We start from the raw sequence: 144,179 nt of genomic DNA, 5'->3' as shown, positions 1-144,179 counted from the left end.
CTTTGGCCACACACCCCTGGTGCATACTTTTCTTCAGGGGGTCCAATATTTGGTTCCTCCAGTGTGGACTCCGTTGCCGCCTTGGGAATCCTAATTTGGTGCTTTCAGCTCTACAGAAGCCTCCCTTTGAAAATATTCGGGAGATTCCCCTGCTTACGCTGTCCCAGAAGGTGGTCTTTTTAGTGGCTATCACTTCGGCGTTATTCTGTCGTTCACCTTACTTGGTTATTCGCAGGGATAAGGTGGTTCTTTGCCCCTGTCTGTTGTTCCTTCCAAAGGTTGTCTCTGATTTTCATTTGAATAGAGACATTGTGTTGCCTTCCCTGTGCCCCAGGCCTAAACATCCGAAGGAAATTGCCTTGCATGCCTTGGATGTGGCTTGGGCAATTAGGGTGTACCTGGCAGCTACGGAAACTTTCTGGAAGTTAGACTCTCTCTTTGTGAGGATTGTCTGCTTCCTCTGTGACCATTTCCAGATAGATCAGACAGACGGTGGTTCAGGCCTATTCCATCAGGGGTCAGGTTCCTCCTTTCCTTGTCAAGGCACACTCTACTAGGGTGCTTAGTGCCTTCCGGGCTTTCCGTCATCAGGCATATAGCAGTGGCTATAGCAGAGAGAGGGAGAATACCACCTGGGACTGCCCATTTGTGTAGCCAGAATTCTTTTCTGCATAGTGTCCTACTCCTCCAGGATGCAGTATAACCCAATGGTTATGAATACCATGAGTTTTGTTCGTCAATGAACATCAGAGAAATTGATTTTACGGTAAGTCAGAAATCCAATTTTTTTCTTGTAGGTCTGTTGGCAGTTTAAGTTTCTGTGCTGTTGCCCACTTCTCAGTTGAATTGCTAGGGGTATGTTTTAATGGTCCATGAATTCCAGTCCTGTGTCTTGTACTGTTCAAGTGAGATAATAGGAATTATGACTTAACTGTAAATTCCTTTTCTTGCAGGACACAGGTCCCTCCTCTCTGCCTTTTTTTATGTAATCTTTATTATTATGCAAAGACAGAATGTGAGGAGAAACAAAGAAGCTTGCATACAGTATCTCACAAAAGTGAGTACACCCCTCACATTTTTGTAAATATTTTATTATGTCTTTTCATGTGACAACACTGAAGAAATGACCCTTTGCTACAATGTAAAGTTGTGTGTACAACTTTAGCAGGTTAGACATTAATGGCTGTATCTTGAGTTATTTTGAGCGGACAGCACATTTACACTGTTATACAAGCTGTACACTCACTACTTTACATTGTAGCAAAGTGTCATTTGTTCAGTGTTGTCACATGCAAAGATATATTAAAATATTTACAAAAATCTGAGGAGTGTACTCATTTTTGTGAGATACCGTATATAGCCAGTGGTGCCCACACAGGGGCCCTGCACATACAAGCAAGTAGCTAAATGTTTGTATAGACTTGGAAAGGGTCCCTTGTGACAGTGCCATCATAGTAAGATGCTCCTTAAAGCAGAGATACACCCAAAGGGGAAAGGTCCGCCTGTTATTAGCACCCCCCCTCCACTCCCACATGTGGCACTTTTTTTTTGGGGGGGGGGGGGAGCGGGTACCTGGTTTTGACAGGTTCCTGCCTACACTGTTGGGTAAGATCGCCGCAGTGATTTCGGAATATGTCCTGCCCCTCCTCATTCCCCCACTGCCTTCTGGGAAACACACAGGTCCCAGAAGATGATTGGACCATTCAGAAAGCGCAGCATGACTCGCGCATGTGCATTTGGAAACTGGATGTAAAGGCTTCTCTGCCGGTTTCCCTTAGTGAAGATGCCTGCTCCTGCAACCAAAGCCAATTGAAGAATTGGCTTGGGTGCCAACATCACTGGATCCCTGGACAGGTAAGTGTCCTTAACCACTTAAGCCCCGGAGGATTTGGCTGCTAAAGGACCAGACCCCTTTTTTCAACTTGGCACTTCGTGACTTTAACTGATAATTGCTCGGTCATGCAATGCTGTACCTAAACGAAATTTACGTCCTTTTTTTCCCACAAACAGAGCTTTCTTTTGGTGGCATTTGATCACCTCTGCGCTTTTTATTTTTTGCGATATTAATAAAAAAAGAGCGAAAATTTTGCAAAAAAATGACATTTTCAACTTTGTCTTTTAAAAAATATCCAATATACTCAATTTATGTCATTTTTTTTGGCCAAAATATATTTAGCTACATGTCTTTGACAAAAAAAAAATCAATGAGCGTATTTTTATTGGTTTGCGCAAAAGTTATAGCGTCTACAAACTATGGTGTAAATACTGAAATTTACGAAGCTTTAATTTCTGACTGCCTATCTCATTTCATGAAGTGCTAAAATGGCGGGGCAGTACAAAACCCCCCCAAACTACCACTTTTTGGAAAGTAGACATCCTAAGGAATGTTCTGAGAGGCATGTTGAGCTCATTGAATATTTTATTTTTTTGTCACAGGTGTTTGAAAAATGACTAAAAAAATTTTTTTTTTTTTTTTTACACAAAGTTGTCATTGAAATGATATATTGCTCACACATGCCATGGGTATATGTGTAATTACACCCCAAAATATATTCTGCTGCTTCTCCTGAGTACAGGGATACCACATATGTGAGACTTTTTGGGAGCGTAGCTGTGTACGGGAGCCGGAAAACAAATCACCACCATCAGAATTTCAAAGGGCGTACATTTTTCATTGCATTTTCTCACTACCTATAACGGTTTAGGAGGCCCTGAAATGTCAAGATGCCACAAAACCCCCCCAAATGACCCCATTTTGGAAAGTAGACACCCCAAGCTGTTTGCTGAGAGGCATGGTGAGTCCATGGAATATTTTATATTTTGCCACAAGTTTCGGGAAAATTACAATTTTTTTTTTTAATTTTTTTTTTTTACACAACGTTGTCACTAAAAGATAAATTTCTCACACATGACATGGGTATATGTGGAATGACACCCCAAAATACATTCTGCCGCTTCTCCTGAGTATGGGGATGCCCCATGTGTGAGACTTTTTGGGAGCCTAGCTGTGTACAGGACCGCGAAAACCAATCAACACTCTCAGGTTTTCTAATGGCGTAAATTGTTCATGTCACCTCTGCACTACCTGTCGCAGTTTCGGAGGCCCTAAAATTCCAAGATAGCACAAAACCCCCCCAAATGACCCCATTTTGGAAAGTAGACACCCCAAGCTATTTGCTGAGAGGCATGGTGAGTCCATGGAATATTTTATATTTTGCCACAAGTTCCGGGAAATATATATATATATATATTTTTTTTTTTTTTTTACACAAAGCTGTCAGTAAATGATATATTGCTCACACATGCCATGGGTATATGTGAAATGACACCCCAAAATACATTCTGCTGCTTCTCCTGAGTACAGGGATACCCCATGTGTGAGACTTTTTTGCAGTCTAGCCGAGTACAGGACCCCGAAAACCAACCTCCACTTTCAGGCTTTCCAAAGGCGTAAATTGTTGATTTCACTCCTGACTACCTATCACAGTTTCGGAGGCCCTAAAATTCCAAGATAGCACAAAACCCCCCCAAATGACCCCATTTTGGAAAGTAGACACCCCAAGCTGTTTGCTGAGAGGCATGGTGAGTCCATGGAATATTTTATATTTTGCCACAAGTTCCGGGAAATATATATATATATATATTTTTTTTTTACACAAAGCTGTCAGTAAATGATATATTGCTCACACATGCCATGGGTATATGTGAAATGACACCCCAAAATACATTCTGCTGCTTCTCCTGAGTACAGGGATACCCCATGTGTGAGACTTTTTTGCAGTCTAGCCGAGTACAGGACCCCGAAAACCAACCTCCACTTTCAGGCTTTCCAAGGGCGTAAATTGTTGATTTCACTCCTGACTACCTATCACAGTTTCGGAGGCCCTAAAATTCCAAGATAGCACAAAACCCCCCCAAATGACCCCATTTTGGAAAGTAGACACCCTGAGCTATTTGCAGAGAGGCATGTTGAGTGTTTTGCAGATCTCACTTTTTGTCACAAAGTTTTGGAAATTGAAAAAAGAGGAAAAAAAATGCATTTTCCTGTTTTTTCTTCATTTTCCAAAAAAAATGAGAGCTGCAAAATACTCACCATGCCTCTCAGCAAATAGATTGGAGTGTCTACTTTGCAAAATTGGGTCATTTGGGGGGGTTTTGTGCTATCTTGGAATTTTAGGGCCTCCGAAACTGTGATAGGTAGTCAGGAGTGAAATCAACAATTTACGCCCTTGGAAAGCCTGAAAGTGGAGGTTGGTTTTCGGGGTCCTGTACTCGGCTAGACTGCAAAAAAGTCTCACACATGGGGTATCCCTGTACTCAGGAGAAGCAGCAGAATGTATTTTGGGGTGTCATTTCACATATACCCATGGCATGCGTGAGCATTATATCATTTACTGACAACTTTGTGTTAAAAAAAAAAAAAAAAATTATTTTCCCGAAACTTGTGGCAAAATATAAACTATTCCATGGACTCACCATGCTTCTCAGCCAATAGCTTGGAGTGTCTACTTTGCAAAATGGGGTCATTTGGGGGGGTTTTGTGCTATCTTGAAATTTCAGGGCCTCTGAAACTGTGACAGGTAGTCAGGGGTAAAATCAGCAATTTACGCCATTAGAAAACCTGAAGATGTGGATTGGTTTTCGGGGGCGCGTACACAGCTACGCTGCCAAAAAGTCTCACACATGGGGTATCCCTGTACTCAGGAGAAGCAGCAGAATGTATTTTGGGGTGTCATTTCACATATACACATGGCATGTGTGAGCAATATATCATTTAGTGACAACTTTCTGTAAAAAAACAACTAAAAAAAAAGAAATAATAATTTTCCCGACACTTGTAGCAAAATATAAAATATTCCATGGACTCACCATGCCTCTCAGCAAATAGCTTTGGGTGTCTACTTTTCAAAAAGGGGTCATTTGGGGGGTGTTTGAACTGTCCCGGCATTTTATGCTCAATCTTATCCACACATCACCCACTCTTCTAACCACTTGAAAACCAAGCCTTTTCTGTGCCTTTTTGTTTACATGAAAAAATATTTTTTTTTTACTAGAAAATTACTTTGAACCCCCAAACATTATATATTTCTTTAAAGCAGAGGCCCTATAGAATAAAATGGGGGATGTTGCAAATTTTTTTGTCACACGGTATTTGCGCACAGATTTTCCAAACGCAATTTTTGCGAAAAAAATACATTTTTTTTAATTTATTTCACAAATACACTATATAATTCCAATTTTTTTGGTAAAATTTAAAAGATGATCTTATGCCGAGTTCATAGACACCTGACATGACATGCTTTAAAAATTGCGCACGCCTGCGCAGCGGCAACAACGTACGTACATTTTTAAAAACTTTAAAAGTCTCTACAGGTTACCACTTTAGACTTACAGAGGAGGTCTACTGCAAAAATTACTGCACTCGATCTGGCGATCGCGGCGATACCTCACATGCATGCTGAAATTGCGGTTTACATATGACACTAGACCAACGCTTGCGTGTGCCATTGCGTGCAAGCACGGGGGGAAAGGGGGGGGGCTCAATTTTTTTTTTTTTTTTTTTTTTTTTTTTTTGCTTTTTTATGTTATTTTGACACCTTTCCTTTAATTTTTTTTTTTTTAAATCATTTTTATTGTTATCACAGTGAATTTAGATATCCCCTATGATAGCAATCGGTAGTGACAGGTACTCTTTTTTAAAAAAATTGGGGTCTTTTATACTCTAGATCTCTCCTCTGACCTTAATGTATCTGACCACGCCAAAATTGGTGTGATAAAATACTTTCCCAATTTCCCAATGGCCCTGTTTATTTCTGGCGAAAAAGAAGTCATGAAATGCTCGTAGCCTCCGGCATCTTAGGCCATAGAGATGATTGGAGCCATTCTAATCTTCAATTAGCTCTATGGTTAGATAACTGAACCACCGGCTGCACTCTCGGGTTAACCGGTGGGACAGGAGAGCCCGAGAAAAACCACGGAAGGCTTCGGAAGGCGGCGGTGGGGGGGGGGGAGACCCCTCCCACTGCATGTAAAAGCAGTCTAGCGGCCAATTACCTGCTAGGATTGCTTTTACATGTTAGCCGACCGCTGGCTGTAAAAAACGATACCAAGATGATGCCTAAATCTGCAGGCATCATCCTGGTACAACCACTCAAAGTCCAGCAACGTACCAGTACATTGCTGGTCCTTGTTTGGCATATAGGTTTTTTTTTTTTCATGCAGCCTGTGGGCTGAACGGAAAAAAAGAGAACCTATCAGAAATCAGCACAGGAATAATGCGTAGTATTACTCATCATTAACCGCCCAAACAACCACCCACTGAATTTAATGATGGGTATACACGACACTATCCACGTATACCAAAATAGGATTTTAACTGCAGTGCTGAAATCAGAAAATCACCACAGCTGCTATCAGCAAAGGTATCCATATATGCTGAGCGCAAACACTGTTTGTGTCAGAATATATAAAATCAATGCGTGGTAGCCGACGAGGGACCTGCAAGAGAAACAGGTCACAAAAGAATGAAAAAACAAACAAAGTACATTAAAAAAAGTACATTAGGAAGAGTAGGACATATAAAATGACTGACACAACAAAAGTTTTTGGATTCTCATCATTAACCGCCCAAACAACCACCCACTGAATTTAATGATGGGTATACACGGCGCTATCCACGTATACCAAAATAAGATTTTAACTGCAGTGCTGAAATCAGAAAATCACCACAGCTGCTATCAGCAAAGGTATCCATATATGCTGAGCGCAAACGCTGTTTGTGTCAGAATATATAAAATCAATGCGTGGTAGCCGACAATTACCTGCAAGAGAAACAGGTCACAAAAGAATGAAAAAACAAACAAAGTACATTAAAAAAAAGTACATTAGGAAGAGTAGGACATATAAAATGACTGACACAACAAAAGTTTTTGGATTCTCATCATTAACCGCCCAAACAACCACCCACTGAATTTAATGATGGGTATACACGGCGCTATCCACGTATACCAAAATAAGATTTTAACTGCAGTGCTGAAATCAGAAAATCACCACAGCTGCTATCAGCAAAGGTATCCATATATGCTGAGCGCAAACGCTGTTTGTGTCAGAATATATAAAATCAATGCGTGGTAGCCGACAATTACCTGCAAGAGAAACAGGTCACAAAAGAATGAAAAAACAAACAAAGGACATTGAAAAAAGTATAGTAGGAAGGAGTAGAAGGACATATAAAATTACTGACACCACAACAGTTTTTGGATCCTTTTATTTTACTTTCTAACTGTTCCTTTATTTCTTGATTTGGGAGGGAGTGCGATCTTCTGCGATCTTCTCTTCCAGCTTGGGTCTCTCAAAATGTCGATGGACATCCAACATCCTTCGAGACCCTGTGTTTATGTGCCCTACACTGTGTCGTGCTGTACCCTACACTAATACTCCACTAGTGTATGGTAGCGCTCAAAACATTCCCCGATGCAGAGACCAGGATGGTCAGGACATTTCGGACAATAATAACGGGTGTCACGCCTAAATCCGCGCCTGCTACAGACACGACATCGTCTTTGGGGTCGTATTTGGGTAGGGGTACTCGGGAGGGCATAAGGAAAATGCCTCTCATGCAGCCGGCTCACTGCATCTGGAAGGGGAAGTTGGGCAGGCATGCCTCCTGGGTACAGGTAGGCAAGGATGACCGCTTCCTGGAATTCCCGGAAGGGTCCAGTTCGTCCTGATGCCTTGTATAGGACAAAGGCGTTCAGCATAGCCAATTGGAAAAGGTAAACAGACACTTTTTTGTACCAGCGTCTGGCTTTACGGGCAACTAAATACGGCGCCAAAAGCTGGTCGTTAAGGTCCACCCCTCCCATGTTAAGGTTATATTCGTGGACACAGAGGGGTTTCTCCACAACGCCAGTTGCCGTAGGGATTTGGACTGTCGTGTCTGCGTGAAGGGAGGACAGAACATAAACATCCCGTGTATCCTTCCACTTCACCGCAAGTAATTTGTCCGTTTTCAAGCAGGCTCTCGCCCCCCGACTAAGACGGGAATTAACAAGCCGTTGGGGGAAGCCCCGGCGATTAGGTCGCACGGTGCCACATGCGCCAATTTGTAAATCAAGCAGGTGACTAAATAGTGGCACGCTTGTGTAAAAATTGTCCACGTACAAATGGTACCCCTTTCCGGATAAGGGTGACACCAAGTCCCAAACAATCTTACCGCTGCTCCCTATGTAGTCTGGGCAGTTCGGGGGCTCCACAGTGCTATCTTTTCCCTCATAGACACGGAAATTAACTGTATAGCCTGTGGCCCTGTCACAGAGCTTATACAACTTGACCCCGTATCTGGCACGCTTGCTGGGGAGGTACTGTTTGATAGCAAGACGGCCAGTAAATTTAATCAGGGACTCGTCAATGCAGACAACTTGTTCGGGGGTAAACAAGGCTGCAAACCGCTGATTGAAGTGGTCTATGAGGGGCCGAATTTTGTGGAGCCGATCGTATGCAGGGTCTCCCCGAGGACGACAGATTTCATTGTCGCTGAAATGCATAAATCGCAGAATTTGCTCGTATCTCCCCCTGGACATGGAGGCAGAGTACATGCGCATATGGTGAGCTGGGCTAGTGGACCAATATAGCCGCAATTCACTTTGTTTAGTTATGCCCATGTGGAGGGAAAGGCCCAGAAAGATCTTAAATTCGGAAACCGTTATAGGATTCCAGCCGAATCGTCTGGCAAGGTGCGAATTTGGGTTGGCGGCGATAAATTGTTGAGCATATAAATTTGATTGATCCACAATAGATCTGAAAAGATCTTCCGTGAAGAACAGCTCAAAAAAGTTCAGGGGCGTAAAACCAGCTGTCTCCACGTGGATTCCAGGTTGGGCGGTGAATGGGGGAAGTACTGGCGCTGTAGAATCAGTGGGTTGCCAATTGGGATATGCCAGCGCATCAGGGAGGGCACTATGGGCTCTACGGGCCTGTCTTCGAATACGCGGTGGCTGCGGGCCACTACTTGTGCTAGCCACCGCACCAGCTTCAACTGCACTTAGGGGACTCGCCACGTCACCAGGTCTTACTGCAGTGCTGGTTGTACTAGGTCCAGGTTGTACTAGGCCGCTGGCGCTTGCCAGGTCGCCAGAAGGATGAGCGGCACTAGTACCCACACTCTGCTCCATACGAGCACCCTGCGATTCCTGCATTTCAACAACACCAGAATGGGGTCGGGTACGCCTGGGTCTAACAGGGACCCATCTGTCGTCGGAGCTGTCTGTCAGGGAGCCGCTGCTGTCATCTGGTTCGTATAATGACCCTGATTCTGCCGGTGAGGCTTCCCCATCGCTCTCACCTGACATGGACATTATACTGTAAATAGCTTCATCACTGTACGAACGTTTAGACATTTTGGTAACTAAATTTACCCGTACAGTGATGCGACTCACAGGTAATAAAAGCACCTGGTTGTCGAAGACTATTTCAAGCGCTACCAAAAAAACTGCTAATGCTAGCAGGGATCAGGCCTGACTCTGCTAACACAGCGGTTTTGTGTCTTGTGTTTTTTGTAAGTGACAGTAATCTATTGATTACTACACTTACCTGGGTGAAAGGGTTAAACGCAGGTGCTGGCCGGAATCAGTGCTGATCGTGCAAACACCGCGTTTTGGGAACCCTAAACTATGGGGGCGCTAGTATAGCTCTGATCAGATCAGATATTGATCTGTTCAAACACTATACTAGAAATGGAAGTGTAGGTGCGTGCGTGCGTGTGTGGTGATCAAGGGGTTACTTCTAAACTATGCGCCGGGGATCTGGGGGGGGGTGGCGGGGACCCTAAACCTCCTTTGGGAAAGAAACTAGCTAGCTAGAGCAACCTCAAGTCACAATGACACCAATACAAAAATACAGTAAAAACAGTATATTATGTGTGTATTAGTGCTAATGTGACAGAGGGTGTAGGGGTTAACGGGATGTGATCAGGGGGGGATCAGGGGTTTAAATCTTTATTGGAAGGGACTGGCGGGTATCCTAAGGATAAAAGGAACGGTGGCAAGCGCTAAACCTGGTCACAAGTCACACTTATACGGGTATATAGAAAATGCTATATACTGTATACAGTGTGCGTTGTGGCAGGGGGTGTAGGGGTGATCAGGAGGGGATCAGGGGATTAAATCTTTATTGGGCGGGTGGGGGGGACCCTAAACCTGCTTGGGACACAAACTTAGTCGCCTGCGCTAATTCTGATCACAATGACACTAATACAAAAATACAAAAACACAGTATATTACGTTTGTATTAGTGCTGATGTGACAGAGGGTGTAGGGGTTAACTAGCGGTGATCAGGGGGGGATCAGGTGGGATCAGGGGCTTAAATCTTTATTAGGGGGGGGTGGCGGGTAATTCAAGTGGAAAAAGGGGGGTCGCAAGCGCTAGACCTGACCACAAATCACACTTATACGGGTATATAGCAAAATGCTATATACTGTATACGGTGTGTGTTATGGCAGGGGGTGTAGGGGTGATCAGGGGGGGGTCAGGGGCTTAAATCTTTATTGGGCGGGTGGCGGGGACCCTAAACCTTCTTGGGACAGAAACTTAGTCGCCTGCGCTAATTCTGATCACAATGACACTAATACAAAAATACAATAACACCGTATATTGCATTTGTATTAGTGCTGATGTGACAGAGGGTGTAGGGGTTAACGGCGGTGATCAGGGGGGGTTCAGGGGGGATCAGTGGGTTAAATCTTTATTAGGGGGGGGTGGGGGGTAATTTGAGTGGAAAAGGGGGGGTCGCAAGGGCTACACCTGTTCACAAATCACACTTATACAGGTATATAGGTATATGCTATATGCTGTATATAGTGTGTGTTGTGTCAGGTGCTGTAGGGGTTAATTGGGGGGGCGATCGGGGGTGAAATGTGCCTATCTAACTGTGTATGTACGTGCTTGGTGCTGTACTTACAATTAGATGTGCTCTCCTCTCACGCTGGATCCAAAAAGACCGTTGGGAGGGGAGGGCACATCTCCTCTAAGCCTGTGTTTACATTTCACAGGCTTAGAGGGAGATCTGATTGGGCAGGACCGATCAACAGGTCCAGACCAAAAATGATTGGCCTGGACCTGATGACTGATCGGTTCTGAACCCAATCGAGTCATCGGCGGGACCGCGGGTGCGCGCGCGCGCGCGCCAGAGCGGCGAAGGCTAGTGACGTACCGCTACGTCACTCTGCCTGGCCGGGGCTGACCGCCGCAGTATATAGTCGTGCGGCGGTCGGCAACCGGTTAAAGAAGAAGTAAAGACTTAGTTTTTACTTGTACCTACTGGTAAGCTTATAATAAGGCTTACCTGTAGGTACTGTGAATATCTCCTAAACTTTAGGAGATATTCAGAGTGCATGCAGCCGGTGACGTCATCGGTGCATGCGCTCTTAAGAACCAGCTTACCGTGCTGAAGCCTGTGAACCTGGAAGAAATACCAGGAAAGATGTGAGCTGCCTCAGCAGTGTGCGGACACCGCTGGAAGGCTTCGTGCCAAGGTGAATATTTCATAATAAGCTAGTATGTGATGAATACTATCTCATTATGCCTTTGTCTTTCAGTTTTTTTTTTTTTTTATTGGGGCTTACAACCTCTTTAAAAGTCAGCAGCTACAGTATTTGTAGCTGCTGACTTTTATTTTTATTTTTTGCCCAGACTGGAGCTTCTCTTTAAAGGAGTTGTAAAGTCAGATGGTTTTTTATCCTAATGCATTCTATGCATTAGGGGAAAAAAAAAAACAGTGTGTAGCAGCCCCCCCCCCTCCCCCAGCACCCCTAATACTTACCTGAGCCGCATCTGTATCCAGTGATGTCCACGAGTCCCTAGGTTGTCCGGGACTCTCCCTCTTGATTGGCTGAGACAGCCGCGGTGCAATTGGCTCCCACGGCTGTCAATCAAAGTCAGTTAGCCAATCAGGAGAGAGAGGGGAGGGGCCGAGCCGAACAGCAGCTCTGTGTCTGAATGGACACAGGGATCTGCAGCTCGGCTCGGGTGTCCCAAAGGCAAGCTGCTTGCTGTGGGGGGACTCAACAGGAAGGAGGGGCCAGGAGAGCCGAAGAGGGACCCAAGAAGAGGAGGAATCGAGGGTGGTCTGAGCAAAACCAACTGCACAGAGAAGGTAGGCATAAGATGTTTATTATTTAAAAAAAAAAAACATGACTTTACAGTCACTTTAAGGTTGTCCTTCTGTGTCTTAAAAAACAAAACACAGAGCGCTACGAAGACCTCCAGCATATGAAGGGTGGATGAACAGAACTAATAAGCAGCTGAATCCAGGGAGGGGAGGGAAGGGGAAAAAAAAAAAAAAACACAGGCAATAAAAAAGGTTGTAGCTGCAAATGGACATAGGCATAAAATGGTACCATACAATAGGGGACAATGGGATACCATAAATAGGTTGATGATCCTAAAAGGGATAAAGTCCGTGGGCACTGAGCTGCTCTTCCACAGATGAGGAGGAAGAATCTGTACAGACAAAAAGAAGAGGGGAGAAGCGCTCTAAGTGCAGACAATTTTTTGCAGATAACAAGGCAGGTGATATACACTCACTAGACATGAAGACTGAAAAGCTGTATGTGTCAAAGCAATCCTGCAGCCATCCTCTGGAGGGTGTCCTCTGGTCACAGGAAGCCGTATGCAGTACTGTCACTGGCGGTGGGAGGGAAGAAAGCCGGCTGTCTCCCACAACATCAGCGGTGAGCGGTCAAGCGGCTCGGATCTGCGGTTCCGTGTTGCGAGTGATGGATGGAGGCACTCTCACCCACAGGGATGGTGGGATCTGTCCGATGTGTTACGGCATGCACGACGCGTTTCTGAGCATGCGCGGGGTCCTCTGCACCCGGCGCGCTCTTTCATCAGGTGCTAGAGTGCCGTAGTCTCTGTGGGGCTTTATGTAGTGCTGAACAAGAGGATAATTAGGCACAGCTGAAGTAAGGGGATGGCAACCGCCCACAGCACTGAGCAATAACCTAACCAATCAAACATTTTTGTAGCAATGGGAGAGATTAAAAACAACTTAGAAGTGGAGTATGATCGGTCGGCTGCCCTTAAATACACATGTATGTGGGCTAGACAACCGCTTATCACAGTGATAGCAAACAATTAGGCAATACAAAACATATAATAAATGTAAAATAGGGGTAAGCCTGGGTTCATCAAGGCTTATGAAGAACATGTAAAAACGTTCCAGGTTTAAAACGATACAATTATAAAAATAAAAAAGTTAATAAAAAGCATCTTTAAAAGGTATATTTTAAGAGCTAATGCATAATACCTATACAGGCTGTGGTATGGAGAAACATATAAGCAAATGAAACAATAAAAGGAGGGAGGGGGAGGGGGGGGAGTAAAAAAGCCTTATATATTGGATAAGAAAATGGAGGATGGATATAACCCATATATAGGTGTACATATGTATATCCTAATAATTATATTTTCTGTATAAAGGATTTTTATATGGATTACCAACTACGGTACCACATGTATGATATATAGGGGAATAAGCCTTCTGATTGCTCAGTAGGTAAACCTTATAAAGTTTGTATAAAAGATTTATATACCAGAACCAGGGCCAAAGTGTATATATTAAAAAATCATCTGATATGATGTGATGAAAAAATAATAAATAAAGACCAACAGAAAACCCTGATAATAATTATAAGATAGTGTGCACGTCTAATTCTTCATTTAACCCTCGAGGAGCGAGAACATCTAACGTATAGATCCAGAAAGTCTCTCGCATACATAATTTGGAAAATCGTTCTCCCTCCGGCAAGTCTTTGGGAATCGATTCGATAACCCAAATTTTTAGTCCCTCGGTGGATTTTCCATGGACTTCTGAAAAATGTCGAGGGACACTATGAAGGTCACATCCACCTTCAATAAGACGGCGATGTTTGCCGAATCGTTGTCTGACTGGTCTGATGGTTCGACCTACATAGAGCAACTGGCAGGGACATATCAGACAATACACCACATAGTCTGTGGAACAGTTGAAAAAATTGTCCAAGACATAGATTTTGTCATTATGTGTAAAGTTCTTTTGGCCATGTTGCACAAAACTACACATTTTGCATAACTTTTTACGGCAGGCATACATGCCTTTCAGGGGGATCATCCATGACGGATGATTAGTGGCCTTGATGTTCTTTAATTTGCTGGGTGCTATTTTGTTTTTCAAGGTGGTAGCCCTCCTATAAGTCACTTTTGGCTTGTCCAAAATGACCGAGTTCAAGTGGGGGTCTTGTTTTAGGATATCCCAGTGTTTTGATAGAATTTTTTCCATTTTTCTATACTGACAATGGAACTTAGTGACAAAACGAACAGGATGGTATTCGCTCTTGGCCCTAGAACTAGGATGTTTCCCTGGAAGATAGGCCTCATAGGCTGAGTTTACCAAATCATCAGGGTAGCCCTTCTCTGAGAATTTTTTCTTTAAGTGTTTACTTTGAGTTAGATAATCTCCATCTCTGGTACAGTTCTGTCGAAGTCGACAGAACTGGCCTTTTGGTATATTTTTCGTCCATTGGGGGTGATGGCAACTCTTATAATGGAGATATGAATTACCTCCCGTGGGTTTGATATAATTTTTGGCATGTATCTGATGTAGCTCATGTCCCAATTCCAGATCTAAAAAAGGCATAGAATCTGGATGTGAGACTGACGTGAACGATAGACCCAAAGAGTTGTTATTGCAGTGGCTGACAAAACCGTCAATCTGGGATGCGGAACCATCCCAGATGACGATAATGTCGTCAATATACCGCCCAAAAAAAATGATGTGTTGAGCAAATGGATTATTCTGCCAAATGTATCTAAGTTCCCAATAGCCCATGGTCAGATTCGCATATGAAGGAGCAAAGTTAGCTCCCATGGCTGTGCCATTTATCTGCAGATAAAACGTGTCCTCAAACTGAAAATAGTTGTGGGTTAGGCAGAAATGTGTCGCCTCCAAAATAAAGGAAACTTGGTCATGATGTAGGGAAGAATCTAGTAGGAGAAAATGTTGTAATGCTTGTAAGCCTATACTATGGGGGATAGATGTATACAAGGAGCTAACATCTAAAGATAGCCACGAGTAACTATCTTCCCATCTATATGGCGTAATCTGCTCCAATAAGTGGCCCGAGTCTCGTATGTACGATTGCAGACTTTGGGCCAAGGGCTGTAAAAAGACATCAATAAACTGTGAGAGGCCACTAGTGACGCTATTCATTGCTGCAACGATAGGTCTCCCTGGGGGATGAAGGGGGTCTTTATGGACCTTTGGCAGGTGGTAGAAATATGGAGTATTATAATACTCCTTTTTCAAAAAGGCCGCCTCATCCTTATTAATCACTTTTTTGGATAGTGCAGAACCTACCAGTTGTTCGACCTCAATTTTATATATGGGCAATGGGTCTTTTGAGAGCCTCAAGTATGTTTTTTGGTCACTTAATAGTCGAAGGGCTTCGTTCACGTAATCAGTTTTATTCTGTAGGACAATGCCCCCACCTTTGTCTGCAGATTTAATAATAAGATCAGGGTTATCAGAGAATCTCTTAAGGGCCTGGGATTCGCCATGATGGAGATTAAGGTGGGAGTATTTGCTCTGTTTTGATGTATCTGAACACATGGCTTGCAGGTCAGCAAAGACTGTCCTATAATAAGTTTCTAGGTACGGGCCTTTTGAGCGTGTGGGGTAAAACACGGATTTAGGCCGTAAGTCCGTATGGGTATAGTGTGGCGACTCCGGGAGATGCTGAGTATATAACAGTATATCAGGGTCCAGATCGTCATCCTCACAGGGATCATAAGTGCTAAAGGGACTGCCAGGAAAAATCTCATCAGTTGGGGTAGGGGCATTGGTGTCTACATTGTCAGTGAGGGAGCTGGTATCAGCCTGTTTGGCCTTTATATTGAAATAACGCTTCAATGTAAGGTTGCGTATAAACTTATTTAAATCACGAAATAGTAAAAAGGAGTTAGGGAAGGAGGTAGGGGCAAAACTTAGGCCTTTATGTAATAAGGACATATCATCCTGATTTAACTGGACGGAGGAAAGATCAAAAATCTTTATAGTCTCCGTTGTTTGGAGTTTATTTTTGGTAATTCGTTTACCTCCTCTACATCCTCGTCTATAATTTTTCTTTTTTTCTTTCTGGTATTGGTCAGTGGGCCCTCCTCTAAAAAAGACACCGGAGGGGGGACCATTGTAGAGGGAACCGTGTCAAGTTCATTGATCATGACAGGAAAAGATATATTTTGGCTCAAGCCAAGTGACTTTGGTGTTACTGGTATCTGACTGGCTATAGGGGGACTAATGAACTCTTCCCGGTTGGCGGGTAAGTTTGGGAGGGTCTGAACCGACGTGGGGACAGATGACTTACCAGCGGTAACTCGGGCGTTGGTGGTACTGGAAAGTCTATTTTTAGTAATATTATTATAGGTGGCAGAAATGCTCTCAATCTTACTAACTTTACCTATATCTGTCTTGGTTTTGTTTTTATTTATATTTTTATTATTACACTTATTAGAATGGTTAGGTGGAATTCTGGTTGGACAACTAGAGGCAATATTACTCTTATTATGTTGGTCAAAGAGTCTATCTACCTTAGTGGTCTGATTCTTGGCTATGGGTATGAGTCTATGGTTGTACATGGGCCGTGTATCACTGCCACCACTATGTGGCGCGGTCCTAAGGGGTTGGACTGGGTGAATCTCCAGGGACATTAGTGGAGGTATGTGGTGATTTTGTTTCCACAGGAAAACCTTATCGTTGCTGTAATCATCTAGGTCTCTCCTAAATTTATCCAATTTAGTATGTATGAGTTGGTCCTCCTTTCTTTTTGTATTCCTTTTTAGAGTGTCAAACCACTCAAGAGGAATATGCGTATGAAAACTCTCAATGTCCTGAATCAATATTTGGATGTTGTGTACTAATGAATCGTATTTAATGTGTCGCTGAGTGGCGAGAAGCCCTAGCCACTTAGTGGTGCAGAACTCTGCAATACCACGCCACTCTTTCAGGTGGGCGGGATCTAAAAAGGAGCAGGTCTGCGTAATCCTAAGGCCCCTGGGGGAAATTTTGGCAGATAAATATTTATTGAGAAAAAATTCATCCCACCACTGAGTGTTGGCGGAGTGCATTAGTCTCTCTAGTTTTTTGAACATACCACATAAGACATGGCGGTCTGTACGTTTTCTGATAGGCTCATCAGAAAACAAATCATTAGAAAAAATGGAATATAAGGTATCTAAAATGTCATATTTGTGTAATTCCACATCACTGATTAGATCCATGATCACACAGGTCAGAGTGGAATGTACAAATATGCAGAAAATTGTATAAAATGTAAACAATTATTGTTATAAAATGGTGAATATCAGTGTATATGCGTATATATACACTCAACCAAGGACCAAATTCCAAGGTACACTGGCTGGTATACTGACAACTAGATGAGTGGTGTCAAGTAACCCAGGGGACAACTCCACATCTATAGTTAATAAGTACAAAACAATTATCAATAACTGGAACGGAAAAAAACAACTACCAATATGAGTGATGATACATATATCTGTGATGTGTATAAACCTTTGTAGGAGATAGGTGCATCTAAACCCATAGATATTAGGCTTGTATCAAAGACAGGGTCATCAAAAATAGAATCATCTACAATCATCTAGGCACACATGCTGGGTCAATCAAGCTGCTCTAGAGGAACCTCTCAAAAAGCACATAAAAAACAAAACACAGAGCGCTACGAAGACCTCCAGCATATGAAGGGTGAATGAACAGAACTAATAAGCAGCTGAATCCAGGGAGGGGAGGGAAGGGGAAAAAAAACAAAAACACAGGCAATAAAAAAGGTTGTAGCTGCAAATGGACATAGGCATAAAATGGTACCATACAATAGGGGACAATGGGATACCATAAATAGGTTGATGATCCTAAAAGGGATAAAGTCCGTGGGCACTGAGCTGCTCTTCCACAGATGAGGAGGAAGAATCTGTACAGACAAAAAGAAGAGGGGAGAAGCGCTCTAAGTGCAGACAATTTTTTGCAGATAACAAGGCAGGTGATATACACTCACTAGACATGAAGACTGAAAAGCTGTATGTGTCAAAGCAATCCTGCAGCCATCCTCTGGAGGGTGTCCTCTGGTCACAGGAAGCCGTATGCAGTACTGTCACTGGCGGTGGGAGGGAAGAAAGCCGGCTGTCTCCCACAACATCAGCGGTGAGCGGTCAAGCGGCTCGGATCTGCGGTTCCGTGTTGCGAGTGATGGATGGAGGCACTCTCACCCACAGGGATGGTGGGATCTGTCCGATGTGTTACGGCATGCACGACGCGTTTCTGAGCATGCGCGGGGTCCTCTGCACCCGGCGCGCTCTTTCATCAGGTGCTAGAGTGCCGTAGTCTCTGTGGGGCTTTATGTAGTGCTGAACAAGAGGATAATTAGGCACAGCTGAAGTAAGGGGATGGCAACCGCCCACAGCACTGAGCAATAACCTAACCAATCAAACATTTTTGTAGCAATGGGAGAGATTAAAAACAACTTAGAAGTGGAGTATGATCGGTCGGCTGCCCTTAAATACACATGTATGTGGGCTAGACAACCGCTTATCACAGTGATAGCAAACAATTAGGCAATACAAAACATATAATAAATGTAAAATAGGGGTAAGCCTGGGTTCATCAAGGCTTATGAAGAACATGTAAAAACGTTCCAGGTTTAAAACGATACAATTATAAAAATAAAAAAGTTAATAAAAAGCATCTTTAAAAGGTATATTTTAAGAGCTAATGCATAATACCTATACAGGCTGTGGTATGGAGAAACATATAAGCAAATGAAACAATAAAAGGAGGGAGGGGGAGGGGGGGGGAGTAAAAAAGCCTGTGTCTTGACCGCTCTTTTTTGCTTGCTAAAAAACTGGTGTCTCATGGAGTGGGCAGGGTTTTATGAGTAGCAAAGACAAGTTCCCCACTGAGTGGGACTATAGCGACCTACAGGTAGGAGTGAAAAAATTGATAGACTTCTGGCAAGGGGTTATTCCAAATCATGCCTTAGGAAAGCTTACAACAAGGCCAAGGTACCTTCTAGACATACCTTGCTCTATGGACAGAGGAAAACTTTGCATGACGACACGACTTGTTTTGTCACCCGATTTTGCAGCCAGCACTCACAGGTCAGGAGTATTATTGAAAAACCTCCTTACCATCGATCCCGCCATCAGCCCGTTTGTGCCTGAAAAACATTCAATTACTTATAGAAGTGCGAGATCAATTAGGGATCAATTGGTGCATAGCGAATATAGGGGCAACGCACCATGTGACCCTTGTAAATATCTCGGCACCTTTCGATGCGGAGGATGCAACTATTGCCAGTACATGTGTACTGACAAACAAATACACCTTCCCAATGGCACTGTGTTTAAACACACTGCAGGGGTTATCTATCTCCTGACCTGTGAGTGCGGCAGTTTTTATGTTGGCAAGACGAATCCAATCCATCGATTGTCAGCTACCACCCTACTGGGTATGAATGAAGCCACTAATTTTAGACCTTTTTTGGAGGACTTCACATCAGGAGGTTGGGATAAGTAATATATGAATAGTTCTGGCCTATGATTAATGCACTTTTCTCTCCACTGTGGGATACTCTTTGCAGGACACAGTTGTGTCAGTGGTGTGTGGCTACAGGCACGAACTATAAAGATTCCATCTTTTTACCTTTTGATAACATCTGAATCTCCGATTGCATAGAGGTAGTGTCTAGTGTGTCTATACTTTGGAGCCTTTAGAGGGTCCATATATTTGTATCTATTTTTCTAGGGCTATTACTTTATTTATTTTTTGACATGTGCAGCTCATACCTTTAATATATTGAATTGCTTTGATGGGCTTTAATTGCTTAGGAATACCCCTTTGTAAATGCATATACAGATGTATGTAGTATATCTTATTATGTTTTCATTAACCTTAGGGGCCCCAATTGTTTGTGGTTATATATATATATGTATATGTATATATATATATATATATATATATCTATGCAGCTTATTTTCACAATTGACCCAACTATATATGTTTTTTATAATTTTTATATTTTTTAATTTTTTCAATTTACTTAATTATTTCTTCACATTAGCCCTGCTTGGCCATGGCTATGTTTGTGCTATATATATATATATATATATATATATATATATATATATATACACACACACACACACACACACATATATATGAATGGTTGGGTGTTTATTTTTCCTCATCTTTTCACCTGTAGAACTTATAGACTACATCTATAGCTGGGGCTATTACACCCCCCTATTGCTTTGTTTTTTTTTTGCGACATGGCCTTAGAATTTTTTTCTGGGTTTTTAGTTGCACTGATTTTTGAGCTGCATTGATCCTTTCTATGACTCTCATTCAACAGATTTTCAAATTTAGTCTTGCCCATCTCCATATGCTGATCCTGCTTTGGGGGCCCAGGATCTTGTTGGAGAGACTGCTATTTGGGGGGAACCCTGGGACTATCTCTTCCTGTATGTTCATTTTTTTGCCGCTGCCAACTATCCGATCCTTGGTTTTAATATCTGATTGTTAAGTACATTTTCCATTGGCTTCCATTCTGTAAGTAAACAATTTGGCCTTCCACCGGATTCTGATTCGGTTATTATAAGTTTGACTATTTATTTTATCAAACTTCGATTTGCCTTCAACAACATATATTCATTATTTGTTTGAATTGCAAAATTCAGGTAACCACAAGACGTATGCTACCCCTGAAGAAGGAATATAATTGTTCCCGAAACACGTTGGGTTTGTTTTTCCTTGTATTGCATTTATCCATCTGTGAAGCCACTGTATTTTATACATGGGTTATGTATGTATTATGTATTATGACTTTGCCATGTCAACAACCAGACTGTTCTTTTTTGTGTTGTTTTGCTACTGTTTCAATATTTTGGACATTTTAAACAATCTATTTAATAAAAGTGTATTTTTTTTATTACCCCTATACAATAATTTTTGACTCCTACCTGTAGGTCGCTATAGTACCACTCAGTGGGGAACTTGTCTTTTTTGCTCTCGTATATTAGGGATGAGACCTACTTTATAATCCAAACCTTTATCCCCCTTTTTCTTCTTTTTGGGTTTTATGAGTACACCCTAGGAGGAACACTAGAAAAAGTGTTTGCCACTGCTCAATCACCTGAAAGGAGCAGCAGATAACCCATGGTCTTTAAATACCAATTTTGAATGTATAAGTAGGTCAAAATTCCTGCTTTCTGCCTAAACTACAAGATTCTGAGAGAGGATGTTTCAGGAGGCACAGTCAGTATAGGAATCACTGCTTAGGCAGCAATGTACCATTGGACATATAGTCCTTAGAAAACAAAAGTAAATCAAAGGAATGAGCAGAGGAGATGCCCTAAAGCATGCAGGGAATCCAGGAAGTTAATGAAAGAGATGACCAGCAGATAGTGGGCACTTGCAAAATGAAAGTAGATTTTTCAAATAAGCTTTTGTTGGATTGTCAAAATACAAATGTTATAAATTGATTGTGTATGCTGTGACTTTTGGTCATCTTTAATTAAATGTAACAGTGAACAGATTGCATCCTTGAAGATCAGTAAATTAGATTTACAAAAAGCCCTCAATGACCTCTTTATCCGTAGACACTGTAGTTCACAGAGTTCAAAGCAGAATCACTGAAGTTCAAGCTGGCTCTCTTAGTATCTTCGCTAACACTGCTCATGCTTGCTCTGTGTTCACACTCGAGCAGCCTTTTTCAAACTTTTCACCCCAGAGGAACCAATGAAGTAATTCAGATCTCAGGGAACCCCAGCTAAAACAAAATCATTGGGTCAATGGTTAGAATACCCCTGTTACAGTGGTGATCAGAGCATCCCGTTACAGACAGTTAAAAAGATCATTGGTGTAATGCTGCTGGCTCCACCAGGTGGCATTGGTCCCAAGGCATTAGAGGCACCATCAAAAGGGAGGTCAGTCAGCAACAGCTAAGGGAACCCCTAGCAAATTTTGGAGGAACCTTAGGGTTCCATGAAACCCTGGTTGATAATGGCTTCATTAGAGGTTTGAAAGCTAGAAGGTTGTCTAATTGCTGCCCCAGAAAAACAATTTGAAAAACTTTAGTGTTTCTGCTGTGAACATAAAGGATAGATTCCACAACAGTGGCTGCAGCTGCAGAGTTCAGAAGGGGCTTGTTTTAAAGGGCAGGTAAGAATATACAGTATATACTGTACATTCATAGCCTTGCCATAGGTTTACTTAAAGCAATCAAATTTAAGCAGGCATTTCTCTAGTCCAGATGAGACTGGGAACTAGCATTTGTTTTATGTTGGCAACAGCTCTAATGTATTTTCCTCCAGCTTCCATACTCAGTAACCCCCATATACTTGTGAGTAGTGTGGGGAAGGCATGAAATGGCAGGCCATACACGGTGCAAATTTCTTTTGTTGCAGGAAAGAAATTTCCTGATTCCCCCATCAACACAGACAGTGCTGACAAGGGAATCCCTCCTGCTGGGCCTTTGTATTCTCCCAGCTATAGCAGCCGCTAGCAATAATCGCAAGACAATTTCAGCAGAGGGGTTGTACCCAAGTTGATCGATTGATCGACTTAGTACATTCAGCCTGCCCATTAAGGGCTCGAACCTCGTCCGGTTCAGCAGTTCGAACCATACATGGCTGTCCTTAGATAAGAATTTTTCTCTTCTGAAAACTCAGGGCAAATTCCTTTTACTGGCATTGCAACATGCTGCTTTTTGGGAAAAGTTACTTTTAGTAGAAATTAGTTTTGCTAACTTCCCAGGCGATATAGCTTTTTTTAAGCAATTTGCACATTTGTAAGTCCACACCTGAAAAGTTTTTGTCTGGCTATGCCCAAAGACTCATTTATACTTTGCTTCGTAACAGCTATAGAATATATGCTCCAGAATTTAGTATTCAACCCCCCATATCATTTTTAGCACTTTCTTTATATTTTGGAAATGCCCTTACCTTAATGAGAAGCACCTAAAGACAGATTGGACCTGATTTAACGAAAGACTAGATATTCTTCACTTTCCAAAGTGAATGTTCACTAAGCTTATACATTACACATGTGTGAGATTGATTTTAATGAACCTATCCTGCTAGAAAAAAAAAATAACATTTTTTTTTTTTAATTTCCCTTTGCACATGATTGGGTATTCAAAGTGTGCACAGGTTTGCCTTATGTACTATCAGCCAGTTTACAAACATGGACGTTTCAAATTGAACATTTTCCTTTGCTAAGTGAACAGCCTCTGATGTGTCTTTCAAATGACAGATTTTTACATAGACCTGTGGTCTTTTAAATGTCAAACACAGAACGGAAACCTAATGCTTAGAAAAAATCTCTACCATTAGGAAACAAGATAAATGGATTTAGATCTAAAATAGGATGCATACAGTTACATCACAATTATCTGGGCTTTTTAAATCCAGTTAGTTAGTACATTTAATCTTCCTATCAAGGGGTGGAGCATACCAGTTTTAAGAAGCTTGTCTTTAATATAGGATGACCTACAAAGTCACAGAGCTTGCACTATGTTAAATCTACTCTGCAAAAAGTTGAATACAAAAGGAATATTGTAAGGTGGGATTGGGAAATCAGCTATTTTGTTCCTTAAGTTACCCCTAGTCCTGACATCCCACATACAAACTACAGTATATCAAATTACCCAAAATTTGGAAGTTATAATTCAGCACCAGGGATAGATATTCATAACACCCAAACTCACAAAATAACAATTTTTTTATTCTAAAAATTGAAAACACTATTAAAAGGTATAGTCTATAGTCCATTCCAATACCATTAAAGTACATTGCAATCATCATCTTGCATAACAACTACTGACTTATCCAAAACTTATTTTAAACCAAGTGTATACATTTACAAACTATGTTACTAGTGCTTTGACTTAATTGTTAGAAATTGCTTGAAATTAACGTGTTTCACGGGCAACATCTGCTTTCTCGGGATATAGGTATTTTTAAATAATTCTGTATATGTGTAATTGTGTATATGATGATCTCTGTCAATTAAAACATAAAAGTGAATGTCAAAATATTGTCCAGTATGAATAACGGCATATTCTCCAATTCATATCACATATATAGCAAAAAAATAAATATATGTTTTTTTATATATATATATATATATCTTTCTAGAAGTGAAAGTATGTGTGGCTAGTAGGCATCTAGCAACTGATTTTTGGCCACATTTCTATTTACTCCTTAGTACTGTTTACCTTCTATGGCAGGGTTTCTCAACCAGTGTTCCTCCAGAGGTTGCTAGGGGTTCCTTGCTCAATGAGTAATTTCTGTCTCCCTGATAATTCCCACTGACACCAATAACCTTTTTGACTATCTGTATGGGGGCAATTCATCCCAATGACCACACCTGTAAGGAGCATTCTTTCCACTGACCATCACACTAATGTATAATAATGAGTTGTATATTCAGTAGTTTTTAGCACGGGTTCCCTGAGAAGGAAACGTTATTTTAAGGGTTCCTCTTTGTTGAAATGGTTGAGAAAAGTTGTTCTATGGTATGAGCCCTATCTGTCAATACTACTTGTATTTCTTTGATTTCCCTCACTAAGGAACAACAATCTTTAGAGGACCAGATAGCCCCATGTTAAAGCACCCAGGGCTACCTAATTAGAAGAAAAGAACAGTAAAACAAAGATTTAAAATTTGCTAACAGGTGCTGCAAACATTTTAGGAAGCAAAATATGCCATATACCCAACTGAGGCTCCTTTCACACTTGTGTGACTTGTGATCTGACTTGTGAGACCCCAAGTTACAGGACATGTGAAATTCAATCTATTTCTATGAGTGCCATTCCTACTGGCACTACAGAAAAATCTCCCGCACTATTTTGGTCCGACTTTTGATGCGACTTTGGTCTAGAGCAGGGATTCCCACACTAGGGCCCTGCAGCTGTCGCAGAACTGCACATCCCATGAGGCATTGTAAAACTCTGACATTCTCATACATGACTAGGCATGATGGGAATTGTAGTTCCTGAACTGGAGGGCCGTACTTTGGGAATCCCTGGTCTAGAGAGTGTAAAGTCAGATCAAAGTCGTACCAAAAGTTGCATCAAAGTCACTTTCATACAATACATTACATTACATTGTACTCTGGGTACAAGAGGAGTTGCTGTTAAACTGGATGTTGTAAATAGCCATCTGTAAACACTCAAAAGGCTGCCATAGATGCCTAGAATGTTGTCCAGTTCCTGCTGAATTGCAATAACTTTGAGCTGTGGATGATCCTGGTGCTACCATCTGACTTAAAAAAAGAAGTACATTTTTTAATTGACTTTTGATAAGGAAGCCAGGTGAAAAATTATTATTATTATTATTATTTTTTGTGTGTGTGGGGGGCTAGATGTGCTTTAACACAAAACACTATTCTATGTTTAAAAAAATGTTTTTTAATGTCTTCAAGAAGTTATGTAATTGGGTGAATGCGGGCAGCTCCATGTGAGATGTCTTACAGTTGGCTTGCCAAGCTCATATCAAGCAGTGGCCTGAATTGGGAGGAATTAGTCTTCAAGTGGCCACATTTTACACTAACATTGTCCAATTTTTATGTCCATTTTTGCTTTTACATGTTTTGAAGTGCAAATCAATAAAACATACATGAGGAGAATATGTTTAGCTGAAACTTGCACAGATGAATGTAAATGGTAAAGGATTGGTCATGGCGGGGGTAAATCAGCACACATTTATTTTAGATTGGGAGAGATTAGGCAGCAGGACAGGATTATGGTGGGTGATGAGGTAAGAGGTTGTTAGCCTACGCAGGGGAGGGGGAGAGAGATGACGCATCAGGACCAGATGGTGCATGGGTGAAAAGTAGACACGGTAAGATGGGACTATCTTGGGGGAGGAAAGGAGGCAGCAGAACAAGAGGCAGTAAAGCCGGATATTGGAGGAGAGGAGGAGATGCAGTGTTGGAAATTTTGTGTGTGAATACGTGGAAGAGTTCTCCCCAATGTGAGCCACACTTAGTATGGTCCAATGTACCAGCCTTTCCTGACTGCTTGTCTTGCTATGCTAGAAGACCCTAGAAAGTGGAATAATGTCTCTACTCCTAGCTGCTGGTGGCTGGTTTAACAAATTGTAGGGGCAGAAGTCCACTCTGTCTCTACCCATACATATTGGATGTTTTGTTTATAAAGAGATGTGCATTTCTCTTTCCATGATTTGTTAGTAAATGGTATTGTAATATTATATTTTATAATGGTTTACACTTTACATATTTGCAGCAGGGCAATTATTATTTCAGTGAATTAACCATTTTATAATTTACCTTGCAAAGTCGTAAATGTGTGTCATGAGTCACTAAGGAAAATCATCATTGGTTGCCTAGTGAGAACTAGATCAGGTAGGGCTGTCCATTGCTCTGGGCAATTGCACATGGAGGCACGTGATAGGTCATATTATGTTAACCACTCACCTGTACAAGTGCATAGTATCAAATTGATACATATTTGGTAAAGTATACCCAAAGGTAAAACTTTGTTTTTCATTTTGGACAGAGTAGAGAGGGATTAGAACGTCTGTCAGTTTTTATTGCTGTCTGTGTCCCTGTCAAGGTGATTCACCCTCTCTATTTGTTCTGTTTACCATTATCATTAAAAGTGAAAGAAAATGGCAAATTTTAGGTTGTCTCCAGAAAAGTAATAGATGGGAAATATTCCAGTTGAGACACTGGTGACCTGGGGTTCCCCAAGGAACTCCCTTAATTTGCAGGGATTTCCTCTCAGTTCCTCACAGATGGCATCAAAAATCTGTCAGGGTTTATAACCCTCCTTTACTCTATCCAAAATGAAAAAATAGGTTTTGCCTAAAATTCTACTTTAAGTTTTTGTTTAGAAATACACCCTGCTGAAAATAGATTTCCTATCATTGGTTGACTTTATCAAAGCTTTACATCAATTTGGCTTTACTTTAAGAGTCTGGAATAACCGGTATCCTGAAAGCGCCACTTGGCGTATTTATTTATTCAAGCACTTTTGCTATGCTAAGTTTACTATCAATTAAGCATATCTGCTGGGCTAGTTATTCAGAAAAATGTGTCTTTTCTCCCTAAGGTTTGTATCCGCAAGCAAACACCCAGTCTTTTTGCTCTGTTTTATTCTCTTACGTGTATGCAATAAAGAATCTGTAGATCCTTCCATGATGAATTTAGCAGCTGATTATTCCATTAAAAATATATCAATTTTAGCTGGATTCATCTTGCCAAAGTTAAAGCAGAGCTCCAGTTCCCATAATCAAATTTTTAATAAACGCACCCCTGTGATTAATAGTTGTACATTGATATTTTGATACTGTCCTTACTCTGTCTTCATGCTTGTTACTTTTAAATTGGTAATATTGTACCTGATCTCGAAAGCAGGCAGAGGCCTTCAAGGATGTGGGCATCTGAAGCAAGTTGCTGTGTATTTCTGGGATTAGGGGCAGCTGGCTACCTAGCATGCACCACCCAATCTCCCGCCTGCGCAGTAATCTGGCGGTGTCCCGAACACAGCATCTGTACTTCCTCCCGGCAGATCCTCAAAATACCGCAGATTTCACTATTAGGTGTCCCAAGGACTCCTGGGATAGAAGATGCCTATATCCCGGGAGTCCTTGGGAATCATCTAATGATGAAATTGCCTAGGCGTTCAGGACAGGAAGTGCAGCCTGTATACAGGAATAAAAGGTATTTAGAAAAAATAAAGGATTGCCATTTATAACTGTACTGTACGGTGGGCTTTCTGATATAAGCAAAAATAAAAATTGGTGGAAATACACTTTAATATCCCTTTAAAAGAACCATAGTCTGGCTTCTAGCTAGCTTATGAGTTGTTGCCTCTAAATGTGCTCATGAATTTTGATGCTGCCTAACTTCCACCTAATTTTTTCCTATCTACTTGTGCTTTCAGAGTTGTAAAACAATAGAGGCATTGCCAGAAAACAATTTCTGTGCATTAATGCAGGCCTTTATATACAGTTTTTTGTACATAGATGGAGTGAAGTATGACTCACCAGCTGAATAGTGTTCATCCTTCATTTTCTAGTAGAGTTTTCTGTTACGGTGTCCTACAGTAATATCATGAACAATGATTGTTTCATGGAAGTGCAGGCTGTTGCTAGGCACCATGCTATAAAGGAAAATGCAAACAAGAATGTGCTTACTAGGGTCCACAATGGATGGTGATTAGGGCAAGCACTCGGATCAGCTCTGATAAATCCTTGCAAGCATTGAACACAGTATACCAGAAAATACTCAATATTGGTAGATTACAATAACTATAGAAGCAATTGCATCCATAGTTATTCTACTATTCTAAGTCTACCTACAAATGTTAAGATCTGCACAAGCCAGGGCACTTTTGTGATATGCCTTACTATGCTGTAAAATGCTCTCATATGCAGTGTTGTAATGGAATTGTAATCCCTCTTATTTGGGGAAAACAGAAGGTAAACATTTTTATATGATAGACTACAGTATATTAAACCGTGGTCAGAATTCCCATATCTCATATTTGTAATTAATAAACATGACCATCTGCCATGAACATGGAAGCCTTTACTTGGATCCAGTACAAAGGACATTGCTCCCTCCATGTACTTCAAAGTCAAATCTCAGTGGGGATGGTGGTAAATTGAGCTTTGGACTACACACTAAATATGTAAGGCACACAAGCTTAATATGTTCCCAGAATGGTATATTTTAATTGGTATCTAGCAATTAGGTCAGTATATTATATGCAATGTTTTACATACAATCATATCTAATGATAATTATAATAGGATTAAGGTATATCATACTGTAAATTATATACAGTACAAAGTAGTGCTGTGGCTATACTGAAACACAAAGTACATGCACACTATATTTATGCTGATCATGGAAATTACATATTCTGTTCCTTTTATTCTACAGTGAGATGTACATTAACCAGGGAGTGAATCAGGAGCTTTGTGGTGTCATTGGTTAGGAAGGAGTGTATTTTGGAGGTGTTGCAGGGGTTGAGGCGGCAAGATTTTAACAGTGATTGGATGTGGGGCCGAAAGGAGAGTTCAGAGTCCAAGACTACCCCTAGCACCCTAGCATGCAGGGATGAGTTGATGGTTGTGCCATTGATTTCTACGCTGATGTCACCCAAATCTATCTCTCTACCCCTCAGCTCACGTCTCCTCACGCATCACTAATTTACTGACCGACATATCAGTCTAGATGTAACACCACTTCCTCAAACTCAACCTGTCCAAAACCGAGCTCAAAATATTTCCTCTCTCAGGTGCCCCATTTCCCTGACTTCTCTGTCAAGATCAATGGCACAACCATTAACCCATTCCCACGTGCTAGGTTGCTAGGTGTAATCCTGGACTCAAAACTCTCCTTTCGACCCCACATCCAATCACTTTCCATAGTTTGCCACCTCAACCCCCACAACATCTCCAAGATATGCTTCTTCCAGATGCTAAATCTTGTTGTGAGCTGACAACAGACAGCTTTTTTTTTTGTAGAACCGCATGGTGTCAGCCCTACCCATTGTCCGACTCAACCTCTCCCAATGGCTCCTTAAGCCTAGTACACATGGGCCAAATGCCGGATGACGTTGTGCGGTTTTAATTGAACTGGCCAATGACGACCAGCATTTGGCCCATTCGTTTGGCTGGCTTCTGTTGGACGAGCATGCTGGAAAACCAGCAGCAGACCGGCTCCCGATCAGCGCTCTCAACCGTTGGCTGAGAGCACTGACCGGAGTGTTCTGGTGGGGGGGCGTCCCCTGGGGGGGCGTCCCCCTGTCAGAACACAACAGCTCAGCGGGGGAGATTGCTGAACTAACGTTGGATCATTAGTACAGTGGCTCCAACCGGAGCTGACAGTATTTTTCGTTCCAACTGCTGGGTTGAACGGGAAAAACTCATACTGTGTACCCGGCTTTATCCACAAGCACAAGAACTGGGAGGACCATATAGTCTTCTTGAGATAAGATAAAACAGGCACAGAATATCTCTGAATTTCTGACTAGATCAACTTTTTTTACCCTTATAAAACACATAGTATAACAAACACTTTCAATGGAATATTTTAGCAGACCTAAAATAAGCAAAAGAAAAGTTAGGGATTACATACACTTTAAGCAATACGATTTCCTGGTTCAACATTTCAGCTTCCTATATCACCTGGTGATCCAATGATCAGGGAGTTGACCCAGATGGCAGTAAACCAGGACGTAGCTGATGTGTGTGCGATCTGCCAAATGACAACTCCTTGGTTGAAGAAACAGAGAACGTACTGTATTTGTATTTCAACTGTATATGAAAATGTTTTCCTGAAGTTTAAATGTCAATGCTTGTCCATTTGCCTGCTTTTCAATTCAGAAAAATCCTCTGAATACAATAGTATTATCAATTTTTAATCAGTAATTATTAGAAAACGAAAAGAAAGAAACACTTTAGGAACAATTCAAATTTTTTTATTCCAAGTTCAGAAACAATTGCATTTTCCACTTCAAATAATAGTAGACATAGACACATTGTTGAATCTTTATTATTAATGCAATGCCACATGGAATTAAAGATGTGTACTAACACATTTCTCAAACTTGCTTGTGAACACGGTCTGGTAAAATGTAGACGTGTGAAAATTACCCAAAAGCAAAGCACAAAGAATCTTCATGGCTTTACAGTGTTTTAATGATAATTACCTGGACACACATGAGTTTTGATTAAACAATTTACCAACAGTGACTTTACTAAATCAAACCAGGGTAATGCCACATCTACAGTAAACAGGCTCTACTGTAAAAATCAAAATGTAACAGCTGATTCATTGACGGTTAGCACCTTCATTGTACAGTTGTTTTAACTCCTTACCAAGCGTATCTTAACCCCCAATATATATATAATATATTGCAGTTTGCCAGTTGTTAGATGTGGTGGCTGCATTAGTATTCTTTTTAAAGCTTTTTTCCTTTATTTTCATCCTGCTAATAAAACAATCCCTGGCCTAGGGTGACAGCTGTTACATACAGTGCTGTAACTATGGTAGATCAGCTTTATCATTTTAGGCTGCTCGTTCTTGATTTGGTTTACAGAATGGAATGCCCCACTTCTGGTCTCCATAACATAAGAGGGAGATGTTTGGTAGTCCACAGAGGAGAACTGAGCAGGGCTGATGTAAGTACTTAGGATTTAATTGCAGAAGGAGCAGAGTGCAAAGCAAATTACAATCTTCCAGTGGTATATTTAACAGACCACTGTAAGGTAAAAAATAAAAGAAATTGATTATTGTGGTTGGCATACATTTTAAGCCCATCCATTGAGATAATATGGTGTTCATAGAGCACAATATCTCATTGTACATTCCACGGCGATGCTGATGAAATCTGGAATTGTCTTGAAAAAGAAAAAAAATTTAAAATATAAATCTGCAACTGTATCTTGTGATTATGTATTGTGGAAAATGAATGGGGTACTCTGTGGATTTTACTACACAGAGAAGTCATAGCCATACCATAAATGGGGATTTTTACTGGAGAACCTCTTTAACTGCAGAATGCATTTTTATATATTCAACAATAAACATTTAACAGGTTTATAACTTACTAAGTGTTTCCAGTTATGGTAATATTATAAATAGGAAGTGGGTTATTTCTCACTATTTTCATATGTGGAACTACATAGATAGACATACAACAAAAATTCCATTGCTACTCTTGTTTAGTATGTGAACCCATTGCTGAAAATGGGCTTTAATCATGACCAATGTACTATAAGAAGAAAATAAATGTGCTCCAACATAACTGGTCTTTAGTAATTTAATGTATTGGACAACAGCCAAATACAGGACCAATAAGATCTTTTGCATGGCCATTACCAGCACCCTTTGGACTTTTAATGTCAATTTTAGGACCCCAAGATTGAAAGTGGTGTGAGAAGGCATTACTGGAATTATCAGTGCCTGGAGGGTAGTTATGAGCATCACGAGATTGCTGAGTTTTTTTTTTTTTGTATAATGACTGATCATGTACTCAAGAAACCGTATTTAATTAAATTGGTTGTGTGGGGGTATCCTTTGTTGGATGAATGAGTGGCATATTGGGGGAGATTTACTAAAACCTGAGTCCAGAGAGTCTGGTGCAGCTGTTAATGATAACCAATCAGCTTCTGTTCAATGAAGCTTTGACAATAGCACCTAGTGGCCGATTGGTTACTATGCACAGCGGCACCAGTTTCCCTGTGCTCCATTTTTAGTAAATCTCCCCCATTATGTAGCTCTAATCGAAATGGCAAAGTGCAGCACAACAAATGATACCAAAGTTACTGTAAAACAATAGAGGTCTTGAATTTAATACTCAGTTCTTGACTTGCACCCTGCCGTAGAACCAACGCATGATAAAAGCCTGAAAAGTTACGGAAACAATCTTCATAATGAATTACTAAAGTTTTCCCAATTGCAGAGAGAGATTGCCAAAATACTTTCTAGTTAAATTGAAAAACTGCATAACATGTCACTTACTACATCTGCAGAATGTGCTGAGTACACTGGTACTTTACTATACTTTGTTGTTACTCTAGAGCTGTATAAGGAAGCCTGTGTTAGAGGCCCAGTAACACAGCCATGCATTCCCATGTGCCCCTACACTAACCCGTGTAACATTTCAGATCACGTGACCCAGGGCAAGGGATTGGAAGGGCAGAGAAAACATCACTGCACTCCACATGGACTCTATATCACGCACTTATTTGCATAGCATGCTAGGTAATAGAGTATGTGACATATTATAGCAGTCTACCACAAACCGAAACCCAATTGCAGAAGTATTGTACTGCGACTGGACCATTAGCCCAGTTCATTTATTCCTAATGGCCCACACCTGCTCCATATGTTTGGTAATCCAACACTGCAATTTCCTTTTATAAGCTTGATTCTCCTGTTGTTTTATGACATTTTTCTGTAGGTCTAGGAAACATAGGAAACTTAACGTGTTTTCTAAGGTAGATTATTTTAATTAATAGCTTTTAGTCCAGATTGAAAGAAGGCATCTACAGAGTAACTCTAAATCCTTTTATTATAGACTGTAAACATCACCTGATATCTCACAAACACATACATACACCGAATTATATACACCACAGGCAAGCACGGTTGGCGTTCTTTTATGCCTTGCTGTTTTTCTTCAAGTCTTGTTAGCTACTTTAGGGTCATATTGGATAAGCCGCATTATTTCATCATTCATCATAACTCCTTGAATGAATTCCCCTTCAGCAATTTTATCTGGATGAAGAGAAATAAAAATATATGAAAAAAAAAACAATTTCTTGTGTAAAATGAATATACCTACATACACACTAATTATTGGCATCCTATGAAATTGCTCATTAGACTCGTTGCTAGGTTGAGAACTTGTTGGATCTATCATTGTGTCTCCAAACCGCATTCAGAAGACACTTGTGATGGTTTAGCTTGTTCAATCCAAAACAATGCACTGCCCAATTCCTTGGAAAACTAATTGTCATTCATTTTTTCCATATTACCCAATTTCTACAAAAGTGGAAATCCCCGTCACCTTCTCCATGGTGTTGGCTGGTGGATGTTTTTCAGACTTCAAAAAAGCAAGGCTGCTGGAACAGTTCACTTAAGAATGGAACAAAGCTGAACAGCTCATAGTGCTACTGTGGCCTTACTGCTTTTTAACCACTTCCCGTGGCTGTACTGCCTTTTCTACATCGGCAGTGTGGCTCTCCAAGGCAAAATCACATTAATTAACGTCATTTGCTTGGGAGGCCACTAGGGGGCGAGTGCGCGCTGCCGGAGGCGTGCTCCCGCCCCCCGATCGTCAGCAGGGAAGCCAGTGCGGGAGTCTGGCACCGGCGATCTCTCCCCGCTGACAGAGAAGGACAGACGGCTGCCATTCTCCCTGAAGTGATCACAGAGACCATGCGATCCTGCTATATAAGATCGCATGTCTCTATGATCATTTCAAAAGCCCAACCCCCCCACAGTTATAATCACTCCCCTAGGGTCAAATTTAACCCCTTGATCACCAATAGCATTAACCCCTTCCCCGCCAATGTCATTATTACAGTAACAGTGCATATTTTTAGCACTGATTACTGTAGTAGTGTCACTGGTACCCCCAAAAGTGTCAAAAATGTCAGTTAGGGGTCCGATCTGTCCGCTGCAATGTCGCAGTCCTGCAAAAAATTGCAGATCGCCGCCATTACTAGTAAAAAAAAAACAATAAAAAAGGCATAAATCTTTCCCTTAGTTAGTAAACGCAATAACTTTTGCGCAAACCAATCAAAATACACTTATTGTGATTTTTTATACCAAAAATATGTAGCGGAAAACAAATTGGCCTAAAATGTTAAAAAATTTAGATTTTTTAATTTTTTTTTAATGGGACTGTTATATAGCAGAAAGTGAAAAATATTGTTTTTTTTTTTTCAAAATTGTCGCCCTTTTTTTGTTTATGCGCAAAAAAAATAAAAATTGCACAGGTGATCAAATACCACCAAAAGAAAGCTCTATTTGTGGGGAAAAAAGGACGTCAATTTCGTTTGGGTACAGTGTCGCACGACCGCGCAATTGTCTGTTAAAGTAACGCAGTGCCGAATCGCAAAATAGGGCCTGGTCATTAAGCAGCAAAATCTGAGGATATCATTATTACAGGCCAGTAGGAGTATGTGTGGTAGGCCATAGTGGTAAGCTCTAACACTACTAGGAAGTGTGGGAGATTTGCCTGGCATCCAGCCATGACAGGAAGGGTTGAAAGTGCGCTGCAGTTATGTTACCTAGTTACCTAACAGTTATGTTATGAGGTGCATGCATTTCATATGTGCAAAAGCTTGGCCCCCTTTTTCAAACTGTTTTTTTACCACACACACGCTCACATAATCAATTATGTTTATAATTTTTTGGTGCATACTCCAAAGAATATTTAACCACTTGCCGACCGCCCCACACAGATTTACTGCGGCAGGGCGGCTCGGCTGCGCATAATCACATAGATCTACGATACCTTTTGCGCAAACCAATCAATATACACTTATTGGGATTTTTTTTAACCAGAAATATGTGGCAGAATACAAATTGGCCTAAAATGATGAAAAAATTAGATTTTTCATTTTTTTTTTATTGGGAATGTTATATAGCAGAAAGTAAACAATATTGTTTTTTTTTTTTTCAAAATTGTCGCTCTTTTTTTGTTTATAACGCAAAAAATAAAAATTGCAGAGAAGAAAGCTCTGTTGTCAAAAAACAACATCAATTTTATTTGGGTACAGCGTTGCATGACTGCGCAATTGTCAGTTAAAGTACCGCAGTGCCGAATCGCAAAAAATGGCCTCGTCATTAAGTGATTAAAAGAAAAAAAACAAAGCAAATACATTGCCAATCCTTTTCTAACCTCAGGGGGCCATTTCTGTTTGTACCCATTAAAATTATTTCATGATGATAAACGGAAAAGTGTGTTGAAATGTCGCCTGGCTTTGCTGGGTTGTGTAATATGATATAAAAATGTGTCTATTTTTCCTGTACATTAGCAGCCAGAGCCAGAAAGAGAATAATAAATAATGGGTTGCACGATCACATGTCCCCCAGTGTTTTTTGACTGTTTAGCTGGAATATGCTCAGTAGACTATGACTGTTCATTGTATGCATAGCAAGCATTTCAGTATTGGCAATGAATTGTTAATTAATTAAATAAATAAAAATACCATTATCTTTCTTTTTGAAATAAGCCCATAGCTTGTCTGCTCTCTTCTGTGGTGTATTTTCATCCTCTGGGAGGTTCTTCTGTTCTGATGGAGGTATCATCTTAAATATAGCCTAGAGAAAAACAAAAAATATATTACTGTTAATATACTTGTATAGTAATTTGGATACAGTTGTATGTAAATATGGCGGCAAAGTGTGTCATCTCATTCTTTTAAAAAAAATTCTCTTTATAAAATCCACTTGCGGGGGCGGGCAGGAGGAAGCCACCCCCACCAGGGGAAGACAGTGATTATTGCTAGTGGCTCTAGCAGCCGCTAGTGATAATCGCAACTGGTTGTACCTTAGTTGATCGACTGATCAACTTGGTACATTCAGCCTGCTCATTAAAGGTCCGAATCTCGGCGATTCTCCATCTCCATAATTCTATAGTAGTATACTGGGGTTATAGCTGCAGCTAGATGGCATAACCCTGGTATTAAATAAATAAATAAATAAATTAAATACATTTTCCTCAGCTGCTGCTTTTTCCGATAAATCACTTTTCACTGAATCACTTTTAGAAGCGGTTGGAAGATGGCCTCCTTCCCGCCATCTTCCCATGGTTCTCGAGCTTACCTGGTTCATCAGGAAGCCCTGGAACAGACCTGCGGTGGCTGGCTATAGAGATTAGCAGAGGCAAGATGGCCTCCGCTCATCTCAATGACCTAGGAGGCTGGGAGCGATGTTATGATGTAACTTCCTATTCACAAACTACATTTCTTTACAATAAAGATACAGTTAGGTTTTTATATTACCTGTAGTTTAGATTCAGTTTTAAGTAATCAATTGCTTTGAATTACAGTTATTGCAAGGAGCATCCCCTGGAAGAATGGGAAGCCTTATGTGTTTGTAACAGTATATCAGGGTTTACCACACTAGAAGGTCTCAAAATTTCCAGGAAAGAGATCTGCAATGGTGGGTTTCTCCTTTATCAATACAGACTGGGGAAATCTGATACTCAAGATCTCATGATTCAAAATCCAATATAGTCAAAGTGAATGATAACAATAATGTAATAGAGGGCCTATATACAAAAAAATGTAAAACTAGCATCAACATTTCCCTGTTTTTCTAGTTCTCCATTTTTTTTCAAGATCTACAAAGCCAAGAACAACAGTGTAAGAAATGTAAAAAAAAAGTGAATTAAAAAAAAAAAAAAAAAAACACCTAATGAAGATAGTTTAATTTCAACTTGAGAAAAGCAAACCAGTCAGAATTGGCTAAATAGATTTACACAAATCAGATCCAAAGGTAGCTCCGCCAGCAATGTTATGGTTTTATGTTTTTTTCTGTTTTAGGGAGGGAAGAATGGGGAGGGAAGAATGAGTGGGTACCAGATCCCCTGTATAGAAAACTGGGCCAGTTCAGTCTGTTTGACCATGCTCAGGCCGCAGACTTAGTTATACATGCAATCATTTGCATGACCACCCTGTCTACCTATTACTAAGTAAGGAATTACCCATCCAAAGAAGATAATATCAAAGGAGAATGGTAAGGTGTAGACTCCAGTTTACAAGCAAAGGCACTGAGATATTTCTAGAGCAGGGATTCCCAAACTATGGCCCTCCAGTTGTTCAGGAACTACAATTCCCATCATGCCTAGCCATGTATGTGAATGTCAGTTTTCCAATGCCTCATTGGATGTGTAGTTCTTCAACAGCTGCAGGGCCGTAGTTTGAGTATCCCTGTTCTAGAGGGTACTTTTTAACAGTGCAGCGCTAAAAAGCAACTATAATGTGAACATTTAGTGCCAACCACACATATAAATTGCAAAATATTGATAAAGTGCAATGTGCAAAATAATCAAAAAGTATAAATTGTAGTCCAATTCGTGTGATAAAAGTCCCAAATAAAAAAAGAGAAGAAATTGGAATCCCGATGCAATCACGGTGGTTATGAATGATGACAGTCACAATTCGTCTATCAATCGCCCCCTGTGTGAACATCCACCACCAAAAGAGATATTGCGCTTACCCTATCACAATTCTTGTAACCATAACCCCCTATGTGAACATCCACCACCAAAAGAGATATTGCGCTTACCCTATCACAGTTCGTGTATCAATCGCCCCCTGTGTGAACATCCACCACCAAAAGAGATATTGCGCTTACCTTATTGCGAGATTCACGCAAGAGACCCTCAGAATTGTTTCCCAATTACCATACTTCTGATCTTTACAAGCGTGATTGACTTTCAGCTCCATTCCCAGTAAACGACTCCTAAGTGGAAACGCGTCGGAGGGGGCTAGTTGCATCACCCTATGTCACGGACCGTTCTGCAGGCGGCCGTGCATGTTTTATTTTGAGCTTTTTTGTACTTGTATGGTTTTAATTGATGTAAGTAGCTGCCTTTTTTTTATTAAAAAGTATTGAGGGTAATGCACTATCAGTCCCCTTTTTTTCATTGGGTACCTTCTCTGTGGTAATTGCTCCTTCCAATATCGGAACCATATCATTGCAAAGTGGACCAGCTTTCAGGATTCTTCGCTGGATTTCCTGTTCTCTAGCAGTCCAAGCTCATGTCTCCCTGATTTCTGGTAAGAATGCACCTTATGAGTGTTATCACTTCATCACCTTATCACGTCCATCACTTGAATGCTAACTTAGAAGTCCTTTGCGGTAAGAGGCCACACTGGCAATAAGAATATCATTTCATGTGAAATACCATCATCTGCACACTGCGGCATGGCACTTTGGCACGGATTTATTTATCTGATTATTTGAGAGACTTGTGTTACTCTTATTTTTTAAGTTGACACTTTACCTATGCATGGACTTCTATAAAGAACTATTTATTGTTTGTAAACCATTCACAGTTTTGACACGTTCATATGAGAGAATTAATTTTATTTATTTATATATTTCTTTCATCATGCATTGATTTTTTCAATCAATATTGTTAGCGCACTATTTATTTGTCTATTCATTATTATTTCAACATGTCTAGTGCTGCTTTCCATTTTTTCAATTTGCGCACCTTTTCATTTTCACCGATATGTATTCGGTATATTTTTGGTAAAAAAAATCCCAATAGGTGTATTTTGATTGGTGTGCGCAAAAGTTATCGCGTCTACAAACTAGGGGAAAGATTTATGTCATGTTTATTTATTTTTTTACTAGTAATGGCGGCGATCGGCGATTTTTAGCGGGACTGCGACATTGTGGCAGACAGATTGGACCCCTAACTGACATTTTTGACACTTTTGGGGGGACCAGTGCCATTACTACAGTAATCAGTGCTAAAAATATGCGCTGTTACTGTAATAATGACACTGGCATTGAAGGGGGTTAACCCAGGGGTGATCAAAGGGTTAAATGTGAACCTAGGGTGTGTTTTCCAACTTTTAGGGGGGTTGGCTTATGGAATCAACACAGAGACCTGTGATCCTAAATAGGAGGAACACAGGAGCTCTGTGTTGATAGCAGAGATTTTTTTTTTGAGGGGGAGGGGTAGCATTTCATTTTTGGACCCAGGCAGCACAATATATTGGGCTAGCCCTGAGTGAACTTGTAGTGCACAGTGCATTTGCCTTTAGATAATCAACCCTACTGTCCTCTGCCGCATGTTGTGGCTCTATCCTCCCATCCCTATGTCACTGCTGAGTCTTGTAGGGACATGGGGACAGGTAGGAAACACAGAGTATAGCGGAGAACACAGACATGCAGCACTTTCAGAAGTTTTGAATGTCAAAATGAAATATGGAGTTTGCAAAACTGGAATAGAGAGGAGAAACTGGCCTACCTCTTCTATTGCAGGAAAGTTTTTTTTTCTGTTTAGAGCCTAGACAAGGTCACTGTAAAGTAATAAAAGACACTACTTTGCAGTGCTATGCTAACCAAGCATATTTTTCATTCCAAGTCCATTTACACCTCTTCATAAATGTTTAAAAAAATAAGGCGGAAAAATGCTGACAAATGGTGAACTAGAAAAGTAAGCTTTTTATGAAAAAAAAAACAAAACAAATACATTGAACATGCTTTTTATGCTTAGGGACATAGTAAAGAAAGAAAAAGTTATCCACAGCTTTAATAGCCTCTCTACCTAAAAACAGGCCTAGCAAATAGGCAGAATACAGTAAGTCAAGAACACACCAAATCTTCTTTTTATCTTACAGTGTGTACCGATAGGTGCAAATAGTGTATTTAATTTAGTTTTTCTTTTTTTTTTTTTTTTGCAGAAAAGTGTACTGCGCTGCAACTAGCATTGAAACAATCAAATCTGGACAATTTAAGCATAATATTTAAAAAAAACACACTGGCATGTAAAGGCCCAGTACTGCTTAGAAGGAGGACAGGAAGATATGTCGGTATGTATACAAGTATTATAAACCAAGGCGAATTTTTTTTTTTTCTTTTGGAGCATGTGTTTTATTTTTTCTGCACAGGAGCTTGGTGTTTTGAAGAAGGGGGCCGTATACATTCACAGTGTTAAATATATGGTGTACAATTTTTAAGCAATTGGGCAAACACACAGGCATTCTGCTCAGCAGTGTGCGCTTTTACTGCCAAGCATGCAATGCAGTCACAACCATCACTTCCTGTTTAATGCTCAAAGCAAGAAGGATGGAGGAATCTTCTCAATACAGAAGAAAAACTGATAGAAGTTTGAGCTCATCCATGCTTTGTTAAAAAAAAAAAAAAAAAAAAGATGCCTAAAAAATACTACAAATTGATTTTACTGTATTAAATTATATTGCAATGTGCAATTTTAAACCTGGTAAAGGCGTTCAAGATATATTTCTAATTTAATTCACAGCTGCTCTGATGTAGGGCGGCATGTTTATGAAGATCTAAAGAACTCGTATTTAGATTCAAATTTAAAACTGGGTGAGGGGTTCATAGGAGCAAGAGGGTTGCATGTGGCCCAAAAATTTGACATGCCTGCTGTAAGTGAATTGATTTATTTCTGTGGTTCGAAGTTCAGTTTGCCATGTGCTTACAAATTACATTAATGAGAAGATGGATTTTCCTCTGCTGCTTGCTAGGGGCTAGAGGAGGTGGGGGTTACTCTATGTTACTACATGGACAGCTCCTATTTAAATCAAGGATTTGAATTTTTCCTTCAAAACATTTATTTTATATATATATTTTTTTTTATTTTTTTTGCGCATAACAATCAAGTATAAGTGCATTGTAAACACTAGGCAACCAGTATATATGCAATATACACACAGGAAATATTCCTTTTTTTGGCACTTGAAGTTGAAGTTTTATACATACATGGTTTCAACCTTTAACACTAAAATTAGCTTAATTTAGTTACACAAAATAATTGGTTATTTGATACAAATATAATATTACATTTTGTTAAGCGCTGCGCAAAGTGTTGGCACTATATAAATCCTGTATAATAATAATACTGGGATTTAACATTGAACAATGTGTTTCCATTAGATTAGAAGAACTTATTTGGTTTATTCCATAAAAAGTATAGTCTTATTAAATTGCCTTAATACAGCTAAATATCAGGGTAATCGCGTTAGTTTCGTGGGTTTGGTGATTTGTCTTCTGTACATTTTGTTCTTGCTTGGATTATGTGACAGCTGTGAGTTGGTTTTAATGTCCTCAGTTTCCTTGTTAGTAAGACCCTGAGCATAATGTGCTGTATTTAGTACAAGCTCCTCCTGCTCATGAGGCTTTTCTTTAAGGGTTTCTGAAGTATCCTATATTGTACCCAGCGTAACCTTTTTCTATGTACAGTATCTCATAAAAGTGAGTACACCCCTCACATTTGTGTAAATATTTTATTATATCTTTTCATGTGGCAACACTGAAGAAATTACACTTTGCTACAATGTAAAGTAGTGAGTGTACAGCTTGTATAACAGTGTAAATTTGGTGTCCCCTCAAAATAACTCAACACACAGCCATTAATGGCTAAGCCGCTTGCAAAAAAAGTGAGTACACCCCTAAATTAAAATGTCCAAATTGGACCAAGTTAGCCATTTTCCCTCCCCGATGTCATGTGACTCGTTAGTGTTACAAGGTCTCAGGTGTAAATGGTGAGCAGGTGTGCTAAATTTGGTGTTATCGCTTTTACTCTCTAATAGTGATCACTGGAAGTTCAACATGGCACCTCATGGCAAAGAACTCTCTGAGGAAATGGAAAAAATAATTGTTGCTCTACATAAAGATGGCCTAGGCTATAAGAAGGTTGCTAAGACCCTGAAACTGAGCTGCAGCATGGTGGTCAAGACCATACAGAGGTTTAACAGGACAGGTTCCACTCAGAATAGGCCTCGCCATGGTCGACCAAAGAAGTTGAGTGCATGTGCTCAGCGTCATATCCAGAGATTGTCTTTGGAAAATAGACGTATGAGTGCTGCCAGCATTGCTGCAGAGGTTGAAGGGGTGGGGGGTCAGCCTGTCAGTGCTCAGACCATACGCCGCACACTGCATCAAATTAGTCTGCATGGCTGTCGTCCCAGAAGGAAGCCTCTTTTAAAGATGATGCACAAGAAAGCCCGCAAACAGTTTGCTGAAGAAAAGCAGACTAAGGACATGGACTACTGGAACCATGTCCTGTGGTCTGATGAGACCAAGATAAACTTATTTGGTTCAGATGGTGTCAAGCGTGTGGTGGCAACCAGGTGAGGAGTACAAAGACAAGTGTGCCCTGCCTACATTCAAGCAAGGTGGTGGGAGTGTCATATTCTGGGGCTGCATGAGTGCTGCTGGCACTGGGGAGCTACAGTTCATTGAGGGAACCATAAATGGCAACAATGTACTGTGACATACTGAAGCAGAGCATGATCCCCTCCTTTTGGAGACTGGGCCACAGGGCAGTATTCCAACAAGGTAACGGCCCCAAATATACCTCCAATATGGCCACTGCCTTGCTAAAGAAGCTGAGGGTAAAGGTGATGGACTGGCCAAGCATGTCTCCAGACCTAAACCCTATTGAGCATCTGTGGGGCATACTCAAAGGGAAGGCGGAGGAACGCAAGGTCTCTAACATCCACCAGCTCCGTGATTTTATCATGAAGGAGTGGAAGAGGACTCCAGTGGCAACCTGTGAAGCTCTGGTGAACACTTTGGGCCCAACTTGGATATTTTAACTTAGAGGTGTACTCACTTTTGTTGCCATCGGCTTAGACATTAATGGCTGTGCGTTGAGTTATTTTGAGGGGATAGCATATTTACACTGTTATACAAGCTGTACACTCACTACTTTACATTGTAGCAAAGTGTAATTTGTTCAGTGTTGTCTCATGAAAAGATATAATAAAATATTTACAAAAATGTGAGGGGTGTACTCACTTTTGTGGGATACTGTATATGTTGAGCTCTTCCTCAATAACTTCACAAGTGCAGCCATTTTAAACTAGCGTTGTGCACATTGTGTTGAATATTCAGACTACATACTAAGCACTTCTTCAAAATATTCTTCACCTACCTACAGAAATACTATGTTTACATCTAAGATGTCTCTGTAAACAGTTGCAAGCCAGTCCTTAACAGACATTAAACTGATGCATACCTTCTGTGTTCCATGTTTATTTTGTTGGCATTAGCCACCTACTAGTAAGAATATACAGCGGGGAAAATAATTATTTGATCCCCGGCATATTTTGTACATTTGCCCACTTACAAAGAAATGAAGGGTCTATAAATTTATCAAAAGTGTATTTTAAATGATAGAGACAGAATATCAACCAAAAATCCAGAAAAAAAACATAACACAAATGTTATAAATTGAGTTGCAGTTCAGTGAGTAAAATAAGTATTTGATCCCCAAGCAAAACATGACTTAGTACTTGGTGTAGAAACCTTTGTTGTCAAGCACAGAGTTGGTTACCAGGTTTGCACACATCTCAGGAGGGATTTTGGTCCACACTTGCTTTTTTGGCTATCACTTGGCAACTCACAGTTTCAGCTCCCTCCATAAAATTTCTATAGGATTAAGGCCTGGAGACTTACTAGGCCACGCAATGACCCTACTGTGCTTCTTCTTAAGCCACTCCTTTGTTGCCTTGGCAGTATGTTTTGGGTCATTGTCATGCTGGAAGACCCATCCACGACCCACCTTCAGTGTTCTGGCTGAGGGAAGAAGGTTCTCTTTCAATATTTTACAATACATGGCCCCTCAATGCAGCAAAGTCGCTCTGTATTTTTAGCAGAGTAGCAGCCCCAAAGCATGTTTCCACCTCTGTGCTTGACTGTAGGGGTGGTGTTCTTAGGGTCATAGTCAGCATTTTTCTTCCTCCAAACATGGTGAGTCGAGTTAATGCCAAAGAACTCAATTTTGGTCTCATCTGACCACAGCACTTTCTCTGAATCATTTAGATGTTCACTGGGAAACTTCAGACAGGCCTCTACATGTGCCTTCTTGAGGAGGGAGACCTTGTGGGTGCTGCAGGATATCAATCCATGATGGCATATTGTTTTACCAGTGATTTGTTTGGTGACTGTGGTCCCAACTGCCTTGAGATCATTCACCAGCTCCTCACGTGTATTTCTTGGCTGATCCCTCACTTTTCCTGATCATCCTTACCCCATGAGGCAAAATTTTGCATTGAGCTCCAGATCGAGAGCGATCAATGGTTATTTTGTATTTCTTCAATTTGCAAATAATCGCTCCAACAGTTGTCTTCTTCTCACCAAGCTTCTTGCTGATGGTCTTGTAGACCATTTCAGCCTTGTGCAGGTCTACAATCTTGTCCCTGATGTTGCTTACCAGCTCTTCGGTCTTGCCTATGATGGCAAGGTTTGAATGGAAGAAACAAATTCTGTGGATAGATTTTTCATATACACATAAAAAGTTGTCATTGGGAGCACTTATATTGACAAGTCTAATTTGTGTCCCACATGAGCACATACTGTAGCCAGTCTTTGGGAGTCAGAACTATTGTTGGTTGGTGTTCTTGAAATTCATGTACATTTGATGCATAAATAACTCAGTTGCGCTAATAAGTGCACATTTGGATATTAATATACGCCAAGCGCAATCAATCCCATTGTGCTAAAAAGCACAGTTCTCAGCTCTTTTGTATAAGGTAATTGAGCGCGCTCAGCAGTACCCAGTAATACAGACACAAAGGCTGCTATCACTTTGGATGCTCGATAGAATGTTCTGCTTAAAGCATTGAGCTCCATTTATTTATGGGACAACAAAGGGCAACAGCAGGAAGGGATGGCTATACAACACCAGCCAATCAGTTCCACATGTACAGTCACATGACAAAAGTTATTCAAATAGAATCAGCCAATGACACACTTTTATACATTCAAATATACAATACAAAGGGGAGTATATGATCATGAATGAGCAGAACAGTGTGCATGGCTTCCTGCCATTGGTGTGTGGAAATCCGCACACTGTAGTTAACAATGAAACCCACGTGTAGCGGAATTTGCGCCTAACACTACACAATGAAACCAGCGTGTAGAACTGTGAACGCTGCTCTGATCAAACCCATGCATGTATTCCCGCCACTACTACTGTCGTGAATCCCATTCAGCAAAGCTCAGAGAAAAATGCCTAATAGAATTATATTACTGTTCCCATAGACGTGAGGCTATCTGCAGGGAAAGAGCCATGCTGTTTCCACTATGGTGATTAGACACAGTAGAAAGACATGGGCATGTATCCCTTCATAAAGGCAGATAGATATCAAAACGATATTGACGGTTATGGGCACTAAGTAGTAACATAATAGATTGGAGGATTGCTCCCTCAATCTGAACATCACACCCTTCCTTCCAGCAGATATAATCTGGTCTATTGGTGTCATTAAATAGGGTTTCTTTGGTAAGATTGACTATTATACCTTTCTCACAAGCAGTAGATCCTACAAACCTAGCAATTGGTTCTGTTCGCCATCTTAGCTAGTCGGAGATCTTTGCGTAAATGAAGCCATCTCCATTTTTAGCTCTTTCAGTTGCTCCATAAACTGACACCTTTCTTGCTTTGGCTGACTACTCATTGAGGGAGAGAGACAGTGTGAGGAAATTAATTATTAGTAGAATCAATGTTTGTGCTGTTAGATGAAGAAGCTGGAGAAAGTGAGGTAGCGATAGTGGAACCATCGATAATAGGAGATTCAGGAGAGACAGTGGTAGTTACAGTATTAGCTGATCCGGATTGTCTCAGCAGAGTTAGCCCAGAGAGAGCTTCCTCCGCTTCCCTTACCGGATCCCCAGACTCGGCTATCCCCTCAGGCCAAGTATACATAATGCAGTTCTTCTGAAATTTAACTGCCATCTGTACACCTTGCCGATTTACCATTATAGACCTTTGAAGCCACAATTGCGCTATATCCAACGTCTTTGTTGCCTGGCGCCTGGTTCTAAACTCGGTGATAAGTTTCTCCCATCTCCAGGTATCAAAGGTACCTTCCAAGGGAATGCACCAAGCTGTTCCCTTGGACCATTTGTGCCACTCTTTAAGGGGTCTCATGGCCCAAACCCCAAACTCAGACCTCATGTGCTGCGAAGCTCTTTGGCAGGGGGGAGGCCTCTTTTTCCCTCCCTAACTTGGACGGCCCAATGCCCATGACGACTGGACTCTGCTTTTAATACAGTGGTCCTGCGTCCAGGCGCACCCTTGCACCAACGTTTTAGAAGCAGTACCGCCCGGTGACTATTCTCACGGTTCTGGCTTGCTTCTAGACCCTCATTATTTTACACTGTCATACGCCGGTCAGCTAGAAACTACAACCAGGTGATATGTTTAAATCTATACAGCACCTTAGTGCCCACACACCCCAACTCTGATTATTTTATACGGCCATACGTCGGTGGGTTTAGAATCTACTCCTTCACATTGTATGCTAAAACAAACGTGTCGCAATCTCCTGTTTCACTCAATCCGGCCCAAAGTACACATGTTCGTTTTAACCTAATCTGTGTTGCCAAACAACCCCCGAGAGTACCATGAAATCCTCCCCTATAGAAACCTTTGTGACTTCTATCTATTTCTAGATGTAACAACAACTATTGGGATGCCAGTTACCGTCCACTCACAGAATGTACAATGTCCCTACCCAAAATCCAAATTCCAGCACAGAAAGTACTATCTCCACAAAATAATTGCAAATCAGCACAAGGCTAAAATGATTCTTCCTGAAAAACTGAATCTGGTGCAAGAAACAGATTAGTTAAACTCAACACTGAATTCCACCTCCAAAAACAAATGAGTTATAAAAAACAAACAAAAAAAAAAAAAGAAAATGCTATACAAAAACAAAAATAACAACACCTGACAAACAAAAGTTGAACACAAAAACAGCTAGGTTTCACAAAATGCTGAAATTCAATTAAAAATGAATCAGTTCTACTGCCACGAACCAGTATTATTTTCACTAAATACCGGATGTAGCGGAACCGCAACTCACACTGTACTTGTCGTGAACATGGATATCAGATTTTCCCAGCCGCCCCCATACAAAGCTAGCCAACAACTTAGAGTACAAACTAAGTTCTTCTCCTTTATTGAACATTTTCACACTCAATTTATACACACATATGAGCACATCCCCCTTCTGATCAGATTACCACATACAGGTCAGGGGTTGCCTGATTACATTATCATATACAGATGAAATTGGATACAGAAATATAATTAACCTGAACTAATTATCTAGCCATCTGGACAGAACAATATGTGAGTTCATTAACATTTAACAATGGAACAGACAGGCTTAAAAGATTACACATCTCACCTCAATACACAAACAATAGGGAGAGCCTGTCTCTGACGTTGAAGTTCAATACACATTATCATAAGTAAACACAGAACCCATTTGAAACAATCAAAACCATTAAGTATCTGTCTTTCACTCCCAGTGATGGTCAGTACAGTCACATATCTTCTCCCCAAAGGTAGACTAACCAGGTACCAGACCTCCAATCGGTCTGTGCCTGAGTTAGTCGGGTAACAAGTCCCAAAGGGTTAATCCATCATGGCAACTTCCTTGACAAAGTTCCACATAGTTTGTAAGTTTGTCCCGGCAGGGCGCATGGAGCTCTCATAGCCGATCAGTTTGTGGGAAGTCTAGTTTGGGCAGGCCAGACTGGGCTTCTTGGTCACCCTGTGTCCCTAATAGACACAGGATGACTTACACATAAGAGGGGTCTAGGGGGCTGAGAGAGGTATTTCCCAACCTCTCTAAGGTAAGCTGTGTTCCATGGGCCCCCCAACCAAAGTGACTCCTGTCACACCGGATTTCAGTTAAAAATGAAATAACTACCAAAACTGAAAAAAACCCTGCAATAGTTGTACTAAAAGTTGCCTTTCAGTACATGAACACGAAAATAGTTATAATATAAATGTACTGCAAAAGCACAATGGTGGCAGAACAAAAACAAAATGGTGGCACAGCCATGTGGGTTTCAGTGAAAAAAAACAAAATGGTGGCATTGAAAACCAGCAAAAACAAACAATGATGGTCAGCCGGAATTGAAATTCAGTGTAGACAAGATTGTAACGGAACCGAACACCCTGATCGGGTATCTCCCTCAAGAAGCTACTTCCTAAGCTCTGGAACAAGAGATACGTGAATCTGGCTATAGTTATCCGAAGAACTAGGCAATACCAGTTTTGGAGCAAACCAGGATAAGAACTGTTTATTCAAACACAGGTACAAAGAGATATACACTGTGGGATAATCCCCCCTCCCCCTTAGCAGCTAATCCACATACACATATACATCCCATAATAGGTTGATCATAAGGCAGAAAGAAACAATAAAACAATGGGAATAAGGTACTTAAGAATAACAAACCCCCCCTCACTATCTAGCAAGGGTCTATGAGAGACTCCAACAATATTCAAGCAATCTGAAAAGTCAAATTGTTTATCTTTATATATTTCTTGAGGGATATTGTTCAGAAATGTTATTGTCCCAATTAAAAGAGGCCCTTCATTCTTTCAACACAAACCACACATATAGAACCCAGGAAAACCGGGGTAATGTGAAATGCGGTGTGGTTGTACAGCGAGTCTGATTAATGCAGACCTGACTGGGGTTCTTGGTCACCCTGTGCCCCTAATAGACACAGAGTGACTTACACATAGGAGGGGAAGCTGGACAAGAAGTTTCCCAACCTCTCTAAAGTAATCTGGGTTCCACGAGCCCCCCACCCACAAAGATATCTCCTCTGAATACTGAACTTCAGTGCTGAAGCGGAATAACGGCACTTAGAACTGAAATTCAGCAATAACCAGGATATCTATGCCAAAACTAAATTTCAGTGCAAAAAAAACAAAACCGGATCAATAATGCATTACACAACCCAAAAAGGGAACAATTTCCACTCATGGATGAATCTCAGTCTAACAATAATAATAACAATAACAATAATTTGGATATTAATATACGCCAAGCGCAATCAATCCCATTGTGCTAAAAAGCACAGTTCTCAGCTCTTTTGTATAAGGTTATTGAGTGCAATCAGCAGTACCCAGTAATACAGACACAAAGGCTGCTTATCACTTTGGATGCTCGATAGAATGTCCAACTTAAAGCATTGAGCTCCGTTTATTTATGGAACGACAAAGGGACAACAGCAGGAAGTGGTGGCTATACAACATCAGCCAATCAGTTCCAAATGTACAGTCACATGACACAAGTTACTCACATAGAATCAGCAAGGGAGAGTACACGATCGTGAATTAGCAGAACAGCATGCACAGCTTCCTGCTGTTGGAGTGTGGAAATCCACACATTGTAGTTAACAATAAAACCCACATGTAGCAGAATTCACGCCTAACACTACACAATGAAACCAGCGTGAACGCTGCTCTGATCAAACTCGTGCATGTATTCTCGCCATTACTACTGAATCTCATTCAGCAAAGCTCAAAGAACAATGCCTAATAGGATTATAGTACTGTTCCCATAGACGTGAGGCTATCTGCAGAGAAAGAGCCATGCTGTTTCCACTATGGTGATCAGGCACAGTAGAAAGACATGAGCATGTATCCCTTCATAAAGGCAGATAGATATCAAAACAAAATTGACTTCGCCCCGCAATACACATAGATCTCTACCAGCAAACAGACTAGAGCATTGAGTGTTCGCCGGCGGAGATGTCTATATAGAGCGAATGCGTCTACACAGCTAAGAGAAGGTTTTCACTGCCAGTAGTCTTTCCTCAATGTCGGTTCGCCCGTACACGCTCTAACGAGCGTATTGCAAGCAAACCGACAACAGGAGCCATAATGACAAGTTAAATAAAACACATCCTGAAAAATGCCCACACTAGTCCTAATAAAATTTCCACAACAGCTGGTAGGGAATCAAATGCTTTTTTTAAACACTGAACTGCAGTTCAGTTTATAACATTTGTATCGTGTTTTCTTTTCTGGATTTTTGGTTGATATTCTATCCTTTAAAATAAACCTATGATAACAATTATAGACTCTTCATTTCTTTGTAAGTGGGCAAACTTACAAAATCTGCAGGGGATCAAAACATTTTTTCCCCCACTATAAATAAAGGAGTTCTCATAAATTCACCAGGAATGTTGTCTAAGAAAATGTACATGAAAGCAAGAGAACCTCTCCACTCCAGCTGGGAAAGCATCAAATAATTTGAATACAGCCCCTGATTTTATTAATTTGTACATTGATAACTGCCAATCATAATGCCATTTGGAAACTGTAATTGTGTCTTTCAGCTACACTGGTTAATCTTTTAATTTCTTTGGTTTCAGTTTAGCTGTATGTCAAATCGTGTTTCATTTTTGAGTCTTTGACCTTTGCAATAGCACTTTTTAAATATATTAACTTTAAACTGTATTACATTGGTTTTACCCACATTTGCCTCATCATCAAGATTCAGATGTAAGGAATATTTTGGAACTCAGTTAAGTCATCCTTTTCTACCAAATATGACATACTAGGGTTAAAGGAAAATAGACTGTTCACTTTGCGTGGGAAGTTGCTCTTTGCTAGGGAATTTTTCCCCAGAGCTTAATGAAAAAGGGGGAAGCTTTGTTGACTTAAGTCTTGTACACACGCACAGATTGTTGGCCGACCGATCGGCCGTCTTTTGTCCAGTGTTGTTGTGTTGGCTGAAATGTGCTCTAGACTGCACACGAATTTTGTCGGCCAACAACAACCAACTGCAGAAGTGATGTCATGTGATGGTTAACTTTCCGTGTGTTTTTTTCTTCTCTGAGCATGCCCAGTCTTTCTCAACTGATTTTTGCCTGCCGAAATCTGTACTGACTGACGAACAATCGGCCGTTCTGTTGACGGCCAACAAAAATTAAATATTTTACAATATTGCATGTTTGCCAATATATAAAGGAAAGTAAAAAATTCTAACTATTTAGTACTGCAAATTACTGGAAAAAACAAAACAAAAAACAAATATGTCTTTTATCGCTTACCTTACTGCGTATTTCTATCATAGAACTGTTTTATACTATGATAAGTCATTCTGTTTGTTAACCAACCTATTAATGAAAACATCATGATAATTCATTATCATTATTATTGTCATTCTTTAACTATTGGCTCTCCAACCATAACTAAAGTTTTTCTGAGTAGTATGCAGTACATCTTTATGGGCTGCAGGTGCCACTGTTGCAATTTTCCATTCCACAGCAATTTTGGATTATGCTAGGATTAAAGACTCTGGGAACTTTGGTAACAATTGTGATTTAAAAAGTAAAAAAATAAATAAATAAGTGTTTTTACAGATTGGACCCAAGTTTCACAATGTGTTACTGTGCAGGAATTATTAAACTTGGAGGGTATAATGAAAATGAAGCCTGTAATTGTACTAAGGCAGTGATGGCGAACCTTGGCACCCCAGATGTTTTGGAACTACATTTCTCATGATGCTCAACTACACTGCCGAGTGCATGAGCATCATGGGAAATGTAGTTCCAAAAGATCTGGGGTGCCAAGATTTGCCATCACTGTACTAAGGCTACATTCACCCCAGCAATTTAGGCCGGTGAATTGTAACGTCAGGAATCAGAGACTCCTACGTCCCAACTGGCTAGATGTGGCTGCTAGCCCTGATCACCATAATGACAGGTTGCCTGCGGCTTCAGCTATTTGCTGCTGTCCACACAGCCAGCGATTACCTGCGGTGATCGCTGTTGGACACACAAAGTGCATCCAGCAGCGATCACCGCATGTAACCCCTGGCTGTGCAGAATAGCTGTAGCCTCCAACGACCCGTCATTGTAGTGAACAGAGCCACACCTAGCCGCTGAGTTACAATTTGCGCCGGCCTAAATAACTGGTGTGAATGTAGCCCAATAACACATATTTGTTACTTTTTTTTTGTTCAATGAGTATATTGGTTTTCAAAGTAGACATAGAAAATTATAAATCTGAATATCATATTTGTTCCTTTTTTATTTGTTCAGTTTTTGCATACATAAAAATAAGCAATTTGGTAAATGTTAACGTAACACTGTAAAAACATTGAATAAAACTTATATAAATCAACACAAATATGAAGAGTGTATTTAAAAGAAGATTGAAACTGATAGAAATAAATCAGAAAAAGAGACCGTAAGAGAAAAAAAAAAACATTTTACATAGTTACATAGTTGGCAAGGTTGAATTAAAGACATCAGTCCATCCAGTTCAACTTGTGTGTGTGTGTTCATATGGATAATCATTTCCCATATCCCTGTATATTGTGTTCGCTAACATGCACGTCCAAGAGACTTTTAAAACTATTAATACTTCCTGCTGACACCACCAATTGTGGAAGAGTGTTCCACATCCTCACCCCCCTGACAGTGAAAAACCCCTACACAGCTTTTGGGTAAACCGCTTCTCCTCCAGTCTCATTGTGTGGCCCTGTGTCATCCTACACTCCCTGAGACTGAATTCCTACCTACACTAGGATCACCATTGAGATATTTGTATATTTCTATCATTTCTCCTCTCAAGTTTTTCTTCTCCAGGGAGAATACATTTAGCGCTTGTAGTCGTTCCTCATAATTAAGGTCCTCGAGCCCCCATATTATTTTGTTGCCCTTCTCTGAACTCTCTCCAGTTCCAGCACATCCCTCCTGAGGACTGGTGACCAGAACTGGATGGAATACTCCACATGTGGTCGAACCAGAGTTTTATAAAGTGGCAGAACATTTGTTTGGGGTTACCCTCTTTTTAGTTGTCCCACTGCCCAATTTTCAGTCTTTACATTTACATCCATAATTTAAAGCATACCTATGGGCCTAGCATCCCCTCCCACTCTGTGCCCCTCATGCCCCCTGAAGCATCCTTGGCACTCAATGAAACAATGTACTTATTTTTTCCCAAGTGTCACTGGTCTGGTCTGATGATGTCACAGGTCCACTTTAGCCTGTTCTTCAGCTGCTGGTGGGTGAATTGCAAATGCTACAGAGAGCAGTACCATGTCTTTACATGGAGCTGCTCTCTAATGCATTCTTCTGTGAGTCAGGGTCAGTGGGGTGGAGCAATGACACCCTGGGCTCACAGGAAGTGGATTTCTTGGCGCTGAGTATCAATCAACCTGGAAGTGGAGTGTAGCTGGATAGGTGACAGGTGAGTCTGCAGGGGGATAGGAGACAAAGTGAGTATAGCAGCTGGAGGATCCCCTTATATGCCTATGCTGGAATTGGGCTTTAAATTATAACCTCAGTGATTTTGATTTTTGTAGAAAAAGCCTTGGTACATAAAGAAACGTGCACTGGAGACTTTAGCTGCTGACTTCTGAAAATATCAGCTTCTGTTCTTATTCTATTCTACTTGTTTTATTACTTTTTGAGTGACTGATCTGGAACAAATAACCCGATCAGTTCTGACATTGCTCTGTCTTTTAAATCAATCAAGTGTTAATGGGCTCTGAAGAAGAAAAAAAAAAAAACAAAGCAATAATTTTCATTTTTCCATATACTGATATTTTTCATAATTTGGAGAAAATCTTTTAGAGTGTTACTAAACCCAGGAGCCTGCATTCACTTTATCTGTTCTCCCACAGTACACAGAACATGGAAATTCAATTACTTTAGTAACTATAAACCTCTAAATGCCTTTTCCCATCAGCAGTATATAGCAGTTTTGTAACTTCTATCAGTGTCTGGCCGAGCACTGGTTAAAGCTTGTAGGAGGAGTTTTCATTCTCCTCTGACTGTCCTATGAGGCTGCATGACTTCTGACCCCCTGTCTGGACAATGTTTATTGGTCCTATGCTGGTCACATGCACCCCCCCCCCCCCAAAAGAAAAAAAAAAAAAACTTCTCTAGCAATACACACCAAACTGAGCATGTGCAGGGTGCCTCCAATGCTCTGTTCTATCAGGAGTTGGATTGGGGACTGTGGAAAAAGAGGGGAGGATCACAGAAGACAGGTTTAAACAGCCCCATTACCAAATGGGTGTGATTAACCCCTTAGGTTTCACAGTGAGTATAACAAGCATGCTTTTCTGCATATACAGACTGATTTTACTGTTGTGTGTTTAGAAACATTTTAAGGATTCTGGCAAACGTGGGACCATTTATTAAATGGTTAAATTAGGCTGAATTCTTTTGTGCCCCTGAGTCATCCATAACAATTTGATATACATTACTGGCCTAATAGACAATATTTTTTTCTGAACCTTTTTTGTGAATAAGCATGTTAAAAATGGTAAAAAAACTGAATGTGAAGCAAAGATGGAGCTGATCATAAAGCCTGTTTCAAACTGTCTTCAGCTTGTATAAGAGCAGTGTGTACAGTAAGCTTTGACAAAGCATTTGCAGAACATTCAGCAAGCTTTGTTGAAGCTTTTAAAGTGCCATTTAGGTCCAGTTTGCAAATGCTAAACACATATCCTACTGGGAGTGCTGATTGCCACTTTAAGCACGCTCCTAGCAGACTTTTAAGAAGTGCTGAAGCCTGCTAGCATCTTGTTTAAAGTGGAAATCAACACTCTCAGTAGGATCTGTGTCCAACATTTACAAACTGGACCCAAATGGTACTTTAAAAGCTTCAACAAAGCTTGCTGAAAGCTCTGCAAATGCATCACCAAGGCATTGCTGTTCACACTGTGCTTATACACGCTAAAGCCCCTGTGAAACAAGTCTTACTCACTGAGAGAAAAGGCAGAGCAGGACCATGGACCGAGAGAGAAGAAAGACATACAGGAGGTGGCATGGGAACTGGTTTTGGGAACAGGAAGACAGCAAGGAAGCCGATTATGGAACAATGGAAAAGGGAAAGTCAAAGTATTAACTAAGAAAAAAGAGAAGAGGCACAGCGTGAGCTGATCAGGTATCAGGGAGAGTGGACGCAGGCAGAAAGTAGTGTGAGGGATTAGCTCGGTGGCGGGTGTGGATGACCCCTTGGGGGGTGCGTTTTCCCAGAGAGGTAGCCGACAAGTGCTTGCAAACAAACAGTGTGGTTTATTAAATGGTGTTTTCTTCACCAGGCTGTATGCAGCAAAACATCCAAAATAAAATAAAACAGAAAATAAATCCTTGCCTCTGTGGGCGGCTACCTTCTCACAACTGGAACCTGCCTAAGTGTCTGTCTCCAACCTACCGTCGGGCAGACTTCCTTGTCCTACAGCGGACACTCAATAGTCCTTTTATAATAGCTTCACAGGGCAACACAGTCCTTTGTTTCTTTCACATCAACAGTTCGTCTTCTCACCTTTGAGACGATTTCACCCTTGGTTACCGTCCCGGGCACACATCACTCCGGGGGGTCTTCTCCCAGGCCCACACATCCTGTCGGGAGGCACACGCTGACTGTCCTCCTGCTCCCAGCCCACATGGCTTCAGGATGCAGCTTCTGGAGGCAGCAAACAATAGGAATTTCTCTGAACAAATTATAGAGCCTTAACTCCCTCATTCTGAACAGGTGAAGGCCTTTCAACTTCCTGCTGGCTAGCTCTGTAGCCAACACCCTAAATTAATTAATGGACTTTCTAAATCAGGTGGAAATGTATCTCCTTCCTGTGACTACATTCCCAGATTTAGCTGACTTCCTGTTACATACCCCCCCCTCTTGTTTCAACCCTAGGGTTGGGACACAGATTTCCAGGCACGCATGTGTCAAGCACTGCTGACTCACTGATAAGCCTCCTATTATCCTCAAGCTTCCGGATGAAACTGTTTTGTCATCTTCATTGACGGATTTCTCATAAATGCCACACAGTTTGTCTCTCATCTCATATACACATTCTTCAACTGCATTTTTGGCATCATTTCGCTCCTTCTCGTTTCTGTCATCTTCATTGACAGCTTTCTCATAAATGTCAGACAGCTTGTCCCTCATAACCGTCTGTCCAATCCACCACGGAGGACCGTGATCCATAGGCAACTCAATTGGGCTAGTCTTAATGTCTTCAACATTCTTAAGACGCCTCTCTCTGCAATCCATAAATGTTTTCCACACAACTTTGAGAACCTTTGCTTCACTAAGCTTTGTTCCAAGTAGGGACTCTTGACATCCCTCTGTGACTTGAGTTGCCTCTCCATACAGCTGTACACAATCATTGACTTTTTGTTGTAAAAGGGAATGATCTTCCTTCTTGAGCTTTGCTTGCTCTAAGATGCTGTGCAGAGGATTTTCCAATTGAGACAACAGGCTGTCACACATTTCTTCAAAGTGACCCCTGTTCCTTTTCCCAGAGATATCAATATCATTCAAACATTTCATATTCATAGGCAGATCTGAAGCATTTGCACTCATCAACTTCTTAAACTTTTCGCCCTCCTGAGCGAGTCGCAGTAAAGGCCTACTATTTGATTTGATATTCAGTTTATATTTCTTGCCAAACTCTTCACAGAAGAAGCCAACCAGAACATCATCAACTTTCCTTCCACCAACATAGGGGTCAAAGGCAACAACACAGTTGAACCCAGCGATCTGGGTGGTATCCATTATAGACCTCCTCTCTGCATCAGTGAAGAAGCATGGAAATGCAACACATTCTTTTACAGGTTTCTTCAATGCACGTTCTGCTGAACTATTTGACCGCTCAAGGTCACCTAGTTCTTTTTCTCTATCTGAATTCCACATGGAATGCATCTCAAGATCACGATCAAACTTCTGCCACCCGTCTTTCACCAGTTCCATTTTGGAAACACTCCCTGAAAGGCACTTATTCATTTGCTTCACGTTTTCACCAACAGCCTTAGTTTTCTCCACTAGGTTTTCAGCCTGAACTGAGAAATCACCACATTTCTTACTCAGCTCCTTTGTTTGCTGAAGCTCTAATGATACATTTTCCAATGCTTGAAGTTTTTGAAGGAACGGTTTATTCCAAAGGGGTGATTCAAGCCACATGTCGTCACATTTCTGAGGCTCACTCAGGACAGACCCCAAAACACTGATCCTTTTAAAAACTGCATCAGGCACACTATCCCCTCTTTGGGACAGATCCTCTGTTGCCTGGAATTCCTCTTCCAGTTCCTGCAACGGAATCTTCATCTCTTCTAGTTGCTGTTCTAAGGCTCGCTTAGACTTTTCTAGCTCCTGAACGCTTTTCACAACATCATCCTTGGAGCTGACCAAATCTTCCATTTCTGTACACAGCTGTTGGTTAACTCTTTCTAGTTCAACCTTACACTCTAGAGCTTCCTCCAAAGAGCGAGCCAAGAACAGGGCTTTGCTCTCGTTATCACGCACCTCCGTTTCTGCACGGGCGCGTTCTTCTGCATATTTTGCAGACACAGTCTTCTCTTCACCAAGCATCTGATCAAACTTCTTTTTCACCTCTTCAACACACTGTAATGAACCAACGCTTTCTTCCATGCGTTTTTTCATATCCGCTATCTGAGCTTGCAATGTTGCGACTTGCTCTGATAGGTTTTTTTTTGCTTCCGCCTCCTCTTTTAATTGTTCCAGGAAGCCATTTTTCTCATCTTCCATTTGTTTGAGCTTTGTGCTAAAACTCAGCCTTTGACACCTCTCTTCCTGTAAGAGTTCCTGCGTGTCTTGCAGCTGCGATTCCAAGATAGAAAAATCTTCCGCAATTTCTCTAGATTTGCTGTCTGCTTGAGAAAGCTGATTTGTAACATTGTCCAACTCAACCTGCAGTCGGTTTGCCTTCTCTGACAGCTTAGCACACAATCGGTCACCTTCTGACACCTTGACTTGCGATTCCAGAAGCTGTGCCTCTACTTTTTCCCCTCTTATGTTCACAATCTTCTTTTCCCTGCATAAGAGCCTTCACCTCATTGGCTAGCATCTGGGAATAAGAATGTAATTCTGCCACACAGGCTTCTTTCTCCTTTAACTGCTGCTGGACACGTTGGGCTTCCCCTTTCCAACTTTCACAGTCCGCACGCCATTCATCTACCACATTGCTTAAAGTAGTGAGCTCATACACAGTACTCAGTAATTTAGCCTCTCTTTCACTTTTCTCTTTGTCGCTGAGAGACAATGTCGCTTCCAGAGCAACATTCTGTTCCTGCGACTCCTGCAGGTCTATTTTTGTAGCTCCCAAAGACTGAAGACTTTTTTCCAGCTGATTACGCAACTCCAACATATCAGCCATACTTTGCTTCTGCAAAGTCTGAATTTCACTTTCCTTTTCCATGAGGATGGTATCTTTCTCCATTATAGTCTCTCTGCGTTTTTGCAACTCGACCAAAAGAAGAGCAGTGGATTCTTCCCACTGTAACACATGAGACTTGAGTAGTTCATTCATTTCCTGCAAGTTTCTATGCTCCATTTTAAGCAATTCCAAGGCTTGTTCCTTTTCTTCCATTTTCCGTTGCAAGGCATCCAACTCAGCCCTGCACACATACTCGGTTTCCTCCAAACCGATGGCCTCCATTGGCTGCTGGCGTCTCTGTTTCCAGCCTGCCATGCTCTCTTGATGAGCCTTTTGTTGAGCTGCAAAGCTCTGCTGAAAATCCGCATTTGCCTGCTGTTGAGCTGCATTTGCCTGCTGTTGAGCTGTATTTGATATAATCAGTTGTTTCAACATCTCCTCCATTTTGAGTTTACTTTTCATCTGAGCACACTGCGTCTCCATAGCAGTTTCATCAGTGTTGCTAGGGACAACAACCTTCCTCTTTAGTAGACTCTCTTTAGGCATGGATGGGGCTGGTTCAGACGGCAACATCCCCTCCATCCATAGAATCCGGTCTCTCATTTCATCTATCTTTGCATTCTTCAGGCGTTTTGAACGCCCCATCTTCAATAACTCCACAAACAAATTTTTCACAGTCCAGCAAAAATTTTTCAGACCACTGTCTCTTTAACACATGTAGTTTTTCTCTCTCTCTTGCAAGATCTCTTTTCCTGCACACACAGTTTGTGCAGTCACTTGCACCAGACACAACAAAGTTCATCAAATAATTTTGAGACCGCTGTCTCTTTAAAACACTTTTTTTTTTCTGTCAGGATCTTCTCTCCTGCACACATAGATTGTGCAATCTCATGCACCAGATAAAGTTCATCAAACATTTGCACTTCCTTGCAGGGATCTCTGCTTATGCCCACTGCATACCTCCACCATATGTGAGGGATTAGCTCGGTGGCGGGTGTGGATGACCCCTTGGGGGGTGCGTTTTCCCAGAGAGGTAGCCGACAAGTGCTTGCAAACAAACAGTGTGGTTTATTAAATGGTGTTTTCTTCACCAGGCTGTATGCAGCAAAACATCCAAAATAAAATAAAACAGAAAATAAATCCTTGCCTCTGTGGGCGGCTACCTTCTCACAACTGGAACCTGCCTAAGTGTCTGTCTCCAACCTACCGTCGGGCAGACTTCCTTGTCCTACAGCGGACACTCAATAGTCCTTTTATAATAGCTTCACAGGGCAACACAGTCCTTTGTTTCTTTCACATCAACAGTTCGTCTTCTCACCTTTGAGACGATTTCACCCTTGGTTACCGTCCCGGGCACACATCACTCCGGGGGGTCTTCTCCCAGGCCCACACATCCTGTCGGGAGGCACACGCTGACTGTCCTCCTGCTCCCAGCCCACATGGCTTCAGGATGCAGCTTCTGGAGGCAGCAAACAATAGGAATTTCTCTGAACAAATTATAGAGCCTTAACTCCCTCATTCTGAACAGGTGAAGGCCTTTCAACTTCCTGCTGGCTAGCTCTGTAGCCAACACCCTAAATTAATTAATGGACTTTCTAAATCAGGTGGAAATGTATCTCCTTCCTGTGACTACATTCCCAGATTTAGCTGACTTCCTGTTACAGTAGATGATCATAAACACTAGAAAGAGAGAGGAGGTGAACTGTTAGCTGATCAACGACAGGGGATAGTTAGAGAGAGCAATAGGGTACAACCTTGGACCTTGGGTATAGAGGAGGCTGGGTGTGCTCCCATAATGGAACACTGGGGGATTAAATAATGTGGGGCTGTGCATGGTAAGGGCATATGGGGTAAAAGAAGCAGAACAGAAGGTGATCAAGGACAGGGTAAAGAGGAATAACTGATTGTTGCTGATGGGTGGAGGGTCAAGACGAGTAGATGATCATGTTCCTCTGAGATGGTGTAGAGGGAGACAAGGCAGGTAATAAGGAAAGAGGCAGAGAAGAAGCTGAACATTGACTTAATAATGGATAATTCTAACAATGCACCCCCTTGTGTGTCTAATCATATTTCAAGCACTTCTAGCAAAAATCTATGTTAACACCTAATTTTAAAATGGCTCTAAAGCAGGGGTCTCCAAACTTTTTTCACAAGGCCAGTTTATTGTTCTTCAGACTTTAGGAGGACCAGACTGTGGTCAGCGGCAGTGGAAATGTTCCTGGTATCCTGGCATAAACATTTGGTATTAGGGGGAAGAATAGTGCCTCATTGTTGGTATTATTGGGCAAAATAGTGCCCCATCATTTGGTATCATTGAGCAGAATAGTGCCCCCCATCGTTGGTGTCAGTAGGAGAAATTGTTGATGTCAGCAGATTCGTGTCTTGTATCAGTGGGAGGAATTGTGCCTTCCACAATGGATAGCCGCTGAACTGTCCCGGGTCGCACTTACCTGCAAGAAGAAATACTTACCTTAAAAATGTATTGTCCAGCGCTGCAATCTCAGGTATGGGCAGCTTGAAGCCAGCGCGATCCTCTTCTGCGTCCTCTTCCATCCTCTTCGGTCCCACAATGCACTGCACCGGCCCCGTCGTCACTTCCGGGGCTGCAGCGTCATCCTTGCACAGCTTCTGGTCATGCCCAGAAGCTGTTTAGCAAGGTATGACGCGCCTGCACCGGAACTGACGTCGGGGCGCATTGATTCCTGGGAGCGATGACGTTCAGCTCCCAGGAATTATTGCAAGCCAGGAAGTGACGATGGGCCGTGGCCGCAGAGGGAGGAAGAGGAAGTAAGGTGAGTATATGTTCTTCTAAAACAAGGTAAGTGAAAAAAAAAAAATTGCAAGTATCCATTTGTTTTACAGGTGACCCGGGGCAAGAAGATGGACCAAAGTAAACTTTTAGGGTGGAACTCCACTTTAAGGGCCAGATAAAGGCAAGAAAAGGCCATTTGGAGACCACTGCTCTAAAGAATTACATTTTTTTTTTTTAACCCTAATGCATTCGATGCATTACGGTAAAACACCTTCTGTGCCAGACGATTCCCCAGCCCCCCTTATGTTTACCTGAGTCCGATCTTAATCCAGCTCTGTGCACAAGACAGTGACTCCCTCTACTCTCTCCCTCCTCACTGGGCAAATTGATTACAGTGTTAGCCATTGGTTCCCGTTGCTCTCAATCAAATTCAGTGACAAGGGAGGGAGTAGGGGGCGGGGCCATGCCACAGACAGGGTGGTTTTAAATCACCCCCACAGGAGTGCCCCCATAAAAAGTGACTTCCTATGGGGGCATGTGCTGAACAGGAGGAGCAAGGACTGCTGGTGGGGGACCCAAGAAGAAGAGGATCAAGGCTGCTCTGTGCAGAACCATTGCACAGAGCAGGTAAGAACCATTGCACAGAGCAGGTAAGAACCATTGCACAGAGCAGGTAAGTGTTATTTTATTTAAAAAAATCTGAAGCTTTACAGTCACTTTAAATTAGCATTTTCAACTAATCCTTTCTGCCAATATATATCCAAAAATATTAATTCTGGTTTCTTGTGTACTCAGTTTATACTTTGCTAAAATTAAAGCTATTTTTTTTTCTGTGTATCTAAACCCAAAAACAAAAATGTTATACATTGCAGCTTACCAACCATTAAATGTGGTGGCTGCATTCGTTTTTTCATATTTCTTTCTTTATTTTCAACTGTTGATCCAGCCAGTAAGTCTGGTATTTTTCAAATACTTTTAACAGACCAAGCCACGCAGCAAAGGTGGGGGTTACAGGGTTGAGACAAACTATTTACCACTGACAGGGGTGCTTACAATAGTCAACTTTTATTTATTTATGTAAAATCTTTATCCCAAAAGGAAAAAGAAATGTTGCAGTAACTGCTCAAACATTTTGGTTGGGTTGCAGCTTTAATATGGCCATCTAAATTTGCTAGTGGATCTTACACTATCCTCTGCACAGATTGACAATGCTGCTGTCAAAAGGGTGGCTCCATTTTTCCATAGAATGGAGCCAATTCAAGGCGGGAAGTGTGTTACTGGGTGGATCACCAGATGAAAAAATGCAAAAAAGGCTAAAAAAGAGAACAAATGCAGCCACCACCCTGTTCGTTGCCATCTGCAGGGAAATATGTATGCTCTCCATAGTGAGTCTGTGTCTGGCCAGCGCTGATTGGTGCTGTGATGGTCACATGACTAAAAAGAACAGTTTCAAAAAAGCTATTTAAATGAAATTATAAATATCAAAAAAACTTTTTTTTTAGCTCCCAAAATTTTTTTATTTAATATCAAATGTATATTTTTTGTGTTTAATATGGTGTAGGCAGTGTCAGAGATGATTGACACAAGCTTTCATTATGTTGCATCTAAGACGTGTTTTTTACTTTACAGGTTGTTGGTAATTCAATTGATATATTTAATAATGATTTAAATTAAAACTAAGCTTTTTTTTTGTATACGTTTCTTAGTGAATTTAATCAATTAGCATACTATATCCCGCCCCCATAGTGTTTAGTAATAGGAGGATATGGAGGAAGAGGGAGGGGAGTATCATTTACCACTGTGTATATACCCATAAGTGTGACTCTATAGTCACATGTGCTACACAGATAAGAAAAAGGAAGGGATGAAGAGCATAGAACGGAACTGAAATTGGAGCATGCTCAGTAGAAGACACCCGCTGGTCTACACAATCTCAGCCTGCAATGGGGGTTCAAAAAAGATGGGAGGGACAGCTGAAGGCAGGATCAACCAGATATATTCCATTCTACATAAATGCTTTAGTGGCTTTGTGAGTACTGTATGCACACATATACCATGTAATGAGAGTTTTTCATAGTCTGAGTTTAATGACATTTAAGCAATACATGCTTGGTATGGCCATTAGTTATTATCTGAGTCTATAGGACATACAGTATCTATTTAGCAGGTAATTACATGCAGGTGCAGATGTATCTTCCTGGTGTATGAATTTTAAATTACTCCACTGGTGTGGAAAGAAAATGCTCAATTCCCTCATCAATACAGTCAGCGTTGAAGGGGGAATCCCTCTCATAGCATTATTGTGTTCTGCCAGTGGGGAGCCTTCCCTTCTTGCAGAACACAATGATCACCTTGTGATCCTGCCAGTCCCCTTCACCCTGTTTCTCACCACTCTGGGCACAGGAGCAGATCCATCTATCGTGGCCTTGAAAGCCTGTACTCCCCCTGCTCAGCTCTCCAGTTGGGTGACAGCAGCTGGCTCATGTGACGTTGGCAGGAATCTCCTCCTGTACCCATTGGAGCCTAGGATGCAGAGCCTGCATAGCAGTCATGTGACTGCTTGCAAAGTTATTAAATAAGTCATTTAAATTTTTTTTGCCTGAAAATGTTTGCCTTAAATTCATATTGTACATGATTCAAACGTTTTAGGATAGACATGGTTAACATTCACTTTAAGATAATATACAGTACTGTGCAAAAGTTTTAGGCAAAAAAAAAAAAAAATGCTGTAAATTAAGAGCGCTTTCAGAAATAGAAGTTCTATTAGTTTATTTTTATCAATTAATAAAATAGAATGTAAATGAACAGAACAGAAATGCAAATCAATATTTGGTGTGACCACCCTTTGCCTTCAAAACAGCATCAATTCTTCAAGGTACACTTGCACAATATACTTACTATATTGTCAAAAGTATTGGGACGCCTGCCTTTACACGCACATGAACTTTAACCCAAACAAAATTTTTATCATTTTTTTTCCCAACAAATAGAGCTTTCGTTTGGTGGTATTTGATCACCACTGGGTTTTTTATTTGATAAAATTAAAAAAAGACAGACAATGTTAAAAAAACAAAAAAAAGTTTTTTCTTTGTTTCTGTTATAACATTTTGTAAATAAGTAAGTTTTCTCCTTCACTGACAAGCACTGATGAGGCTGCACTGAAAGGCACTGATGAGGCTGCACTGACAGGCACTGATGAGGCGGCACTAATGATGAGGCACTAATATGCAGCACCGATGGGCACTGATAGGCAGCACTGATGGGCACTCATAGGGGGCACTGATGGGCCTTGAGGCACTAATATGCAGCACCGATGGGCACTGATAGGCAGCACTGATGGGCACTCATAGGGGGCACTGATGGGCCTTAATAGATGGCACTGATAGCCAGCACTGACGAGGAGCCATTGACAGGCATTACTGATTGGCATCTTTAAAGGGGACTAATTGGCATCCCTGGTGAGCACAGGTTGGCATCCCTAGTGGGCACGGGTTGGCATGCCTGGTGGGCTCTAGTGGACATTCTTGATGGGTCTGCACTGATAATTAATGCGCTGATTATCAGCTCAGACCCCTCCTGTCAGGAAAGTAGTTGATCTGCTCTCCTCCACTCATGCCTTGTCAGCATGAATAGAGGAAAAGCTGATAAATGCCACTTCCTGGTTATGATGTGACCAGCTGTGATTGGACACAGTTGATCACATTGTAAAGAGCCTACGTCATAGGCTCTTTACCAAGATTGGAGATGCAGTGTGTCAGAGTGACACATTGCACCACCGATCTCCGCTCTGCATGCCTGTGTGACTTATCCTGCTGGACGTCATATGAGGCTCAGTCAGGATAACACAACCACCCTGCGGTCGTCATTTTGCATACGGCGGGCAGGTATGGTTAATGGCATCCCAGTCTTAGTCTGCAGGGATAAATATTGAGTTGGCCCACCCTGTGCAGCTATAACAGCTTCAACTCTTCTGGGAAGGCTGTCCACAAGGTTTAGGAGTGTGTCTATGGGAATGTTTGATTATTCTTCCAGAAGCACATTTGTGAGGTCAGGCACTGATGTTGGAGAGAAGGCCTGGCTCGCAGTCTCCGCTCTAAATCATCCCAAAGGTGTTCTATCAGGTTGAGGTCAGGACTCTGTGCAGGCCAGTCAAGTTCCTTTACCCCAAACTCAGTCATCCATGTCTTTATGGACCTTGCTTTGTGCACTGATGTGCAGTCATATTGGAACAGGAAGGGGAAATCCCCAAACTGTTCCCACAATGTTGGGAGCATGAAATTGTCCAAAATGTCTTGGTATGCTGACACCTTCCCTGGAGTTTGCTTTACTGGAACTAAGGGGCCAAGCCCAACCTCTGAAAAAAAAAAAACTCACACCAAAATCCTCCAGCTTTGGACCAGTGCACAAAGCAAGGTCCATAAAGACATGGATGAGCGAGGTTGGGGTGAAGGAATTTGACTGGCCTGAACAGAGTCCTGACCTCAACCCGATAGAACACCTTTGGGATGAATTGGAGTGGAGACTGCGAGCCAGGCCTTCTTGTCCACATCAGAAATGTGCTTCTGGAAGAATGGTCAAACATTCCCATAGACACACTCCTAAACCTTGTGGACAGCCTTCCCAGAAGAGTTGAAGCTGTTATAGCTGCAAAGGGTGAGCCAACTCAATATAGAACCCTACGGGCTACGACTGGGATGCCATTAAAGTTCATGTGCGTGTAAAGGCAGGCGTCCCAAAACATTTGACTATATATATATATATATATATATATATATATATATGTGTTAGGCCGCAGGCCTTTATTTGTGGGAGGAGCTAGCGTGCCTTTAAGACGCTGCTCCTCCCCTCCCCGCCTGCCGCGTCACTCGCTGTCACCGGACAGCCGAACTTCCGGTCCTCCAGGCCCGCAGGATGTGTAGCAGGCCCGCTGACACCGCCGACCCGGCTGACACCGCCGACCTGGCTGTCACCACCGACCCGGCCGACACCGCCGACTCTGCTGGCTCCGCTGACTCCACGGACACCCCGCCACTGCCGCCGCCGGTTCCCGCCGGCCTGCCTCCTGCTTGCCTCCAGCCTCCTGCACCATCATCCTCCGCTCGGGCGGCCCGTCCATTCATCCGGCCGCCGGGCGGCAGGTACCGCTTGGGGGGGGGGGAGGGGGGGGTTCCTGGGTTTCCTGCGGGGGCTTGATTTCTGCCTTGCCTGCACCAGGCCACGGCTACCACATACGTGGGTCTCCGGGGGGGGTCTTGTTCTGCCTTGCCTGCACCAGGCCACGGCCCTGCTTCTTACTACTTCTGTCTTTATCTCTGTTACTAGCTGTGTATTTCCATGCTGTTTTACTATTGCCACTATGTGTACTGGCCCTGCCTATGGACGCTGCTTGTTACTATGGGTACTACTCTAATACTATTTTGACCAGGAGTACTGCACTGCTAATACCTTTTGCTATGGGTTGTTACCCCTATACTATTGTTACATGGGCTCTGCTACCTAATACTGTTGTTATTAGGGGTACTGCTACTCCGCAATACTACTTTGCTATGAGTATTGCTACTTTAAAAAAAAAAAAAAAAAAAAAAACTATTGTTACTATAGGCATTGCTACCCTGAATTCTATTGTTACTATGCGTACTACCCTGGAAACATTATTTTGCTATGGGTACTGCCGCAATGTACTGTTACGCTACTGTTACTGCTGTTACCTCTTGGACCATTGATATACATGCCGCTACACGACCATACTGTCATTACCACAACTAACTGTGTTCCGATTCACTGCATGCCGTTACTGTGTGCACCTCGGCGGACATTTACTGCTACATTTTTTCATTCACGACCGCACGCGCCACTGCCTTGCACCTACGGATGCTCTGCATACCTTTACCTTACGTGCACTATTGCCATACATGCCGTCGCGCATGTCACTACGGTGGGCGCTACCACACGGCCACGCTACATCATTGTTGTTACTATTCCCACCATATTACTGCATACACTAATTTCATCTCTACCTACGCTGTTACTACCGCGGTGCTACGGTTACACTGCTACACTACATGACTACCAATTACGCATATATTGCCGCTGTTCACACTACTACACTACTTAGGCTACCACCGTATATACTACTACTACTTCCTCGTTGGTATGTTGCACTACCCCTTCATCAAGCCTCTGCATAGGGTTAGAGAACTGGCTATTTAGGGCTAGGCGCTGGCCTTAGTCTCCCTGGTAGCTGGTCCCGCGAGGCCAACTCCCCAATCTCAACACGGAGATTTTCGCCCTCGGGCCAAATCATAGTTAGTGCCTCGCATCCACCCATCTCTTGGGGTTATAGTTAGGGCCTCACCTGTCACGGCCACACGTTTTTAAATCTTTTACCGTCACCGAGAGGCCAACCCCCCGCCACCACGCTAGTGGCTCGTGCCCCACGCCCAAATCATAGATAGAGCCTCTCACCTGCCGCTTGGCAACTAGCAGGGCCTCACCTGTCACGGGGTAGTCAGCTTTCGCCTCGGCACTAGTTAGCCAGCCAGTTCTGTTTTTAGCTCAACGGTGTTTGCTTAACCAATTTTCCTTTGTGTGTTGTTTTCTCTTTCAGCATGTCTCAAGCAGTCATCGTAGGTGAAGGGTCATCTCTCCCAGGCACACCCGCTAGGCCTACCACCCCTGTGAGAACTGGTGCCCTCGGGGAATTTCCGAGAACCTTCCACGCCGGGCCCCCCTTTTAAAGACCCTGGACCATCCCCAGGTTTTCGTCTGTTGGGCGCCTCAGGGGCACCCCCCTTTTTTCAGCTACGGCTAGTAGGCTGAATTCCGCGAACGGTTCTCAGCACATCCCGGGGATCCCGGACTGGGTTCCAGCTCTCGGGGGGGGGGGGGGGGGGCTAGGACGGTCTTTTTAAGGGACGCTAGACACCATCTCATGATCACTACAATCAACAGTGTCAGTCTGTCCAAACTGGAAGCGCTGTCCATCCCACATGGTCCCACTTCCCTCCAAGCCACTACAGGCACTCGCTCCAACAGCTGACAGAGTAGGCCCCCAGCCTCGCCTTTTTTCCTCCCCTTCTGCTTCCCCAGTCCTTACCCCGGCACACATGGTCCCCCCCAGCCCTCCGCAAGGACATCTTAGAGGGGTAGGACATGTTTCTGGTTTCCTTACTGTCTGCCTCCCCAGACGGTGTAGGAAACCGGGTGTACAATTACGGTGATTTGGCCATAATGATGAAGGCCAGAGACCCAAGATTCAACAAGCTTCCATTCCAGGTTTTATCCTAGCCTCCGGCATCTTCAGCGTTGCGTGCTCCGTGCGTCTGCAATGCCGATAGGTATTAGGTTTCACCTTCTCGTAAGTGGTTGTCTTAGGCCGCAAGTACGGGGGTTTTCTTGTTCTTCGACTTCCACAAGTCTGTATCAGCAAGCTGTGGCAGCTTGGCCCAGGTTAACGTCCGTTCTCACTGGAGCCTCTTGGGCTCGGTACTATTTTTCAGGTATTTCCACAGGCTTAGTGCCCCCGTTGGGCAGTCTGCTCTTCCACCTCTAGGGAACCTGATCGACGTAGCCTAAGGGACAGGCTTGGTCGTCCCGTCATTTATCTGGCTCAATTATGCGGTAACAATAACCTTATGGAGGTGCCTGTTGTTTTAGCGCCTGCAGACTACTGCACGTCTGTTCCATATGCTTTGGGCAGCGCGCGTTCCAATAAACATCTTGTCATTAATCTGTCTGCTCTTCGTTTGTCCACTACCCGAGCCTGAATTACGCTCATTCTATCTACCAATTCTCTCTTTACTATCGCCCTGATTGATGCCATCCAAGCAACTTGAAGGCAGGTAGGGCCGCATGGCTCAGTTAGTCTTTACTCCATGCCTTTGAATTGTTACCCATTCGTCCCTCCTTGTTCATGGTGTCAAGGGCAGAAGAATGTTCCTTGCTGTTAGTCTCACGTTCGGGGCCTTGAGTAGCCCGTGAAGTTTCAACACTTGCTGAGACTCCCTGCTGGTTCCTCCTCCTTTTCTCTAGATGCCCCACGGTGTTACATCACGTGGATGTTTTCCTGTTGGTCGTACTTAGCGTCTGCTACCCTGTCAGTCTCTAGGCACTGTTGCACTGTCACTACCTTAAGGCGTCCCCCTGTCGCTTGTCAGGACCACTGTACCCACCTCTAGTCTAGTCCTTTTAGGCGTCACACTCGTGCCACACCACGCAGTCTAAGTCTCCCTGTGGTCAAGCTCGGGCGTTCGCAAGGAGGTTAGTCAAGTTCCACAAGTTGGTATCTTACTCGTAAGGATCTACAGTCTGGTTGGTTCTTTGAACTCCGCAATCTGCATTATTCCCCTTGGTAGTTCATTCATTTCCAGGCTGTTGGGCTTATCATGGACCCTCCAGATGAACTTGGTCGTTCAGACTCCCCGGCTAGGGTAGACCTGACCATGTGTTTGGTTTTCCTGGTACACTAGTATGGGGTCTTCTTGTTCATTCCACCGTGATCCGCCCAATCCTCAGTTTTCTGGACAGACGCAGCCGCCATTTCCGGGTTGCAGCACATTAACACTTCGTTAGGTGTTGATGGCCGGTAGAGTCTCTTGGCTTTCTGCCTCCCGTGAGACTTCGGCCTTATTAGGTTTTCACCTGATAGTGACGGCGGTTTGCATGGGGCATTCCTGGCCAGGAATGGCTGCGAAGTTAGTGTCAACTTGGCGGCCGACATTTGAATCTAGTAGGGCTGTTCATCTTCTTGATCTTTATGAGGCTGGTTCGCTGGCTGACCTGGTTGACGGCCACCGGTCAGTTCTTCCTCTTCTGCGAACATATCACAAGTCCCTCAAGTTCGTCAAGTTGATCCCGGGCTAGCCCGGTTTGGCTCAGTGTCAATTTTCTCGGGTACCGTATCTACGAACACCAGGAGGACTCACGACAGAGCATGACCATCTTCCAAGGTCCTCAGTTGAATTCGTCTTACACGGTCGTTCAGTCAACCATGGTCGCTTCGCTGTTTTTGCCACCTTTCAGCTCAGACTATCATATAACTCGGACAAACTTTACTTTGTCTGGCGTGCGAGCCACACTTTGACGTCTGCTCCAAGCCTTTCTCCTACCCTCAGGGCTTGCCCGGTGAGGAAGGTATTGGGTTGGTAGGTAGATCATTACGTGTCAACAACGTTTGCCATTGATGGGAATTCCGGACCTTCTGGCGCACTGGACTTGACACCATTCGTACCTCATACAAACCTAGTCTTCAACCTCCATTTATTTAGTCTCCATGGGTTCCTTCCCGGGTATTCACCTTTGCAACCCAGTCGGATAGGCTATCGTGCCTCCTCAAGAGGTTAGGTAGTTAGAGGACTACTGTCCTTTCACTCCGATGTTCAAAGGCCGGGCAGATATACCATCCGTTGGCATCCCCGTCTACCCGACTGAGGGTAACTGGTGCCGAATTGGAATCCTGATCATCTACCAGCAGGACACTCCCAGCCGCTCTCCGTTTTTCCCCCTGTCAGGTAGCCCCCTACCACTACTTAATTCATATTTCACATTCGCTCGTTGGGCTTTGTATTACGCTGGGTCCCCTCATCGCATTCCGGTCATTCTTTCAGAACAGGGGCGGTTCAGCTGCTTCTAGAACCAGGGCGCTGGGAATCAGCTATTTTCCACGCATACACCCCACACCCGGGGAAAGAGGTAAGGTTAGCCTTCAAGAATCTTGTATCTTAAGCTGTGTCATGAATAAGTGCGTTTACTGCTTACTTTTTGCCCTCTTTTATTTACAGGCCTACCCCCTACGTCGGTTCCGGCACACCACACCGACTTATCCATACTTGCAGTTCTGATCACCATTAATTAACCGACCACAAGTGTTAGGCCGCAGGCCTTTATTTGTGGGAGGAGCTAGCGTGCCTTTAAGACGCTGCTCCTCCCCTCCCCGCCTGCCGCGTCACTCGCTGTCACCCCACCCACCTTCACCCTTTTTTATTGATACTCCTTCCCTCGGGTGGGCCCTCTTTTATTTACAGGCCTACCCCCTACGTCGGTTCCGGCACACCACACCGACTTATCCATACTTGCAGTTCTGATCACCATTAATTAACCGACCACAAATATATATATCTTATACAGTGGACCTGCACATAACAAGGCAAAGTAAAAACAGAATCATTTAAAATATATCTGTAGCCAAAAATGTATTGTTTTTATTCGTCTTTTTTAGTTTGTTTTTGGGGGTGGCGTGGTGATGGGGGAATAGACAAATGGAGGGTTAAACCGACTATGATAATTTTACTCTTGCTTAAAGCGTTTGTTACCCCAACACTTCACATTCCTGATATGTGTCTGCTGTACCATGTAGATGTATGAGAAAGTATCCTGTTCTCTTTGTATTGCTTCCTTTATGTGAAATCCCTGCTGTTCCTGCCTGTCCCCTTGCTTTCCTATTAAAAACTGACCACATTAAGCAGGAGAGCAGATCACAGTCAGTTTTCTAGCTATGCTGGGAACTCAGTGTACTCTCTTCCAATGATCAGACTTGACCTCACACGCAAACCCCCTGCATAGCCATTCACTGGGAAGCTCAGTATGCTGTTGCTTCTCCTCCCCCCAAGCTCTTATGCAGCTGAGAACAGAAGGAATGTGATCACTTATAAAAATGGGAAAATGGTATTTATAATGTTTTTTTTTTTAAATCTATACAGAAATGTTTTGCCTTTCGTTTCTATTTTAAACTGAATGGCTTGTTTTACAGGGTGATCGTTTACAATCACTATAATCTAAACTTTACAAGAAAATAATGCAGTACAAGTACTACTATTGCTAAAATAGTCATTAAAAATCATTTCCTCATGTGAGTGCAGGTAATGCAATGTTATGGACTGGGCGTCAGTGAGATCACTCCTATTGTTTTATAGTCAGAAGTGAAACTGGAGCACCATATGGGGAGGGATATGAGTCATGAAATGGACTAGGGTTCTATTCTTTCTTTCATATTAAAGATTTTTTTTAAACTTTTGTTGCCACTACTCTTTTCATGCTTTTCCAGTTTGTCATCCATTCAGTCGAGTTGCCAGATATTCATGAGCACCGACTGCACTGTACATCACCATGCCTATAATAAAAATGTAACTTCCAGTGTCATTGAGCCTTGTTATCATTGTTGTGGGACATAGATTTATTCGTACAGATTGGTAGCTGAGAAAATTCTACTGAGAGATAGATTGGCAGACTAAAATAGAATGCTGCAGAAATAAAACAGAAAAAAAATCTTAACTCTCTGAACAAATTTAAACCTGTATGCCTTAAAGAGAATGTATAGTGTTTCCATATATATATATATATATATATATATATATATATTATATTATGAATCATATATATTATATTATATTATATATATTCTGAATATTTTTTATTCACTTTGAAATGTTCATTTACATTCCCAAGTTTTTTTCTTTTTTTTTTTTTTTTTACTTTTTTACATTTGTTTTACTCAGGTAACTATAAAATATTGCATTTAAATATTTTAAGTGGTCTTTCATACAGCAGGAGGTGTGTGAACATTCAGCATTTCAGATATCTGATTTACTACTCTGCTAAACTTTTGGATAGGATGTGGAAAGGTTAGTACCTCTGTCAGGTTTTATTGCTGCCCCCATCCCTGCAGGGTAGATTAACCTACACCATTGGTTCTTTTTAGTTGTCAGTGAAACGAAGGATGACAGGAAATCTTTAAATGGGGAAACCTGCTCTAGTGACAACTATCTAAAGCTGGCCATACATTATACAAATTTTCTCATTCAATTTCCTTTAGATTTACCTTCAACTACTGTATGTAGTGCAAGGGCCTGCCTGATTGCATACAAATTGAAATTGTTTAGGTTTGACCTCATATTATATAGTTTTGGTCAATTGAAAGGAAAATTGTGCAAGAAATATGTATAATGCATGACCAAATACCAAACCAAAAAGGTTGCACTAAATAACGTGACAAAAATAGATAAAGTAAATCATCGCTAGTGAATGAACATCTACAGTATATGTGATAGATATAAAGAGGAAAGTCCATATTAATATGCATAAAGGTAGTGACAACGTTCAATTGTGAATAAGCCGCTATGTAATCATGCGATTCATCATTGAAAGGAGGGCCAACACCACCAACCGTGAATCCTTCACCAAAAAACAGATGGCTCCTTACCAAAAAGACATGACCATAAAAGTCATCAGCGCTTATGACCCGAACAGGGCCTTTGGATTGGGAAGTAAACTGTATGGTTCCAGCCGGTATGCAAACCCCACGTCCAACTCCACTAGCTACAGTTGATGTTGCTCGCCAAGAAAGAGACAACAATCCTCCATAGTGTAAAATTGTAACTCACTTTATTGTTAATAAATTATGTATTGCCAGCCTTAGGCTTGGTTCACACTGCCAGGCCCTGAAAGTCGAGCGACTTACAGTGTGATTTTGCGCGGTGACTTCCTGGCGATTTGCTGGGGACTTGAGTACTACTTGATGTAAACAGTAACTCGCCTAGCTCCACCGCACTGTGGGAAGATAAAGAGCTAAGTGTCGGTGCTCAGGCTGAACGTCCAAACCAAATGTTATATGAATAAAGCCGGCAAACGAAAAGTCTTCTTCCAAGTAAAATACTTTATTCCAACATGGATGGCGGGGACAACATGACAAATGCTGACGCGTTTCGGCTTTACGCCTTCCTCATAGTCACTACTTGATGTGACTTTGAAGCAACTTTCAGGGAATGCCTGGGTAATCTTCCTGTAATGTCAAATCCAAATCACATCAATATAAATGAGGATCCACCTTGAAGGCAACTTCCATTAAAGGCTATGGGCACAATTTGGACAGAAATCTCATTAAAGCAGGACAGGAAACTTTTCTAAAGTCAGAGCGACTTCAGTAGTGCTAATTAAAACAACTCTCATTGACTAACATGGGATTTCACATGTCACACGACTTTGGGTCTCACAAGTCGGATCCCAAGTCGTGGCAGTGTGAACCGAGCCTTAGAGGGAATTCCCCTGTAACTTTGGAGAGATCTCCCTGGGTGACACAGGGAAGAAACAGATGACGATCTTAATCATTCTCTACATTATTCATTTAATTACAAAAGATATTTCAGAACTACGGTAATCTAGAAAAATGACCAAAGAAAGCTGTATTTTGTTGGGAGCATTTTTTTTTTTTTTTTTAAACAGTAGCATCCGTATCTCCAGAATCTTACTATTGGCAGATGGTATTTAATTCACAGAAAAAAGTTTAATTACATTTTTTTTCTACTAGATGTGGCAGGAACAGAAAAGTATTGTGACCTTTCTAAGTGTAAAGAACTACCACCTAAGACTAGACAGAGACACTGGCAAGGCAAAGGCTAACAAGATATTTTCCTTTATCACAGTGCTTAAACCATCAACCACAAATTATACCAAATAATACTAAATTATAAAATGACGATGTCCCATATAATGCATAATCCATACAGTTTAGTTTTAAAGAAGAGAAAGTTCATTAAAAAATAACACCCTTCAAGTGCTGCTTGCAGCTATCATTTATCTTATGCAATATTGTCCAAAAAAGGGCTCCATGCAAATTGAGCAAACCAAATTCTATTGATCATAAAATGCTCTTCAAAAAGCGCTCTCAGTGTTCAGCAATAAGCCACCACCACATTCGAGAACTCACCAGACAGGATTGGCCCCCTGCTAGAGTAGGTCAATCAGCGCTTTCCCCCAAAGGGATAATCATCCAAGGTAACACTTGGGGGAGGACTAGACCAGGGGGCAGGGGAACAATTGCCCCTGAGCTGCACTGATGCCCTGTAGACCAGGGGACAGGGGAGCAATTGCCCCTGGGCCGCACTGATGCCCTGTAGACCAGGGGACAGGGGAGCAATTGCCCCTGGGCCGCACTGATGCCCTGTAGACCAGGGGACAGGGGAGCAATTGCCCCTGGGCCACACTGATGCCCTGTAAAAAGGCTGCACTGCTTCTGCCACAGACCTGCCTAAATGATTCCTGATGAAGAGAAGTAAAAAGTCCACGCTGCTGACCTACTGAGTCCAGGATGAAGACCAGGACAGAGCGTAGGCCCCCCCAGCATGGATGGCGTAAACTGTGTCTGAGCAAACTACCTGGAGCGGAGCTTCAGCCTGTAATGGGGGTCAGGAGGCTGGGAAGAGGGAGAGTGGGAGGGGGAGCCGAGTCGCTGCACCATGTGCCTCTGGATTGTACTTGCCCCCTGGGCCCAGTCAGCCCCTGGTAACAATGCTCCTTCCTCTCACCACGGTCAGGGATTTCATAAAATCAGAGAAGATTAAGGTCTTCAATAGTTAAAAAAAAAACTATTTTTTTTTTTAAAACTTTTTTATTTAGGCGACTGACATATAAAACTCACATTTAAGGGTGCATTCTGCCCTGCGCCCGGGTTATGTAGCGTTATCAGACAACACTGGCTTCACTATAACAAGTGCAAGCCCTATTTGTAGCTCCGATCACTTGGGCCTCTCACCACATCCAGGTGTCTTCAGCAGACCAGCTTTCCTTCTTGTAACCTCCCAAGGCCTAAGGGACCTCTAAGGTCCCTAATGCACAATCATACAAACACATCCCAGTCTTTGTCCGTAGGGTTCAATATTGAGTTGACCCACCCTTTGCAGCTATAACATCTTCAACTCTTCTGGGAAGGCTGTCCACAAGGTTTAGGAGTGTGTCTATGAGTATGTTTGACCATTCTTCTAGAAGTGTATTTTCGAGGTTAAGTACTAATGTTGGATGAGAAGGCCTGGCTCGCAGTCTCCACTCTAATTCATCCCAAAAGTGTTCTACCGGGTTGAGGTCAGGACTCTGTGCAGGCCAGTCAAGTTCCTCTGCCCCAAACTCGCTCATCCATGTCTTTATGGACCTTGCTTTGTGCACTGGTGTGCAATCCTGTTGGAACAGGAAGGGGCCATCCCCAAACTGTTTGCACAAAGTTGGAAGCATGAAATGGTCCAAAATGTCTTGGTATGCTGACGTCTTAAGAGTTATCTTCACTGGAACTAAGAGGCCAAGCCCAACCCCTGAAAGACAACCCCACACCATAATCTCCCCTCCACCAAATGATTTTGTACCAGCGTACAAAGCAAGGTCCATAAAGATGAGCGGGTTTCGGGTGGAGGAACTTGACTGGCCTACACAGAGTCCGGGCCTCAACCCGATAGAACACCTTTGGGATGAATTAGAGCAGGGGCTGTGAGCCAGGCCTTCTTGTCCAACATCAGTGCCTGACCTCACAAATGCGCTTCCGGAAGAATGGTCAAACACTCCCATAGACACACTTCTAAAACTTTTGGACAGCCTTCCCAGAAGAGTTGAAGCTGTTATAGCTGCAAAGGGTGGGCCAACTCAATATTGAGCCCTACAGACTAAGACTCCATTAAAGTTTATGTGCGTGTAAAGGCAGGTGTCCCAAAACTTTTGACAATATAGTGTATTAGGGCCAATTTACCTACCAGCATGTCTTTGGAGTGTGGGAGGAAACTGGAATACCCAGAGAAAACCGATACAGGCTCAGGGAGAACATACAAACTCCATGCAGGTAGTGCTGTGTTTGGGATTCAAACCACCAACCCTAGTGCTGCTAGTAGGGAGTGCTAACCACTGTGCTAGAAATCTATTCAGGAAAAATGTATTTTGAAATTGTATATCAATACTCCATGAACGCATCAACATTTTTAAAGAAGAACTAAACTCTTTCAATCAACATTAACTATTTTAAACCCTTATGCTGCCAGCATTACTACATAGAGCGGTTTCTGCCCTAGGCCAAAATGAGCTCATACATCCTATAAGTTTTCACTGGCATTTTTTATTTAATCTTAAGGAGGAGGGGCTCTCCCAGCTAAGCACACCCTCCTGCCTGCATGCCTGAACTAAGAGCAGATTAGTCCAGGAAGAGTCCAGGAAGTAAGTGCTACTTGAATCATTTGACCTTTTTCAAGATGGTCGCAGGTAGAAATGCTAGAGTTTTTTTTTTTTTTTTTAAAGCAATTTCTCAAGAAAATAAAGCATGGAGACATGGGTGGGTGGATGGGCTGTGAATATTAAAGATTAACTAACCACCTCAGCCCCAGAAGGTTTTACCCTTTCATTGACAGTGTATAGTATTATCACAGATCACTGTATTAGTGTCACTGGTGATGTCAGTGGCAGTTAGTCAGTTCCCCCCAGCGTCAGTTAGTGCCAGATTGCCCGTCACACAGTCCACACAATTAGCATGTATGGGGATGTTTTCCCCATAATTTAAGTGGCTATATCCTCCTAAAATCAGAAAGCTTTGACTTCTGTGGGAGAGAGCAAGAAGGTTAGGCGGCCATCACCATCCAGCGCCAAGCCAAGCGTCTCAAAAACCCTTTACAGATAAGGTTCTCCCTCCCTACACAAGGGCAGTTAAGGGAGTACCCCAGCAATCTACTTCGAAGATCCCACTCTTTTGTTGCTACCTTACAATACTCCTTATCAAACCTCTCCTTGAATCCCCTCCCCCTCTCCTCCTCCCTTCCCCCCCCCCCACATTGCATTTTCCCCCCGTATTATCACCCCGCACCGCCCAATCGATACTTCATTTGAGTTTATTCCACTGATACCTCACCTATTCTAGGACCGGACTCCATTCCAATTACCAGTTAATTTTATTCAGGTATAAGACTACTGTTTTACCTCAATTATATTATTGTTGCTACCCGTTGACAATTGTTACTTCATGTTTGTTTGATGTACTGCACTACTCCCATGCGTTATGACGCATATCTTGTTCAATGTCACTATTTAAAGTTTCTATGTCTGCCTATCTTTTTTTTCAATAAAATCTTTATGGAAAAAAAAAAAATAATAATGTTCAAGTCTCTACTAGTACAAGTATAATGGGGGTTGATTTACTACAGGCAAATGGACTGTTCACTTTGCAAAGGAAGTTGCACTTTGCAAGGCAATGTTCCCCAGAGCTTAGTGATCAGGTGAATCTCTGCAGATGTCCATCGTCCAATCACGTGCAGATAAAAATGCTGTTTTTTTCCCCCTTGCATACTATTGGGTATTCTTTGAAAAGTGAAATTTCACCACATTCACTAAGCTCTGGGGGAATTCCCATACAAAGTGAAACTTCTCTTGCAAATTGGACAGCATAGTAAATCAATCCTAAGGAATTGACATCCGGATGGGTGTACTTTAAAATCATTGGAAGGTAGTGGAACCTAAGCTGTATCTGTGCCCACCCATATTGCTGACAACTGGGACTTGCGGAGGAGCAATGGCCACACACAGCACCTAACTTTTGGGATTCCTCCATGTGTGTGGTGAGTCGTAGAAACCCTATAACTAGGACAGTAATCTTATATTTATTTTATTATGACATTACACAAAGGTTATGTTGGCAGATTAGATCTAGAGTTTTGCTTAACATTTTTTTTTTTTTCATTATGGTCATAGATTTAAAAAATGGATGAATCATAAATTCAAGAGGCAATTCATAGCTGCCAGGACCTGCAGTCAGTTGTATGTGTCCCGATCTGGTCATATAGAGGAAGATTTACAATTAAGAATTGAACCTATTGGCTTAAATCAATGGTCTCCAAACTGCGGCCCGGGGCTAGATGCTTTGCTTGCCTTTATCTGGCCCTTGGAGCAATATATCTCCCACTGACACCAACAATGGGGCCATAATTCTTCCCACTGACACCAATGATGGGGCACTTTTCTGCTTACTGACACTAACAATGGGGCACTATTCCACCCACTGACACCAATGATGGGGCACTATTCCTTACACTGATAAAAATGATGGGGCACTATTCCACCCACTTATACCAAGGATGGGGCACTATTTCTCCCACTAACACCAGCAATGGGGTACTATTCCGCCCACTGATACCAACAATGGGGCACTATTCCGCCCACTGACACCAACGATGGGACAATATTTATCCTACTGATACCAATGATAGGGCACTATTCTGCCCACTGACACCAACAATGGGACACTATTCCGCCCACTGACACCAATGATGGGACACTATTTATCCTAATGATACCAATGATAGGGCACTATTCTGCCCACTGACACCAACAATGGGGCACTATTCCACCCACTGGCACCAACAATGGGGCCCTATTACGCTCTATGACACCAACGATGGGGCTCTATTCCTCCCACTGACACCAACGATGGGACACTATTTATCCTAATGATACCAATGATAGGGCACTATTCTGCCCACTGACACCAACAATGGGGCACTATTCCGCCCACTGACACATACGATGGGACACTATTTATCCTAATGATACCAATGATAGGGCACTATTCTGCCCACTCACACCAACAATAGGGCACTATTCCACCCACTGGCACCAACAATGGGGCCCTATTACGCCCACTGACACCAACGATGGGGCACTATTCCCCCTCACTGACACCACCAACAGAGGCATAATTCCTCCTACTGACAAATATGAAGAGGTATTATTCCTCCCCTCAAGATGTGGTATTGTTTACTCCCACTGGTCAAAGTCTGGCCCCCTAAAGTCTGAAGGATGGTAAACTGGCCCCTTGCTTAGGTTTGGAGACCCCTGGTTTAAATGTTTCAAGGTAATTAACATAAGGTTTAGGAGATTAATTTTCTTCTAATTTTGAATATTATACAAGCGTTATCTCTACCTACAGAAATAAAGTGGATAATTAACTGTTACGCTTCATGCACACAGGACATTTTCTTCTCTCCTCTAAACACCAGAACTGTGCTTAAAGTCGCGTATTGCACATGCATTTAGGCGTGTTTAGGCGTGTCAAAAGTTTGAGCATTACTGGATTCCATTTACCAAAATATTCATTTATTCTGGCCATTGAAATGCGATAACCCTCAAATGCACCTAAACGTGTCTAGCGTGACATGCGTTTAGGTGCAATCAGCAATCAATTTTTCTGTTCTTCAGCTCCTCTCCTCTAAAATGTGTGCATAAACACCTAGCCTAAAACATATAGGCGCTTTTTTTTTAGGTTAAAAAAAAAAATTCCAAACGCCCATAAAAGCATTTTTTTTAAAGCTCAGTGCGCAAGAGGTCTTAAAGCGTAACCACTTTTGTTGAGAAAAAAAAATTTCCCTCTGGGTGATCTCTGTACATTACAGGGATTTTAACAAACTTTGTTGCAGATTCCTAACTTTTGTTATTCTGAAGAAATCACTGTTTAGTCCTCTGTGCCTCTGTGCTGAGTGGGTCAAATGGGAGTGGTTTCATGATTATCTATTAGCTGTGGCAGTTGCAGGGCTCTAATGAGGAAAGCTGCTGGGCCTGCATCCCTTTAGACGTGTTCCTATTGGGAGTATCTCAACAAAAATTACATTTTTGTTGCAGGGGATGCCAGAAATCTGATTTGTATCTTAGTGCAGACTTCTGGGAAAATTGGTGAGCCAATCACACAAGCAGGAAATGATGTTTCTGGGGTGTGGTCAGTACACATTCTGGTCATTTTTAATAACATTCAATCACAATATGATTTGTGTCACAATTGTATACGCTATATTGTTCTTTCTTTCTTTCTTTGCTGATTTTTTTCCCCACGAAAGTGGAGTTACCCTTTAACCGCTTACTACCCGCCCGCCGTCAAATGACGGCGGAGCGGTGTACCTATTATCCTGGGGCGCCGTCATAGGACGGCGCACCAGAACAGCCTCTCTCGCGCGCTCCCAGGGGGGCGCGGAGCGGCGATCGTGACCGCGCCGTGTTGCTAGGACACGGCGCGATCCCGATCTCGGTAAAGAGTCAATGACATGACTCTTTACCTATGTGATCGGCTGTGTCCAATCACAGCCGGTCACATGTAAATGAGGAAGTGCCGTTATTCGGCTCTCCTCGGCTCACACTGTCAGTGTGTGAGGCGAGGGGAGCCGATCAGCGGCTCCTCCTCATAGGGGACACAGATAAATGTAATCAGGGCACTGATCACCAGTGCCCTGATTACACAAGAGGGAAATAAACTGCTATAACTGCCCACCATCAGTGCCCACAGTGCCCGCCATCAGTGCCCCCCATCAGTGCCCACAATCAGTGCCCATAGTGCTGCCAGTCAGTGCCCATCAGTGCCTGCTCATCTAGGCACTGATGAGCATGGCAGCACTATGGGCACTGAGTGTGGGCACTAATGGTGCTGCTCATCAGTGCCGCCCATCAGTGCTCATCAGTGCCACCCGTCAGTGTCCATCAGTGCCACCCATCAGTGTCCATCAGTGCCACCTCTCAGTGCCCATCAGTGCCGCCGTCAGTGCCACCTCTCAGTGCCCATCAGTGCCACCTCTCAGTGCCCACCAGTGCCACCTCTCAGTGCCCAGTAGTGCCACCTATCAGTGCTCATCAGTGCCGCCTATCAGTGCTCATCAGTGCCGCCTATCAGTGCCACCTATCAGTGCTCATCAGTGCGGCATATTAGTACCTCCTCATCAGTGCCACCTCCTCAGTGCCCATAAGTGCCACCTCATCAGTGCCCATCAGTGCAGCCTATCAGTGCCCATCAGTGCCGCCTCATCAGCGCACATCAGTGAAGGAGAGAATTGTATTTATTTTAAATAAAATTTTATTTTTTACTCACAGAAAATAAGAAAAAATTCAAAATTTCGGACTTTTTTCATTTTTTTTGTAAGAAATAAAAAACCCAGAGGTGATTAAATACCACCAAAAGAAAGCTCTATTTGTGTGTATTTCTGTAGGCAAGTGGTTAAAGAAGTAATGTTTCTGCAGTCCAGCAAACCTTCGTATTTTTGAAATGCTCAATAAACTTGAGGGAGACAAATGACAAACAAAAACAAAATGAGAAGGTTCCCTAAACTTTACTGGATATTTATCATGAACATGGGTTCATTGCAGTGGCGGCTGGTGCTCAAAATTTTTGGGGGGGCGCAAAAAGAAAAATGTAATAGGTATTGCTTCGCGTCAAAAAACGCAGTAAAAAATTGCGTGACTTTGAAGTCATGGTATAGGCATGGCACAGGTGATGGTATAGGCATGGCATAGGTGATGGTACAGGCATGGCACAAGTGATGGTACAGGAGATGGTATAGGCATGGCACAGATATGGTATAGGCATGTCACGGGTCATGGTACAGGAGATGGTATATGCCCCCTTTCAATGCAGTGACCAGCGTACATGCCCCCTTTCAATGCAGAGACCAGTGTACATGCCCCCTTCAATGCAGAGTTCAGCGTGCGTGCCCCCTTCAATGCAATGAACATTGTGCTGTGCCCCCTTCAATGCAATGAACATTGTGCTGTGCCCCCTTCAATGCAATGAACACTGTGCTATGCCCCCTTCAATGCAATAAACACTGTGCTGTGCCCCCCCAATGCAGAGTTCAGCGTGCATGCCCCCTTCAATACAACTGTGCTGTGCCCCCTTCAATGCAATGAACAATGTGCTGTGCCCCCTTCAATGTAATGAACAATGTGCTGTGCCCCCTTCAATGCAATAAACACTGTGCTGTGCCCCCCTCAGTGCAATAAACACTGTGCTGTGCCCCCTTCAGTGCAATAAACACTGTGCTATGCCCCCTTCAATGCAATAAACACTGTGCTGTGCCCCCCCAATGCAGAGTTCAGCGTGCATGCCCCCTTCAATACAACTGTGCTGTGCCCCCTTCAATGCAATGAACAATGTGCTGTGCCCCCTTCAATGTAATGAACAATGTGCTGTGCCCCCTTCAATGCAATAAACACTGTGCTGTGCCCCCCTCAGTGCAATAAACACTGTGCTGTGCCCCCTTCAGTGCAATAAACACTGTGCTGTGCCCCCTTCAATGCAATAAACACTGTGCTGTGCCCCCCCAATGCAGAGTTCAGCGTGCATGCCCCCTTCAATACAACTGTGCTGTGCCCCCTTCAATGCAATGAACAATGTGCTGTGCCCCCTTCAATGTAATGAACAATGTGCTGTGCCCCCTTCAATGCAATAAACACTGTGCTGTGCCCCCTTCAGTGCAATAAACACTGTGCTGTGCCCCCTTCAATGCAATAAACACTGTGCTGTGCCCCCTTCAATGCAATGAACACTGTGCTGTGCCCCCACAATGCAGAGTTAGCGTGCATGCCCCCTTCAATGCAACTGTGCTGTGCCCCCTTCAATGCAATGAACAATGTGCTGTGCCCCCTTCAATGCAACACTGTGCTGTGCCCCCTTCAATGCAATAAACACTGTGCTGTGCCCCCCTTCAATGCAATAAACACTGTTCTGTGCCCCCTTCAATGCAATAAACACTGTGCTGTGCCCCCTTCAATGCAATAAACACTGTGCTGTGCCCCCTTCAATGCAATGAACACTGTGCTGTGCCCCCACAATGCAATAAACACTGTGCTATGCCCCCTTCAATGCAATAAACACTGTGCTGTGCCCCCTTCAATGCAATAAACACTGTTCTGTGCCCCCTTCAATGCAATAAACACTGTTCTGTGCCCCCTTCAATGCAATGAACACTGTGCTGTGCCCCCCTTCAATGCAATGAACACTGTGCTGTGCCCCAACAATGCAGAGTTCAGCGTGCATGCCCCCTTCAATGCAATAAACACTGTGCTGTGCCCCCTTCAATGCAATAAACACTGTTCTGTGCCCCCTTCAATGCAATTAACACTGTGATATGCCCCCTTCAATGCAATTAACACTGTGCTGTGCCCCCTTCAATGCAATAAACACTGTGCTGTGCCCCCTTCAATGCAATAAACACTGTGCTGTGCCCCCTTCAATGCAATAAACACTGTGCTGTGCCCCCTTCAATGCAATGAACACTGTGCTGTGCCCCCACAATGCAATAAACACTGTGCTATGCCCCCTTCAATGCAATAAACACTGTGCTGTGCCCCCTTCAATGCAATAAACACTGTGCTGTGCCCCCACAATGCAGAGTTCAGCGTGCATGCCCACTTCAATGCAACTGTGCTGTGCCCCCTTCAATGCAATGAACAATGTGCTGTGCCCCCTTCAATGCAATAAACACTGTGCTGTGCCCCCTTCAATGCAATAAACACTGTGCTGTGCCCCCTTCAATGCAATGAACACTGTGCTGTGCCCCCACAATGCAGAGTTAGCGTGCATGCCCCCTTCAATGCAACTGTGCTGTGCCCCCTTCAATGCAATGAACAATGTGCTGTGCCCCCTTCAATGCAACTGTGCTGTGCCCCCTTCAATGCAATGAACAATGTGCTGTGCCCCCTTCAATGCAATAAACACTGTGCTGTGCCCCCACAATGCAGAGTTCAGCGTGTGTGCCCCCTTCAATGCAACTGTGCTGTGCCCCCTTCAATGCAATAAACACTGTGCTGTGCCCCCTTCAATGCAATAAACACTGTTCTGTGCCCCCTTCAATGCAATGAACACTGTGCTGTGCCCCAACAATGCAGAGTTCAGCGTGCATGCCCCCTTCAATGCAACTGTGCTGTGCCCCCTTCAATGCAATGAACACTGTGCTGTGCCCCCTTCAATGCAACTGTGCTGTGCCCCCTTCAATGCAATGAACACTGTGCTGTGCCCCCTTCAATGCAATAAACACTGTTCTGTGCCCCCTTCAATGCAATGAACACTGTGCTGTGCCCCAACAATGCAGAGTTCAGCGTGCATGCCCCCTTCAATGCAATAAACACTGTGCTGTGCCCCCTTCAATGCAATAAACACTGTGCTGTGCCCCCTTCAATGCAATAAACACTGTGCTGTGCCCCCTTCAATGCAATAAACACTGTGCTGTGCCCCCTTCAATGCAATAAACACTGTGCTGTGCCCCCACAATGCAATAAACACTGTGCTATGCCCCCTTCAATGCAATAAACACTGTGCTGTGCCCCCCTTCAATGCAATAAACACTGTGCTGTGCCCCCACAATGCAGAGTTCAGCGTGCATGCCCCCTTCAATGCAACTGTGCTGTGCCCCCTTCAATGCAATAAACACTGTGCTGTGCCCCCTTCAATGCAATAAACACTGTGCTGTGCCCCCTTCAATGCAATGAACACTGTGCTGTGCCCCCACAATGCAGAATTCAGCGTGCATGCCCCCTTCAATGCAACTGTGCTGTGCCCCCTTCAATGCAACTGTGCTGTGCCCCCTTCAATGCAATGAACAATGTGCTGTGCCCCCTTCAATGCAATAAACACTGTGCTGTGCCCCCTTCAATGCAATAAACACTGTTCTGTGCCCCCACAATGCAGAGTTCAGCGTGCGTGCCCCCTTCAATGCAACTGTTCCGTGCCCCCATCAATGCAGAGTTAAGCGTGCGAGCCCCTTTCAATGCAGAGCGCCACAGCATTGTTCCCAATCACTGCAGAGCGCCACAGCATTGTCCCCAATCACTGCAGAGCGCCACAGTATTGTACCCCAATCACTGCAGAGTGCCACAGCATTGTCCCCCAATGATTGCAGAGCGCCACAGCATTGTCCCCCAATGGTTGCAGAGCGCCACAGCATTGTCCCCCAATGATTGCAGAGTGCCACAGCATTGTCCCCCAATGATTGCAGAGTGCCACAGCATTGTCCCCCAATGATTGCAGAGCGCCACAGCATTGTCCCCCAATGATTGCAGAGCGCCACAGCATTGTCCCCCAATGATTGCAGAGCGCCACAGCATTGTCCCCCAATGATTGCAGAGCGCCACAGCATTGTACCCCAATGATTGCAGAGCGCCACAGCATTGTCCCCCATTTATTGCAGAGTGCCACAGCATTGTCCCCCAATTATTGCAGAGCGCCACAGCATTGTCCCCCAATTATTGCAGAGCGCCACAGCATTGTACCCCAATGATTGCAGAGCGCCACAGCATTGTCCCCCAATGATTGCAGAGTGCCACAGCATTGTCCCCCAATGATTGCAGAGTGCCACAGCATTGTCCCCCAATGATTGCAGAGCGCCACAGCATTGTCCCCCAATGATTGCAGAGCGCCACAGCATTGTCCCCCAATGATTGCAGAGCGCCACAGCATTGTCCCCCAATGATTGCAGAGCGCCACAACATTGTCCCCCAATTATTGCAGAGCGCCCACAGCATTGTCCCCCAATGATTGCAAAGTGCCCACAGCATTGTCCCCCAGTTATTGCAAAGCGCCACAGCATTGTCCCCCAATGATTGCAGAGCGCCACAGCATTGTACCCCAATGATTGCAGAGCGCCACAGCTTTGTCCCCCAATGATTGCAGAGTGCCAGCATTGTCCCCCAATGATTGCAGAGCGCCACAGCATTGTCCCCCAATGATTGCAGAGCGCCACAGCATTGTCCCCCAATGATTGCAGAGCGCCACAACATTGTCCCCCAATGATTGCAGAGTGCCAGCATTGTCCCCCAATTATTGCAGAGCGCCACAGCATTGTACCCCAATGATTGCAGAGTGCCACAGCATTGTCCCCCAATGATTGCAGAGTGCCAGCATTGTCCCCCAATGATTGCAGAGTGCCACAGCATTGTCCCCCAATTATTGCAGAGTGCCACAGCATTGTCCCCCAATTATTGCAGAGTGCCACAGCATTGTACCCCAATGATTGCAGAGCGCCACAGCATTGTCCCCCAATGATTGCAGAGTGCCACAGCATTGTCCCCCAATGATTGCAGAGTGCCACAGCATTGTCCCCCAATTATTGCAGAGTGCCACAGCATTGTACCCCAATGATTGCAGAGCGCCACAGCATTGTCCCCCAATGATTGCAGAGTGCCACAGCATTGTCCCCCAATGATTGCAGAGTGCCAGCATTGTCCCCCAATGATTGCAGAGTGCCACAGCATTGTCCCCCAATGATTGCAGAGTGCCACAGCATTGTACCCCAATGATTGCAGAGCGCCACAGCATTGTCCCCCAATGATTGCAGAGTGCCACAGCATTGTACCCCAATGATTGCAGAGTGCCACAGCTTTGTCCCCCAATGATTGCAGAGTGCCACAGCTTTGTCCCCCAATGATTGCAGAGTGCCACAGCATTGTCCCCCAATGATTGCAGAGTGCCACAGCATTGTCCCCCAATGATTGCAGAGTGCCAGCATTGTCCCCCAATGATTGCAGAGTGCCAGCATTGTACCCCAATGATTGCAGAGCGCCACAGCATTGTCCCCCAATGATTGCAGAGTGCCACAGCATTGTCCCCCAATGATTGCAGAGTGCCACAGCATTGTACCCCAATGATTGCAGAGCGCCACAGCATTGTCCCCCAATGATTGCAGAGTGCCAGCATTGTACCCCAATGATTGCAGAGCGCCACAGCTTTGTCCCCCAATGATTGCAGAGTGCCAGCATTGTCCCCCAATGATTGCAGAGTGCCACAGCATTGTCCCCCAATGATTGCAGAGCGCCACAGCTCACTTACCGGTGGTGATCGAGTCTTCTCTTCCAGTCCAGATGACCTGCACTCCTCTGGAGACGCTGCGCGGCTGCGGCCTGGTGAGGTGACTGCCTGGTCGGGTCGTCCGTCTCTCTGAAGCCGATTCCGGTGTCCGGTCTGCTCTCCGAGTCTCCGCTGACTCTGAGTCCGCTCCGCTCTGCTGTGCCCATCCGTCCACCGCACTGACTCGTGACTGACGTACGCGACGTCAGCGGGGTCACGGGTCAGCATCGGATGTCCTGGATGATGATTGGTCCAGGCTGGAGACTGGACCAATCACAGCCAGGACATTCCGAAAGTGGGGGTTTCCTAGCGCTGTACCCTGCGCCCAGGTTACGCCCCAGAAGGCAGCCAATCGGCGCCTCTTCTGGGTCGTAAACCCCACCCCCCCACAGCCTCCACATAGGCCGGCGAACACAATTTTTTTTTTTTTGAAAACTTTATAGATTTTTTGTAATTTTTTTTTTTTTTAATTTTTTTTTTCTTTTCTTTTTTTAGGGGGGGGGCGGCGCCCTGGCGCCCCCTATGCACAGGCCGCCACTGGTTCATTGGATGAGCCGAATATATACTCCTCCAAAAAATGAATCACTTTCTAGCTTAAAACCTAAATGATATCTGTTTTAATAATCTAAACTTTGTCTCTTTCCCTTCCCCCTCCCCTCCCCTCACCCCCCCCCACATTCCCCCCCCCCCCCCTGCACCTCCTGATACTCAATATTGGGTTCCCAGTAATTACTCCCACTCCCAGTTTGATGGTGTTTATCATACAGAATATCTAGTGTTTGTGTTTGGAACCCTGTTGATGCTTCCTTATGGAAAATGTTTGTAACATCTGTATTATCTCTTTATTGTTTAAAAAATGTAAATAAAGATTTAAAAAAAAAAAAAAAAAAAAAAACCTAGGCTTCGACTCTGCAGTCACACAAAAATACATTAACTTTTCCTTGTTAAAGCAAATTCTGTATATAAAAGAGCTCAGTGGTAGTTTCAGTTACAATATTATAGCCACATTATAATCAGCAGGGATCTGGATTATGTGAATTATTATTATTATTATTATTATTATTATTTTTGAAAAGCCACATTATAATCAGCAGGGATCTGGATTATGTGAATTATTATTATTATTATTATTATTATTATTTTTGAAAAGCCACATTATAATCAGCAGGGATCTGGATTGTGTGAATTATTTTTGTTTGTATTTTTTTTTTTTTTTTTTGGAAAAGCCACATTATAATCAGCAGGGATCTGGATTATGTGAATTATTATTTATTTATTTATTTTTATGAAAACTTTACAGTTAAATACACGTTTTTTAAATTCTTGAAAGCTGAGTACTGTTATTTGTCCTTTTTTTTCCAACTTTGTGCAATCAGATTACGATGCATATCATTGTAAACACATGCTTATGTTTTAGGAAATAGACCGCTGGATTTCAAATGATTGTACTTGCACAGGAAAAGGCCTACACCCCATCTACAATTGCCTATTCATATCCATATAATCTCAGCCAGCCTGGGACTTGACGTTAACTCCTTAGAAAGCAGGCAAGAAGACAGATCTGAATAGCTTGGTCTGTAAAGAATTATTACATATTAAGTTATATGAATAATTATCACTTATTAGTTTTCATACTGTATGTCAGTGTCATTGGGTACTTATATTATTAATCAGAAGATATTCATTACCTTTATAGTAATTTACCAATGTGTAAACTATTTATAGTGGTTCTAAAGTCTGAAGGTTTTTTACCTTAATGCATTCTATGCATGAAAGTAAAAAGCCTTCAGTGTGAAGCCCCCCCTAAACTCACCGATCCAGCGATGTGCGCGAGAGCAGAACCTCTCCTGGGTCTCTGCCTCCTCTTGGCCATTGGCTCCCGCTGCTGTTAATCACAGCCAGTGAGGAAGAAGCAGAGGGTGGGGCTGAGCCGCGCTTTGTGTGTCTAATAAACACACAGAGGTGGCTCAGGAGTGAGCACCAATGAGTGCCTCCAGAGCAAGTAGCTTGCTTTGGGGGCACTCAGCAGGGGGAGAGGCTAGGGACCCCAGCAGGGGACCCAAGAAGAGGAGGATCGAAGCTGCTCTGTGCAAAACCGCTGCACAGAGGAGGTAAGTATAACATGTTTGTTATTTTAAAAAAAAAAAAGCTGAACCTTTAGAAACCCCTTAAAGCTAATTAGTGAATTTAAACCAATTTCAGTTTTAAATCCTGTAGTCTATTTATTAAGCCTGTGCATTAGCCTGAAACAATCCAAAAGACAACTTTTCATTGATATACAGCACAACAACATAAAGTAATAATTTATTGTCATCAGGCATTACACATTATTGCTTACAAAGATATACACTATATTGTCAAAAGTATCGGGATGCCTGCCTTTACACGCACATCCCAACCTCAGCACTACCTGCATGGAGTTTGCATGTTCTCCCTGTGCCTGTGTGGATTTTCTCTGGGTATTCCAGTTTCCTCCCACACTCCAAAGACATGCTGGTAGGTAAATCGGCTCTTATACACTATATTTTCAAAAGTATTGGGACACCTGCCTTTACGTGCACATGAACTTTAATGGCATCCCAGTCTAGTCTGTAGGGTTCAAGATTGAGTTGGCCCACCCTCTGCATCTATAGCAGCTTCAACTCTCCAGGGAATGCTGTCCATAAGATTTAGGAGTGTGTCTAATGTTTGACCATTCTTCCAGAAGTGCATTTGTGAGGTCAGGCACTGATGTTGGACAAGAAGGACTGGTTCACAGTCTCCACTCTAATTCACCCCAAAAGTGTTTTATTGGGTTGAGATCAGGACTCTGATGCAGACCAGTCAAGTTCCTCGACCCCAAACTCTCCCATCCATGTCTTTATGGAGCTTGCTTTGTACACTGTTGCTCAGTCATGTTAAAACAGAAAGGGGCCATCCCCAAACTGTTCCCACAAAGTTGGGAGCATGAAATTGTCCAAAATGCTGATGCCTTAAGGTTATGCTAAAGCCTTAGGAGTTCCCTTAACTGGAACTAAGGGACCAAGCCCAACCCCTGAAAAACAACAACAAAACACAAATCCCTCCACCAAATTATATGGACAAGTGCACAATGCAAGGTCCTTAAAGACATGGATGAGGGAGTTTGGGGTGGAGGAACTTGACTGGCCTGCAGAGTCATGACCTCAACCAGATAGAACACCTTTGGGAGGAATTAGAGCAGAGAATGTGAGCCAGGCCTTCTCGTCCAACATCAGTGCCTGACTTCACAAATGCTCTTCTGGAAGAATGATCAATCATTCCCATAGACACACTCCTAAACCTTGTGAACAGCATCCCCAGAAGAGTTGAAGCTGTTATAGCTGCAATGGGTGGGCCAACTCAATATTGAACCCTATGGACTAAGACTGGGATGCCATTCAAGCTCATGTGCGTGTAAAGACAGGTGTCCCAATACTTTTGACAATATAGTATATAAGGGCCCCAGTTTTCATGCTGATTTAGTATCAAACAGGTGATGCCACAGGTGATGGATATTTACACTTTTTGTGTAACTAAATCTGCAATAAATCTGATCTTGTTGGCCTAGCATGGCTAATTCTATCTGAATTCTTTACCTTGTTTTGATCACAGACCTTAAGGCCCTATCACAGGGGTGCACTTTTGCCGCACTTAAAACGCACCTTTTAAGCGCAACAAAACCACGCAAAAATTTTCCCCATTTAAACCCTCTGTAATTATTTAAATCAACCAGTACAGGTTGAACTGGATGAACTGGTGTCTTTATTAAACCTTACCAACTATGTAACTAAAATGTATACTGCAAAATGCAAAACGCATACCACATTTTTCAGCGCACCAGTGTGAACGGGCTGTAATTAATCGCCCAGTATTTTCCAATATTATTTTTGCCACACGTGATTATTAACAATATGACATAAATATAATATGACATAAATATATGAATAGCTAAGAACAGAACAAAGAAAGTCATAAAGATTTTATTATTTTTATTTATATAAAAAAAAAATAATCACACTTACGAAGCTAGCTCTAACTAGTAAAATTGTTGCTGTTTTTGTACAATCAACACATGGAATAGAGAGGTACAGACAATGACAATGTTACTTGCAAGTCATTGGACATTTCATGTCGGTTTCTCCACTTTGATGCCTTCATGCAGAGAATTCTGTTTCAAATATTTTAACTAATCAGAGATTAAGGGCTATAGATAAAACCAATTAGGAACCCCTGTTCTAGTCCTTGGTCTGTAGTACCTGATAAAGAAATATTGTAATTTGTAACCACTTGCAGTCTATGAGCTTTGTATTCTTTTTTTTCCTGGTCCCCAGCTTCCATAAAAAAGTGGTTTGGGTGGCTGTAAATTTGCCTGGTCACTTTTACAGTTCTGTGCGCAACAGTGCAGTTCTCCGATCTGTTCTGCGATGAGTGAACATGGAAGTGCTGAGCTCTGAGCCTTTCTGGGTTCACAGCTTTCGAAATCCCTGCCGAAATGCCGGGTGTACAGCCCAAACAAGCACAGTCCTGTGTTTGATCAGCTGCAGTGGCAGTGGGGGAGATATTAGGGGTGTAATAGAACCCGGATGTCTACATAAAAAGAGCCTGTCACTTGCAAATGCTATTACATAGGGGGATTGTTAGCCCCCTTGGAATAGCAATAAAGTTATATGTAAAATAAAAAAGTGTAAAAAAATGTAAATTATATATAAAAAAATGTAAATAAAAAAAAAAAAAATTAAACCACAACCCCATCACCCTGCACACACATACAAATGCAAATTGGTATTGCTGCTAATGTTGGAGTGACAGCAATTATTCTAAGGTCATCATTCACTTTTAACTCTAAATTGATGACTTTTAAAAAGCCTTTTGAAACGTTGCCTATGGACAATTTGGGGTGCTCTAGTTTTTTTGCCATTTTAAGGGTGTGTATAATTTTAAGACTTGAAATGTTTTAGTATCTACTTACTCAGTGTAACCCCATCTTTCATATTTTATCAAAATTGGGAATTATACAGTGTTTGTGTGCATTAAAATGATATTAGGGTATTTTTTTTACTGAAAATAGGCGATTGATAAACAGCTGCACAAATATGAAGTAACATAAAATTGCAACAACTACCATTCTATGCTATAGATTATATTATTATAATTGTTTGGGGATTTGAAGCCATTTTCTGTCAAAAAATACAGATTTCAACATGTGTGTGAAAAAAAATCACAAAATTGCCCCTAACGTGAAGTTGTTAAACATCAGCTAATTTTACACAGTGGATTCTTTAGTAAAATGCTAAACACAAAACTCTGTTAAACATCAGTTCATTTTACACAGTGGATTCTTTAGTAAAATGCTAAACACAAAACTCTACTTACTGAGATGATCTCAAGTACTTCAACTTTGCTGACTTCACCGTTCCTATCCACGTCAAACAAAGAAAATGCCCATTCTAACTTAAGGCTGGTTTTCCCTGAAGAGGTTAGATGAAGTGCAATGATGTACTCTCGGAAGTCAAGGGTGCCATCATCATTTGTGTCGAAGCTACGGAAAACATGCCTTGCGTATGTCTTCGGGTCCGAATTGGGGAAGAAATTGGCGTAGATCTTCTCAAAGTCTGGGCGTGTTATTTTGCCATCTGGACATTGTTTCTTAAAACTTTCATACCAGTTGAAAAGCTCGTCCTCTGAATACTTTGTGTTCAATTTCAGGTCTTCAAGGATTTCTTTTGAAAGGGCTCCACTTTTTGTGTTCCCCATGGTCGTTGTGATACCTTACACTATGTTAACCAGTGGCTGCAGTAAGAAAATAAATATCTTCAAACTTCTGCTACTTCTGCTGGGCTTAACTGAAGTAGATATGTCAAGAATGCCTAATTCTCCTTTTATAGATTCTTAAGTGACTTATTACATCAGAGATTGAAAATCCAGCCCCTTCTTCTACACCTTTTAGAAGTGCCTTGGTAAAGGGCTTAGTGATACCTATATCTTTTTAATGAAGGGAGATTTCAGCCCTGAGCAGATTTAGTCATGTCTTTAATTTCCGCCATATGCTCTCTGTCTATATCCTTTCCTCCTCTCCGTAGCTACACTAAATTGTAGGCCACAACAAATCACCAGATTTTTTTCAGTATCGGTATATCTGGAACTTTTCTTTATCTTGCTTTGTATCTGTATTCATTAACCTAAATATATGCATAGTAAAGCACGTAGATGTTTGTATGTACCAGCATAATTGAACAGGACTGTAGCTGGAAAATCCTGTGAGCCTATTAGTCTATAAGTATTTACCAGTACTGTCTTTACACTGACCAGAAAGTTCAACTTCAACTTAAAGGGTGTATCTTCTCAGAACTGAAATAAATGTTGGGAGGTTTAATTATTTAACAGGTTCTAACATATTTCTGTGACTCCTGTGGAAAGTCTTTGCACCTGGACCCTTGTCTTTACCCACATTCTGGTGGCATCAAAGATGGGTCTGACTCTCAAGGCTGGTTATGTGCAAAAGGAGGAGGGAGACTTCCTTACCTGTCTTTTTCATGACTGGAGAGAGGAGAAGGCAGAGCTTTTAACGTCTGTGAAAGGAGCATTCTGTTTGTAAATCAAAAGCCAACATTTTTGGATAGAAAAAGGAATGTTTATTAGGCCCGGAGCCTGAAACAGCACTTTAATCTTTTAGCCTGTTACAGTGGAAGCGGTAATAGTGGCTACATTTAGGCCACATGCACACGAGAATTTTTATTTTTTTTTTACAGTAAAAGTCTGCAGAATATACAGTTCGGTATAAAAGTACAAAAGCAAAGGAAAAAGGATTTACGTACAAGGAATAAGCTACCCTGTAACAACAGTATCTCATATTCACAAAGAAAGGTAAGGCCAGTAAGCCCAATGTATAGTGCAATATCATAACGTAATAATATTACAGACAATATTAACACAAACTGAAGGTAAATGGGAATGTACAACCAGCAGCAAGAAGGGGGGGAAGAAAGGGAAGGGCAAGGTCATAGGCAGCATAAAATCCTACAGTACAAGTAAAAAAAATAGAAACACAGCAGGGAATGTAGCACACGGTGTCACCCTGTGCATCAACCCAACAGTTCCAAATTTTATCAGATTTATGTGGGCAGTTCCTACTAGCATATGCCAGTTTACACAGGGGGAGAGTATCATTAATAGCTGTTTTCCATCTGCTCACAGTGGGGGGGGGGGGGGGGGGGTTGAGGGAGACTTCCAACGGAGAAGAATCTCACTACCTGTGTAATATGCCATGTAGAAAACAAAAAGTCGTGTGTACCTGTCAGGCAGCACCTCTTTCACCAGACCCAACAACCAAATGATTGGATCCAAAAGAAGGTGAAAGATCACCTACATTGTTAACATTGTTAACTACATTGTTAACACTCATAGTTACATAGTTACATAGTTACATAGTTAGTGAGGCTGAAAAAAGACACAAGTCCATCCAGTTCAACCTATGATGTGTGTGTGTGTTTGCTTTTAACCGTACATTGTATACCCCTGTATGTTGTGGTCTTTAAGGTGTCCATCCAATAGTTTTTTGAAACTATCAAGGCTCCCCGCTGATACGACTGCTTGCGAAAGAGAATTCCACATCCTTACCGCTCTTACAGTGAAGAACCCCTTACGCACTTTAAGGTTAAACCGCCTTTCCTCAAGTTTTAGTGAGTGGCCACGTGTCTTATTGTATTCCCTTACTCTGAATAGTTTGTTCCTTATGCTAGGGTCGCCAGTACAGTATTTGTACATTGATATCATATCCCCCCTCAATCGTCTCTTCTCCAGAGAGAATAAGTTCAGTGCTTGTAGTCTTTCCTCATAGCTGATGTCCTCCATTCCCCTAATTATTTTTGTTGCCCTTCTCTGGACTTTCTCCAGTTCCAGCACATCCTTCCTGAGGACCGGTGCCCAGAACTGGACAGCATACTCCAGATGTGGCCGGACCAGAGTTTTGTAGAGTGGAAGAATAATCTCTTTATTTCTGGAGTGAATCCCCTTTTTTATACAACCCAGTATTCTGTTGGCTTTGCTTGCAGCGGCTTGGCATTGCATGCCACTTCCAAGCCTGTTGTCTACCAGTACCCCCAGGTCCCTTTCCATCCTAGACTCACCCAGAGGTTCCCCCCCTAGTGAGTAGCTTGCTTTCTGGTTACTGGCCCCCAAGTGCATTACTTTACATTTTTCTACATTAAATCTCATCTGCCATGTAGTTGCCCACCCCATTATTTTGTTCAGGTCTGCTTGCAAGATTTCCACATCCTGCATAGAAGATATTGGCATGCCTAATTTAGTATCATCTGCAAATACTGAGATTGTACTAGATATCCCCTCCTCTAGATCATTTATGAATAAATTAAACAGGATTGGTCCCAGGACAGAACCCTGGGGGACCCCACTTTCCACACCCGCCCAATCAGAGTACTCCCCATTAATCACCACCCTCTGGACTCTCCCCTGGAGCCAGTTCTCTATCCAGGTACTCACCTTATGATCCATACCTACCTTCCTTAGTTTGTACAGTAAGCGTTTGTGGGGAACGGTGTCAAAGGCCTTTGCAAAGTCCAGATACACCACATCCACAGGCTTACCTTTATCTAAGTGGCAGCTCACTTCATCGTAGAAGGTTAATAGATTGGTTTGGCATGAACGATTTTTCATGAATCCATGCTGATTACTACTTATAATACCGTTTTCATTACTAAGGTCTTGTATGTGGTCCCTTATCATCCCCTCCAAAATTTTGCAGACTACTGATGTTAGGCTGACCGGCCTATAGTTACCCGGGATATATCTCGGCCCCTTTTTAAATATTGGTACCACGTTGGCTTCCATTCCAATAATGTTGTATAATAGGGCATGACCAAAAAAACATGAAAATAAGTACCCATTTCCACGCCACAATGAGAGCAAATATCTAAGGACTCAGGATACATAAGGGAAAGTCACTGGGGTATATAATAAACATGATAGAGGAATTTCAGCTGAAGAAACCGATCTCTAGAGGAAATCATAGTTTTTAGAAATCAAAGCACGCAATCTTTATAGTCATCATCCATCAGGGAGTTAATATCAGCTCGCCATTTGTTATAAAGATCAGTCATTTGGGTAGGGTTAAGGGAATCAATTGAGAATAAAGTGCCGTTAGCGGTTTAGAGAGGTCTTCCGAAGACAACAGCTGTTCTAAGGGGTCAAGAGGTCAGTATGAGGGACTTGTGCAGTATGTCGCAATTGGAGAAATCAGAAAAACACATGATTGGGCAATTGATAACAGTCTCGCATCGTATTAAACGACAGAAGGAAACCCTGTGGCATAATATGCTTGAGTAGTGTAATTTCGTGTCTGGCCCATAGGGAAGGATCTGCGTTTGTGTGGAAATGTGAAAGACTGGGATTGCCCCACAGGGGAGTAAACACTGGAATTTTTACAGCTGCTTCTAGGGGCACCTGGTGTTTTGTTTTTTACATGCCCGAAAATATCGGACGATATCGGCCGATACCGATATCCGATGACCAAAATATCGGTATCGGCATTAAAAAACATTATATCAGTCTATCACTAATTGCCATGGAACCTCTTCTGGTGGAGAGATAAAGTAGTCGACAAATTGGCCATGTATGGCTATGTAAGATCTCCTTGCTCGCACTCTGCTGTACTGGACAGAGGGCAGGTGGAACTCTTCCTCTTCATCAAGGTTAATGCCCTCCTTATCTCAGACAATATTATGCAGAATGCATCAGGCCTGAATTACTAACTCAGCTTTGTCAAGGCTTAGTTGCAAGGGTGTTTGGAAAACACGCCATTTACTGGACAATGTGCAAGGCACCTCAGTTGGTAGTTAAAGATACTCTTCTTATCATCCAGATTACTTCTAACATAAGGCCTAAGCAGATATTGAGAAAGTGCGAAGGCCTCATCTGCAACAAGCACGGAAGGTAGGTCTGGTCCTTCTGTTCCAGGCAGAGGCTGATCAGACGTTATGTTGAATTATCCTTCTTGCAGTCTTTCACCCATTACAGACTCTCTCTGGAATCAAAACTGCTGCCATATGCCCCAATGTCCACAGCTATAAAGTTATAATTGCTATCACAGATAGCCATAAGGACAAATGAGATAAGGACAAATGAGAAATATTTTTTGTAATTATGAAATCTTGACCCCGGACCTGGAGGCTTTTGGATACGGATATGCATTCGAATTGGAAGGTTTACCTATATATATATATAGATATATATATATACACACACACATATATATTTTAATGGTCTCATGGCGGACAATTTTCTATATTTATATAGTAGACCATAACAAAAAAAAAATAAAAATTAATAATTGAATGACTTCTTACCTCAACGTTCATCTGCAGGTACACACCTTCTCATGGTAAAATGTCTTTGCTGCAGCCATGGGTGCAGCTTGTCTAGTAAGTAGTCAAATGTGGCTATGGTCATCCTGGTGAAGTTGAAAAACATTGTAGGATACTGTTGGAGATAACCATAGTGCACAGCCACAAAACCTTTAGAAGGCCGCTTTAGTAGTATGGGATGGGTCCAAAATCTACAACATCTCCTAGCCACAATCTTCTTTTTCTTGCTCTCCTTTCCCCACACATAGCCAAATATGACAAATAATGTCACGCTGTCCCAAATATTGTCTGAAGTTAGCACACACAAGGACACAGCAAGCACAAGTCACTGATAACTACAATGCAACGTAGGAGGAGCAATGCTTTCTGAGTAATAAAAGCCTGAAAAACTGATGTAAAGGGATAGATACGGATATGAATGGATGTAAATGGGTTAATCCATGGATGTTAACGGATGTTAATGGAACAGGAGACGGATGTAAATGAAGATTAACAGAACTGCAACGGATGATAGTTGATACTTTTTAACGTGGCTAAACTGACGATGCCCCTGTGAAAGAGGTCTTACTATTAATTAACTGCAGCAAAGAAAAATCACACCTTCTTCCCTGCCAGACACATCTGTGCTGAGTAGCAGACCTGTCTAAATCTCAAGACTGGATGGGCAGAAATAAAAATCCTTCAGTAGCTGAAACAGCTATGTATATTATCTGTGTGTTTAGTTGTTTGCCTAGAGTTTGGCTTTAAAGCAGGCCCAAGCTCAAATGTTAAAGTGATTGCAAAGCTTTAACTTTTTTTAATAATAAAATAACAAACATGTTTTATTTACCTGTCTGTTCAATGCTTTTGCACAGAGCAGCCCGATCCTCCTCTCGGCCCCGCCCCCACTTCTTTGTCACAGGATTTGATTGACAACAGAAGGAGTCAATGGCTTCCACTGCTATCAATTTGCCCAGTGAGGAGGGAGAGAGCGGAGAGAGACGTTGCTCTCATTCACAACGCCAGATCAAGATCAGTGTAAGGGGGGGGGGGGGGGGGGTGAGAGGTCCTGCAGCACAGAAGGTTTTTTTTTTTACCTTAACCACTTAAGGTCCGGAAGGTTTTACTCCCTTAATGACCAGGCCATCTTTTGCTACACAGACCTGCGTTACTTTAACTGACAATTGCGATGCTGTCCCCAAATACAATTGATGTTCTTTTTTCTCACAAATAGAGCTTTTTTTTGGTGGTATTTGATCACCTCTGCAATTTTTATTTTTTGCGCTATAAACAAAAAAAGGGCGACAGTTCTGAAAAAAAAAACAATATTTTTTTACTTTCTGCTATATAACATTCCCAATACAAAAAAAAATAAAAAGTCTAATTTTTTTCCTCACTGTAGGCCAATATGTATTCTGCTACATATTTTTGGTAAAAAAAAAAAAAATCCCAATAAGTGTAAATTGATCGGTTTGCGCAAAGGGTATCGCGTCTACAAACTAGGGGAAAGATTTACGTCATTTTTATTTATTTATTTTTTTAATAGTAATGGCGGTGATCAGTGATTTTTAGCGGGACTGCGACATTGAGTCGGACAGATCGGACACCTAACTGACACTTTTGAGGGGACCAGTCACATTACTACAGTAATCAGTGCTAAAAATATGCACTTTTACTGTACTAATGAGACAGGAAGAGGGGTTACCACCAGGGGCAATCATTTAAAGGGGATGCTTTCCAACTGTGTGGGTGATTTACTTACTGGATGAACACAGAGACCTGTGTTCCTAAATGGGAGTAACACAGGATCCCTGTGTTCATCACTGACAGAACAGCTGTCTGCTGTGTTTACTTCGGCAGACCACCATTCTATATCCATTGGAAGCAATCGGGGGTGCCCGGTGGACATCACGCCCGCTGGACCCGCTGGTGAGCTCCCCCTCTAGCCTTTTGGCACATGCGCGCGTCCCTGGCAGCGCCCGCGCGGGCCCCCACTAACTGCTGCACGAAACAATGTACATGTTCTGTTCTCACTACACGTATGCCCCAGGTGTGTGCAGCTCAACATACAGCTAAACCTTTAATCCTGCAATAACCAGTCCTTTTGTAACTTAAGGCTTTATTCCAGAGATAGAATAGTGGTCACATGAACAGGTTACAAGTCAGAATGGATATGCGAATAGGATTGTGAATAGAGGTGAAACTGTAAATAAACATATAAAGGCATATAATCAGTATACAAACATAAACAATATATACATTTAGTATATAACTGACAGTTCATAGGCATACCAGCGATGCTTCAAAGGGGGGTTCAGGAATCTTCCCACAGCAACTTCAGATGCTGTCTGCTTCTTCCTGAGGTAAATCTAAATGGAGATTCTCTCAGAGAGGGGTGGAACTAATCCAGCAATAGAGAACAGGAAGTACCATAAAGTACTGTACAACAGTCTATGTCACAGTGGCATCTTGTGGACCATATTGGTATTACAAGTTCCAATAGAATTAATTATTTCCTTATGCTGGAGGCATGACACTCCCCGCCTGGTATCATCAGATACCACTATTTATTCCTCAGATGATAACAGCAAGATCGGTTCAGAAACTGGTCTGAGGAACAACTTTGTCTCCTTGATTCTCTGGATCTTGACTTCCACTTTACATGGGAGTGATGGTGTGATACAATCAAGTGAGCGATGTGGTGGTGACCAGGAACTGTTAGAGGGATTCTCTCTTCTGACTCTAGGTTGGCTTGCTTTAGACGACCACCTACCCTAAGTAGTCCATTTTGATCAAGGAACGGGTCAAGTTTTCTCAGGGCACTGTCTCTAGGGATAGGTTTTCCGTTCAAGATACAGTCAATCTCCTTAGCATAGGCTTCATGCTTTACAGTGCGGATGATAAGATCCTGAGACTGCTGTAGTTCTAATACTGAACTGATCTTTTGACAATGGTGCCATCCCTTGCGGTCGCAGCTGTTTGAGTCACCTTTAAAGGAGCGAGCTATATGGATAAGACAAGAAATAGCTCGAACAAGTGTCTTCCATTTTGAGAATCTGGTAAATCTGTCAGATTTAAGCTGACAACCTGAAGTTGCAGTATGAAATGTTGAGATCTCAGGACGGATGTCAGTATCTGAGTCTGGATCTACTAGTTCAATCGTGTCACTTTTAGGAAAGGTTTGTTCTGCATCGTACAAGAATGCAGGTCCAGTAAACCATGTTGTGTCTTTCAGGTTACATGCAGCAACAGCTCTTGTAGCATGGTCTGCAGGGTTGTAGTCAGTAGGTACATAGTGCCATTGTGTTGGACTAGTGGATCTCCTAATCCTCAACACTCTGTTGTTGACATAAACATAAAAACGTCTGGTTTCATTGTAGATGTAGCCTAGAACTACCTTGCTGTCTGTGTAGAGTTGAACATCCTTGAGGTCAATGTCCATCTCTGAGGCTATTAACTCTGCTAGTTCAACAGCTAGTACTGCAGCACAAAGTTCTAGCCTAGGTATAGTGTGCTCAGGGTGTGGAGCAAGCTTTGCTTTGCCCATGATGAATCCTACGTGGCATCGTGCTGTAGTGTCAACAGTCCTTAGGTAGGCCACAGCAGCTATTGCCTTGACAGAAGCATCACAGAATATGCAAAGGTTTTGACTCTGTATCTCTGTAGAAGGTACAGGAGCATATGGGTGTGAAACATGGAGATCAGATAAGACTGATAGAGAGTCCCTCCACTCTACCCAAGAGTTCCTCTTATCAAGGGGTAGTGGGGCATCCCAAACGGATGTTTCACGAATCAAGTCTCTAAGTAAGTCTTTGCCTTGAATTGTAACCGGTGCCGCAAATCCTAATGGATCGTACAGGCTATTGATTGTAGACAAGACACCTCTGCGAGTGAAGGGTCTTTCTTCTCCATTTACTTGGAAGGTAAAGGAATTGGATTTCAAGTCCCAAAGTAGACCTAGACTTCATAGTACAGGTAAAGAGTCTGTACCCAGATCTAAGTCCTTTAGATCACTGGAATGGTCTTGGGCGGGGAAAGCTTCCATTATGTCTTTGCTGTTAGAAGCAATCTTGTGAAGCCTGAGATTGGAACAAGCAAGCATTTCCTGTGCTCTTTTAAGAAGACAGATTGCAGACTCACTGGACAGTAAGGATTTTAAACAGTCATCCACATAAAAGTCTTTCTCTACGAATTGTCTTGCATCTGAGCCAAACTCAAGTTCACCTTCTTGGGCGGAATGTCTGAGTCCGTAGATAGCGACTGCAGGTGAAGAGCTATTGCCAAAGATGTGTACCCTCATGCGATACTCTGAGATATCTTTTGAAGGATCATTGTCTTGGAACCAAAGGAACCTTAGGAAGTTCCTGTCTTCCTCTCTGACCAAGAAACAATGGAACATCTGCTGGATGTCAGCTATGAAGGCAATAGAATCTTTGCGGAAGCGTAAGAGCACTCCCAGGAGTTTGTTGTTAAGGTCTGGGCCTGTCAAGAGGACATCGTTTAAGGAGATACCCTTGTATTTGGCACTAGAGTCAAACACTACTCTAATTTGACCTGGCTTTTTAGGATGGTACACTCCGAATATAGGGAGATACCAACACTCTTCAGAGTGTTTAGGGGTGGGAGCCACCTCGGCATGACCGTTCTCAAAGATCTTCCCCATGAAAGAAAAGAAATGTTCCTTCATCTCTGGCTTTCTTTGTAAATTACGTTTAAGGGAAGCAAAACGTTGTAACGCTTGTTCTTTGTTATTGGGTAAGTGTTGTCTCTGTGGTCTGAAGGGAAGAGGTGCGACCCAGCTGTTTGTGCTGTCTTTGACTAGACCTTGCTCCATTAATTCTAAGAAGAGTTTGTCTTCAATAGACATTGCCACACGATTGTCATCTTTAGTTCTCGGAAAGACTGTGCACCCTAAATGGTCTTGGTCACTGTCACAGGCGAAGTTGTCACTAGTGAGGCTTGTGAAGGGACAAGATGAGTGGGTGGCGTAGGCTGATTCCTTAACAAGGAAATGGTTATGGCATGGCTGGAAAAGAGAGGGACGTCCATTCTCTAGGGTATTTGTGAGCAGGCTGCTAACGGAGTTAGGTTTGTGCACGCTTCCTAGACAGACATCTCCTATGATGACCCATCCGAGGTCTAACTTCTGAGCATAAGGAGCGTTATTGGGACCATTAATCTGAGCTCTTGATTTGTGGGCTTGTAAGATATCTCTCCCGAGGAGTAGGATAATCTGAGCCTGAGGATCAAGTTCTAGTATCAGATGTGCTATGCGTTTCAAGTGTGGATGATGAGCAGCTACATCTGGTGTAGGAATTTCAGATCTGTGATCAAGGATCTGATTGCATTCGATAAGAGCTGGCAAAGACAAGCGTGATCGCCCATCGATGGACTCGATTTGGTAGCCGGATGCTCTCCTACCGGCCATCTCCACTATTCCTGCACAAGTTTTTAAGGAGTAGGGAATGCTGGGGCCTTTAATGCCGAACATGTCAAAGAAGGTTGAGCTGGCTAATGACTTGTTACTTTGTTCATCCAGGATTCCGTAAAGCTTAATAGCTTTGTCTTTTTGGCCTGCTGGGTAGACTCTGACTAGGCAGATTTTGGAGCAGGACCTACCACCTATGGCTCCTTTGCAGATATCTGTACATTGTGAAGTGACCTCTGGTGTAGTTGTGGTGGTGTGCTCCTCCTCCCCGCCGTGCTCACTAGTGCTGAGGGTGTGTTGTAAAGTCCATGGAGCTGGCCCAGGATGTAACCCTGTGTTGTGATCTGAGCTGTCACATTCTGTGCATTTCAAACTGACCTTACAGTCCTTGGCGAGATGGGATGTTGAAGAGCAGCACCTGTAGCAGATGTGGTTCTCCTTGAGGAAGGCTTTGCGGTCCTGCAGGGTTTTCTCTCTGAAGGCTCTGCATTTTAGGAGAGTATGTGGCTTCCGATGCAAGGGACACTGCTTACCAGGATCGTTGACCTTTGCCTCTGAGTTAGAGAAGTTGACAGACCTGTGAAAGGAACCTGGAGGAGACACGTTAGTTTTGTGTACTGCTACTGGAGGTTTGCGAGGGTTAAGTCCCACAGGAGCAGCACACAACAGCGTAAAATCAAAACTTGGATCATTTCTTGTTTTGGCTTGCTGGCACACAAAGTCCACAAAAACAGAAAAAGGAGGGAATGGAACATCATGCTGTCTTTTATATCGTGATCCGTGTGTAATCCACTGCTCTTGCAAGTTATAGGGTAACTTTTGCACAATGGGGTTGACACCTCAGGCTGTGTCAAGGAATGCAAGTCCTTGTAAGTCTCCCTCGGATTTAGCTACTTGAAGTTCCATTAGCAAGTCACTTAACTCTCTAAGTTTATGGTAGGCTTTGCTAGGTATTCTGGGAAAGTTATCAAGTCTTTTGAATAATGCATTTTCTACTACTTCTGCTGAACCATAACACTCATCAAGTCTATCCCAAATTGTTCTAAGACCAGTGTCTGGGTAGTTTATATTTATTGTCCTGATTCGCCTGGCATGCTCGGCAGACTCATTTCCAAGCCATTTGATCAGGAGATCTATCTCTTCGCTGCAAGATAGGCCTAAGTCTCTGATAGTGTTTTGAAAGGATGACCGCCAGGCTCTTTAGTTTTCAGGGCGGTCATTAAACTTTTCAAGTCATTTGGTGACTAACTCGCGTCGGGCAAAGAACCTTGCAAAGTCTATGGTGGCTTGGTTAGCCTGTTGTGTGTTGTCATGGTAAGATGGCTGTGTAGTCATACCTTTTGCTGGCACCAAGCTGTCCTCTTATGTACCGTTCTGGCTTGGGCGTTGGTTCTGGAGGGCGATTAGAAGGTGATTCTATTATCGCACTTATGGGGAGTCTGTCGTAGGAGACGTCACTTTGTACGGATTTCTCCCGTTTGCAGGCTTGGGGCTTGTCACTGACTTGCGGCAGTACCGTGGAGTGTCTTTGGCTTGTCTCTTTGACATCATCTTTGACACTGCTTGTTTTAAAGTGTTGATTGATGTAATCTGAAGTTTGTTGTAGAGAATTTGAAGTTTCAGCTGCTGGATCGAGAATATTGCTGCGTCTGCTGCATTCACTTCTTGGGTATACAGCTAATTCTAAGGCCTCTGCTTCAGCTATGGCTGCTGCTACTTCCTTCTCTACAGTCAGTTTCTCTAGGGCTACTTCTAGGACGGCCTCCTCTGCCTCTTTTTTTATCCTCACTTTCTCCTGTTTAAAGGCTGCTCGGGCCTTGGCGGCTTCAGCTTTCGCACGTGCTATGGCGAGTGCACTGCTTGAGGAGGAAGATCTAGAGGAGCCGGAAACTCGGGACCTTGTCTTGAGTGAGGATGACTGGCTATGTGACATGTCGCTTGCAGGAATGCTTGACTGTGTAGAGACTGCTGTATTGCATATGCAGATGACTGCGCTGGCAGAGTAGCAGGCCTCTGTATAGTCTCTGTCCTAAATCCCACTTGCTGGATAGCCGCTGTTTCACTGTTCTGTTCTCACTACACGTATGCCCCAGGCGTGTGCAGCTCAACATACAGCTAAACCTTTAATCATGCAATAACTTTTGTAACTTAAGGCTTTATTCCAGAGATAGAATAGTGGTCACATGAACAGGTTACAAGTCAGAATGGATATGCGAATAGGATTGTGAATAGAGGTGAAACTGTAAATAAACATATAAAGGCATATAATCAGTATACAAACATAAACAATATATACATTGAGTATATAACTGACAGTTCATAGGCATACCAGCGATGCTTCAAAGGGGGGTTCAGGAATCTTCCCACAGCAACCTCAGATGCTGTCTGCTCCTTCCTGAGGTAAATCTAAATGGAGATTCTCTCAGAGAGGGGTGGAACTAATCCAGCAATAGAGAACAGGAAGTACCATAAAGTACTGTACAACAGTCTATGTCACAGTGGCATCTTGTGGACCATATTGGTATTACAAGTTCCAATAGAATTAATTATTTCCTTATGCTGGAGGCATGACAGTACAGGTACGTTGTTTCACGTAACAGAGCCGACCTGGGTACAGCGGCTGGTCGGTAAGTGGTTAATGCAAAGAATGATGAAAAGTTTAGGATTTAGAACCCCTTGCTTGGATGAATAAATAAAATAGCAGATCTGAAATACTTATCTTTTCTGGTATTATTTTTTTACATTGCAGCCTGTAAAGCATTGTGCCTGCAATCAGCAGATAGGCAGACAGTTACTGAACTGCAGGAAGAATCAATGAACTACAAGAGCGCCTACCAACACCCTAGCAGTTAATTGAGAACTGCAAGCCTTCTGCAACGGTGGTCAGCGGTGGTACTCGAAGTTCATTCACTTACATCACTCTGTGAATGAATGCCGCGGCCTTGTAGGCAGAGTCCTGCACAGCCATGAAGTTTTTAAATTTTGACAGTAGATGTGGGGAGAAGGTCCCCCGCTTGCTGTCACGGGGGGGGGGGGGAGGGAAGGGTAGTGTGGGTAGGTGCTGTACTGTAACATGTTGCACCCTAAACATGGGTGTAACGTGTAACATGTAACATGTTATAAAGGTAAACTTGTCCTTTAAACCATGGGTGGTCCTGCAAGCACTGACTGAGCCAGGTTGAAAATGATCATGTGAGCTGAAAAAAATATCTACGGGAATATAGGAAACAAAATGAGGACTACCTCATTAACAAAAAAGAAGTTTAAGATATAAGAGATTGAGAACAAGTAAGGAATTTAATTGAAAAAAAAAAAAACACCCGCGTCTTCTGATAATTAGACTGGTTTTGATGATCAGATTTACAGCAGTAAAGTTAATAAAGACAGAAATGAAAATTAAAAAAACATTCATAAATATATGAAACTAAACATAGGGAATAGTGTGGACCATAATGTAAGAGATAAATAAACAGATTCATCTAATAAAGGTAAAAGTTCTCATCTAAAAGTTCTAAAAATGAATACAATTAATACTGATGAAAATTTTCTTAGGTGGACCTAGAGATGTAAAATTTCTGAAAATTTTGAAGCCATGGGGAAAAAATAGTTTTTTTTCCTGTTTTCTTTTCTGGAAAAAAATGGAAATTGTGGAAAAATTTAAAAAAAAAAAACAGTGTGGAGTAGTTTTATAAATTGAAAGTCCCTGTGTTACACTGGGAAGGTGAAATGCAGTATATATATAGAAAAGTATTATGCTTGAAATAAAAGTACAGCTTGTTCAGTAAATAAACTAAACTTGCTTTTAAAAATGTTCTATTTTTATTTTCTATTTTTTATTACAAATTGACTAACAAGTATATGTTAAGAACATTTTAACTATACATGAGAACAGGTGCCCATCCTGCTTTCCCTTATATTAACCACTTGCCGACCGCCCCACGCAGATTCACTGCGGCAGGGTGGCTCGGTTGAGCATAATCACGTAGATCTACGTGATTATGTGCCGCGCTCCCACTGTGATTAGACGTAGCAGAAGGCAGACCGCGGGAGGAGCGGGCTCGATCGCCGCCCGCTACCCGCCTCCCGCGATCTTCGGCTAGACTGACAGGAGAGCCGCCTGAAATGTAAACAATGCAAGACGGCTCTCCTGTCAGAGAGGCAGGGAACGATTGTGTAATTCAGCTTAGCTGAATCACAGATTTCCCTCTGCCTTTGTTCAATCTATCCCCCTACAGTTAGAAAGCACATATAGGGAACACATTTAACCCCTTGATCACCCCTAGTGTTAACCCCTTCCCTGCCAGTGTCATTTATAAAGGAACAGTGAATATAATTTAGCACTGATCACTGTATTAATGTCACTGGTCTCCAAAATGTGTCATTTATTGTCAGATTTATCTGCCGCAATGCCGCAGTCCCGATAAAAATCCTTGATCGCCGCCATTACTAATAAAAAAAAATAATAAAAAGTCCAAAAATCTATCCCATAGTTTGTAAACACTATAACTTTTGCACAAACCAATTATTATGCGCTTTTTTGGGAAACTCTTTTTTTTTTACCAGGATGTAGCAGAATAAAAATTGGCCTAAACTGATTAAAAAAAATGTGATTTTTAAAATTTTTGTATTGGGAATATTTTTTTTTTTTTCAAAATTGACACTCTTTTTTTTTGTTTATAGCGCAAAAATGAAAAACTGCAGAGTTGATCAAATACCACCAAAAGAAAGCTCTATTTGTAGGAAAAAAAGGACATCAATTTTATTTGGGTACAGAGTCAATTGTCAGTTAAAGCAACGCAGTGCCGAATCCCAAAAAATGGCCTGGTCATTAAGGGGGTAAAACCTTCCAGAACTGAAGTGATTAATTTAAAAGCTTTCTGCCAATATGCATTTTCAGTTATTGACTTGCTAATCCAGAAGCATATATTGTATGGTTAATCAATGTTCTCCTGATTTCAGGAGTAATTTTATCTATAAATTAATGGATTGTGTATTTTTGTGAGGCCGTGGTTTGCAGCACTTCCTTATTTGAAGATGCTGCTGGGTGAAGAACCACTTTGTGATGATCCAGAAGCAGCAGAAAGAGTGTTTCCAGAATGAGAACTCGGGAGGGAAAAAGCTACTTGCACTTACATTATGGTCCTTAGGCCTTTAGGGCACCTCTGGCATGCATGGATATGTTTTTTCGTCTTTGTAGCATTTGGAAAAGCAGCTTTGCTCTCAACAGAAACTGTAATGTGGAAATGTTTCCAAATTCTAGATGTTGATCTCACAATTTTACTGAGAGGAATAAAACTTTTTACTGATCAGCCTATAGGTAAACATCCTGCTGTGATAGTGAAGAGAAGAACATTAATATGAATCATTTAACGGTTAAAAAAGATAAATGGATTTGCAAGACAAATTTAAAACCTCTTACCTGTCAATTAAGACCTGACAGGTCAGAAACTATCATCTACTCTATCCCGACAATCACCCAAAATCTACTCTATCCCGACAATCACCCAACTGTAGGAGGTATAAGATGGAACCCACAAGCAAACTAAACTGGAGCCTTTGCTCTGCAGTACCCCCTAGTGGGGGATTCTATAATCAGAAGGACTGCCAGGGTTGCCTGCCAGGTGCCAGGGTCTGACATGTGGTGGACCAGGTTGGTAAATTACTGGGAGGGACTGGGCATGATGCAGTTGTCTTGGTCCATGTTGGGACCAATGACAAACTACATAGAAGGTAAAAAGTATCAAAAATGTATTTATACAAAGTTTAAAATCATTAAGACATTTAATAAGGACATGACATAACACATAATTCCATGTACAAGGTTACATTTATACTCCACAATGTGAAATTGGATCATTAACCCTTATAGGATCAGGTGATGAATAGCTTACTGTGACTTCTGATGCAGAATATCCAAGGTGATATTCTCTGGAATATTGCCTGTGCCATGCAAAGTGGCCAAGGCAGGGGGAGATTAGAAAACTGAACGTATATGTCTAAAGACATTGTGTAAGGGTGATTCAAAGGGGTACAACCTATATGCTAAACAGGGTTTGCACCTAAATGGAAGGGGGTCTGCTGTGCTGGGAAAGAGGTTTATGGGAAGGCTGAAGGAGTATTTAAACTAGGATTTAGGGGGGGGGGGGTGTGTTAGTTAGAATATAATGGGGCAGACAGGTCAGACAGGGGTCAGACCCTAATGGTGATTGGAATGGGGGAAGATGGGGAGAGGGCTATAGCAAGTGATAAGATGGTTTCCATGTAACAAACCGCCATTGGAAACTATACTACTTTTTAAACTACAAAAAAAAAAGCAAAACACAAGTGGAAAATGCAAAAATGAATTGAAGTGTTTGTTCACCAATGCCAGAAGTCTGCCAAGCAAAATAGGTGAGGTGGTGAGAACTATGATTTAATTGGTAATATTGATTCTTGACTTCATTCTTTACACAATTGGGCTATTAATATTCCTGGCTATGCCCCCTTTTGGAGAGACAGGGAAAATGGGTAGTGATGTCTGTCTATATGTGAAAAGTGATCTCAAAGCACATGTAAAAAAAAAAAAGACCATGTTGATGGGCGTAATGGTGCTGGACAGTGTTGGGGTAGTTACTCAAAAAATGTAACTAGTTACTAGTTACTTCTGTAAATTGTAATGAGATTACTTTACTAGTTACTGCATTTGAAAAGTAACTTCACTACTTATTACTTTACTCTCCTCTTTCTTAATTGACCGTGTAGAAGAAGATACATGACACTCTTTCTGCATAGAGTTTATTGTATAAACACAGGTTTTGGGAAACATGAGAACAAAACCTGAAAAAACAGAATAAAACATAAAGTGCAACAAAAAGTCATAAACTTCATCCCTCTCTATTCTTCGAAATAACGATTGTATCACACGGCTTGGGTAACGCAGGAAAGCGCATTCCTATAGGCCTAGTAAAGTAGTGTAGTTACTTCCTATAGCCTTGTAAAGTAGTGTAGTTACCAATATTAGTATTGTAACTAGTTACTTTACTTAGTTACCAAAAAAAGTAATGTAGTTACTGTAATTAGTTACTTTGTAACTAGTTACCCCCAACACTGGTGCTGGAGCATTATAGATGGAGATGCAAATGGGTGTGTGTACTTCAAAGTTAATTATTGGAGTGTGTTATAGACCACCAAGTGTTAATGAAGAGGCAGAGAATCAGCTCCTTGCACAGATAGAAAGGGCTGCAAAGGCCTGGGACAGTGATGATAATGGGGCATTTTAACTACCCTGATATTGACTGGAGTAATGGCAATGTTGGAACGGTGAAAGGGCGGAATTTATGAACTTATTCCATGACAATTTTATGGTACAGTTCATAGAGGCCCCGACTAGGAATGATGTTCTCCTGGACCTGTTAATCTCAAACAATGTTTAGATTATTACTAAGGTTCAAATAAAGGAACATCTGGGTAGCAGAGACCATATCATGACTTCATTAAGGCTGCATTCACACTTGAGTGTAAGGTGTTTTCACCGCGATTTTTACCGTGATTTTACTGCGCTTTTCAGGCATTTTTTTCAGGCTTTTTTGGAGGCAGCCATTGAAATCGAACAAAAACGCTGGTAATCAGCCCAAAAAGAAGCTCCTGTACTTTTTTCAGCTACAGGCATTTTACTTGTTGGGCATTTTGGAACGTTTTTTTTTAGCGTTTTTGGAGCTGAAAAACGCTCAAAAACGCCCAGGTGTGAATGGAGCCTTAATGTTAGCTGTAAACAACAAACATATAGTGTAAAGATGAAAACCTCTAACTTTAGGAGAGCAAATTTTCCATGGCTAAAGGCTCCTCTCCAAGACTTAAACTGGAAGGGAATGTTGTCATAAAAGAACACAGAACAGAAATTGGAATGCTTCAATTGATTATATTCAAACACACTGCAAAATATTTTCCCATAGGCAGTAAGTTTAAAAGGCTAAAAATAAAACCTATGTGGCCTATGTCTAAATTAATAGCTATAAATAATACGAAAAGAGCTTTTAAAAAAATATAAAAATGAAGGAACACTATCATTATTTAAAAGTTTCAAAGAATATAATAGAAAATATATAGAAGAAGAAGAAAATAATAAAAAGGAAATCGAGGCTGCAAAAAATATAAACGAATGACCGATTGCAAAAGAGAGTAGGACAAACCCCTATAAATTCTTTAAATTTATTAACACTTTAAAAGGTCAAGTTTTACCATGTAGGCCCCTTTACTAGATAATTTTGAGCTGGTTACAGAGGACATAGAGAAGGCTAGTTTATTAAATAGCTTCTTCAAATCAGTGTACACAAAGGAAAATGGCGTCGCTCAAGACCTTAATGGGGATAATATTAACATAACACTGAATGATCCAAAAAGGGTTCAAAACTGACAGGGTTTAGAAACATTTAGGCAAAATAAAGGTGAATAAAGCACCTGGACCAGATGGCTTACATGCAGAGGTCCTCAAGGAGGTGAGCTCTATTATTTCTAAGCCATTGTTTCTAATTTGTCTATATTAAAAGGTCTTTACTAAGTAACTACAAGCACGGCTAGTTTAACTTCTATAGTCGGGAAGCTACTAAAGAATTTATTAAAAGAACACAATAAGGAGATTTTGCTAAAAAATTAAATTTTAAGCAATAGCCAGCATGAATTCATGAAAGACCGAAGTTTTCAAACAAAAATTATTTTTTTTTATAAGGAATTAAGCAAACAATTAGACAGTGGCTTTGGACATAGTATACTTGGATTTTGCCAAAGCGTTTGACACATGCGGCTAATGTGTAAATTACAGTCTACGGGCTTAGAAAATTCAGTTTGTAAATGAATAGAAAACTGGCTAAAAGACTGCATTCAGAGTAGTGGTTAATGGTTCAGCCTGTGAATGGTCTAAGGCTATTAGTGGTGTACCCCAAGGTTCAGTGTTGGGACCCTTGTTTTTTTGTTATGTAATCTTTATTTATAAATTCATTTTTCATATAGTTTGCATAAGAAGAAAAAACAACATATACGAGGAAAATGCAGCGAGGGTAATATACAGCTGAAAATAATCAAAAGAGTACAGTGTTATAGCAACCAAAGACATTAGTATAAGACCCCAGAAGGCCCCCTTTTCTAACCAATAAGGCAACTACAGGAGAAGGAAGAGATTGGGGTGTTCGGGTGAGCAAATGTAAACACCAAAGCTAAGGTCAGCCAGCCGAGAAATGGCCCTTGGCTCTCCAGGTCGGCGGTATCCAGGGCTGAATTGTGAAGTACCCCCACAAGTCAGACCATGGATTGCATGAACCAGAGGCCTCCCAGGCTCCCAATGTGGTATGTCATAATTATAAGGGATCCAAGAGAAACATACCATATGGTATGGGCTCTGTGACCCTTACCTTTTAACATTTATAAAAGATATAGGGTCTGTAATAAAAAGTTAAATTTCAGTGTTTGCAGATGACATCTAATTATACAGTTAAATGTTGTCCTTACAGGATGTCTCCAACTTACTAGCCAACCTCAATGCACTATTTAATTGGGCAACTAATTGGCAAATGAGGTTTAATGTTGATAAATGTAAAGTTGTGCACTTTGGGGCTAAAAACATGCATGCATTATACATTCTTTGAGGAGAACAGCTGAGGGAGGCAGTGGTGGAAAAGGATCTGGGTGTTCTGGTAGATCACAGATTAAATAATAGCAGTTTCTAAACCTAGCAAATTATTTGTAAGATCTCATCTAGAATAATAAGTTCATTTTATATGCAGGATGTTGGCATACAGGAGAAAGTGCAGAGAAGGGCAACCAAACTGATAAGGGGCATGGAGGAGCTATGAGGCAAAATTAGCTGAACTGAATGTATTCTCTTTTGAGAAGAGGAGTTTAAGGGGGATATGATTAACATACTGTATATCAATATATAAGTGGTCCATATAGTGAACTTGGTGTACAGTTACTCACTTCCAGGTCATTACAGAGGACAAGGAGACACTCTTTACACGGAGAGAAAACAAGGTTTAACCTTCACATATGGAAAGGCTTCTTCACAATAAGAGGTGTGAAAATGTGAACTAGACTCCCTCAAGAACTAGTTCTGGCCAGCTCAGTAAATTATTTAAAAAAAGAGCTGGATGCACAAAATATATCTATTTACTAATTTTTAGAGGTAATTATGACAGGGGCAGTTGATTCAGTAAAAATCGAATTGCCTCCTGGGGAATCAGGAAGGATTTTTTTTCTCTACTGGAATGAATGGATCATGCTTTATTGGGGTGATAATACGTGATCCAGCACTTCCAGGTAGGGGTTGCGCCAGCGGTGCTTTGATTAGTCACAGCAGAAGCCTATCAGCGGATCCCAGCCAATGATTGACCACTGGCACTCACTGATCAGCGAAGAGGATGACAGGACAGAGCTTTGTCTTGTTAGTGGGGATATGCACGTTTTTGTTTCCCTGTAAAAACTGGCACATCCCTTAGTAAAAACAGCACACAGTGAATGCACCAAGCACTGTTAGGCAAACATTTAACCCCTTGATTACCCTAGATGTTAACTCCTTCCCAGCCAGTGTCATTAGTACAGTGACAGTATACATTTTTAGCAGTGATCACTGTATTAGTGTCATTGGTTCCCGCAAAGTGTCAAAAGTGTCAGTTGGTGTCAGATTGTCCTCCATGCTATCATAGTCCCACTATAAGTCGCTGATCACCACCATAACTAGTATAAAATCAAATTAAAAATCCACTATATATACCATAATTTGTAGACGCTAAAACATTCGCGCAAAGTAATCCATATACGCCTATTGGGATTTTTTTTTAACAAAAAAATATGTAGCACAATACAATTGCCCTAAATTTATGAAGAAATTTATTCTTAATATGTTTCATTGGATATGTTTTACAGCAAGTAAAATTTTTTCAAAATGTTGTCTTTTTTCATGTATAGCTCAAAAAATAAAAAAACCCAGTGGTGATCAAATATGACCAAATGAAATCTATCTTTGTGTAAAAGAAGCTATATCATTTTATTTTGGGTACAGCGTTACATGACCGTGCATTTGTCAGTTAAAGTAAAGCAGTGCCAAAAAGAAAAAATGGCCTGGTCTTGAAGGGGGTAAATCTTCCGGGGTTCATGTGGTTAAAATGAGTAATCATGAGGGCATATGAGTTTAAAAAAAAAAAAATAATAATTAGCAGGTTAATTTGCTTATTTTTTAAACTAGGGGCAGAGGAAGACCTATAGCTCAGTAAACACCTCCTGCCTATACTTTGCAGTTTTTAAACATGTCAAATAAACATAATATTAATGTAGCAGGTTTTCCAAGCATTGAGCCTGATGTGGGTCTGCCATTGTTACTGGTTACCTCTCCAGCCCATGTGAGCTGCGACCCTGGGTGTGAGAACTGACACATTGACAACTTCAGCATCTTTGTTTTGTGGTTTTATTGTAGATAAAGGGGATGGTAGAAGGGAATGAGTGGGATACTCCTTAGACTCAACTAAATACACTTGGGGCTTTATCCAGGAAAAATGTCTGTTAGCTCTGCCTTGACGCCAGCCGACGCTAGCTAATGCTCACTGACTCTCAGAACACACTGTAACTTGATAGAAGTGGTGAATCCTCAACTTTAGGTCCAGAAGATCCAGGACTGTGGATTATAGAACTACTGACGCTGCGGTACTACAAAGTCACTGGCTACTCCTCCCAGCCTTGCACTAGCTTGAGGTAGTTTGATGTAGGTTCCTGTATGGCTGCAACTCTCAACTGACACTCTGTACAATCCAGGGCCCAACTGCAGGTGCCCCCTTTAACTTTAAACTCTTTGGGGTTCACTGACTATGTACCCCCTTGGTAACTTCAGGGTCCTCAACCTAGGTACCCCCTTTCCTCAGCTAGCTGACACTGGATCCTATAACCTTTTCCGGAGCGGTCCCATCTGACTTCAGACAGACCCCCAGGGGCAATCCTCAGTACTCACGACCTGTGTAGGCTTTCCTGGGACTGGACCCCTCTCTCGCTCTCTGCAGGTTCTCGGCACACCGGATCCCCTCAGCTCAACTCAGCACTCTCTGGATTCCTAGGCGACACCCCGAGACATCCGCTTCCTCAGACAGGAGGAGAGACAGCCGTTCTCTCCCTCCTGGGACTCTGCTCCTGCCAAAGACACCGCGTCACGCACTTCCCCCAAACCCATATCCACTCCCACATTCCCTTGCGGCACAATCTGCCTTCTGGGGTAGCCATAAGCCTGAATGTGTCCCCCGATTGGGCTTCCTCCACTACCCCATGAGAAGGCTGTCACAGGAGCCAGTGGGGAGACTTCCCCTTCAGCAAACACATCTGGAATCCATGACACCCCACTAAAGAAATCATGGCCCTGCTGTTAGGCAGACAAGGCCCACTATACATTTACCTAGCACCTACTTGTAGGGTGCTACACCAACATTAGGCTAATTTCTCAAAATGTGGTCCCCATGGCTGAAATATGACTGCCATATGAACTTCCAGTATTTTCTTCTCTTGCTCTGAAACTGCTCTCCACAAAACCAATTTTGCTATGCACCGGGCCTGGTATTCAGGGCCGACTCTACCATAAGTCCTGCTGGGTCTGTTGGACCCAGATGGCACTTTACAAGGGGCAGCAAATTGACGCCCAAGATTTTTTTTTTCAGTAGTTTTGTGTGTCATCCAGTTGTCTCCCTGCCTCCCGGGCCACTCCGCTGCCCTGTAAAAAGGCAGCTCTGCTGCCCCCAAAATGCATACTCATAGTTGCCGGGGCGCGAGGCTGCTCGCACACAGTCTAACAATGGCTGTTAAACACCCGAGCACACATTAAGAGCTCAGATGTGTGTGCTGCTGGAGGCGGGGTACCCACAGGAGACAGAGAGCAATGAAAGATCACTTCCCCAGGCCAGCAGCCGATGTTCAGGTGCAGCTTGCGAGGCTTGCATTTCTATTGGGCAGAACTGGAGGAGGGGGTGCGGCCGGCCTTGTGCCTGGTTTGCCTTCTGCTTTGGTGCATGTGGGAGGCTAGGCACTGAAGACTGTGTGACAGGACAGAAAGGGTGTCCATCATTTTTTCTAGTAGTGGCTTCTGATCTGCTGGATGGCCAAATGTTGCATAACCTGTCATGCTCAAAAATCAATATACAGCCCTAGCCATTATACTACCCTAGCCTTTCTATATACTACCCTAGCCTGGCCATATACTACCCTAGCCTGTCTATATACTCCCTAGCCTGTCCATATACTACCTTAGCCTGTCTTTATACTACCCTAGCCTGTCTTTATACTACCCTAGCCTGTCCACATACTACCCTAGCCTGTCTATATACTACCCTAGCCTGCCCCTATACTACCCTAGCCTGCCCATATACTATATACTACCCTAGCCTGTCCATATACTACCCTAGCCTTTCTATATACAACCCTAGCTTGCCCCTATCCTGCCCTAGCCCACCCCCATACTGCCCTAGCCTGCCCCTATACTACCCTAGCCCGCCCCTATACAGCCCTATCCCAGTGGCAAATCATCCATGGGTGCAATGTGTTCACTGCACATGGGCCCTGAGGGGTGGGGGGCCCACTGCGCTGACACACACTGCACCCATGAAGGCCCTAGGGGTCCAAGATGGGGGAAGCGGTAACATGGTGGTATGTCATAATTTTGCATATAGACAAGGTGCTGTTACATGTAAATCTGACTTCCTGATAAATGTAATTTTAGTTTTAATTATCATGAGATGAAATAATGGATGTGAGGGCCTTTTGGTGAGCATGATTTTTTTGGGGGGGAGGATGGGGGGCAGCGTTTCATTCTTGGACCCAGGCAGCACAATGTCTTGGGCCAGCCATTTTCATTTTCCCCACCACTCCTCCCTCCCCCTCCACCCTTCATTTTTTCTTCCCCCCATTCCTTTTCCCTTTTTTCTCTCCCTTTCTCCTTTGTTCTTTTGCTTTCTTCTCTTTCACTACTTCTTCCAATCCCTGTTTTCTAGTTGGATTCCTCTTGCTCCATGATTTTTCCCATTTTTTCTTTCCCATGCTACTAGAAATAGGGACAAATACCATGTGCTATGCAGCAGAACTGGAGGAGGGGGTGCGGCCGGCCTTGGGCCTGGCTCGCCTTCTGCTTTGGTGCATGCGGGAGGCTAGGCACTGAAGACTGTGTGACAGGACAGAAAGGGTGTCCATCATTTTTTCTAGTAGTGGCTTCTGATCTGCTGGATGGCCAAATGTTGCATAACCTGTCATGCTCAAAAATCCCTATACAGCCCTAGCCATTATACTACCCTAGCCTTTCTATATACTACCCTAGCCTGGCCATATACTACCCTAGCCTGTCTATATACTCCCTAGCCTGTCCATATACTACCTTAGCCTGTCTTTATACTACCCTAGCCTGTCTTTATACTACCCTAGCCTGTCCATATACTACCCTAGCCTGTCTATATACTACCTTAGCCTGCCCCTATACTACCCTAGCCTGCCCATATACTATATACTACCCTAGCCTGTCCATATACTACCCTAGCCTTTCTATATACAACCCTAGCTTGCCCCTATTCTGCCCTAGCCCACCCCCATACTGTCCTAGCCTGCCCCTATACTACCCTAGCCTGCCCCTATACTGCCCTAGCCCGCCCCTATACAGCCCTATCCCAGTGGCAAATCATCCATGGGTGCAATGTGTTAACTGCACATGGGCCCTGAGGGGTGGGGGGGCCCACTGCGCTGACACACACTGCACCCATGGATGCCCTAGGGGTCCAAGATGGGGGAGCGGTAACATAGTGGTATGTCATAATTTTGCATATAGACAAGGTGCTGTTACATGTAAATCTGACTTCCTGATAAATGTAATTTTAGTTTTAATTATCATGATATGAAATAATGGATGTGAGGGCCTTTTGGTGAGCGTGATTTTTTTTTTTTGGGGGGGGGGTGGGGGGGCAGCGTTTCATTCTTGGACCCAGGCAGCACAATGTCTTGGGCCAGCCATTTTTATTTTCCCCACCACTCCTCCCTCCCCCTCCACCCTTCATTTTTTCTCCCCCCCCATTCCTTTTCACTTTTTTCTCTCCCTTTCTCCTTTGTTCTTTTGCTTTCTTCTCTTTCACTACTTCTTCCAATCCCTGTTTTCTAGTTGGATTCCTCTTGCTCCATGAATTTTCCCATTTTTCTTTCACATGCTACTAGAAATAGGGACAAATACCATGTGCTATGCAATCCCACAACATAACAATTACTCGCAACTTTGTGACCTCCAGCACATATAAGTCACACACTGACATTATATTTGCCATTTGGCCTACTCTCAAGTTTCTGTGTCTAGCACGGTTCCTCCATATCCTCCAGCTGGAAAAGGGTAGAAGAGAGATCCTTGTGTAGTACTTCCACATCATATTCATAAAAGTCTATAATGGTAATATCATTCATAGTACATTCCAATTCTTCAGCGGGGAACTTGGTTTCCTGGATTTCCCACGTAAGGTTAACTCCTGTGTATCAGTTGCTGCTGTGAGTTCTGTGTAGTGCATGGATCTGAATTTCTCCAAAAATGTTGCATCGCTCTGGTCTTCAGGGAACCAAACACTAGATTGTGATAGACTGAGGAAGAGTTGAGCACCTCCAGAAAAAATTGTGGAGACTCCCTGACTCACGTTCATTGTCAGAAGGGGCTGCTATTGTTGATTTGAGGGATGCAGCAGACGCTTTCTTTGGGTAAGGAAACGTCTGCCTATGTAAGATAAAAATTAACGGAGGTATCTCAGTATGGTGGAGTCAAGCTTAGCTATGACCATCTTTTTGGCCGTTCACCTTTGAAATTTGATTTTAATGGCTTTACCATAATCTCATACTGCTTTCCAGTCTATATCCCTGTAGTAAATCTACTCCAACCGGATTTTAATATTGAATGCACTAATACTATATGTGACACATACAGATTTGGAAGAGCAGTAAATAATCACTGGCAGAAAGCTCTTTTTCACCTTTGATGGACATGTTATTTTTTATTAGTTCTTCAAGGACTATCCCCCCTTTGACATTTCAGACTGAGTAATATTAGACTTATTATAGTCATTTGTATTGTTCTATCCTCCTTTCACTGGCCATCCTCCAGCTCAGTGCACCACTTTGTTGTCATTCTCCCACCCACTTTATGTAGATCTTTTAACTTTAGAATTTAGATATGACTATATATGGAACAATATGATTATGTGTGTGTGTATATATATATATATATATATATATATATATATATATATATATATATACAGTATCTCACAAAATTGAGTGCACCCCTTACATTTTTGGAAATATTTTATTATGACAACACTGAAGAAATGACACTTTGCTACAATGTAAAGTAGTGAGTGTACAGCTTGTATAACAGTGGAAGTTTGCTGTCCCCTCAAAATAACTCAACACACAGCCATTGGGCCCAATTATCCATTTTCCCTCCCCGGTGTCATGTGACTTGTTAGTGTTACAAGGTCTCAGGTGTGAATGGGGAGCAGGTGTGTTAAATATGGTGTTTTTGTCCTCACTTTCTCATGCTGGTCACTGGAAGTTCAACATGGCACCTCATGGCAAAGAACTCTTTGAGAACCTGAAAAAAAGAATTGTTGCTCTGCATAAAGATGGCCTAGGCTATATTAAGATTACCAAGACCCTGAAACTGAGCTGCAGCACAGGGCCCAAGACCATACAGCGGTTTAACAGGGCAGGTTCCACTCAGAATAGGCCTCGCCATGGTCCACCAAAGAAGTTGAGTGCACGTGCTCAGCATCATATCTAGAGGATGTCTTTGGGAAATAGACGTATGAGTGCTGCCAGCATTGCTGCAGAGGTTGAAGGGGTGGGGGGTCAGCCTGTCAGTGCTCAGACCATACTCCGCACACTTTTATACAGCAGCTGCTATTATATTCACCTATTTATTTAATTAATATTACTTAGTTAATTGCAATATTTACCATTTCACCCTTTCCCAGAGGAGCGTGGAAATATACTAAGTATATTTTTTCCTATACGCCGCACACTGCATCAAATCGGTCTGCATGGCTGGCATCCCTGAAGGAAGCCTCTTCTAAAGATGATGCACAAGAAAGCCTGCAAACAGTTTGCTGAAGACAAACAGACTAAGGACATGGATTACTGGAACTATGTGGTCTGATGAGACCACGAAAAACTTATTTGGTTCAGATCGTGTCAAGCGTGTGTGGCGGCAACCAGGTGAGGGGTACAAAGACAAGTGTGTCTTGCCTACAGTAAAGCATGGTGGTCATAACGGAGGAGAAGAAGAGGACTCCAGTGGCAGCCTGTGAAGCTCTGGTGAACTCCATGCCCAAGTGGGTTAAGGCAGTGCTGGAAAATAATGGTGGCCACACAAAATATTGACACTTTGGGCCCAATTTGGACATTGTCACTTAGGGGTGTACTAACTTTTGTTGCCAGCGGTTTAGACATTAATGGCTGTGAGTTGAGTTATTTTGAGGGAGCAGCAAATTTACACTGTTATACAAGCTGTACACTCACTTCTTTACATTGTAGCAAAGTGTAATTTCTTCTGTGTTGTCACATAAAAAGATATAATAAAATATTTACAAAAATGTGAGGGGTGTACTCACTTTTGTGAGATACTGTACATACACTATATATATACACACACACCAGTGAGCCATAATAATATAACCAATGACTGGTAAAGTGAATAACAATGTTTATCTTATTACAATGGCACATGAAAATGCTGGAATATGTTAGGCAGCAAGTTAAACTTTTGTCCCTGAACTTGATGAAATGAAAAAAATGGGCAAGCATAAGAATTTGAGTGACTCTTACAAGGGCCAAATTCAAATGGATAGATAACTGGTCAGAGCAACTCCAAAACTGCAGCTCTTGTGGGATGTTCCTGGTTTGCAATGGACCTGCCAAAAGTGGTCCAAGGAAGGAAAACATGTAAATCAACAATAGAGTTATGGACAGCCAAGACTCAGTGATGCACATGGGGAGTGAAGCTTGGCCATTGTAGTTGGATCCAATAGAAGAGCTAGTTTAGCTCAAATTGCTGAAAAATGTTGTTTCAATAGAAAGGTGTCTAAACTCAGTGCATCACAGTTTGTAGCGTATGGGGCAACACAGTCACAGACTGGTCAGGGTGCCCATGCTAACCCATGTCCACAACCAAAAGCGCCTACTATGGGCACATGAACATCAAAACTAAACCACAGAAACAATGGAAGAAAATGGCCTTGTCTAATGAATTATGGTTTGAAGAACCCAAAAATGGATTCCAGGTGTTGCCTTGGCCTCTAACTTCTTTGGATCTCAATCCATTAACCATCTGTGGGATGTGCTGGAAAAACAAGTTCAATCCTTTGAGGCCTCACCTCACAACCTACAGGACTTAAAGTATCTGCTACTGGCAACTTGGTTCCAGATACCACAGTATACCTTCAGAGGTCTAGAGGAGTCATTGCCTGGATGGGTTATGGAGGGTGGGCATAAAGTTATAGCTGATCGGTGTGTATATAGTATGTGTATGTATTGTAAATAACCCCTCCTCTTTTTGTCTGTGTATCACAGATATCCACCTGTGTCCTGAAGAAGTGAATTCTTTAACAAAATGCGTTAAGAATAATTACAGCCTCTCTATCAGAAGTTGATACTTTATGAATAATGTATTATTATATCTTGTTGTGAGAACAATTACAGCCTCACTATCATAAGCTGATACTGTATAAATTATGTATTATCATACCTTGATGTATATACAGTACATTATGATTGATGAGTGGTAGGCTAAAGGATGGATCAATACTAAATAGTGTATTAAGGCTTTTTTGGAGACATGTTTGAATGAATTTTTAACAAAATCAATAGAATTTATTTTTAACACTGATTTTATTCTTCCATACATTTTGGACTTTAAAACTCCCACTATTTTGTTTTGGCTTTAATTAGGCTATGAATATGGACATGCAGTGCAGAGTGTCCTATGTAGCTATATGGCACATTAGGCTATGGAGATGGACATGCAGGACAGAGTGTACCTCAAGTTATAGGGCAAACTAGTCTATGGAGATAGACATACAAGGCAGTTTAAATTATGTAGTTATAGAGCACACTATGCTATGGAGATGGGCATGCAGGGCCAATTATATTAGATAGTTATAGGGTACACTATGCTATTGACATGGACATGCAGGGCAGATTATATTATGCAGTTATAGGGTACACTATGCTATGGAGATGGACATGCAGGGCCAATTATATTATTTACTTATATAGTAAGGTACAATAGGCTATGGAGATGGACATGCAGGGCAGATTATATTATGAAGTTATAGGGCACACTAGGCTATGGAGTTGGACATGCAGGGCAGAGTGCACTATGTCGTTAGGGGCCACATTACGCTTTGGAGATGGACATGCAGGGCAGATTATATTATGAAACTATAGGTCACACTAGGCTATGGAGATGGACATGCAGGGCAGAGTGCACTATGTCGTTATAGGCCACATTAGGCTATAATGTGCCAATTATATTATTTACTTATACAGTAAGGTACAATAGGCTATGGAGATGGACATGCAGGGCAGATTATATTATGAAGTTATAGGGCACACTAGGCTATGGAGTTGGACATGCAGGGCAGAGTGCACTATGTCGTTAGGGGCCACATTACGCTTTGGAGATGGACATGCAGGGCAGATTATATTATGAAATTATAGAGCACACCAGGCTATGAAGATGGACATGCAGGGCCAATAATATTGTGTACTTATAAGGTACACTAAGCTATGGAGATGGACATGCAGGGCAGAATATATTATGCAGTTATAGTGCACACTAGGCTATGGAGATAGACATGCAGGGCAGAATATATTATGAAGTTATAGGGCACCCCAGGCTAGGGAGATGGAAATGCAGGGCCAATTATATTGTGTACTTATAAGGTACACTAAGCTATGGAGATGGACATGCAGGGCAGAATATATTATCAAGTTATAGGGCACACTAGGCTATAGAGAGGGACATGCAGGGCCAGTTATAATATTCACTTATAAGGCACACTAGGCTATGGAGATGGATACGCAGGGCAGAGTGTACTATGTTGTTATAGGCCACATTAGGCTATGGAGATAGACATGCAGGGCAGATGCACATGTACTGGAGCTTTGTGATGCACGCTGCTTATTGGAGGTGGCTTACCCAAAATAGTATCATGATGTCAGGCTTGCAAACACTACACATGCTACAAATACTTACAATACAGTGTGCATTTAACACACCTATTTACTAGCATATAAAATTGATATGCATTTAATAATGATTAATCTCCTTCTATAACTGGATTGTGCCATTGCCTTCTACTAAGCTTATGAGTGATAAAACACAGTTTATTGTTTACTGTGTTATTAAACAGGGGATACATACAATTCTAAGATTTGTATATGGAAGCTTTTTGACGATTAACTAATTACAACAATAAGTAATTAAATTTTAAGGTGTCAGCGGCCTTGTAAATCGAACCTTCAGAACTTCATTCCACTCAGGAATATTAGATCACGATATAGCTACTCCAGAATAGCAGGTGGTACATTTACGTAGGAAAAATGAATTACCCATGTTTTTAGAGTAAACATACTCTAGGCAGCTGGCAGTCTAACATCCTGTTAAATGCAATTACAAAAGTCCTGCTTTAGCTTTAATTTCCACTAGCACATGCTTAATCTTCTTGTCCTTATTGATCTGTCACTAAAGAGGAATTAATGTCACTCCTTATCCATCGGTCACACTAAGGTGAGGAGTTCACTACTTCTCCACTCTCCTTTATGTTTAAAACATGTGCAAGGTGAAAAATCAAACTGTATACCACAAGGCTAGGAAATTCCTTACCTTGGGCTCCTGTGTGGATAATAGCACAGGTATAGCTTAAAGGAAACCTGCACTGAAAAGGAATATAAAGATCGCTATTATTGATCTTCTTCTGAAAATGCTTGATGCCTAGAGCCACTGACTAAGAACTGTCATGCAGCTAGTGAAGTCAGAACTTTTGATCTGACTATTTGAAACTTTTGGACTAAAGCCAGGCATCTAGCATTTTTTCTGTGAGTCCAGCAATGTCAAGATATAATAACAACAATAATAATAGTAATTTCATAATTGAAGCTTCCTTTAACAAATTGTAAAATTAATCACTAGAAGATATTTGCTAAATAAGATTACACTTTGCTTAAGCCCATTTACAAGCAAAGCAAAGAGCATTTTGGAAAGAGCAGTAATCCATAGAAACCAATCAAAAGGAATGTTTCACTGATCACTTTAATCAGCTGATATCTAATTTGTTGTCATGGCATACTGTACTTCACATGAGGTTTGCAGTAGGTTAGATTTCTCCAAATACACGTGTGGTCAGCCAAATTTCTGTCTGTAACTTGAAATGATCGGGGAATCAATATAATAGACCTCACACTATTTACTTTTAAATTATATTTTTAATTACACATTTTATGATTAAATAGAATGGTAACAAGTAAAGTAACTCAGGAACTGTATAGATATGGTGGCAAAACAAACAGGATTGTTAGTATAAAGTTAGCAACAGGAAGCCTCAGTCCAATTGTTTAGGCTGCAGACTAATGAGGAAGCCTGTTTGGATCCTCTGTAGTTTGGGAGTGTTCTAGCCTGTATTTCTTTCTTGCTGCCTAATGGATTTGACTCACACATCCTTTACTTAGGTTTGATCATGGTAGTGCTCTTTGCCGGCATGGGCTGAGGTCTACAAAGAGGCTTTGCTGGGATTTGCAGCAGAGGGCAGCTCCATTAGTGCATGCTGTAAATGAACACAGAGGTGCTTAACGTCCGCAGAGGTCTTCCAAGGGCTCTTAGTTGGAAGGAATTAGGTCAGCTCAGGTACAACCAAGATTTATGGCCTCCAGCAAGTGCTGCTGAAAACTAAAATGAGCTACGTGCTCTATTACCTATTTCATCCATTTATCTAGCAACCATTGTATACAAGACAGCACCAAATTGGAAGGTTTAGGTCTAAATTTGTTCCACTGAGAATTATATAATTTTTAATACCAATGGAATTCATTTATCAAGTGCTCATGTTTAAAAAGTACCTGTAATCACATAATCCTTTGTAAAGCAAAAACATGTCATCTTCTGTTTGCCTTTTAAATATTGGAGCACCATAAATTTAGGGTACCCTTGTACACGAATATAGATTTTTGTAGTCAAAGGTGCTACTTGGCCTGCCCTCCTACTCTCTGGATTAGCCCTTTGTTGGTCAGTGAGGCAGTCCATTAAATTAAATTGATGGATATGATGGCACTTATTTACTAATGTCAAATAGGCTTTTTACTTTGCAAGGGAATTTACCCTTAGCTTAGGGAATAAGGTGACATTTGCTGATGTCCATCATCCAATCATGTGCAAGCCAATATATATATATATCATTTTTTTACCTTCCTTGGGTATTCTTTGTTAAGTGATGTTTTACCATAGTTACCATGCTTGCAATGTGAACATCCTTTTCGCATTTAGTAAATCAACCCTCTTGCACTCTTTGGAGTTTGACACCACCTGTAGCCCCTGAACTCTGACATCATCTGTATCTTTTGAAGTCTAACATCATCCCTATCCCTTGAAGACTGCCATCTTCTATACTTCCTAAAATATGACAACATTTGTATCCCTTGGAGTCTGACATCATTGTGAATTTTTAACCTTTAATTTTCAAGTAGACAATTAAGTAACACATTTATTGATGGTTTTCCTAGACATTTTAAAGTGTAACCATAGCCAATATACTGTATGTATTTATATTTTTTATTTGTATGGAATAGCAAAGGGTTAGAACCAATTTCATATTTTTATGACTAACTCTGTCTCCATCGGGGTGATTTTCTGTCTTTTCCTGTCTATGTCTATGTTCACAACACCCAAATCTATCTCTCCACTTCTCAGCATATCCTTTCAGCCCCCTCACTCATTATTTTTTACTAAATGACATACCGGTATGGATGTCACACCACTTCCTCAAACTCTGAGCATATACAGTGCCGATTAACTGCAGTTCGCAAATAGGACACTAGATGTCGCTAATGCTCAGTGATATACTATGCATTTCCTATGATGTGTTGTAATTTCCTGTACACTGTACTGAACTTGTTGGTTATCTCTTCCTGTCTGTGTTTTTTCCTCACAATGAGAAGGTGACATCTTTGCTATCTGTGGTTATGTTCCAATAAAGAAGCCAGTTCCTGTTACTCCACAATGTCTGATCTGAATGGACTCCGCTGCACCCAGTAATCGCACTCTGCAACAGGTTATGGGCCCAGGATTCGGATAAAGTTTGACATAAGGAAGGTTTCCAGTGACATCTCATATAGACAAGTAAGACTGTTCATATATAAAGGAGGGGAAAATGTCTGGAAACTCAAAACTTAAACTCTCAGTGCCCAAGCTGAACAATTACAATTATCAGCTATGGAAGTTTAAAGTGGAAATGCTATTATCTAGAGATGATTTGTGGGAGGTTACCACCACAGAGAGGCCACAGGACAGTAATCAGGACTGGGACAAGAAAAACAGACAGGCACGGGCCACCATAAGCTTACTAGTGGAGGATGATCAGCTCATACATATACGCCATGAGGACATAGCAAAAGGCATGTGGGACGTACTGAAATGACTGCATGAAAGATCCAGTTTAAACAGCAAGCTGTTTCTACTGCGGAAACTTTACAAAATGAGACTTAGCAGAGAACAGGACATGCAGGAGCATATAAACGCAATGCTGGAAGTGATTGCGCAACTCAGATCAATCAGGGAGAATATAACAGACAGCCACGCAGCAGCCATGTTGTTATGCAGTTTGCCCGATACATATACTGCACTGATCAATGCACTGGAGACACGACCTGAGACAGATCTGATGCTAGCATTTGTAAAAACCAGGCTCATAGATGAGTATCAGAGAAGAAAGGAATTAGTGCATGACTCCACAGAAACCGACACCAGAACCGCTCTTAAAGCTACAGACGCAAGGTTACACAGGAAAGAGACCAGAGTGTGTCAAGGCTGGTGCATCGATTCGGGGGCAACCAGTCACATGACGAGTGATAGAATTTTTTTCACAGAACTTGATCTGAACAACAAAGAAATTATTTATCTTGCATATGGAAGCAAAATACATGCAGCAGGATGTGGGCATGGAACCCTTGTATGCCCTGATGATGTGGGACACAATCTAGCCATACCAGTGAAAGATGTGCTTTATGTTCCTAATCTAGAAGGAGGGCTCTTATCTGTGAAGCATCTGACAGCCAGAGGACTCACTGTAAAATTCCAAGGGGACAACTGTTCAATCCTAAACGACAATCAGACAGTAGCAAGTGCCAAGCTGGATGATCATCTATATCACCTCGACACAGTGAAGGAAAAGGTGAGACTATGTACACACAAGCACAATGACTGTATACATATATGGCACAGACGTCTAGGTCACAGACACCCAGAATGCATACAGGAACTACAGAGGAGGAATCTGACAAGGGATCTAACAATATCCCCTTGTCCAGTAACTGTTAACTGTGAATGTTGCATTAAATCCAAAGCTACAAGAGCAACACTTCCCAAAGTCAGTCAGAAGAGAGCTTCAAGACCACTTGACTTAGTTCACAGTGACATGTGTGTTCCCCTAAACCCACCTACACCTGGAGGCAACAGGTACATCCGTGACTTTCATAGATGACTATTCAAGATACACAGTAACCTACCAAATGCAACACAAGAGTGAAGTTTTTGACAAATCACAAGACTATATAATAAAGACCAGTAACAAGTTTCAGAGGAAGCCTCTCATACTTCAGAGTGATAATGGAGGTGAATTCACAGGATATAAGATACAAGAGTACTTAAAACAGAATGGAATAGAACATCAAAAGACAGTCCCATATACACCAGAACAAAATGGAGTAGCTGAAAGAAAGAACAGAACTCTGACTGAAATGATCAGATGTGTGCTGACAGACTCTGGACTACCACAGAAATACTGGGGTGAAGCAGCTATGACAGCTACATATTTGCAGAACAGAATTCTTTCAAGAACAGTAGAGAAAACTCCACATGAACTTTGGCACAATGAGAAGCCAAATGTAAAACACATAAGAGTTTTTGGATGCAAAGCATTCATCTACTTACCTGAAGAAAAACGCACCAAACTCCAAAACAGAGCATTTGAAGGTATCTTTGTTGGATACAGTGACAATGTCAAGGGTTACAGAATCCTAAATCCCAAAACAGACAAGGTTACCATTAGCAACAGCATAACTTTTGTTGAAGATTTAAAAGAGACAATGTAATGACAACAGTAGAAGCAAGAATAGAAGGGAAAACTGACATTGACCAGCCTATCTCTGTAACTTCTGAACAAACAGTTGAAGTGAGTGCAGACTCTACCAGTACTGAAGAGCAGTGGCGGCCTGTGTATAGGGGGTGCAGAGGCGCCACCCCCCCCAAAAAAAAAAGAAAAGAAAAAAAAGATTAAAAGAAGAAAAAAAAGATTAAAAAAAATTCAATTTTTAGCCCACCCACCACGGTCGCCAGACTCACTGGTGGCTATGGGGGGGTGGGGGTGGTGTGGGGTTTTCCACCCGGCAGAGGCGCCGATTGGCTGCCTTCTGGGGGGTCATTGGGGCGCAGAGCAATGCGCTCCGACACTCCCCACTTTCGTGATGTCCTGGCTGTGATTGGTCCAGTCTCCAGCATTCAGGACATCCTGACCCCGTCGTTGGGGGCAGTGCCGGTGCGTGCATAAGCACGCACCGTCACCGGTTATCAGGCTCTGCATTGGAAGCTCAGCAACTTCCGAACCGTTCGCACAGCCTGGGGACTGACTCATCACCAAGGAGGAGGAGGAGGAGGGGTATGGGGGTGGGCTGAACCGAGCCGAGCCTGGACCTGCACGTGGAGAGCAGCCCCGGGGGCTGGAGGAGGGGAGAGGAAGGCTGTGTGCATCCTCCTCCATACAATGCATGATCTGGAGGACCAGTGCAGGACTGTCCCATCTGTCACAAGAACTTTATTCTAAGGCACCCCATGCATGCTCCATGCAGACATCTCTACTGGCTCTGCTTGTAGTTTTCCCTACAGGACGGCTACAGACAGCGCTACAAGCCAGGAGGACAGCTCTGATAGCTGGAGCCCAGTCGGTCCCGACTTGTTTGGGACTCTGCTGCTGCTGAAACACAAAAGGTGAGTGGAAGCAACCCCCCCCCCCCCCATCACACTGAGACTCCATACCCCCCAGTTGTGTAACCCTGTCCTGGCTGGACCAGCCTGCAATGCAGAATTGTGCTTGCCAGGAAAGGGATCATGTAATGGACAGGCTGGAAGGGGTTAAATAAGCAGGTGACTTTTTTTGGGGGGGGGCATCCAAGTAAGAACTAGGCTGAAGTCCATAGGAGTCACTGGAATATCACCTACAAAGTGCAGCACCTCCATATTATTTGTCGGGTTATTATATATTAATCCTTATTATTAATAGCAATGGGTGTCATTTATCCAGCCAGCCCCCGGGGCACATATGCCTATTGCCTTCTTGTAGCCCATTTAATTTTTGGGGGGTCATCCCAGCACTAGGATGAAGTCTATGGACATGACTGGGACATCACCTATAAAGTGTAGCACCTCTATATGAATTGTCGGGTGATTTTTGTATATCCCTATTATTAATAGCAATTGTGCCATCAATCCAGCCAGCCCCCAGGGTCTGGAAACCCATTGCCTTCTTGTAGCCCATTGTCTTCTTGGGGGGTGGGGAGATCATCCCAGTAAGAACTAGGCTGAAGTCTATGGGAGTAAACTGGGACACCACCTACAAAGTGCAGCACCTCCATATGAATTGTTGGGTGATTTTTGTATATCCCTATTAATAATAGCAATTGTGCCATTAGTCATGCACCGTCCCGACGTCACCTTCCCGCCCGCCGTCAGAGAAGAGGCAGCGGGCGGCGCGCATGGAGGAAGAAGAGTCCGGTGGAGACGAGGACTCGGATGGAGAAGACGTCCGACCGAGTCCCGAGCAGCACGCCAGGCACGGTGATGGCAGTGGCACCAGAGGTAAGTGAAGTCTCGGGGGGGGGGGGCACGCATTGAGGGGTACATGCTAGTCAGGTCACTGTGCATTGATGGGGAAATGCTGGTCAGGTCACTGTGTATTGATGGGGACATGCTGGTCAGGTCACTGTACATCGATGGGGGACATGCTGGTCAGGTCACTGTGCATTGATGGGGACATGCTGGTCAGGTCACTGTGCATTAAATGGGGACATGCTGGTCAGGTCACTGTGCATTGATGGGGGACATGCTGGTCAGGTCACTGTGCATTGAATGGGGGACATGCTGATCAGGTCACTGTGCATTGATGGGGGACATGCTGGTCAGGTCACTGTGCATTGATGGGGACATGCTGGTCAGGTCACTGTGCATTGAATGAGGACATGCTGGTCAGGTCACTGTGCATTGATGGGGACATGCTGTCAGGTCACTGTGCATTGATGGGGGACATGCTGGTCAGGTCACTGTGCATTGATGGGGGACATGCTGGTCAGGTCACTGTGCATTTATGGGGACATGCTGGTCAGGTCACTGTGCATTGATGGGGGACATGCTGGTCACTGTGCATTGATGGGGGACATGCTGGACACTGTGCATTGATGGGGGACATTTTGATGACTGTACATTGAATGGGGACACGCTGGTCAATCTTGAACCAACCTAATGATTGTTTGTTAAGTCACGTATTTTTTTTACAGCGTTTTTTGCCGCAAAGCAATGCCTATTACATTTTTCTGTTTGCGCCCTCCCAAAAGTTTTGAGCACCAGCCGCCACTGCCGAAGAGCAGACACAAGAAGGCTCAGACACAAAACCGAGACGTTCAACAAGAGAAAACAAAGGTAAACCACCTGTACGTCTCTCATACAAAGCAAGTACTGCCAGTATCAACGAACCTGCAACCTGGGAAGTAATATCTCAGCTTTTAGAACAAGAAGCAAGTAAATGGATAAAGGCTGCTGATGAAGAGATAAAATCCATGCATGACACTAAAACATGGACACTTACAGAGCTACCACCCGGAAGGAAAGCCATAAGCTGTAAATGGACTTTCAAAGTGAAATACAATGCAGATGGTACAATTGAATGATACAAAGCAAGGCTAGTAGCCAAGGGCTATTCTCAAGAACATGGAGAGGACTATGACGAGACATTTGCACCAGTAGTCAAGCACACTACAATACGGACTTTACTGACAGTAGCCGTCACAAAGAAAATGCAAGTGAAACATTTTGATATGAAAACTGCATTTCTACATGGCGAGCTAACAGAAGAAATTTACATGGAACAGCCGCCAGGGTTCAAAGATGAACAAAGGCCAGACCTAGTATGCAAACTTCACAGGAGTATATATATGGTCTAAAGCAAGCAGTCAGAGCGTGGAATATAAAAATAAATTAAGTGCTTACACATCAAAACTTTCTGAGGAGTGAAGCAGACCCCTGCTTATACACAAAGAAATTGGCAAAAAGATGGGTCTATATGCTTATTTATGGGGATGATATCCTGATTTGCTTTGAGCAAGAAGGGGATGAAGCAGACATACTAGAAAAACTAAATCAGAACTTCAACACCATAGATCTTGTCAACATAAAGAGTTACCTCGGCATCCAGATCGAGAAAGAGGAAGATGGCAGCTTTCTTCTGAACCAAAGACACAAAATACAAGAAATAATTGAATCATTTGGAATGGAAGACGCCAAACCAATAAAGTCTCCTATGGAAACCAACTATCTAAAGGAGATAAACTGCCAAGATATCCTATTACCTATGAATACTCAATACAGGAAGGCAATAGGGAAATTGCTGTATCTCACCACTGCTACAAGGCATTGATTAACTGCAGTTCGCAAATAGGACACTAGATGTCGCTAATGCTCAGTGATATACTATGCATTTCCTATGATGTGTTGTAATTTCATGTGCACTGTACTGAACTTGTTGGTTATCTCTTTCTGTCTGTGTTTTTTTCCTCACAATGAGAAGGTGACATCTTTGCTATCTGTGGTTATGTTCCAATAAAGAAGCCAGTTCCTGTTACTCCACAATGTCTGATCTGAATGGACTCCGCTGCACCCAGTAATCACACTCTGCAACACTTTGTTATCTTGGCTGTGTGCTTAGGTCACCTCCCTGACTAAGGCCCTTCTCCCAGTTTGGTCGGGTGACCCGCTCTAGGAAGAGTCCTGGTGGTTTCAAACTTCTTCAATTTACAGATGATGGAGGCCACTGTGCTCATTGGGACCTTCAATGCTGCAGAAATGTTTCTGTACCCTTCCCCAGATCTTTTCCCCAATACAATCCTGTCTCGGAGGTCTTTAAACAATTCCTTGGACTTCATGGCTTGGTTTGTGCTCTGTCATGCACTGGTAACTCTGGGACCTTTTGCAAATCATGTTCAATCAACTGAATTTACCACAGGTGGACTCCAATCAAGTTGTAGAAAGTGATAAGTGGAAACAGGATGCACCTGAGCTCAATTTTTGAGTGTCATGGCAAAGGCTGTAAATATTTATGTACATGTGATTTTTGTTTTAAATAAATTTGCAAAAATTTCAAACAAACTTCTTTCACAATGTCATCATGGGGTATTGTTTGTAGAATTTTGGGGAAAATGATGAATTCAATCCATTTTAGAATAAGGCTGTAACATAACAAAATGTAGAAAAAGTAAAGCACTGTGAATACTTTCCAGATGCACTGTAGTAATTCCCACCCCATTCACCGACTTTTCCATTGGGCACAGCTATCAGTCCCTCCACCCATGCCAGGGTGATAAGATAATTCCCGGACTCTGACCTTCGGCCCTAACATCCAATCATCCAATATAAATCATATAACCTTAACATCTATAATATTTGCAAAATTCAATCCTTCTTAGCAAACAACACCACCAAGCTATTAATTCACTCCCTTGTTATCCCTTGCCATAACTATTGCAACTCATTGGTCTACCTTTGCAACTTGTTGCTCTACCTTTACACAGGCTCTCCCTCCTTCAAAAATAAAATTAACATGAAAGATCAGCGCAAGTATATACTGAATAGCTGCTTGCGATAAAGGAAAACATACTACCTTCAATCCAAAAAAAAAAAAATTTGCAGCGCTTCTAAAAATCATGAATCATAAAACACCAAATGATAGTGCAATAGTCCAAATTAGGGTAATGATACCAAAGAAAGCCAAAAACAAAAAGAGTCCAGCCGTGTCCCTCCTTCACTCAAAATAATAAAGTCACTCATTAAAAGCAGATAGGCTCTGTATACCTATGAAGATACCTGTGTAGGTTTCCAAAGAGGCCTGTTTTTATTGAAGAGTGCTTGCAACTCTTTTACCATCATACCAAGAAAAAATAATGAATAATGTTCACAGTGCAGTATGTTATTTGAATGTTAGCAAAGCTGATAGGAATAGAGCACCCCTTATGAAAAAAAATGTAAAAATCCAGTGCGTCACTCCATCATCCCAGCATGTAGTGCAAACTCACCAGATGCTTAATTTTAATGAGCCTATTACCATCATATGAATGCCACAAGTAGTAGATCGACTTCCACAACAGCGTTTCAAGGGTGTCAAATCGTGTTGCTCCTTCAATCTTTCATGAATGCTGCTGCTAGACTTATTCACTTTACCAATCATTAAGTGGCCGCTGCACCTCTTTGTTAATCCCTTCACTGGCCTCCACTAACCTAATGTATAAAATTAAATTCTAACAACAACATACAAAGCCATCTGCAATTCTGCTCCAAGCTTTATTTTCAACTTCATCTCAAAATACCACCCAAACTGTCTTCCCCACGCCTCTCAAAACCTCCTGCTCTTTAGCTCCATTGTCCTCTCTTCCATGCTAACCCACAGGACTTTTCCAGAGCCTCTCCCATCCTCTGAAACTCCCTATCCCAATCTGTCCTACTATCTCCTATTCTGTCCACTTTTAGGTGATCCCTGAAACTTATTTCCTCATAGCAGCCTGTATTCAGGCTGCCCATATTTCCCTCATGTGGCCGGCATGTGCAGCAGGGCTCCACCTACAGACAGAGCTTCAAGGTCACCTCACTAGTTCCAATGTCCAAGTCCACACACTGTTCACGGGCTGGCTGGAGACCACACTAACTCATCCTCCTAGTCACGGTTCATATAAACCCCTTAAACTCTAAGCTAACTACTTGTTAGGCCTACACTGTTGTGGTCCAGACTAGAGCTCCAGCAGTCCATCTAAATACTTGGAGCTCATGAAAAATGAGAGCCCAGGTCACCTGGTGCTTGTTCCGTGAGAGGATTAGCTCACCGCCAAGAAGGCGACTCCTTCCCATAGTCACCACCCTCTCCTAAACCTTACACAGTAACCCATTTATTCCTTCTTCTCGATAAAGCCAAACTCACAATATGACATCTATAGTTTTGCCGGAGTAGACAAGAATGAGTCAAGGTGAATCTTTGCTTTCAACTTTACTGAATGGATTACCAAGTTACAACAGTCTGCAACTTGGCATAATGTTCAGTGTATTCAGTATACACATTTTTTAGGGCCTGGCAAAAACATAGTACAAAGGTCTTCCAAATCCTTGCATTCTCAATATAATGCCCCGCTAGCTAAAAGGAGGGGTACTATGGTGCTACTCACTATTTTCCTTTATATTATTCTGTCCAGGCCTTAGGCCTCCAAGAGTCCAGTTCCTCTCCCTGTCTCCAGGAGAAGCTCTCTTCTTTAAGTCCAGGTATACACTTTTGCTAATTGAATGCTTGTTTCCCTGCATCCAATTCGCATGACAGGAGAGTGTGACCGGCTCTCAGTGAAGCTGGTTCACACAGCTCCAGGGCAGCCATGGTCTGCACTGGAAAAGGGTCCTATGCATCTTCTGGTCCGTTTCAGGTTCTAATTCAGGCAAACATTCGGACCTGATTCACACATTCGGACCTGATTTGAAACAGAGAACGGGGGAACACCAGACCCCCAGCTGTGACCCGCGGCCGCAACTCGTGTGAACCCAGTTTTAAGGTCCATCCCTTCTCTCGCAGCTGCTGGCATGGAAGACCTAGATTCTGTAAGTAACAGGGCAGGCTTAATACAAAAACACACCTCCAAAAAGGAGTGGCCTCAATTTAAAGGAGAACCCCTGCTTACAAGACTATCCCTTTTCCACCTATAAACTGTACCTTTACCTTCTCACAGTTATTATTGTATCACTTGCTCTTAACTTGTAAGCGCGAATGAGCAGAACCTTGCTAATTCTCTTGTGTTGAACTGTACCGTAATTGTATTGACTCTTTTTATTTTGTAAAGTACTGCACAAATTGTTGGTGTGCTATATAAATCCTGCATTATAAGAAATATATATATATATATATATATATATATATATATATACACACACACACACACACACACACACACAGCATCTCACAAAAGTTAGTACACCCCTAACATTTTTGTAAATATTTTATTATATCTTTTTATGTGACAACACTGAAGAAATGGCACTTTGCTACAATGTAAAGTAGTGAGTGTACAGCTTGTATAACAGTGTAAATTTGCTGTCCCCTCAAAATAACTCAACACACAGCCATTAATGTCTAAGCCGCTGGCAACAAAAGTGAGTACACCCCTAAGTGAAAATGTCCAAATTGGGCCCAATTTTCCCTTCCCGGTGTCATGTGACTCATTAGTGTTACAAGGTCTCAGGTGTAAATGGGGAGCAGGTGTGTTAAATTTGTATTATTGCTCTCACTCTCTCATACTGGTCACTGGAAGTTCAACATGGCACCTCATGGCAAAGAACTCTCTGAGGATCTGAAAAAAAAAAGAATTGTTGCTCTACATAAAGATGGCCTAGGTTTTAAGGAAAATTGCCAAGACTCTGAAACTGAGCTGCAGCACGGTGGCCAAGACCATACAGCAGTTAAACAGGACAGGTTCCACTCTGAACAGGCCTCGCCATGGTCGACCAAAGAAGTTGAGTGCACGTGCTCAGCGTCACATCCAGAGGTTGTCTTTGGGAAATAGACCTATGAGTGCTGCCAGCATTGCAGCAGAGGTTGAAGGGGTGGGTAGTCAGCCTATCAGTGATCAGACCATATGCTGCACACTGCATCGAATTGGTCTGCATGGCTGTCGAAGATGATGCACAAAAAAGCAAACAGTTTACTGAAGACAAGCAGACTAAGGACATGGATTACTGCAACCATGTCCTGTGGTCTGATGAGACCAAGATAAACTTATTTGGTTCAGATGGTTTCAAGCGTGTGCGGCGGCAACCAGGTTAGGAGTACAAAGACAAGTGTGTCTTGCCTACAGTCAAGCATGGTGGTGGGAGTGTCATGGTCTGGGGCTGCATGAGTGCTGCCGTCACTGGAGAGCTACAGTTCATTAAGGGAACCATGAATGCCAACATGTACTGTGACATACTGAAGCAGAGCATGATCCCCTCCCTTCTTAGACTGGGTGGCAGGGCAGTATTCCAACATAATGACCCCAAACACACCTCCAAGATGACTACTGCCTTGCTAAAGAAGATTAGGGTAAAGGTGATGGACTGGCAAAGCATGTCTCCAGACCTAAACCCCTTTGAGCATCTGTGGGGCATCCTCAAATGGAAGGTGAAGGAGCGCAAGGTCTCTAACATCAACCAGCTCAGTGATGTCATCATGGAGGAGTGGAAGAGGACTCCAGTGAAGCTCTGGTGAACTCCATGTCCAAGAGGGTTAAGGCAGTGCTGGAAAATAATGTTGGCCACACAAAATATTGACACTTTGGGCCCAATTTGGACATTATAGCTTAGGGGTGTACTCACATTTGCTGCCAGTGGTTTAGACATTAATGGCTGTGTTGAGTTATTTTGAGGGGGCAGCAAATTTACACTGTTATACAAGCTGTACACTCACTATTTTACATTGTAACAAAGTGTCATTTCTTCAGTGTTGTCAAATGAAAAGATAAAATAAAATATTTACAAAAATGTGAGGGGTGTACTCACTTTTGTAAGATACTGTGTATATATATATATATATATATATATATATATATATATATATATATATATATATATATATATATATATACAGTATGTATCTTTAAAATGAAGAGAGGATTGCTGCTCTTAAGACTTAATGTAGAAAAACGACATTCGAAAGAAAATTCTTATTCAGTGTTGAATATAGCAGTTACGGGCTGTGTGGTTAGTGCCCTTCTTCAGAACTGAACACTATATATGATGAGGGTTCCCTTCTGTGCTTTCAGGGATTTGGGCACTGAGAGGATACTCTATGTTGATTATCAGTTAATCAATCAATTTGTCAATCACATTTACCAAAATGTCCAATGATTATTTAGTGGGAGGCTAATAAACAAAAAGCAGCTTAAGCAGCAGCTAAAAAGCTGTGTTTTCTACTAGAGAATAATCCTAGAGAATAATCCCTTACTGACAACAGCTGCCGCATTTACTAAAGGGGTCATTTTTATGCTTGACATCATTTCAAGCACCTAAACAAGTTCAGTGGAATTTTCTTTTACTTTTAAATTCCTAAGGCTAAGTTCACACTGGCATTAAAAGCAGGCGTTTGGGAGGCGTTAAAAATGCCCCTCAAACGCCTATGAAAATTATACAATGGACAGCACATAGTGCTGTTCACACTATCAAAACTTGAAACATAAGTGTTGCGTTGCTTCAAAATTTAAGCCTCATGTCAAGTCAGGAAGCATTTGAAGCCTTTCAACGCCTACCATTCCAGTCTATGGCAACGCTTCTCAAACACTTCTCCAGATGACGTCAGTGTGACGAAACGCGTCGAGAACGTGACCACATCACTTCCATCTGAACGATCCCGAGGCTAGGAACGCACGCTGATCCCAGGCGAGCACCGCGAACGAGGTAGTTGCGGACCCTATGCCATACGGATGCGCTGCATGTTGATTTTATGTGAGTACATGTCTTTTTTGGAATCTAAATAAAAGTTTTAAAGGCAATCCTGCACTATCGGAGGCTTCTGTTTTTCCCCTTTTTCATATACCCGGGAATTGTACTGGAGCTCTCTCCCTGATGCTTTAACCCCTATGTGTACCGGAGCAAGGAGTGGATACGAGTGGTAATAGGAAGGATAGGACGGAACCAGATTGCCGGTGTATGGGAGCGATCCCTGTTATCGACCCGCCATTTACCCCTGTAGGGGTACGGACATCCGGTAAGCACAGGACCCCAGGAGAGGGGGAGCACCCTATCTTCCAATCACTCACTGCACTCCCGGTTTCATAGAAAAAAAGAGCACCTTACTCCATCCTTATATGGACTATAGAACTTTATGATTTCTGTACCAACTCTGATTGCACTATTTTTGGACAATTTTAAAATACACAGAACCTGCTTTTTGAGCCTTTGAATTTATATGGTTCTCACTTTCATAATTTATATAGTTATTTGCACGGCTGCACTTATTTATTTACTAGTGTTTATATTGTCACCAGTGTGGGATGCACTTAGTTCACCCACTTATTTATTTTCATTGCTTATGAGTATGCAGTTGCACTTTATTGAATAGATGGTTATGACTATTCGGAATGCACCTTATTTAGTTTGATTAGTGCACTATATTTATTTTTTAGCACCTTTGCACACTAACTCTCTATATCACCATAATTTATTAATACTATCTTTATATGCTTTTATATTTTTATACCTACATTTACATATATTTGCATATTTATGTTGAGTCTCAATAAGCCGTTTAGGTATTGAACACATTTATTTATTTATTGATTTGGTATCAGCACATAGTGTTAATTTTACACACATATTACACACCCATTGTGTTTTTATATCCTATTACTTATATAGTTCTCATTCCCACATACATTCTATGTGCATTTGCATGTGTTGAACTTGGTCTTGAACTATAGGAGCCTAACCCAGATTTCCCATTAACCTACTTTCCTGGCAGCGCCAATCACTCCCCTTTTTGACATTTACACCTGACGCTCCCCCATTGGGTTTGCATCTTTTGGAGTGGGCAGCAGCCATTAGTGTTTTATTTATAGAAATTTTACGCACTATTTTATAGATAGTTTATCCTAAGCGCGGATCTTTCTTCTTTTCTTCGTAAGATTATTTTACTAACTGAAATTTGTAGAGCAGTTTTAACACGCCTTAACACTCATCAAATGCTGCAAAACTGCCCATAATAATTGGTAATAAAAGATTTTTAAAAAAGCTTTAGTGCCAGGTGTCTCCATTGGAAGGTTTCCCCTCTGTCGCTGTTCCGGTGACAACTGCAACAATTTGAATTTCCCATCACTTTCTGTCCCACTGACAAAGGTCACAAGGACAAATACAAAAGGGTGACTATCCCCAGCAATACAGAGACACAGACATCTATAAAAAGCCTCCACCCCTCCATCCTAAACTTTAAATATGATTCAAGAATGACAATCATTTTATTAACCAGTTCTGGACCGGAAGGATTTGCCCCCTTAATGACCAGGCTATTTTTTGCAATTCGGCACTGTGTTACTTTACTGGACGATTGCGCGGTTGTGCGATGCTGTACCCAAATAAAATTGATGTCCTTTTTTTCCCACAAATAGAGCTTACTTTTGGTGGTATTTGATCACCTGTGTGTGTGTTTTTTTTTTTTTTTTTTTTTTTGCGCTATAAACAAAAAAAAAAAGCAACAATTCTGAAAAAAAAACAATACTTTTCATTTTCTGCTATATAACATTCCAAAAAAAATGTAAAAATCTATTTTTTTTTCACCCTTTTAGGCCAATTTGTATTCTGCTACATATTTTTGGTAAAATAAATCCCAATAAGTGTATTTTTATTGTTATCGCGTCTACAAACTAGATTTATATAATTTTTATTTATTTCTTTATTTTTTTATCAGTAATGGCGGCAATCTGCGTATTTTAGCGGGACTGCAACATTGCAGCGGACAGATCGGACCCCTAACTGACATATTTGCATTTCTGCAAAATATGCACTGTTACTGTAATATTGACACTGGCAGGGAAGGGGTTAACCTAGTTGTGATCAAAAGGTTAATTGTGAACCTAGGGGAGTGTTTTCTAACTGTGGGGGGAGGGACTTGAGAAATGATCATAGAGACCTGTGATCCTATATAGAAGGATCACAGGCACTCTGTGATCATTTCAGAGAGAACAATGGTCTGCTGTGTTTACAACAGCTGACTATCCTCCTCCCTCAGCTGGGAGTGATCGCGGGTGTCAGGCGGTTCCGTCCCTGTCCCTACCGAGGACGGATCCCTGCACACACCGACAGGCAGCAGGTGGATGCAGGTGGCTAGAGGTTCACCAGTGATTCTACTACACCATTACGATACAGTTTCTGATACTGGATTGCTATTGATAGATTGGTGCACTCACAGCACCAACAGTATGTGAGTAAATGTATTGCTTTTATCTAATAAATTTAAAATAAAAAGGGTTTCAGCACTATTGAGTTTCTTTTCCCCTATGTATGATATCATCACTGTTTGCTAAAAAGAAATTGGAAGATTGTTCCTAGCCTAGGAAGGCACTAAGCGTTTTCTGACCAAGCCTAATCGCAAGGTCGCATAAATTGAGGTGAGGACTCAGCCATGAGGGGGTATGCGGTTCTAGGTGTACTTTCACTGGGACACTGTTTGAAGCACATCGTCACTTTGTATTTCTTTATGAGCATGATATAGACACGTCTACAGCACTACTGGCACTTTTTGGAGAAAGGATTGTCCGTGACAGCACTTCATATTTATATTTATATGGACTTTTTTTCTACACTATATTATATATACTTTTTTCACTGCACAATATAGATATTTAAGCATTTTTTTGTGTAATATACTGTAGATGTATGATCCTACATTTGTTATTTAGCACATATTCATACGTTGGAGGTTTACGTATCTTTCAAGTACTTTATTGCACAGTTAAAATATTTATATTTATTGCGCAGCATTATTTGCTTACACTTATGATATAGTGGAGTGCCTGCAGCATTAATTTTTACACATCTTGGTTGCTCGCAGGACTATTTATATTTCTCTGTCGCTCAAATGAGCTTAAGAGAAAAGGATTTTACGGTAAGTCAAAAATCCAGTTATTTACAGATATAGATCTGACCCCCACGCCCAAGGCCTTATCTCTTTGGTTTATTCCTCTTTTATATTATCTAAACAAATGCCCATTAGACCGTACCAAACCCAATTGGAAAAATAGCTTAATATATCTTTAGAATCAGAGGACTGCCAGACTATATGCTTAAAGCTCTAGATAGGTACCTATTTTTGAAAACTCATACAAAATTCTTTATAGATAGTATCACACCACAGTCTGTCTGGCTCACTTTATGCTGACATATCCTTCCACCTGTTTCCGTGGATGTCCCCAGGAGGTGTAATGACCCATATTTGGTGGACCTGTCCAGTAGTGAGCAGACTCTGGATACAGGTTTGCAAGCTCATTTATACATAGATTCATATTAACCTTCATTTAAGGAAAAAAAAAAAAACCCATATAAAGCATTGCTAAAAAAAACAAAAATTCTGAAAATGTAGCACTTGGTGCAAATTTTAGTAGTTCAAATGCAGACTAACTTACAATAGCCAGAGACTGAACCCCCCCCCCCCCCCCCCCCCCCACACACACACTTTAAGCATTGAAGCAGTTAAAACTGATTAACAGATATCATGAATAATGGAAAATTTACAGCTATTTTGATCCCCATTGGGAAAAGGGGGACAAAAAGGAAAAAGAAAAGAAAAGGGAAGAAAATAAAAGAGAAAATGGGGGAGGGGAGAATTAGTATATTTGACCTTATCTAATTGGGATTAATGTATTATTAGTTTTCCAAAATTCCCAAAATACACAACAAAATGTTACCCTCCATATCCAGGAGGCTGATCCCTGTGTTTTAAACTTGATTGGGGTCCCATGGCCACCTATTAGCTGTATCAGACATCAGAATTCCAAAGCCAAAGCTTTAATTATTAGCAGTTACCTATATAGAAATATATGTTGCCAAGGTAACTATGGGACTATAAATTCACTGATAGGGAAACATGTCATCAGTCCCCTCAATATCCTCCCATATTTCTGTTACCTCAAATTTAATTGGCCATGAAACATCAGGGGAAGAGAGAAAGAGACTTTCCATTTCCACCTTTGATTCTAATGGGTAAATCAGACCAGGCAAATGGATAAACTAGACCAGGCACATCAGCGATGCCCTCAAGCTGGAGCAGTCCCCTAAAGCAAGCAAATACCATGATACACCTAAATCCCCTGAAGCCTCATCTTTAGTTACAGTTTGTCAGGGATCGCATATACAGTAATACCTACCTAAATCTTACACACCAATGCTTACAGATATTCACCAGGGCGAGTGGCCGTAGCAATCAAAATGCCACCCTAAGGGTCCCTATATACCTCCTCCATCCTGGCGGCGTCTCACGTCACCGCCGAGATGCGGATGCCCGCTCACTGTCTCCTGCAAATCCCATTCATCTCAATTATGGCCCCGATTGGCTGCCGCACGCACGTGACCGATTACTTCAGAAATTAGGTTTATGCGCATGCGCAAAATAGCCGTGGCCATCTTTGAATTTCCATCTCAATGCTAATCTATTAGGTTTGCCCACATAATCACGGAGCTTTCATCACCCGTTATATGCTGTACAAGTGCAGATTTCCTATGATCTGCGAGCTAAGAACCCCCATCTTAATGTAACAGGGTAACTCCCAACCCATATGGAAACTGACATCTATTGCACACAACAATTTCAGCATTTTTGTTCACTGTCAGCAACAATCACAAATAAAAGCAATATCCTAACATTTTAGAACACCAATTTAGAGGGCATTTAGGGTTAACTGGCACCACCTAGCAACAAAGTGAGCACAAGATGGCATTGCTCAATCTAAGGACCAGAATGGCGCCCTGGGCATCTGTATTGTCACCCACTCCACAGAAAGTCCAATCCATCCATTAAAGAACAACAACTCAACTCCCATATAATCACATCTGGACAATTCAAGAAAAATCCATCAGAAAATCCTTATAATTAATTAATGTGTAACATCTTCATTCTATTAGAGGTGATTGCAAGTTTTTGGGAGACAAATATTATAATTAATTTCTTGAAACAATCCCCCTCTTACAAAAAAGCAGAAGAGTCATTCCTACCCTTGGGGGTTTTAGCTAGTTACTGGGAAAAAAATATATTATATATTGAACTTTATGTTATACAGGAAATTTAGCGAAAAGGTTTGAAGCTGAGAGCTTCATTTAATCCTGTATATTTTGTAGCAGATAAAATAAATATCCATTTGGTCTCTCTATGTAAGAGTATTTTGTCCACATCTCCACCCCTTTTATTTTTAGGGATGTACTCCAAGGCGAAAAATGCAATCTTGGTGACATCATATTGGTGATATAAACCCATTTGACAGCTTAATGGGCTCACAAATTTCTTACTAGAGACCAGTTTAACTTGGTCCCTAATTCTATGGAAGAATAGCCTCTTTGGTTTACCCACGTAGAACACGCCACACTGTAATATACAATGCCAATGGACTGACAGGTTGCATAAAAATGCGGTTTATACATTCCTCTGCCATTAGGCAGCTTAATTTGCTGCGCTTGCCATACATTTTGGCAGAAATTACATTTTCTACACGGAGCAGTGCCAGTAATCTTAGGACATTCCTTCTTACACGGAGTGGAGTAGTGGTAGTGAACTAATTGGTTTTTTAGAGATTCTGATCTCCTAAAGGTTATTTCAGGGTAGTCTTTTATGTATTTAGAGACTTCCGCCTCCAAAAGGTACCAAAATTGAATGTGCTGTCAAGAATATCGAGTGATAAGTC

The 144,179-nt window shown here is 42.2% G+C and overlaps 1 protein-coding gene across 1 annotated transcript; it reads right to left on the bottom strand.

Annotated features, from left to right (window-relative positions):
* Positions 1-33,158: 33,158 nt before the first annotated feature.
* LOC309567791 (visinin-like) lies at positions 33,159-93,251 on the bottom strand. The gene is made up of 3 exons (XM_082273240.1): positions 92,787-93,251; positions 35,812-35,923; positions 33,159-33,367 (listed from the first exon to the last, which is right to left on the bottom strand). The coding sequence occupies exons 1-3, from the start codon at positions 93,165-93,167 to the stop codon at positions 33,270-33,272; spliced, it is 591 nt and encodes a 196-aa protein (XP_082129366.1). The 5' UTR covers positions 93,168-93,251; the 3' UTR covers positions 33,159-33,269.
* Between the last annotated feature and the right edge of the window lie 50,928 nt (positions 93,252-144,179).

Source organism: Pelophylax lessonae (assembly GCF_965119305.1).
Source record: "Pelophylax lessonae genome assembly, chromosome: 12".
NCBI classification, from domain to species: Eukaryota; Metazoa; Chordata; class Amphibia; order Anura; family Ranidae; genus Pelophylax; species Pelophylax lessonae.
Note: the sequence above shows the minus strand (reverse complement) of the source record. Positions and strands in the feature narration are given on the sequence as shown.

Excerpts from the sequence above, each read along its gene's own strand:
- LOC309567791 (XM_082273240.1), bottom strand. The coding sequence starts at position 93,167 with ATGGGGAACACAAAAAGTGGAGCCCTTTCAAAAGAAATCCTTGAAGAC. Across the intron at positions 35,924-92,786 it reads AAGTACTTGAGATCATCTCA|GCTATATTTAAGATGATACC; the intron begins GTAAGTAGAGTT and ends GTTTTTCTCTAG. Across the intron at positions 33,368-35,811 it reads TTTCAAAAAGAAAGATAATG|ATAAAATTGCTGAAGGGGAA; the intron begins GTATTTTTATTT and ends CTCTTCATCCAG.